This window comes from Myotis yumanensis, unplaced genomic scaffold, assembly GCF_028538775.1.
Source record: "Myotis yumanensis isolate MYYU_CA2020_CCGP unplaced genomic scaffold, mMyoYum1.0.hap1 SCAF_2, whole genome shotgun sequence".
NCBI lineage: Eukaryota > Metazoa > Chordata > Mammalia > Chiroptera > Vespertilionidae > Myotis > Myotis yumanensis.
The window spans coordinates 177902886-178047064 of record NW_027223753.1 but is presented as its reverse complement, the minus strand read 5'-3'; the positions used below and the strand labels follow the sequence as shown (position 1 = coordinate 178047064).

The window sequence follows — 144179 nt, the reverse complement described above, 5'->3', positions numbered from 1 at the left end:
TTATTGCTTAAAGCATTACAAATGGTATTACATATGTGTCCTTTTTTTTCCCCACCCTTGACAATACCCCAGCTTCCCCTACCCCCCAGTGTCTTATGTCCATTGGGTATGCTCATATGCATGCATACAAGTCCTTCAGTTGATCTCTTACCCCCCTCCCTCCTGCCCCCCAACCCTCCCTGGCCTTCCTGCTGCAGTTTGACAATCTGTGTGAGGCAGCTCTGCCTCTGTATCTATTATTGTTCAAAAGTTTATAATGGTCTCTATTATCTATGAATGAGTGAGATCATGTGGTATTTTTCCTTCATTGACTGGCTTATTTCACTTAGCATAATGCTCTCCAGCTCCATCCATGCCATTGCAAATTGTAAGAGTTCCTTCTTTTTTACAGCAGCATAGTATTCCATCGTGTAGATGTACCACAGTTTTCTAATCCATTCATCTACTGATGGGCACTTAGGCTGTTTCCAGATCTTAGCTATGGTGAATTGTGCTGCTATGAACATATAGGTGCATATATCCTTTCTGATTGGTGTTTCTGGTTTCTTGGGATATATTCCTAGAAGTGGGGTCACAGGGTCAAATGGGAGTTCCATTTCCAGTTTTTTGAGGAAACTCCATACTGTCTTCCACAGTGGCTGCACCAGTCTGCATTCCCACCAGCAGTGCACAAGTGTTCCTTTTTCTCCACATCCTCTCCAGCACTTGTCGTTTGTTGATTTGTTGATGATAGCCATTCTGACAGGTGTGAGATGGTACCTCATTGTTGTTTTGATTTGCATCTCTCGGATGATTAGTGACTTTGAGCATGTTTTCATATGTCTCTTGGCTTTCTGAATGTCCTCTTTTGAAAGGTGTCTATTTAGATCCTTTGCTCATTTTTTGGTTGGATTGTTTATCTTCTTTTTGTTAAGTTGTATGAGTTCCCTATAAATTTTGGAGATAAGGCCCTTATCAGATATGACGTTGGCAAATATGTTTTCCCACGAGGTGGGTTTTCTTGTTGTTTTGTTGATGGTTTCTTTTGCTGTGCAGAAGCTTTTTATTTTGATGTAGTCCCATTTGTTCATTTTCTCTTTAGTTTCAACTGCCCTAGGAGCTGTATCAGTGAAGAAATTGCTTCGGCATATGTCTGAGATTTTGTTGCCTTTGGATTCTTCTAGAATTTTTATGGTTTCCTGTCGTACATTTAAGTCCTTTATCCATTTTGAGTTTATTTTTGTGTATGGTGTAAGTTGGTGGTCTAGTTTCATTTTCTTGCATATATCTGTCCAATTTTCCCAACACCATTTATTGAAGAGACTATCTTGGCTCCATTGTATGTTCTTGCCTCCTTTGTCAAATATTAATTGAGCATATTGGTTCGGGCCGATTTCTGGGGTCTCTATTCTATTCCATTGATCTATATGCCTGTTCTTGTGCCAGTACCAGGCAGTTTTGAGAACAGTGGCTTTGTAATACAGTTTGATATCTGGTATTGAGATCCCACCTACTTTGTTCTTTCTCAGGATTGCTGCAGCTATTCGGGGTCTTTTTTTATTCCAGATGAATTTTTGGAGAGTTCGTTCTAGATCTGTGAAGTATGCCGTTGATATTTTGGGAGATATATTTTGATGAATTCTTTAATGTTTCAAGAAATGCCAGAGGTTTAGGTTTTTAAAATAACCCTAAATATGTTTAAAATCAATTCCTATTGGTAAAAAGAATGACTGGCCATTTTATTTATTAGAGTAAAATATGAAACTATGTTTAACTCTGCTTTTCTCTATAAATCTACAATTGTGGATCACTGCTAACCAAGCCCTTTCTTCTTATGAATGAGAAAAGCAAATCCTAGGGAGGTGAATGTTTTCCAGAAGTTCATGCAGCAGAACCAGAGTTAACTGTGGTACTCAATTCTAGTCTACCACACTGCCATCCCCTTCTAACTTTTTCTTTTTAACTTAATTAAAGTATAATTTAAATACAATAAACTATTTATTTAAAGTGTATAATTTGATCAGTTTTATCATATGTATATACCCATAAAACCATCACCACAATCAAATAACATTGTCTACCACCCCGAAAAGTTTCCTCAAGCCACTTTGTATCCCATCCCACCCTCCACCCCTCCCCAGATAACCAATGATTTGTTTTTAGTCACTACAAACTAATTTGCATTGTCTAGAATTTTGCAAAAATGAAACCACATAGTTTATGATATCCTTTTGGGCCATGGATTCTCTTACTCCGCGTAATTTTGAAATTAATCTATGCTACAGCATGTATCAATGTTCATTCTCTTTTTACTGCTCAGTAAGTATTGCATTGTATGAATATACCATGTATCATCTTCATTTACCCCTTGATGAACATTTAGGTTATTTCCAGTTTGGACCTATTAGAAATAATGCTGCTATAAACATTCATATACAAGATTTTGTGTGAGCATATGTTCTTGTTTCTTTTGGGTAAATATCTATGAGCAGAATGGCTGGGTTATACAGTAAGTACTAGTATATGGTTAGCTTGAAAATATCTGTAGTTTTCCAAAGTAGTTGGACAATTTCACATTCCTACAAGCATGAGGGTTCTAGTTGCTCCATAAACTTGCCAATGTTTGGCATGGTAGCTTTTTAGTATTTTTTTGTTTGTTTAATTTTAACCACTTTAAGGATATGTCATCCCCACTGTTGTTATATTCTTTTAATTCCTTGGATTTTCTTGACACAATTTGTGCTATTCTGCAAATTGGGAAAGAAAAGAGTGACATGTAATAATGTGATATGTGACTAAAGGACAAGGGTGTATTTTTCATAAGTTAGTTTTACCACAATGGCAAATGCCTTAATTTCTGTGTTTATCAACAATTAAAATTTAGCTTATGATATATACTACTCAAACATTCTTAGTTGTTTTTTAAAGTATATTTTTTAAATTTACTTTTCTTTAACCTCTTTAACTTCTCTTTTCCAGTACAGAAAAGTCAAGTGGTTGAATAAACAACCACCCAAAGGACAAAAATAGATCATACAAAACAAAATTATTCAAGAAATAAAATAAGAGCTACTTATTGCATATCAAATTGGCAAAACTTTTTAAAAGGACAATATCTAGGGATGGTGAGGGGTGAGTGTGATAAAACTTGCACTCTCATATATTGCTCACAGAACTGACTTTTTAGAAAGCAATTTGGCCATTTATAGTAAGAGTCTTAATAGTTCTCATATTAAATGATACAGTAATATCACTTCTAGAGATTTTAAAACTCTATATAAATAATCAGAGATATGGACAAGTGATTATCTTCAAGAAGTTCAGCATTATACATAATGCCAGGAAACTGGAATTAACCTAATTGTCCAAAAGCTAAATCAATAATGGTTCATACATGTGACATTATGCTGGCAATAAAAACCATAGATTTGAAGAATATTTAACCACATTAATAAGTGCTACTCACATAATGTTTAGAGGATGAGAGAAAAAGATTACCACAATTACCATAAAGAAAAACAATGTACATTAAAATTAAAAAAAAGGAAAGATACCAAAAATTTAACTGTGGTACCTGTTTTTGAAGAGTTTACATGAGTTCACAGATATACTGAGTTGGTTGGTACATTACTTATATCTATTTAGCAATTTGTAAGTAATATATGATATACAAGTAATATATTGAAGCACAGAGGCTGAACCAACTAATTAACTCTATATAGGGACTATCCTTTGAACTGAATCTGGAAGAATGAGTAGTTTTCCAGAGGGCATTCTTGGGGGAAGAAATAATATATGCGAAGCCACAGAGATGTTTGTGTCCCTGGTTCAAGAGCCAAATGTCAATTAGTTTTGTTGAATACACTAATGAATAAGTTATATAAAAACATGTTAGTTTTCTCTAACTGTTCTTTGTTTCATTATTTCATTCACCAGAAGTCTACTACTAAAACATAATGATATACTACAAATTTCAAAATTAACTAGTTTTAGATCAGTTACATTTTAGGATATTGCTTCCTAAAATCATTCCTTAACTGCATCAGTGACTAATCAGTATTTTATTAAATTGTTAATGTAAGATAAGCTAATTCTGGAAGACCAGAGAACCTATCACCACCCCTTAAGAGTATTAACTTTTTTTGTTGCCTTCTATCTTAAGAAACCACTGATATTTTAACCAAGAGCCCTTTATCTACTCACCAACTATGAATCAAAAGAATGACTGTAATTGATTTTGAACACCTTTTATTTAAAAAGAAAACTACTACACAAGGATCTTTGATACAATTTAGGCTTCTTTTAAAAAGATTTGTTTGCTCTTGTTTCTCCTTAAAATAATAAAGTGATATGTTGGCAACATTAATGGCAAAATTAGTATTAAAAAATCTTTACAATTACTTAATTCCTGAGTCATTACTTAACTTTTAAATATCCATAAAGACTTAAATCCATCATCCTTTGTCAGCAATTAGGAGATGGAAGATTTGGATGGATACTTGGTATTGTTTTTCTAATCTAATGATATTTGACAGAAAAAAAGAAAGCCTACAGAAAGGAAAAGCAGAGGGATACAATCTCAACCGAAAAAGAATTTAAATCATAGATGGGAATTTAACTTCAAAGAGATATTTATTTATTATTAAAATAATAGCCACTGAAAACTTCCTTTTTTAGCCACTTTGTTTAGTAGATACTCTACACTGCCTCTATATTGAGATAAGCAAAATGTTCTAGATAAGGTATTGGTTGCCCCACAAGGTGTGGAATCTAACAGAAGATCCCCACATAAAGCTGGATCCCCAAAGAGCTATCCTCTAAACCCCTATGAGGGTGACTAGGAATAGAGGCATTTTTGTTAGTGTTTGGGGTAGTTCTGGCACCAAAGAGTACCTTTAATTGTGAAAGGTACTTTTAATTGTGAACTGCTCAACTTCTGTGCAAAAGAGCAAAAGTGGTCTTAATACTTTAATGAAACATCCATGCTAAGGGGTGACTAAACAGCATCACTCTCTGCTGTAAGGAATGAAGATTTCACAGTAGAGATGAATGCTGAGAAAACTGAGTGATCACAGGCACACGGATAGTTACCCATGCAGACGCAAAAGATTCTCCTCTATTCAAATTAGTATCATACCAATAATGCAATCTGTAATTTAGTTGATGGGGATAAAAAAACCTGCCATATTAAATCATTGTGGTTCATTTAAATTATATTGGTTTTGTATTTGATTTGTAGTGTTTTATGTTTTGTTGTTACATAAGTCTTGGAGATCTAAAGTGTTTATACCTAGTTTTATGTTTGTACAGAGGTTAATGATTTTTTAATAACCTGCTTTCCCTTATAAAGATATATCTACAATAATAGAAGTGTAATATACAAATCAACCAAACGGCTGAACAGCAGAATGACCGTCTGGACGACCACGCTATGACACCCACTGGCGCCAGGCCAGCCAAGGCGGGTGAGATGCGATTGGTCGGGGACCCTGCCATCACCCCATGATTGCCCCGCAGAGGGAGGCCCAGGCCACCGGCCAGCGGGGCTATCAATCGGGGGCTCCACAATAGCCCCAAAGAGGGAGGCCCAGGCCACCGACCAGCAGGCTGCAGTGGGTGGGTGGGGCCTCCTTCTGCAGGGCAAAATTGATTGCCCCAAAAAGGGAGGCCCAGGCTACCCGGTGGTGGCACTACGGCGGGTAGCCTGGGCCTCCCTCTGCGGGGGTGATCCATCGGGGAGCCCTGGCTGGTTGGGCAGGGCCTATTTCTTTGTGGCGATCGATCACAGGGCTCCCAGACTGTGAGAGGGCGCAGGCCAAGCTGAGGAACTGCCTGCCCCGCCAGTGCACAAATTTCATGCACCAGGCCTCTAGTAATATATATAGGTATATATACATATTTATATATATACATACACACACTTTGAAGAAAAATTACACACTTTGATAGGATACAGAATGATGCTTTAATAAGAACTGGCTTGTCATCTGACTTACTGTGGAGATCCACCTACAGAGAGGTTCTGTCACTCTAGCCACAGTATGGCAATAGCTATTTCCCACCGCAGTATGGCAGCCATCATTACATGTTACGAAAGTAGCACGTGGCCTTATACATGAATCTCTATGAACCTGGTTGAAATGGTTCTACCCTGGGTAAAGGATCCACCTTGGATGAATTAGGTTGAACTATGTGAAAGTGCCAGTCTTGTAGTTTAAAATAGTCAAATACCAGGATTTTCTTACTCTGCCACCTAATGCATGCTCAAGAGCCTTTTCTTTCCTTCAAGGAGAGCCTGACATAAACCAGTATAGAGACCTCTTAACAGGCAACTAACCTTCCTTGATGCTATCCTGATTTTGACCAATAACATTCAGTCAAATTAAAATTCAAAAGTAAAGGGTTTTTAATATAAAAACAATAATGAAAAATGCAACTATTGAACACATGTTAGTTCAATATAAAAAAAGAAACCTAGAAGGAATATAAAATTAGGCAATAAAAGTGAAACACTGTCTTGGAGAACTACTTGGCCATTGATGAGGGAAACCCTTTTCTCAAAAAGCCAGAAATTAATTAATTGTTGTTGTTGTTTTTTGTATAAAGCAGTAGGAAAGATTCAGAAGCCACAGAAATAGACATCAATCAGTAAGGTTATTTTCAATAGAGTCCTTTTTATTTCCTATGCCATAGAACATTAAGAAGTCATCAAATATTACCCACTGGTTGCTCAGCCCTTTCCTGTGAAGGTCCTTTCCTTTTATTGTTTCAAATTTCCCAATAGTGAAGAACCCCACCTACATCTAATTGTAGGAGAGTGGGACAAAGAAGGGTAGAGTGTTAAACCCAGTTACTTCCTTTTTTGTAATGCAAGTACCTAATTTAAGCTTTGATTGCAGAGGCATCGGATTCAAAGGAGGCTTCCACTTCAAAGACAGCTATCTCAAATAAATATTCTGCCAGCCACTGGATTAAAGAGCGAGGCCCTTCCCTACTGTGGCTCCTTTGTTTCAGAGATGGGTCTTCTCTACCCTTCATATCTACTAGTCAGTCAGTCAGTCTCTCTCTCTCTCTCTCTCTCTCTCTCTCTCCCCCAATCCACTGATGACCTCACTATGTGGCCTCAGATGTGCTGTGCAATTTCCAGGACTTGTAAGTAATAAAACTTTATTTTTCAAAGTTTCCTGATGCTTACTGCTGAAGGATGTCTTGCAATCACAATAAGAACCACCAGGGCCAGTCCGGTCACAACAATGGTTATTGAGAGGCTGAGGCTGGCTCACAAAACAAAAGGTTTGTACATAATTATTGATTCCTTGGAGTTGAGGCGATCTGCCTCCCTGTTTCATACCAAACATGACTATTAGTGACAATATCCAAGTGCAACTTTCTGATCTCATTTGAGGTACTTGATCTCATTTGAGGTATTTGATATTTGCATTCCACTTTCCTCTAACAGAAATATTTCTAAATAGCAAGCATGCAAAATCTTCATGACATAGAGTAGGTATGAAGACATCTAAAGAAAACTTCACATTCTTTTTACCACCCATTTTTAATGTTTATCATTTATCTTTTATAAACAGCCCAAATCTTATATATGGTGGTGTCCACTTTGTTCTCAAATAAAGGAAAAATTATCCCTTGACAAATAGCCAATAAAACTTGGCCTCAGACACATGATATTCCATAATTTCCCTGGCATAACACCAAAGAACTGAGTCTACAAAAGAGAATGCATACACATTCACAGAAGAAAAAAAAGTGATATGTTGGATCTATGAAAAAGAGCTGAGTAAAATTATAATAAACTAGAGGCCCGATGCATGAAATTTGTGCAGGGGGGGCAGGGAGGTCCCTCAGCCTGGCCTGCGCTCTCTCTCAAACCAGGACCCCTTGCTCCTAACTGCCCACCTGCTCACTCCTTATCTCTTGGCTCCTCCTTAGAGCTGCCATGGAGGCAGGAGAGGCTCCCGCCACCGCCGCTGTGCTCACCAGCCGTGAGCCTGGCTTCTGGCTGAGCAGCCCTCCAGCTGTGGGAGCACACTGACTACCAGGGGGTAGCTCCTTCATTGAGCGTCTGCCCCCCAGTGGTCAGTGCACATCGTAGCAACCAGTCATTCTGGTCGTTCTGCTGTAATGGTCGCTGGGCTTTAATAAAATTATAATAAATGATAAAATATTCCTAAAGTTATTCATTTGTTCATTCATCCAATATGTTTACAAGAATCTATAATATGCAAGGTATTATATTAATACAAATAATTAACATTTATTGAGTACTTACTATGTGCCAGTGTTACTGGACAGGGACCAGGCCCAGAGCGGGTCTGCCTCAGGCTGGCCTGTAGTGTGTGGGTTCTTGACTTCATGTAGGAAAGATCTCACAACCCGAGTCCAGGTGATATTGAGAGTATATTTATTAAAGCTGAGGACAGTGAAATAAAGAAAGGACTTCAGGTAGAAAAAGCATCAGGAGAGAGCCTAGGTGGTACCCTGCTTTGGCTCCCTAGAAACATTATAGGAAAGAAGTGAGCCAAGGCAGGGCTGCTGTTAGCTCACTGTAAAGTCAGAGAAAAGAGCACCTTGGAGACAGGCTGAGGGGGTAAGCCCAGGGTTGAGCTGCCGCTGCCCACTGCTTCCCTCATTGCAAGTCTCCTGGGACAGTCAGAATTTAGGAGGAAGTACAAAGTTCGTGCTGGGAAGGGGAATGGCATTATCTAGAGCGAAACCACATGACACCCTTTGCCTTGAGGGTTTTATCTTTCTTCTATAGGAGTGATTCTTAGAGGAGGGTTTCAGCAGAATATTCATCAGCTTTCCAGGTGTGTTTTTAACATGCTGATGCATCAAAATGAGAGTATAGGGAGTTTAGGGCTATTCTCTGGTCTGCTTTATTGCTTTACTTTTATCTTGGGTCTGTCTGGCTCTAATCAGGTTTTGTTATTTGTTCTCCTGACTTCATCCGTGCTTGGGTTTGGCCGGCACAAATGGCATTAATACAGTCTCTGTTCTCTATCTCTCCAACCAGGGTGATTGAAGCTATGTATTCTCTGGTTAGGGAGGAGAGGTATAAACCATTTGTTCTCAAGTGCACTTGGTTAGGGAAGATAAAGTCTTGCAATTCACTAGCTGGTTGTAAGTTGTTCAAATTATTTGGCCTTGTATAATTATCTTGTCTCAGTTTTCCCATTCCCCTTGCCCAGGAATTTTCCCAGCTCCTTATGATCCTGCCTCACCAGGTACAATACCAGGTATTTTGTAGACATGAAAGAAGCCATAGGCATGAGTTTATGAGGGCTGAGCAGGGATGTTGAGGACAGACATTGTGGCTATCACTCATTCAGAGAGTGGCTAGAAGTCAGATCCAACACAACAGCACAAAACACCACATCAAAAAACGGTTATGAGTTAGGTAGTATTATTGTCCCAAATTTATCGAAGAAAAATAAGAGGCTAAAGAAATTAAATAACTTGCTCAAGTTCATAAGTGGCAGTGCTGGGATTTGAACTTATATCTTACTTTGTTTTCTATTACACCACAAGAATCACTTTAAAACATTTGGAGATTTGAGGGATATAAAAAAAAATTTAGAGTGCCTAACCATGCTCAAATCAATACTCTGTTAAAGTAAATATGAATCATTTTTAAGTTAGTCACCTAAATTCCATTTGGGGTCAAAAGTATAAATATTGAAGTACTTTTTCTGTTGACAGAAACATTTCCCAATCTTATCTAGAGCACTTGCCAACAGCCAGCATCATGATGAATTTTACAGAGTTAACTGAAAAATTATCACTGCCTTGGCCAGCGTGGAAATTTCCTGCTGGGTCCTTTATGGCAGTAGAGCTACCCTCAAATCTAAAAGGCCAAGTCTGCAGAATACCCCAGGCTGGGTTCTTTCCTATGTGTTTGCCAAAAAACAGCCAGGAGTTGCAGCCACTCAGTTCTTTTTCTATTTTGACTTCCATAGTAGTGGACTAGGCCATGATCATTTCATAAAAAAACACTTGCCTATTAATTATTTACATAATAAAATTTTACTGAGTTCCTATTAATGCAATCCATATGACAGGGACTTTTGTTCATTTATTTTAAAATAGTCTCATATAACCAAAAAATAATAATAGTTTGCATATCTACCTTGAGCAAATATGGCATATTTAGGTCCACTTCTATGGCTCAGTCTGCATATGTTCTCTAAGGAAGACATGTGAATAGAATCTGTAACTACTTCCTAGTCTTCTAAAAACCCCAAACCTTATCAGGAGGAATATGTGCCTTTTTCACCATTTTTATCCCTAGGCCCATGCATATGCTTGAATGTCACTGATGTTAAAATAGGTTGTGGAATAAATGAGCTCTGTATCCTTTCAAATCTTTTGGCAGCATCCTTTTAAAAAAAGTAGTCTGTGGGTCAGAGGCTCTGGCTCTAGTCCTGACAATATGCCAAACCACAATGACTTTTTAAAGAAGCCAAAGTAACTGACAGCTTCCATGAGTCAGTGAGACCGAACAAATGGCTGGGATGTTAAAAGATGGTATCAGATGTTCCTTAGTATAGCACTAGTGGCTTTCACAATGAGCCATTTGTGTAGACCAGGTCCTCCACCAGAGAGCTGATGATGAACAAGCAGTCTTTTAAAGGTGACGCTGGGAAGTACTTGTGAGTGGTCTAAACCCCAGGTACTAGGAGAAAGAAGAAAACCTCTGAGACCCTGTTGTCAGAATGGGCTTAGGAGTTTTAGCAGGAATGGCATAGTCTAAGAACTAGATGGCCCCACCTAGTAGGTAGACTGGGAGACAAAACTGAACCTGGACAGTGAAAGAAAATACAATCATCAAGATGCACCAGATATCTGGGAAGCCAGATAGGTGGGCTAGATGGAGGCTTCCAGAAGAAGTAATCAATTAGACCCCCCTTACAGGAGTAATGAAGCATGCTTATAAGGTAGTAGTGGAAGTCTGCAGGCAAGTAAAGTCTGTAAGCTGAGTTTGGGAGAACAGCACCAGACTTACAGGCAGTAACTACAAATGGCACATAAGGTCAAGGCAGAACACAGCAAGGCTTATCTAATGTTGAGTCTGACGGTATGAAATTTCCCAGGAAGAGCTCTTAAAATCACCCTGCTGCTCACTCCCTTACCAGTCCTCAGATTCTGCGAAATTGATAACTGCTTTTTGCTCAGAGAAAATCAATTTATTTGGTTCTATTTTTAACTCTTCCCTCAACTACTAAGCTAGCTATAGCCAATATTTTTCAAATGGTTATATGGATGACTTCTTTGAATTCAAGACTCAATGAACACAATAAAAAATGATTATAAGATTATTTAGATCTTACATTAGTGGTCCAGTGATCAGCACAGATTTCTAGGTCATATGGTCCCCTTCTTTCATTGAACTTGCAGAGTACTAAGGTGCAGGAAGGTTGAATTGTTTCATTGACATAGCATAACTAGTTAGAGGTAACATTCAGACTAGAATGCATGTCATGAGCATGTCTAATTAGGTGTTTTTTCCCAATCACACAATGCTGGTCCTATTATAATGGGAACACATTTAGCTTTCCTAACTATCAACTTCCTATCTTACCCAAGACTTCATGAAATTACATTCTTATCAGATTGCAATTCCCAAACAGCTAACTTACTAAATCTCTCTTGTTAAAGAGAATATCTTATTTATTAGACTTCTTAGTCTTGTCTTTCATTTCAAAAACCAAAGCAAAACAAAGAGTGCAATGTCCAATGAGTTTATATATCTCTATGGCTCAAAAATTGTCAAATAAAATATACACATGGTAGTCACAGTGAATAGTCAATGACAAAGTTACAAAAAACATTAAGTGGTTTTATTGATAAGGATATTAAATTTGATAGGATAGGAGAAACTAAGCAATTCACATTAAAATAAAGGTAGAAATGCAGTGAAAATTACCCAGGTAGGCATCCCAGTTCAGCTACTACATAATTCTATGATCTCAATGAACTCATTTAAACTCTGTAGCCCAGAGTAAAGGAGGATGAAGAGGAAGATGAAAGGAAGAGGAAGAGGAGGAGGAGGAAGCGGAGAAGGAGAAGGAGGAGGGGGAGGAGGAGGTTGGAAGTAAATAGCTTAAAAGATTCCTAGATTTAAATGAAGCCTCCAGAGCTCCATGTAAATGGACTCCAATTCTTGTAATAACAGGGTCTAGGATGTAAGCATGGCTTGTGGACATAAAAGTCTGTGTGATAATAACAGCTAACTATAACTATATTCCAGGCATGTTTCTAAGATAGATAGATAGATAGATAGATAGATAGATAGATAGATAGATGTATCAACTCATGGAAAATTTTTTACAGAAGCACCATTATTTTCAACCTCATTTTCCAGACGATGAGGAAGCCCAGAGATTAAGTAACTTGCCAATGTCACACATATAGTAAGCAGCAGAGCCAGGATTTGAACCTAGTCTAGCTCCAGAGCCATTAACTTAAAATACTGCTATACTGCCCCTCTGATGATGGGTGACCTGGCAGGTTTGGGTGGCTGATGATGAGAGAGATTACAAGATTTTGGATAGTCTTTTAAGATAAAATGGACAATAACTTCTAATTATAGCACTCTTCCTAGGATTGGTTTCTTAGACAGTTTATAGCAGTGAGGCACCAATATTCAACCAATTGCTCAGGTTAAAAACTAAAGAATAAGTCTTGTTTTTGCCTTTCTCTCACTTTGAAACCCATTAGCAAGTCCTCTTAGGTCTACCATCAAAGCAAATCCAAAATCCAACCACTTCTCACCACTCTACTGCTACCACTTGATGCATCCTCATCTTTACCTGAATTATTGCAAGTATCTCCTAATTCCCTGCTTTTACACTTACCCTTCTACAGTCTCATCTCCACACAGCATACTGAGTGGTCATTTTTAAAACACAGAAAAGATCAAAAATCCTCCTATGGTGGCCCATTATCTATCTACACTAATAAAAGAGAAACATGGTAATTAGCCTACGACCGCTACCCTTCCCATTGGCTAATCAGCATATCCTTATGCAAATTAACTGTCAGCCAAGATGGCGGCCGGCAGCCATGCACTGAAGCGAGCAGGGAGGCTTGCTTGCTTCAGTGACTGCGGACTCCAGCGTTCCCCGCCTCACTTGCCGGCCTCTCAGCTGTAACACTAAGCAACTATGTACTATGTTGCAAATAAGAAGCTAAACAAAACCCCAGAAACCAGCCGGACTGAAAGCCAGCCAGACCGCAACATTGTATTGATGTTTTCAGCAGCGAGGCCTCAGAGCTAAAGCTGGCCCAGAATAAAAAAAGAAAAAAAAGAAAAGAAAACAAGGAGCGGTTGGGAGCTTCTGTCACTCGCCAGCCGGAAAACAGCCCTCAGCCCCTCACCCAGACTGGCCAGGCACCCTGATCCAGGACACCCTTCAGGGCAAACCAGCCAGCCCCCACCCATGCACCAGGCCACTATTCTATATAGTAAAAGGGTAATATGCCTCCCGGCACCAGGATCAGCGGAGCAGCGAGGCTCCCAGCACCGGGATCAGCATGACAGGGGGCAGTGCCCAAACCCCCTGATCGCCCAGTGGCTCTGTGTGTGACAGGGGAAGGCGCTCCAACCCCCTGATCAGCCCTGCTCTGTTCGTGACAGGGGAAGGCGCCCCAACCCCCTGATCAGCCCTGCCCTGTGCCTGATAGGGGGGAGCTCCCCAATCCCCTGATTGCCCTGCGGCTCTGTGTGTGACAGGGTGCGGCGCCCCAACCCCCGCCCCCCCACGGGCCCTGCTCTGTGTGTGACAGGGTAGAGCCATAACCTCTCCATCAGCCCTGCCCCGAGTGTGACAGTGGTGGTGCCCCAACCTCCTGATCGGCCCTGCTCTGTGGGTGATAGAAGGTGGCGCCCCAACCCCCCTCCACAGGCCTTGCTCTGTGTGTGACAGGGTAGAGCCATAACCTCCCCATTGGCCCTGCCCTGAGTATGACAGGGTGCAGCGCCCCAACCCCCTGATCCGCCCTGCTCTGTGTGTGACAGGGGGCGGTGCCCCAACTCCCCTATTGGCCCTACTCTGTGAGTGACAGGGTACGGAGCCCCAACCCCCCTGATGGGCCCTGCTCTGTGAGTGACAGGGGGCAGTGCCCCAACCCCCTGATCGGCCCTGCTCTGTGCGTGACAGGGGGTGGGGCCGCAACCTCCCCATCGACCCTGCCTTGAGTGTGACAGGGGGCGGTGCCCCAACCCACCAATTGGCCCTACCCTGAGGGTGACTGAGGGTGGCATCCCATCCTCCCGATCTGCCCTGCTCTATGCATGACGGGGCGGCGCCCCAACTCCCCAATCAACCCTGCTCTGAGCCCGACCAGGGACTGCACTTAGGGATTGGGCCTGCCCTCTGCCACCTGGGAGCAGGCCTAAGCCAGCAGGTCGTTATCTCCCGAGGGGTCCCAGACTGCGAGAGGGCACAGGCCGGGCTGGAGGACCCCCTCCCCACCCCCCCACCCCGAGTGCACAAATTTTTGTGCACCAGGCTTCTAGTATATATATAAAACCCTAATATGCAAATAGACCAAATGGCAGAACAACTGAACAATTGGTCGCTATGACATGCACTGACCAGGGGGATGCACACGGAACATGGCAAGTGTCAGCAGTAGGCAGCAGAACACAGAACATCGCAGGCATCGGCCATGGCAGGATGGTGGAACAGGTGAGCGGGGGCGCCAGACCATGGCGGGGGGGCCAGTTGCTGTCATCAAGGTGAGCCTCTGGTGGTTACTAAAAATTCTTTGCTCCCGCACACTGCAGTCCCACCGGGTGCTCGCACCTCTTCTGGCACCAGCCCCACTTGTGCCGGTCCCAATCGCTCGGTGCTATCAGCAGGTACAAGTGGTGGTTGCTGGCCCTGATCACCCCTGAGGGCTTCTCCACCTCCCCCTGCTCCTGAAGGGTGATCGGGGCAGCAGCCACCACTCACACCCACTGACAGCGCTAGCCCCGCTCGTACCCACTGCTGACGCCAGCCCCAATCACTCCGCATAGCGTAGTCAGCAGGTGCAACCAGGGCCAGTGCCATCAGCACGTGGGAGCGGTGGTGGTGGGAGCAGGGCTGCGGGCAGATAGGGGACCAGGGGCCGGGGCAGGAGGTGCTGGGCAGGGGTGCAGAGGATGGGTAGAGAGCCGCCCCATGCCCACCACAGCCTTGCGGCCCACAGTTCCTTTAAAGGTGCACAAATTCATGCACTGGGCCCCTAGTGTTTAAAATAAAATCTAAACTCCTTACTAGGCCTAACTCTACATGATCTGGCCTCAACTACCTCACCCATCTCAATTTCGCCCACCCTCCCTAACTTACTCCACTAACTTTCTGGCTGTTCCTCAAATATGCAAACTCATTCTCACATCAGGCCCTGATCACTGACATTTCCCTTTTCCTGGCAAGCTCATCCCAAAGACATTTATATGCTTGGCACTTTCATATCACTGAAGTTCTTAACTAAATGTCTTTCCCACAAAGAACAATTCCTGGCCACCCTATCTGAAACAACTTTATCCTTTGTTCCCTATCCCCTTCCCCTGCTTTTCATTTCTCTGCACAACATGTGCCATTACCCAAAAGCACAGTCATAATTTACTTGATGAAAACCTAGGACAGAGTCCTAGGGTGTCTTGTTAACTGCTTTTTCTTTAGTGTCTAAACCAGCCATGGGCAAACTACGGCCCACGGGCCGGATCTGGCCCGTTTGAAATGAAGAAAACTAAAAAAAAAAGACCGTACCCTTTTATGTAATGATGTTTACTTTGAATTCATATTAGTTCACACAAACACTCCATCCATGCTTTTGTTCCGGCCCTCCGGTCCAGTTTAAGAACCCATTGTGGCCCTCGAGTCAAAAAGTTTGCCCACACCTGGTCTAAACAGTGTCAGCTATAATAGTAAGTGCTCAATAAATATTAAACCAAATGAATTAATTCCTCCAAGTCCATCATTTTATGATGTTATGATACTCACAGGATCAGTGGAGTAGGTGATATGCTGACTTTGTCAGATTCTGAATAAACTGGTAACATCACCACCCATCTATCTTAGGACAGACTGCCTGGATTGGCTGTCCATATAGCACCTTTCTTTCCAAATGCATGTAGATGCTCCCACATCCTCCTTTTTCAGAGATGGTCAGAGAAGGCTTTCACTGCTTTCTCTTCCCTTTGAGATGAACATATTCCCTCAGGGACTTGTTATCCATTTTCTTTTGATGGAACATATTTTGCTATCTGAATAGAACTTCCTGAAGTCTTATACTTCTGTGATGTTCTGTATTTTTTCCTACCAAAATATAACTGCTATGTATTTGCTGGATGAGAGTTAACTCATTAGCATTAAACACTAAGATAATTACTGCATTAAAAATCTCATGCCATGTGGAGATGTAGAAATAAATGCTGTCCCCTTCTTCCTTTGTTCTTCACAGTCTCTGGAAACTTTCTAGACTGCCCTGAGAATTCTTTTTTTTTTTTTTAAGTAACAAAGGCTCAGCTGTCTTTTATTCTCTAGGTATTATATATTCATGATTACAAATGATAAGCTGCTGGCTAAGACTGATGTTTGTCCACTCAGATGGAAACTTTGGGAGAATTAATGATGTAGTTTATTTCTAAAACCTGCACACACAGTGTATGGAAAGAAAAAGCCTCTGCTTCCTGGAACCTTACTTCCTCATCAAGGAAGATCAAGTAGGTCAAACATACCCAACACATGAAAGTTGAAGATAAAGCCCTTGTTGCTAGTGATAGTTCAGGAAAATACCCTAGAAGATTCCATTCACATGTTCTAAAAGCATTAATTCTTCACTTCAACATCTGTGGAAGTAACCACTATTAATGACTTTAAAGTTCATAAAATGGATACAAACCATTTTCTTTTCATTACATATCCCACTGCAACATCTATGATTTGACTTCCATACATACAGGCAACAAAAAAGCTAAAAATGTCTGAACTGGTTAATTTCTCAGCTCAACCACAGGAGTTGAAACAAGTTAGCTCTCAATTTCCAAACTAGTTTTAAAAGCAACAGTCCTTTTTATGTGCTAACTGGGACTGTGCATTTAATTCTCTAGAAACAGATTTGAAGTTGTGCCCTCTGCTAACCGGTTGCTAAGATTAGTTCTACACATTTTAAACTGTTTAAAGGATAGATGAAAGTTCCTGTGACTCTGACATTAAAATAAACAACCCCAAAATAAAATATAATCACAATGAACAAAGGACTTAAGATGAGATCCTAAGTTGGTAATTCATTCAGAGGACAAGTTAGCTTCCTTGCTGATGGCTTCAAATTTTTTAAATAATAAACTATAAGTAAATTGAAACTAGCTCTTCAGACTGATATAAGTCTCTCCCAGAAGATAAAACAGAGATAGCAGTGTTGATATCCTAACCAGGAATAACATTAAAAATATTTTACAACCGATATACATCCGGGACTCTACAACAACAACACCCAGGGAACAGCTGCGAACCCAGGAACACCAGATCTCTAGCAGCGTAAATACACGGACTCGGAGGAGCTTTCCACCTTCTAAGGAAAGGAGAGCGAGAGCTACAAAACCAGACACCCAGAGAAGAGAGATCATGGGGAGACAAAGAAACAGCCTGCATATGAAAGAAAAGCAGGCATCACCAGAAAAGGAAGTAAATGAAATGGAGGCAAGCAACCTGTCAGAGAAAGAATGCAGAGAAATGGTCATAAGGTGGATGAAAAGAATGGAAGACAAATTCAACAATATGTGTAAGAACCAAGAGGAAATGAAGAAGAACCAAGAAGAAATTAAAAATGACATCGCTGCTATAAAGAACTCAATAGAAAGCATCAACAGTACACTAGAAGAAGCAGAGGGCTGCATCAGTGAGCTAGAAGACAAGGTAGGAAAAAATACCCAAGCAGAGCAGCTTCTAGAAAAAAAAATTAAAAAGCAGGAGGAGAGCCTAAGAGAACTTTGGGACAACACAAAACGAAACAACATCCTCATTATAAGGGTGCCAGAAGGAGAGGAAACTGAGCAAGGAATAGAAAACCTGTTTGAAGAAATAATGACAGAAAACTTCCCTGATATAGAGGAGAAAAAACTCACACAAGTCCAAGAAGCTCACAGAGTCCCAAACAAAATGAACCCCAAAAGACCAATGCCAAGGCATATTGTAATTAAATTGGCAAACACCAACGACAAAGTAAAAGCGGCCAGAGAGAGACAGAAAGTTACCTACAAAAGATTGCCCATCAGACTGATTTCTCAACAGAAACACATCAGGCCAGAAGGGAATGGAATGAAATATACAAAGTCGTGCAAAGAAAGGGTCTGAATCCAAGAATACTGTACCCAGCAAGGCTATCAATCAAAATTGAGGGTGAAATCAGGAGCTTCACAGACAAAAAAGGACTAAGGGAGTTTATTATCACCAAACCAGCAATGCAAGAAATGCTAAAGGGTCTGCTGTAAAAAGAAGAAATAGGAAGCGAAGAAGGAACGCAGGCATAAAAAATACAAATGGCGACAAACAAGTACCTATCAATAATAACATTAAATGTAAATGGATTAAATGCCCCAATCAAAAGATATAGGGTAGCTAAGTGGATAAGAAAACATGATCCACATTTCTGTTGTCTATAGGAAACTCACCTCAGAAGCTTTCCACCTTTTAAGGAAAGGAGAGCGAGAGCTACAAAACCAGACACCCAGAGAAGAGAGATCATGGGGAGACAAAGAAACAGCCTGCATATGAAAGAAAAGCAGGCATCACCAGAAAAGGAAGTAAATGAAATGGAGGCAAGCAACCTGTCAGAGAAAGAATTCAGAGAAATGGTCATAAAGGATAGACAGACTGATGGTGAAGGGATGGGAAAAGGTTTTCCAGGCAAACGGAAATGAAAAAAAAAAAAGCTGGGGTAGCAATACTTATATCTGACAAATTAGATCTCAAAGTGAAGGACATAACAAGAGATAAGGAAGGCCACTTCATAATAATGAAGGGAGCAATCCAACAAGAAGAAATGACTCTGGTAAACATATATGTACCCAATACAGGAGCACCCAAATACATAAAAAAAACTTCTGGAGGCTATCAAGGGAGATATTGACAGCAATAGTCATAGTAGGGGACTTTAATACTCCACTATCACCACTGGACAAATCCTCTAAACAAAAACTCAGCAACGAAACATCAATCCTAAATGACTCACTAGATCAGATGGAATTAATTGACATCTTCAGAACATTTCATCCCAAAGCCACAGAATATACATTCTTCACAAGTGCACATGGGACATTTTCAAAGATAGACCATATATTGGGTCACAGGCAAAGTCTCTTCAAATTCAAGAGGATAGAAATCATATCAAGCATCTTCTCAGATCACAATGGCATAAAACTAGCAATCAACTACAATAAAAACAATTTTAAAAAATCAAACACCTGGAGGCTAAATAGCATGCTATTAAACAATGACTGGGTTACCAAGGAGATCAAAGAAGAAATAAAAAGCATCATAGTAACAAACAACAATGAAAATACAACAATCCAAAATCTATGGGACACAGTGAAAGCAGTCTTGAGAGGGAAGTTCATAGCTCTACAAGCCTACCACAAAAAACAAGAAACAATGGTAATAAATTACCTAACCCTACAATCCAAAGAGTTAGAAAGACAGCAACAAAAAAAGCCTAGCTTAAGCAGAAGGAAGGAAATAATAAAGATCAGAGCAGAGATAAACCACATAGAGACCAAAAAAACAATACAAAAAGTCAACAAAACCAAGAGCTGGTTCTTTGAAAGGATAAACAAGATTGATCAACCTCTAGCCAGGCTGACCAAGGAGCAAAGAGAGAGGACCCAAATAAACAAAATCAGAAATGAAAGAGGTGAAATAACAACCGATCCCACAGAAATACAAACAATTATGAAAAAATACTATGAACAACTCTATTCCAACAAAAAGGACAACCCAGACAAAATGGACATATTCTTAGAAAAATACAAGCTCCCAAAACTCAACCAAGAAGAATCAAAACCTGAATAGGCCTATAACTACTGAAGAAATTGAAACAGTGATCAAAACTCTTCCAGCAAACAAAAGCCCTGGTCCGGACGGCTTTACAGGGGAATTTTACCAAGCATTCAAAGAAGAACTAAAACCTATCCTACTCAGACTTTTCCAAAAAATTCAAGAGGAAGGCACACTTTCAAGCTCTTTCTATGAAGCCAGCATTACCCTAATTCCAAAACCAGATAAAGACACCACAAAAAAAGAGAACTACAGGCCAATATCCTTGATGAACATAGATGCTAAAATCCTCAACAAAATTCTAGCAAATTGGATTCAGCAATACATTAGAAATATCATACACCATGACCAAGTGGGATTTATTCCAGGAATGCAAGGATGGTACAATATCCACAAATCAATAAATGTGATACATCACATAAACAAACTAAGAAACAAAAATCACATACTCATATCAATTGATGCAGAAAAAGCATTTGACAAAATCCAAAACCCTTTCTTGATAAAAACTCTCAGCAAAGTGGGAATAGAGGGATCATACCTCAACATAATAAAAGCCCTATATGACAAACCTACAGCCAACATTATACTCAATGGGCAAAAACTAAAACCATTTCCCCTAAGAACAGGAATAAGACAAGGATGCCCACTTTCACCACTCCTGTTTGACATAGTACTAGAAGTACTAGCCATAGTGATCAGACAAGAAGAAGAAATAAAAGGCAACCAAATTGGAAAAGAAGAAGTAAAACTATCCTTATTTGCAGATAACATGATACTATACATAGAAAACCCCAAAGACTCCATCAAAAAACTACTAGACCTAATAAATGAATTTGGCAATGTAACAGGATACAAAATAAAAGGCTCAGAAATCTATGGCCTTTTTATACACCAATAATGAACTCACAGAAAGAGAAACTAAAAAAACAATCCCATTTACCACTGCACCAAAAAAAACTAAGATACCTAGGAATAAACTTAACCAAGGACATAAAAGACCTGTACTCAGAAAACTACAGAACATTGAAAAAAGAGATAGAGGAAGAAGTAAACAAATGGAATAACAGCCCATGTTCATGGATTGGTAGAATCAACATCATCAAAATGTCCATACTACCTAAAGCAATCTATAGATTCAATGCAATACCTATTAAAATACTAATGGCATATTTCAAAGATCTAGAGCAGTGGTTCTCAACCTTGGCTGCACATTAGAATCACCTGGGAATCTTTTTAAAATCCTGATTTCTGGGCCTCATCCTCCGGAAATTCTGTTTCTTTGTTATGGGGTGGGGCCACAACATTAGTAAAAAAGAAACAGAATTTCCAGAGGATGAGGCACAGAAATCAGGATTTTAAAAAGATTCCCAAGTGATTCTAATGTGCAGCCAAGGTTGAGAACCACTGATCTAGAACAAACTCTCCAAAAATTCATTTTTGAGAAAGAAGAACAAAGTTGGAGGGATCACGATACCAGACATCAAACTATATTACCAAGCAATGGTTCTCAAAACTGCCTGGTACTGGCACAAGAACAGACATATAGACCAATGGAACAGAACAGAAGATCCAGCAATTGACCCAAGCCATTATACTCAATTAATATTTGACAAAGGAGGCAAGAGCATACAATAGAGTCAAAACAGTCTCTTTAATAAATGGTGCTGGGAAATTTGGTCAGATACATGCAAAAAAAAATGAAACTAGATCACCAACTTACACCATACACAAAAACTCAAAACGGCTGAGGGACTTGAATGTAAGATAGGAAGCCATAAAAACCCTACAAAACTCCATAGGCAGGAAAATTGCAGACATATGTCGTAGCAATATCGTTACAGACACAGATCCTAGGGCAAGAGAGACTAAGGAGAAAATAAACAAATGGGACTACATCAAAATAAAAAGCTTCTGCATAGCAAAAGAAACCATCAACAAAACAATAAAAAATACCACTGCAGGGGAAACATATTTTCCAATGTTATCTATGATAAGGGTTTAATCACCAACATTTACAAGGAACTCATACAACTTAACAAAAGGAAGATAAACAACCCAATCAAAAAATGTGCAAAGGACCTAAATAGACACTTTTCAAAAGAGGACATTCAGAAAGCCAAGAGACACATGAAAACATGCTCAAAGTCACTAATCATCTGAGAGATGCAAATCAAAACAACAATGAGGTACCATCTCACACGTGTCAGACTGGCTATCATCAACAAGTGCTGGAGAGGATGAGGAGAAAAAGGAACCTTCCTTCACTGATGGTGGGAATGCACACTGGTGCAGCCACTGTGGAAAACTCAAAAATTTAAAAATGGAACTGCCATTTGACCCAGTGATCCCACTTCTAGGAATATATCCCAAGAAAGCAGAAACACCAAACAGAAAGGATATTTGCACCCCTATGTTCATAGCAGCACAATTCACCATAGCTAAGATCTGGAAACAGCCTAAGTGCCCATCAGCAGATGAGTGGATTAGAAAACTGTGGTACATCTACACAATGAATACTACGCTGCTATAAAAAAAGAAGGAATTCTTACCATTTGCAGCAGCATGGATGGAACTGGAGAGCATTATGCTAAGTGAAATAAGCCAGGCAGTAAAAGAAAAATACCACATGATCTCACTCATTTATGGATAATAAAGAACATTATAACCTAATGAACAAAAAGATAGAGAAGGCAGAGAAGCATCAAACAAACTGTCAAATTACAGTGGGAAGGCTGGGGGAGTATTGTGGGGGGTAAGAGATCAATCAAGGACTTGTATACATGCATATAAGCATAACCAATGGACACAAGACACTGGGTGGAAGGCGGGGGTAGGGGAGGCCGGGGAAAGGTCAATGGGGGGAAAAAGGAGATATATGTATTACTATTTGTAATACTTTAAACAAGGAAGTAAAAAATATATATATTTTACAACCAAGATGGTATCAGCATTGACCTCAGAGAAAAGGCTCCAGCCTGCCAGGGTGAGGAAATGGGGTCTTGAAGGACCCCGTTTTGTGGTAGGCATCAACCATTTAGTTGCTGATATGGGACAGGTCTAGTGAGTTCTGGGTAAGGTCTAGGGCTGGGTGGGGGGACACTCAAAGAACTTGGAATAGAAGCTCTCATCACCAACAAGTAAAAAAAAAGTATTTCAGGATTTCTGTATTTTTAACCCCTGGAAGAATTATACAGTGCATGACAATTGAACATACCCTTCACAGTTCCATGAGCTTTGAGTAACTGAGGAAGAGAGAAATGAAGGGAAAGGAGGAATAATCCACCTACCAATACCTCTAAAATATTTTTTATCTTGCTATTTATCTTCCCTTTGTGAGATCCTACTCATCCTTCAGAACATAATTCAAACATCACTTATGAAGTCAAAGTCCTCATTCCCAACACAAATTCCCTACCCTCCTTGTTTTCATTCTCCCCTCACTATAATTATATTGTGTGTATGGATATTTGTTCAATGTCTCTCACATTCTATTCTAAACCTCAAAGGAGCTTAGACCTTGTCTCAGACCTTGTCTTTTACTCACCATTTTCTTTCTAGCAACTAGAAAAATACTTGAGGCACATTCAATATTTTTTGAATAAACAAATGGAGAGGTTAGTTTGATTTTTAAATGTTACATACTACATGGTACATACATACTTGGGATTCCTCATAGCTGAGCATGAGCATTTCTTGTCTTGCACTATCACTGAGCTAAATAAACAAAAGATTTCAAATGGTTTTTAGAACTGGACTCATCAGGGGCTAATAGGAACCTGAACTCTTTCTTCCCCTTCCAGGCTCAACTAGGTGGGTTGAACTCTCATTGTCCCCTGCCGCTGAAAACACAAATGGAAAAATACATAAAGCTAAGGTAATTAATTCTGCTCACTTGCTTTTTAGACTTTTAGTTACTTATTAACAGTAGAAGAAAAAGAAAATCTAAAAATACCATGAATAATTAGTTTACCATTTCCAATTATATAATACACTGCTAATATATTTCTGTAAAAAATAAGAAAACAGTAATGGCATTTTGTAGTAGGTACATTATTGAAAAATAAAAATAAAATAGTTTTTTTAAATTTTTACGTATTATATAAGACAAAATGAAAGATCAATTAGCCAGTCTACTCACAGTAGGGGAGAAAGTCATGCAAGTTAAAAAAAAAAAATGACAGAAAATACCTAACATTTATTAAGTCTTACCAAGAGATATTAGCTGTGCTAAGTGTTGTTATTTGATTTTCCCAAAACCCTATGAGGTAAGCCCTACTTCCACTGTCTTCATTTTGTAGATGAGGAAACTAAGGCTTAGGGGAATAAAAGAAAATACTAAAATCCCAGAGCTAGTGAGTGGTAGAACAGAGATTTGAAGCCAGGCCTGTCAAACACCAAAGGCTGAACTCTTGATCCCCACACATTCTGCTTCTCCGTGGTTAATCCATTTCACATATGCCCCTTTCCTTTAGGGTAATGAGCTGGCAGTTATTTTGTACTTCTGTATAGGACTGGATTAAGTATGCATAAGCACCAAGCAATGCATTTTAAGAGGGGGGATAACTTAACAAGAAAAACTGCTGCAGACATGTTCTGCTATCTATTCGATGAGCAGATGGTGTACTTCTGAAAAATATCAGGATATACGAAAGAAAACATTTAAGCAATTGATGTTTACGTGGGTGCAGATTTTTGGCTACAGCAGGTGCCTGTTGCTTCCTGACATCTGCCATATTCCACTCTAAGTATATATATAAAAAAAAGATACAGCTGGCAAAATTGCCGAGATTGTGGCTTTGCATATCAGTAAGCAGTAATTACCAGTCCTATAAGACATCATTTAACCAAGGGCTCAAGGTGAACTTATCTCTCAGGTACTGTGGCACAACAGAAAGAAGACAGACCTGGGATCAAATAAGCCTGAGTTCATAATCCTGGGCCTGCCATTTACATGCTGTGGAATCCTGAACCATGTTGTTGACCTCACAGAGCTTAACTATTTTTATTCGGTAAAATGATATGGTATTGTCTAACATACAAGTTGCTGTATGATTCAAATAGGAATAAAGTACCTGATAAACAGTAGCACTTAATAAATAAATGCTAGAGTGTTTTTAGATGAAATTAACATCTAAATTGGTCAACTTTGAGTAAACAGATTACCTATGTTGGTGAGCCTCATCCCATCCGTTGAAGGCCTGAATAGATCAAAAAGGCCAGCCTCCCCCAGCAAGAAGGATTTTCTAGCAGGCTGCCTTCAGACTGCACCTGTATCTCTGGCTCTCCTAAGTTTCCAGCCTGCTGGCCCACACTACAAATTTTGGACTCACCAGCCTCCATAATCCCATAAACCAATTCATTATAATCTCTCTCCCTTTCTCTCTTTGTTGTATGTGTATGCATGTAAGTGTGTGTATGCATATAATTATTATATACATACTAGTGCCCCAGTGCACAGATTCATGCACATTGAAAGGAAATTAACTAGAAGGTGGCTGGTAGGGCAGGACTGGGCAAGATGGGCCGGACACGCCCTGGAGCCAACCTCCTGTTGTCCCTCCCAGGCTGGCCACATCTGGGACAGTGCCATGACTCGAAGGGCATCTTGCGGAGTGAGCGGGGTCCCTCTGGCAGGTGGGGTCCCTCGGCCTGGCCTGCAGGAATTGGGCCAAAACCACTCTCGGATATCACCCAAGGGGACCCAGATTGTGAGAGGGCAGTTCTCAGGTGATACACCCCGGAATTGGGCTCCCTCCCTCTCTCGGGTGTGTCACCCGAGAACTGCCACTGCCAAATCACTGCAACTTGGCAGCTCCTGCATTGAGCGCCTGCCCCCTGGTGGTCATTGAGCATTATAGCTACTGGTTGGACAGTCGGATGGTCGCTTAGCCTTTTATATATATAGATACACACACATCTATATACACATTTACATATATACACATCAATATATATGTATCTCCATGTGTGTATGCATACACACAAACACACACACACACACACACACATATACTATTGCTCTATTTCTCTGTAGAATCCTAAGTGTTCCTTAATTGTCTGATGAAATGGAACAAAATAATTTTAGATCTAGTGAGTTGGAGGGTAGGATTGGGCCTTTAGGTGGAACAGGCTTGGCACTGAAGAAGAAATAGAGAGAGTTGGGCCTGAAATATGATTGTTCCTTTTGTAGTATAATATTTCCAAATCTCAATTTGTGATGTAAAGATTGCCCAAAGGAGAAAGGGGATTCTCTGAAACAATGGCCCATTGAGTGGTAAGGGATACTCCAAGGCATAGCTCTGTATGTGGGAAAGACTGGAGGCCCCCTTAAAGGTCAACTCTCAGAGAAAGTCTAGGAGCTCAGAGAGATCCCCATTGCTCATGCTTATAAAGCCAATGATCGTAAGTCTAAGGGCATTTACCAGAAGGCTGTAGGTCCCAAGGTCTGCTAGATGAATAAAGCCTGAGAGTATACTTCCTAATGTCTTGAGTAAAGTCCATTTTCCTCTTATCCCCTGACTTTCCAGGGAAAAACTCTAAGGGAATTCAGATCACTGAGATAATGCCTCTGCCAAAATATTTAATTAGTTCAGAACTGTATTTTTTTCCTCTAACTAACTGGTTGTATATCCATGGAGTAAATGAATGTCCATTCATGGATCAGGACATCAAATTTTTAAAAATCACCCTTAGTTGTTTTGGAACTAAATTGATTAGTATTGTATACAACAGTTCATTGTTAGGCAGTTGTAAACAAGAATATTATTAGTCAAGGAGGTTTTTCAGAGAAACAGAACCAAGAGTATGTGTGGTGTACACAAGCGCGCACACACACACACACACACACAGATATTAATTTATTATAAAGAATTGGCTCAGGTAATTATGGAGGCTAAAGTCCCATGATTTACCATCTATAAGCTGGAGAAATAGATAAGAGAGTTGGTTCAGTCCAAATCCAAAGGCCTAAGAACCAGGGGAGCCTATGATGAAAGCCTCAGGCCAAAGACAGGGGAAGACCCATGTCCCAGCTCAAGTAGTCAGAAGAAAAGGGAAATCCTTCCTCTGCTGTTTGTTCTATTCAAGCTCTCGATGGATTGGATAATACCCATTCACATTGGGAGTACGATCTAATTTACTCAGTATACTGATTCCAATGCTAACCTCATCCAGAAACATCCTCAGACACATCCAGCAATGTTTAGCCAAATGCTTGGGCACCTCATGATCCAGTCAAGTGGACATAAAATTAATCATTACAAAGAGTTTTGGTCACTATTCCGGGGATCTTATTTCTAAGATCTTTTAAGAAAAGTTGTAACATTGAGAATCAGTGATGCTGTAAAAGAGAGTAATTTAAATTGTTAAGGGTCAGGAGTCAGCATAGTTTTTCTGTAAAAGTACAGACAGTAATATTTTAGGCTTTGCAGATCATAAGGTCTCTGTCACAGCTATTCAACTTTGCCTTTGTAGCGCAAAAGCATCCGCAGACAATACATAAAAGAAAAAGCATGGCTGCATCCCAATTAACCTTTATTCATGAACACTGAAATTTGAATTTTACATAATTTACACCTCACAAAAAATGTTTTTCTCTTTTTATTTATTTTTCAACCATTTAAAAATGCAAAAACTATCCTTAGCTCACTGGCCATACAAAAACAGGTTTCAACTTACTCATTCTTGGTCTAGGCAGATAATTCTTAAACTGTGGTCTTTGATACCTTGGGGAGTTGCAAGGTTCCCTCCTGACAGTATCCAGTTAAAATTGTGAGTTTCTTCTTTAGTTGTATGGGATGAATAAATGACATGAAATGTCATCAGCTTACTGTTATGTACACATGAGGCTACTTACTAGTAACCTACTAAATGATTTATTAAGCATTTCTTAAATGTAGTTATAAAAACAAAAACTCATTTCAATTGATGCAGAAAAGTCATGTGACAAAATCCAACACCATTTCCTGATAAAACTCTCAGCAAAGTGGGAATTGAAAGATCATACCTCAACATAATAAAAGCCTTATATAACAAACCTACAGCCAACATCATACTCAATGGGCAAAAACTAAAACCATTTCCCCTAAGAAAATGAACAAGACAGGGATGCCAACTTTCACCACTCCTGTTCGACATAGTACTGGAAGCGCTAGCTATAGTAGTCAGACAAGAAGAAGAAATAAAAGGCACCCAAATTGAAAAAGAAGAAGTAAAATTGTCATTATTCGCAGATGACATGATATTGTACATAGAAAACCCTAAAGACTCTATCAAAAAATACTAGAATTAATAAATGAATTCGGCAATGTAGTAGGATACAAAATTAACACCCAGAAACCTATGGCTTTTTATACACCAATAATGAACGCACAAAAAGAGAAATTTTAAAAAACAATCCCATTTACCATTGCAACAAAAAAATTAAGATACCTAGGAATAAGTTTAACCAAGGAGGTAAAGGACCTATATTCAGAAAATTATAGGATGCTGAAAAAAGAGATAGAGGAAGACATAAACAAATGGAAGAATAACCCATGTGCATGGATTGGTAGAATAAACATCATTAAAATGTCCATACTATCCAAAGCAATCTACAGATTCAATGCAATCCCCATTAAAATACCAACGGCATACTTCAAAGACCTAGAACGGGGGTGGGCAACCCCTGCCACCCGTGCCAAACATGGCACACCAGTAACTTTTGCTGGCACGCGAAACCCTCTCTTATAATCTTCCATTTACAATTTTTTCCTTAATATCGACTTTTTTATTTTTCAGATAAATTCAGTGTAGGTGCATCTTAGATAAATAAATAATTTTACATAACAAGTTATCTTAAAGACCATAGACATGGATTGACAAGAGAGGGGAAGAGCAATTCTATGCCTCTGCCTTAACTCTCCCTGCCTTCCTAGATCCGACCAGTGTTTTGGTTTCATCCACATACGCTTGTGAATCTTTGTTCTCAGTGATGAATTTTGTTAAGTCTCGTAATAGGAGTAGCCTGACAGATGAAAGTAGTAGCTCGTGCATATCTCTGAAGGTCACGAAATATAAACCTGATGTAAAATCTCTGTCATCAGTGATGCAGCAGCAAAAGTCCCCTGATAATATCAAACAGAATCATAAAGTTTTCTGTCGGACTATCAGTGTACATGTATACATTAAAAAATGAATTTATTTTTCATCATCATATACTGTGTTTTTGTCGCTCAAATGAATTTTATTATTTCTTCAAGGTTCTTCACATACGTTCACCTTAAGAGATATCAAGTAGGCGTAACATGTTCTCAAAAAATTAGGGTTGGCACGCAGAGGAATTTTGAGTCAGAGATTTTGCTGGTTTTGGCACGCACCCATAAAAAGGTTGCCCACCCCTGACCTAGAACAAGCTCTCCAAAAATTCATCTGGAATAAAAAAAAGACCCCGAATAGTTGCAGCAATCTTGAGAAAGAAGAACAAAGTTGGAGGGATCAAAATACCAGATACCAAGCTATACTACAAAGCCACGGTTCTCAAAACTGCCTGGTACTGGCACAAGAACAGACACATAAACCAATGGAACAGAACAGAGAACCCAGAAATCGGCCCAAGCTATTATGCTCAATTAATATTTGAAAAAGGAGGCAAGAGCATACAATGGAGTCAAGACAGTCTCTTCAATAAATGGTGCTGGGAAAATTGGTCAGATACATGCAAGAAAAATGAAACTAGACCACCAATTTACATCACATACAAAAATAAACTCAAAATGGATCAAGGGCTTAAATGTAAGAGGGAAAAACCATAAAAATCTTAGAAGAAGCCATAGGCAGCAAAATGGCAAACTTTTGTCTTAGCAATATCTTTACCAATACAGCTCCTAGGGCGATGTAAACTAAGGAGAAAATAAACAAATGGGACTTCATCAAAATAAAAAGCTTCTGCACAGTGAAAGAAACCATCAACAAAACAAAAAGAAAGCCCACTGCATGGGAGAACATATTTGCCAATGCTATCTCCGATAAGGGTTTAATCTCCAAGATGTATAGGGAACTCATACAACTTGACAAAAAGGAAGATAAACAATCCAATCAAAAAGTGGGCAAAAGACCTAAATAGACACTTTTTGAAAGAAGACATTCAGAAGGCCAAGAGACACATTAAAACATGCTCAAAGTCACTAATAATCCGAGAGATGCAAATCAAAACAACAAAGGTACCATCTCACACCTGTCAGAATGGCTATCATCAACAGATCAACAAATGACAAGTGCTGGGGAGGATGCGGAGAAAAAGGAATCCTCTTGCACTGCTGGTGGGAATGCAGACTGGTGCAGCCACTGTGGAAAATAATATGGAGTTTCCTCAAAAAATTAAAAATGGAACTTCCATTTGACCCAGTAATCCCACTTCTAGGAATATATCCCCAAAAAACACTAACACCAATCAGAAAGGATATATGCACCCTGTGTTCATAGCAGCACAATTAACAATAGCTAAAATTTGGAAACAGCCTAAGTGTCCATCAGCAGATGAGTGGATTAGAAAACTGTGGTGCAGCTACACAATGGAATACTATGCTACTGTGGCATTCTTACCATTTGCAACAGCATAGATGGAACTGGAGAGCATTATGCTAAGTGAAATAAGCCAGTCAGAGAAAGATAAATATCACATGATCTCACTCATTTGTGGAATATAATGAACAACATAAACTGATGAATAAACATAAAAATAGAACCAGAGTCATAGAAGCATCGAACAGACTGTCCAATCTATGAGAGAAAGCTGGGGGGGTAGAGGGGGAGAGGGGGCGTGTGAAAGGGTAAAAGATCAACCAAAGTACTTGTGTGCATGCATATGAGCATAACCAATAGACACAGATGGGGGGGTGGGGTTGGCCAGGGAGTGGTCAATGGGGGAAAAAGGAGACTTATGTAATACTTTAAACAATAAAGAATTTAAGGCAAAGGATCTAAATCAAAAGAGGACATTCAGAAAGCCAAGAGACATATGAAAACATGCTCAAAGTCACTAATCATCCGAGAGATGCAAATCAAAACAACAATGAGGTACCATCTCACACCTGTCAGAATGGCTATCATCAACAAATCAACAAACGACAAGTGCTGGAGAGGATGTGGAGAAAAAGGAACACTTGTGCACTGCTGGTGGGAATGCAGACTGGTGCAGCCACTATGGAAGACAGTATGGAGTTTCCTCAAAAAGCTGGAAATGGAACTCCCATTTGACCCTGTGACCCCACTTCTAGGAATATATCCCAAGAAACCAGAAACACCAATCAGAAAGGATATGTGCACCCATATGTTCATAGCAGCACAATTCACCATAGCTAAGATCTAGAAACAGCCTAAGTGGCCATCAGTAGATGAATGGATTAGAAAACTGTGGTACATCTACACAATGGAATACTATGCTGCTGTAAAAAAGAAGGAACTCTTACCATTTGCAACAGCATGGATGGAACTGGAGAGCATTATGCTAAGTGAAATAAGCCAGTCAATGAGGGAAAAATACTACATGATCTCACTCATTCATGGATAATAGAGACCATTACAAACTTTTGAACAATAATAGATACAGAGGCAGAGCTGCCTCAAACTGATTGTCAAACTGCAGTGGGAAGGCCAGGGAGGGTTGGGGGCAGGAGGGAGGGGAGTAAGAGATCAACAGAAGGACTTGTATGCATCCATATAAGCATAACTAATGGACATAAGACACTGGGGGGTAAGGGAGGGCAGGGGATTGTCAAGGGCGGGGGGAAAAAAAGGACACTTATGTAATACCCTTTGTAATACTTTTAGCAAAAAATAAATAATATGAAAAAAAAAGAATTTAAATTTAAAAATAACTGACTCAATACTAGAATTTTCCACTCTTAGCTTTTTTATCTTTTACAAAAATTATATGTTGCATTCCCAAATTACTTCACAGACATTATACACTATCATAACAATAACACTGTGTACTTTTATTCCATACCATTTTCCATAATTGTAATTAATGTGGTTAAAGTCTGTCACCCCACTAGATTATAAACTCTGTAAAACCAGTGGTCATGTCTGGTCTTGCACTACTATGTGCCCAGTCCATGGTGTCTCTGGAACACTGTAGGTGTTCAGCATATATTTGTGGGCTAAATGAATTAATTTCTTCTATTTGTTGATTGCTTCAATTCTTGTTTTTTTAATCATAAAGAATGTTTTCTTTAGCATCAACATTATCAATCCAGTGATTGATGACTGTTTCATTACCCTACTGTTTATAAAGATGTTATGTTTATACCAGCAATATTTGGGGTCTATAATTTTGCACTACAGGTCTTTAAGACAAGCATGAAATGTGGTTCTAATATGAGTCACTTACACTTCTATTGTTAAAACAGTTATATGAAATTCAATCCTGGAGTGAGGGGTGGAGGGTAGAGGGGGGGAGATTAATAGGGACGCTTTATTATTATCTCCAAGTTCTTATTCCACTAGAAAATGATCAAAAGTTTGAGAGCCCTTGTATTTGTAAAAGATGTGCTTTTGGGATGATAGGGGTATATTTCTTTTAGTTGACACCCTCTGGTTCAAAGGTGATAGACATATAATTTCTAGAAATTCTTGCTTCTTCTCAACCATGATTATGTCAAACATAATTATGTCAATCAGAGCTTGGCTTAACTCTACTTGGAGTGACACAGCTTGTACTAGCTGTTTCTAAAACAAGATGAGAATGAAGGGGTCCTCCCAACTCAGGATAATGCTTCCAAGTCATTAGACCTCTGTGTGCTTTGTTTTTACAAAAGTAATGGCAGGGTCCTCCATGTCTTAAAATTCAGGCCTAATGTGAGCCATGAGAAAGACTTCCTTGGAAACTGTCAGGACCACTCATCTATATTCAACAGCTTCAAATAGTTTTGTTCTAATTAACCTCAGTATTTCCACCACTTAAGAAAGATCCACTTCTAGACGCTCTTATTTTAAACTATTTCACTTAAGGCAGCATTAAGGGAATTTGGGTAAAAACAAAACTTAAACAAAACAAGAAAAAGAAATGTTAATTACTTTAGGGAAATGTGTAAATTCCCTATTCATTGAATGCTCAACGGTTATTTGTTCTTATGGCTTTTTAGTGAGTATTTATTGGGCTCATTCACAAGCTGCTTGCTGATTCAAAGATAAGAAGAAACCTGCAAAACTACCAGTAAGTTCACCAGATACAAAAAGTCATGAAGTTTCTTTTGTTATTAACTCCTTTGGCAACCTTTACATAAAGCTCTCAAGGAACCTAAAGAACCAGTTCTGCCAAACTCCAACCGGATATTCTGATATGTAGTGAGAATTTAACCTGTAAATTTTACAGATTGACCCAATTTGCGAAGTTGTAAAAGATGGTAAATTGTTTCTGACACTATCACAAGTCCTTGAAAAGAGATAAACTCCTCAAACTGTGATGTCTAATTATATTTTAAAAACTTATAAAAGGAAAGGAAGCTTTTTTAATGTTATAAGTGTGGAAGTATTCATAAAGGGGAGAGCTGCTTGGATTAAAACTGTCAGCTTTTTTTTTCTTTTTTTGGGGGGGGGGACATTCTAATACTAAGGGGTGGGGAAGTGGGGGGAAATCTGACCAAGTTTTGCCTTCCATCTTTGGACTAATGTATACAAGTTAAGGTCTCACTCAGAGAGTCCCTCCTTCTCCACTCATCCAGATCCAACCTCTTCTTCAAATTTCAATTAAACACTTTCCCTTCCAACTTCTGCCTGAGAAGCTTCCAAATGCACCAGCCATAGAGATTCCCTTTTTCTCTAAAGCTGCTGCTCATTATATCTCGTATTTCTTGATTGTTGCTTTTATTGAACTGTCCTCTTCTCCATAATCAGAGTGTAAACTCCAGGAGGGTTAGGAAAGTGCTTTATTTCCTTTTCAACCAGGAGGGGTGTTATGATGAGCCAGTCATAAGGTGCTGTCTGGGGGAGTCAGGAAATCTACCCAGAGGAGATACCCCAAAACAAGGTTCTCTCAGTCGTAGGCCTCCACTTAACCAAAGGGTCCAGCAAAGTCTCTAGTTCTCTCTGTCTTCCTTCTTTCTATACTTACCTCTTTCTGAAAGCACATCCACCTTATACTCAATGCTTTCGGTTCTGCATCACTGATAAGACTTCCTTCATTTCTTTCTTGTGAGGTCAGAAAAAGCTGAGCTAGAAATAAGACTGCTAAAGGTTTAATGGGTACCTCTATATTATGCATGCTGTGGTGCTACTGCATATGGATTGGTTCCAGGTCACTGGTTGGCAACCCTGTACGCCAGTTCCAGAGTGGTGTTTCAATTGCAGACTTTACTGTCTATTGAGCAAGTACGTTATTTGTGTCAGAACAGAACATAAATAAGTAATAATGCAGCAGACCTTCCACCAAGGGATTTTTGTGTTCTGCAAGCAGGTACCATGGTAGCATTATGCCCACTTTATGAGTAGCTGGCTCAGAATGGAAAAACTGTATAAATTTAAAAAGCATAGAAATGAACTTCCAGAGTTTTGCCTCCTAAATTAAAAAATAGGCTTTGTCATTTGAATAGATATTTGCACACCCATGTTCATAATAGCATTATTTACAAAAGTCAAAAGTTGGATACAACCCAAGTGTCCATCAACAGATGAATGGATAAACAAAATGTGACATATACATACAATGGCATATTATTCAGCCTTACAAAAGAAAGAAAATTCTGACACATGCTACAAGATGGATGAACTTTGAAGATATTACACTAAGTGACATAAGCCAGTCACAAAAGAACAAATACTGTATGAGTCCATTTATATGAGGCACCTATAGTAGTCAAATTCACAGAGGCAGAAAGTAGAATAATTGTTGTCAGGGACTGGAGGAAGAGAGGAATGAGTTAGTGTTTAATGAGTACAAAGTTTCAGTTGGGAAAACACATTTTCTTAAATTCACTAAGCAGCGTTGTTCACAGCATAATGGTAGTGATGACTACACAACAATGTAAATGTACCTAGTACCACAGAATTGTACACTTAAAAATGGTTAAAATAGTGAATTTTATGTTATGTATATTTTGCTATAATAAAAAGGGGAAGCTTTCATGACCAATCTTAATAATATTTCTTATTTCCTCAAAAGTAACAAACGGATAATAGACTAAAAATAGAATCCTACCCATCTCTTCACTTGGCTAACTACAGCCTAGCTGTTCCACTGAGTTATACAAATAAGATTGACCCCCTGATTATTTTCTACTTAGTTGTTAAAAAAATAAGTTGTCTAGACTCTAGAGCAGCCGTGGGCAAACTACGGCCCTCGGGCCAGATCCGGCCCGTTTGAATTGAATAAAACTAAAAAAAAAAAAAAGACCGTACCCTTTTATGTAATGATGTTTACTTTGAATTTATATTACTTCACACAAACACTCCATTCATGCTTTTGTTCCTGCCCTCTGGTCCAGTTTAAGAACCCATTGTGGCACTCGAGTCAAAAAGTTTGCCCACCCCTGCTCTAGAGGAAGCACATATTTTAATAATGTTTTAAAACTTTTCTTTAAATCACAACTTTCACATACCTACCCCTAAATATTTCCCATACATATTGATATCTGAAATTCCATGCACAGTGGCATACAACTTGTATTCCAAAATAGAAAATAGAAGGTAATATGCACAGATAACTTGGGAAAGGAAACACATTTTCTTAAATTCACTAAGCAGTGTCATTCACAGCATAATCTTACAACATCCTGCATATCAACAACTAGTGAACCTCTTAAAATTCTTATCCTAGACCTACTAAATCAGCATCTTTGGAACTGGTGACTTGTAACCTGCATTTTAAATTAGCTCCTCTAAGTTACATCTATACACACTAAAGTTTGAGAATCAGTAAAATAAGACAGAAGTAAATGATACCAGTATCAGAAATATCTCTCCTAAAAAAAGAAGGAAAATGTGATCAGAGAAGAATCAGATCAGAGGACAAAAACATGAGACTGGGTACACCAAAATCAAAATTATAACATGTCTTTACCCTGTCTCCCCACTGTACTCACTAATCCTTTAACTAAGATAGACATTGGGATCATGTCACAGATTTTAATAACAGAATGACAAAGAAGCAAAAGCTTTTGTAACGCCCTGGACGCAAGCCGCTGTCACAAAGAACCAAGAGACGCTTCTCATGCAAAAAGCAAAGGGTTTATTGTTTCCAGCATGCTGGGGCCCGCAGCATACTCTGAGCACAGAGCAGCGGCCACGAGCCCCGACCAAGAGTTTAAGCACACATTATATACTCTTTAGCAAACGGGGGAAGTAACCTGAGGTCATTCTACTGGAGATCTGGCGCCGTGTCAACATACCTATCTGCTTTCGGCGGGGAGGGAATGTAGTTTGGAATTTTTCACTAATGATCTGGCTTTCTAAGTGAGTTAATGCCTGTCTGGTTTCTTATCAGGCGTTTGTCCTTCAGTTCCCTCCCGGGCTGCAGCCATCTCCCGTAACCTCCCTGGCTGCAGCTGTCTCCCATAAAAGTTGTTTGTTCCATCTGCCCCTTCTGACCTTCCTGATTACCCTGGTGCCGTTTGTTCCATCTGCCTTTTCTGACCCTCCTGATTATATTGGCGCCTCTCACTTTCAGGAGGAAATGCATTGAGGGGAACATCTGGGTTTATTAAGTATTTTGTAGAATTTGAAGAAAAAACCTAGTGTGTCATGTATCAATGGCAGGAATGGGAACAGGGCACAGTCTCTTGGTATTTTCATCTTTGACCAGCCTGCCCAAACTCAACTATAACTTTGTATTATATAGAGTTTACATTTTATTTGAATTGCATGAATAACTTCTATATAGGGCCACCCAAAGATCTGTATGCTTTCCTTCCTTGCAGTTTCCTGTCTTGCATCTTTGAAAATTGTGGAGTATCTTCCTATGGCCCAAAAATATCACATAGAAGGTGTTGAAGCCATTAAAAGGAAGCATAAAGTGGTTTTGTCTCTCTAAGAACTACTTTTCCATCTCCCCCAAAAAGGGCAGAGGGCTTAAAATCCAAAAAAAAAGGGGCAGAGGACTTAAAATCCAAAGCAGCAAAATATTAAATAGTTTAAAATATTGTCAGTTATGCAAAAGCCTTAGTGTTGAGAGCAAAATGATGTGTTTCACTTTAGAAATGGAATTTTCAAACTAGTGACAGGATGTCCAAATAGAAACCTCTGACAGATCACTGCAGATACAAATGTGCAGGTAACAAGACGGGGAAGGCCTGGAGATGATGATTTGATTATTGTCAGTTATGCAATGGTTATGTCATTATAATGAATGAAATATCTGAAAGAGTGAAAAAAGCATGTGGCAGGAGTTTTAAGAGTATAAGAAAGAAGAGAAGCCAGTGAAAGGGACAGGGGACCAGTAATCATCGAAATTGGATAAGAACTATAGTGGCTCAGAGTTTCAAAGACCAAGGAGGAAGATAACCAAGAAAGAGGGATGGGTTTCAGATGCATGAAGCATAAAATGTTCAGGAAGTTATGAACCAGTTTGGATTGACCAAGTAACATTAAAAAAAATGGTAACAACTTCCACCTTTCTTTTAATTTCCAAATTTTATGCCAAAAGGCCATGACATTTATTTATATGTATGTACTGATATCTATGTATGTATGTATATAAAACTTCCCATTATGCAATAATTTGATTTGTGCTATTAAACATGTATATTGGCATTATAGAGCTATAAGCACTAAGCACAACATAAGCATTCTCTTCAGGTTGCTAATTCCTAAAAAAAGGGAAGCCATTTCTGTTTTAGTTGTTAGTTTCATTTTCTTCCCAAACTATTAGCATAGGAGGATGAACAATTAACAATTTGATGTTAATGAGAAAATTACACTGTAGGGTCCTTTTTACTGAAAAGAAAGTATTCTTTCCCAACATGAATGGTTTTGAAACCCAAAATAACACACTATCACAGGAATTTCAAGCTGGAAAGGTCCAGATTATTTTAGGAACTGAGAACCAACAAAGTTCAGGTGACCTAAAACTAGATAGCATTTTAAAATAAAATCTTGAAGAAAGGCAAGTCTATGTCCCAGACAAATTATAGTATGATGAGGTAATAATGAATCTTACCATGTTAGTGGCCAGGGACTATTAAGGCTGAATCTAAATATGTATTCCCCTTAAATCATCCTGTGTAGAGTAGACATAAGATTCAGTTCTCTCAGCTCACACTGATAGGGTAAATCAAGTTTTTTATTGCAGCTGTGTTTCTGCTGATAAGGCAAAATGAAGAATACAAGTACTTAATCATCACATCTTCTCTAAAATGATACAGAAAAAACACTTATTTTTAGCTGTTTACTGTGCTTTTTTTTACCTTTCCTCTCAATTATGTACATACATATTAGTTTTTAAATTGCTTACCTACACAAAGTACATTAGCTTCTCATAGATTCGTAGTCTGACTTCATGTTTATTCCTCTACATAAATGAGCACATCTCTGAAACTATCCAGTAACAAATTTAAAGCTATATGCTTAGAAGAACAACTGGGGAACAGAAAGTCATTTTCTTTTAGCTTGTTTAACAAAAGACAAACAGATGTACCAAAATGAAAACTCTGTACTATTTATGATTGTTTTCCCTTTGTCCTCTTTCTCCTCCCTGGTTGTTGTTGAGCTAGGGAACTTAAATAATGACATTATAACATCTGGATAGAAGAGTTGTCCACTTTCAATTTAAAATGATCCCATTTTTGGTATCCTTAAAAATCATGTTTCCCCACTGTGTTGATTATTTACTGCGATGCAGCAGAATCCTCTTCTGATCCTCCCCCATCTCACTTAGTGGTCTTCTTACCCAACTGAGAGACTGATAAACTCCTGTAAGTCTGCTGACTCTTTCTGACCTATATTCGGGACCCTTTAGTTCTTATGGACTCAGAGAAATAAATGTTCACTGATTTCTTTATACACTTGTTGGACCACAAAGGTCCCAGGGATGTCAGCAGGCACTCTCCATGCCATACCTGCCCTCCATATTCTCTGCTCTTTTGCTCCCCAGTAGCTATGGTGTGGTGAACCTCAGGAAATCTACTAAAGTCCCAGAGAGAAAGAGTGATTCACAACGAGTAAACCCACTAGAAGAAGAGGAGGAGAAGGTATTTACCATCACTCTCCCCAGAATTCATTCCAAGGGAGAAATCTATATAATCTATATAGGAAATGTCAAAGCATCTAACCAGTTTGGCTCAGTGGATAGAGCATTGGCCCATGGACTGAAGGATACCAGATTCTATTCCAATCAAGTGGTCAAGGGCACATACCTTGGTTGTAGGCTTGATCACCAACCAGTTGATGTGTCTCTCTCACATCAATGTTTCTCTCTCTCTCTCTCTCCTTCCTCTGCCCCCTTCCACTCTGTCTAAAAATCAATGGAAAAATATCCTCCAGTGAGGAGAGAGAAAGAAAGAAAGAAATGAAGGAAGGAAGGAAGGAAGGAAGGAAGGAAGGAAGGAAGGAAGGAAATTCTGAAGCTCTCTTTACTTACCTATATCTCCATTCCCATTCTAAATTTTTATACTTATTTATAACTAGTGTCTCGGTGCACGGATTCATGCACATTGAATGGAAATTAATTAGAAGAAATATTTTAATATCACTATTCACCCTTTCTCTATAATAGAAGTGTCAACCAAATTCATGATCGACAATGACACACACGTGCGATTGGTGCCAGCGAGAGCTTTATATGTATCACACATGCGTGAGTCAACTTAGCCTTTCATATATATAGAATAAACTTGCTTAATTAAACCTGATTTCTGATATAGCTAAACTTTTTCCAGTTCAGTGAAACACCCCAACTTCTCTTTCAGTTAATTGTCAGCAACACAGCAGTAAATATCAACATGAAGCAGATTATTATTGTAGATCACGCAGGGAGAACAAAGGGTTAAATATTTAACTGAAGCAGTGTTTGACTATATTCTGCACAGTGAGAAAACCTGAAGTCATTTTCAAGTTCCACCATTTCTTATATTCAGTCAGGTCAAGTTTCTAAACTTTCTAAATCTCCGTTTTCCAGCTAATGAAAAGAAAATAGGATTCTACCAAGTGTCCTATCTACCTACTTTAAGACTTCTGTGAGGATCAAATGAGATGAGGCATGTGAAAATGCTTTACAAATATTTGGTTAAATTGTAAAATGTTTGCACCCGGCTATAAAGCAAGTCGGGTTCCTGGGCTGAAGAAACTCCAAGGAGGCTAGTCACTAGGGAGGGGAAGCAGGGCATTGCTACGTGAAGTCATTACCCGGCGCCCACAGCCACCATTTCCAAGCTGGGCTAGGCTGTGTGCGCATTTTGTGCCATGGGGTCTTGGCAGCATTGGCTGCAATGTGGTGAGGTGTCGCTCTGGGGTGGTGGCAGGGCCTGTGTCCCACTTGGGCGAAGCTGAGTGTTGGTTAGTCGGTGCCAGCTATACAGTGCCATTTATTTTTAAACTAGAGGCCCAGTGCACAAAATGCATGAACAGGTAGGGTCCTTAGTAGCTGCCGGCTGGGGCCTCCCTTCCCCAGCTGCCAGCTGCCAGCTGCCAGCCAGGGCCTCCCTTCACCAGCTGCTGGCTGCCAGCTGGGGCCTTCCTTCATCCTGCGCCACTCCCTGGTGGTCAGTGCACATCATAGTGAGAAATCGAACTCCCGTTCGGTTGAACTCCCAAGGGGACACTGCATATTAGGCTTTTATATATAGAGATGGCCAGTGCGCATCATAGCAGCTCCTGCATTGAGCGTCTGCCCCCTGGTGGTCAGTGCGCATCATAGCCACCAGTCAGATGGACAGACACTTAGCCTTTTATATATATAGACTAGAGGCCCGGTGCACAAAAATTTGTGCACTCTGGGGGGAAGGGGGGATCCCTCAGCCCGGCCTGTGCCCTCTCGCAGTCTGGGGCCCCTAGGGAGATAATGACTTGCTGGCTTAGGCCTGCTCCCAGGTGGCAGAGGGCAGGCCCAATCCCTAGGTGCAGCCCCTGGTCGGGCTCAGAGCAGGGCCGATTGGGGAGTTGGGGCGCCGCCCCCTGTCATGCACAGAGCAGGGTGGATTGGGAGGTTGCGATGCCACCCTCAGTCACGCTCAGGGTAGGGCTGATTGGGGGGTTGGGGCACCACCCCCTATCACACTCAAGGCAGGGTCCATGGGGAGGTTGCGGCGCCACCCCCTGTCATGCACAGAGCAGGGCCAATCAGGGGGTTGGGGCGCTGCCCCCTGTCACGCACAGAGCAGGGCCCATCAGGGGGGTTGGGGCTCCGTACCCTGCAGGGCCAATCAGGGGGTTGGGGCGCTGCCCCCTGTCACGCACAGAGCAGGGCCCATCAGGGGGGTTGGGGCTCCGTACCCTGTCACGCACAGAGCAGGGCCAATCAGGGGGTTGGGGAGCTCCCCCCTGTCATGCACAGAGCAGGGCCGATCAGGGGGTTGAAGAGCTCCCCCCTGTCACGCACAGAGCAGGGCTGATAGGGGAGTTAGGGCACCGCCCCCTGTCACACACAGAGCAGGGCCGATCAGGGGGTTGGGGCGCCGCCCTCTATCACCCACAGAGCAGGGCCAATCAGGGGGGTGGGGCGCCGCCACTGTCACACTCAGGGCAGGGCCGATGGGGAGGTTATGGCTCTACCCCATCACACACAGAGCAGGGCCCGTGTGTGTGTGTGGGGGGGGGGGGGGGGTTGGGGTGCCGCCCTCTATCACCCAAAGAGCAGGGCCGATCAGGGGTTTGGGGCACCACCACTGTCACACTCAGGGCAGGGCCGATGGGGAGGTTATGGCTCTATCTGTCACACACAGAGCAGGGCCTGTGGGCGGGGGGTTGGGGCACCGCACCCTGTCACACACAGAGCCGCAGGGCGATCAGGGGGTTTGGGTGCTGTCCCCCGTCACGCTGATCTGGTGCCAGGAGGCCTCGCGGCTCCGCTGATCCCAGTGCTGGGAGGCATATTACCCTTTCACTATATAGGATAGAGGCCTGGGGGCTGGCTGGTTTGCCCTGAAGGGTGTCCTGGATCAGGGTGGGGGTCCCCACTGGGGTGCCTGGCCAGCCTGGATGAGGTGATGATGGCTGTTTGCAGCTGGTCACACACCCTTCAGGGTGGGGGTCCCCACTGGGGTGCCTGGCCAGTCTGGGTGAGGAGCTGAGGGGTGCTTTCAGGGTGGCAGTTGACTGAAGCTCCCAACCGTTCCTTTTTTTTCTCTTTTTTTTATTTTATTCTGGGCCAGCTTTAGCTCTGGCTCTAGCTCTGAGGCTTCCACTGCTAGAAAAGCAGGTATCTGGTTTGTTTCGGTTCTATAATCGAAACAATGTATAACTCCAGCTCTGAGATCCCAGCTGGCTGAAAGCTGGTTTCTGGGGTTTTGTTTAGCTTCTGAATTTGTTACAAAGTTTCTTAGAGTTGCAGCTCAGAGGCCTGCAAGTCAGGCGGGGAACGTTGGAGTCTGCAGTCACTGGAGCAAGCAAGCCTCATGTTCGCTTCCAGCTGCCTGGCTGCCGGCCGCCATCTTGGCTGACAGTTAATTTGCATAAGGATATGCTGATTAGCCAATGGGAAGGGTAGTGGTTGTACGCTAATTACCATGTTTCTCTTTTATTAGTGTAGATAGCTGCTTTAAAAGTCCTTATCTGTTAGTCCCATCATCTCTGTCATTTCTAGGTCTGTTTCTATTAAAGAATTTTTCACCTGACTATGGGTCACATTGCATGTCTAGTAATTTTTTATGGATATTGGACAGTGAATTTTATTGTTGAGTGGTTTTTCTATGTTTCATTAAAAGGAGTTGAGATTTGTTCTGGCAGGCAATTAATTTTCTTGGAGATTAACCTGATCATTCTGAAGTTTCTTTTTCAACTTTATTAAGATGAGTCTTCAATGCACTTTACTCTAGGACTAGTTTTAGCCCTCCTCCTTAGGACTAAAACTATAAGTATAACCTTTTGGGGAGTCCCTATTGAATTCCCTCAGTGTAACAGGCCTTTATAATCCTAGCTGGTCAGAATCCAAACATCTCCCAACACTGTAAAACTCTGATGGTTGTTCAGCATACAACTTCCCTGTAGTTGGTCTCTGTCTGGTCTTGCAGAGTCTCACCCTACACATGTATAGTTTACTATTTAGTCAAATACTCAAAGGGAAAGCTATGCAAATTTATGGCTTTCTTTTCCTGATTAGCTCCCTCCTCTTTGGTTCCCTACCCCATATATTCCAGTTGCTTACCCCTCCCTAAACTCTCATATCTATCTTCTTGCTCAGCAAGGTGGCCATACTCTGTCTGGGTTCCACCTCTGTGCACCATTGTACAGTAAGTGCCTCCAGCCAAAGCACTAGGCAATTGTAGGGCATATCTACCTTAATTCCCTTCTCTCAGACACTGCAGCCCTGCATTACCTGTTACACAATGTCTGAAAATACTTGTTTCATATATTTTGTCCAGGAGGGAGGGGAGTGTTTATTATGGAAGGGTCAGTCTAGCACAAGTTAATCAGTCATTGCTGAAAGTAAAAGTCAAGGCTTTTGATTTTCTCAATATCTACTATTGCTGGCAAGCCCTAAGATAATGAGTATCCTTCTATGATTATGCCCAAGTGAAAAGATCTCCATTTAATTATTTTGACCAGAAAAAAATGATAAATCATACTGTCATACCTTATCCTCAATTTTCAGAGATACTTAAACTATATTGTAGAGTCAAATTGTATCACTACTATAGTAACTATAATCTAGATATGCAATGTAGAGAGACAGGGCTAGAAGACTGATTCACAAAATATGACAAAAGAGAATTTACTGGGAGACAGGAAAGTGAGATCTAAACATTATTTCTTGGAGAATAAAGGAAAAGCAACTTCCTGGAGAACAAAGAACGGATTAACTACTCTTTTCTAATAAAATTAAAGAGTATCAGACTTTAATAATATAGAAGCCTACAGTCAAAGACAAGATAGGGAGCTGGGGTTTACACACGGAATGGCCTTGGTAAAAGAAAACATAATGCACTACAAAGAGGGCAAACAGGCTACAGTGAGGAAGATCTAAAAGAATTTCCATGGTTTCCTCCAAGACTTTAGTTGGGATGTGGTAAGGCTATTTCTTAGAACAAAGTGTGTCACGTGGGTCTTGCATGGAACTTAGGAGAAGCTAAAATGAAGAATTATGATAGAGTTTCAGGAAAATTTAAAGGGTGTACAAGCATGCTAGAAAGTCTCACATGAGTTCTGAGACAAAGCAAGGCATCAACATTTGAAAAAAAGTATATATATATATATATATATATATATATATATATATATATATATATATCACAGAATTTGACCAGAAAATTTCAGCAGCAATATGCTGTCAATCCACTTAGTATTTCTTGTATAAACCATATTTGTGCTTAATCTTCTTAATAGAATCTATCATAAGAACACTTAAAATTCACCTCTCTCCATGAATACTGGGAAAAGGGGTTGTGTTAATTCCGTAACACAAATTTCCAAGTAAATGATATAAACATGTAATTGACTGAGTTCTACGCCACTAATTAATTTCTTGCTACAGAGATTCTTTGGTCAGGATATAAGTTGTCTTTAATTTGGCCAGAAATAAGAGCCAATGGCAAAGGCTGGAAAATTTTTAATTATACAGAGATAATCAATGTGATAGTATTTGTTATTGTGAAATTATATTATACTATTGTGAATTTTATTCTTCTCTAAATCTTTAAATTTTAACAAGGGTACCAGTTCTTTTGTCTGTGGAACTGATAAAAGCTAAAAAAAATAATCCATTTTTCTTTCATATCTAAGTCTATAGGTATAGAATTAAGAAAAATTCATCAGGATAAAAACCAAACATCAACAATAACCATTCATGCTATCTTTTTTTTCAATTAGGATGTTTCTACGACTTGTTCATCACTGAACTCCAAGCACTTATAGGTGCTTGGCACAAATAGACACTCAATAAACAGGTGGATGAATGAATTACAGTTCTCATAGTCATGCTAGTCACCATAATGCCAATAAAAATGAACACAATAAATTCTGGATCACCAGCTAATAAAAGGTCTAATGGTCACAGAAAAAAATCTTTCCTAACATGATTATGTTTGGTTTTGTTTGTTATTATTGGGGAAGTAGTTGAAATGTGGCCACAGATATGGACATGAAGTGGTTAACAGCAAAGCCCTAGGCTGCTAGGGTTTTGGAGTGATGTTTATAGCTCTAAAAAGGAAGTCATCCGGAGTCAATGACTCTTGCAAAATGGGAGATAATTTTTACTCAGTGTTCAACATGGAATTTATTTTACAGAAATCACCATGGTAGATAAGAAATCTCTTTAAGCTCTAGATCTTGGACAGAGCAAAGTAAAAGCATCACAAGCTTAGAAAACCCATTGATAACAAATTAAAGCAATTCCAAACCAAAAGACAATGAAATGTCTACAATTCACATTACAACTCGAAGTAAGAAGTAATGATTTGTCAGAAAGACACTGGGTATGATACAAGTGTGGAACCCAGTAGACTGAACGATGCAAAATTTCTAAACATTCCCGGTCTCTTCAGCTGTTCTTCATATAATATGGTTTCCAGTTGCTTTGCCATCATGGTTTGTACTGCTCCAAATAAGCTTTCAGTGTCTTAAAATGTGGCATCAAAGTACACCACAATTGTGATGGTTAATTTTATGTGTCAACTTGGCTGGGCCATGGTGCCCAGATATGTAGTCAAACATTACTCTGGATATTTCTGGGAGGGTGTTTTGGGGTAAGAGTCAGATTTAAATTGGTGGATTTTGAGTAAAGCAGAATGCCCACCACAATGTGATTGGGCCTCGTTCAATCAGTTGAAGGCCTGAATAAAAACAACAGACCAACCTCTCTGGAGCAATGGGAATTCTGCCAGCAGATGGCCTTCAGATGTGAACTGCAAAATCAGCCTTTCCTGGGTTTCCAGCCTGCCAGCTCACCCTGCAGATTTTGGACTTGCCAGCTTCCATAATCACATGAGCCAATTTCTTAATATAAATCTCCTTACACACACACACACACACACACACACACACACACACACATCCTACTGGTTTTTTCCCCTGCATAATCCTGATTAATATACCAAATATACATATATATTCCAAATTGCACAGAATTCCACAGAAACTGTCCCAGATAAAATGAGATCAACAACAATTAACAAAAGATAAAAGGCAAAAAAACAAATGTAAGCCAGGAGAGACGAAAAATAAAGGGAAAAAGAGAGAAAATTACATTTGCTTTTTTAGCTGTCACATAATTTAACTCATATTTTAGCTCAAAGGAAAAAAATACCTTTACAGTTTAAAAAAGAAAATCATCCCATCTGCTTCTGGAATTACATTACCATGCTCCCTGCAACCATCCAGAAAGCACTTTTAATCCAAGTTGAACCAACAACATGGACTACTTTTTTGGAATACCATCATTTGTCTGTTGCTGTAATTTCCAAATGACATGTTTTACTTGCCATAACTACCTCCCAAGCCAAGACATGGTCCCACTGCCCAAAACTGGAATTTATTTACAAGTTCCCTTACATGCAGCCTGGTTAATTAAGCCTTGCTTGCCATATACCAGTATGTGACATATATGTGACATATACGTGTCATCCTCACTCTAAGTGTGATATCTACATGTTAATATTTGTACATTGTCATTTATCCACCCAAACATATTTATTTAATATCCAATATGTTCCAGATACTGAACTAGTTATTGAGTGCAGAGTCATGAGCAAGACAGACATGGCCTTTACTTCTGGATCTTGTATTTTAGTGGGGAAGACAGATAATCAATAAGAAAATAAATTGATACCTGTTATGATGGAAATAAATGGAGTGCTGTGGAATAGAAGAGGTCACCTTTAGGCTGACACCTGAAGATAAAAAGAAAATAAAAGAGAGGGAAGAATATATCAGAAAACAGCAAATAAATATTCTGAACTGGGGAAAACTTGAAGTATTTTAAAAATATCAGAAAAATCTATAGACTGTATAGTTGAATCCCGATAACTGATGGATAGTGTTGAAAATGAGGTAGGATATTTGGAGACCAGATCATAATGGGGTTTACAGTGAATTTATTAGGAAGGATCAAAGCATAATGCAAAAGAATAGCATCTATGAAAATGGATACAAGCCGAAGTGTGTGTGCGTGCGTGTACGTGTGTGCCTGGGGAGTTTTGAGAAATTCACAATTCCAGAATGAATACGTATAGACATAGCAAAAAATGATTAGAATATGGTTATAACAAGCTGAAACATAATCAATGATATCAAAGCCTGTCTGAAGAAGTAATCTGTTAACAAGTCTGAGATATTCCTTAAAGGTACCTCTCCAGCTATTTATTAGTATGTGCATAGAAAGGCTGGGGGGGGAAGGGAGGGTGCTCCATATCATCTTGTCACTGATTCAACAAGAATAGTTCAGCCCTAACCGGTTTGGCTCAGTGGATAGAGCGTCGGCCTGTGGACTGAAGGGTCCCAGGTTCGATTCCGGTCAAGGGCATGTACCTTGGTTGCGGGCACATCCCCAGTAGGTGGTGTGCAGGAGGCAGCTGATCGATGTTTCTCTCTCATCGATGTTTCTAACTCTCTATCCCTCTCCCTTCCTCTCTGTAAAAAATCAATAAAATATATTTTTTAAAAAAAGAATAGTTCATTATCTGTTTAATATACTGGACTTCCATTTTAAGAAAGTTTTAAAAAATCTTTGAAAACTGCTTCAAAAACAGTAGTTATCTGTATATTTATAAATGTATATAATATATAATATATATGGAGAATATATATAAAATCCTGTAATACTCTTTGTAATACTTTAAGCAATAAAACAAAATTTAAAAAAAAAATCCTGTGTTGACCTCCCATTTCACTAAGAGTGAAAGCCCAGTTCCTCCAATAGCCTACAAACCCTGCACTTCCATGCTGTTTCTGCCACAGTCTTCCTTGCGATTCCTCAGTACCTTTCTGCCTTAGGACCTTGGTACTGACTGTTCCCTCTGCCTGGAACTCTTTTCTCCCAAATTGGCTGAATGATTAATTCCTTTACCTCCTTAACGTTTTGCTCAAATGTCATCTTCTCAATGAGACCTGCCCTGAGCATTCTATTTTAAAACCTTCTGTACTTCCAATGCCCCTTCCCCTGATTTACTACTTTTTCTATAGGACTTATCATCTTCTAATATAATATATCACTTACTTACTATGATTATTGCTCATGTCTGTCTCCAGACATGGCCAGTATGTAAGGTCCCTGAGGCAGGAATCTTGGTGTATTTTTTTACTATTTTATTCCTACCATCTGAAACAGTGCCTAACCCTCAACAAATATTTGCTGAATAAATTCATTAATTGAAACAATTGTATTTGGAAATTTGACCACTCTATGTCTGCCAATAAGCAAATGTGATACCTAAAGTGAGTAGGATCAAAGTTAAATATTTACACAGATATGCTGGATTTTCCAATGGAGGAGAGCAATAAACTAAACCAATAATATATTTCTAGTTTTGAAATTCTCCTTTGGTTCTGTCATCAATAAAATAAAAGGGAGTTACTGTTTAATAATTAAAAAGTATCAATCACTCTTTCTCAAAGAAATGTCCACATTGCATTAAAATATGGATATCAAACCAACCTAGAATGCAGCGACAAGAAATACCATTTATTTAGCATCAATTAAACTGTCAATTTTTCTCGGTTATAATCCTGACACGTTCCCTGACAATAGTATTCTCAGGCATTACCACAGAATGGGACTCTAAGAAGCTTGTAAGTTTGAATCTTTATAAGCAGTCATGACAAAGTACCTGAAATAAGCACACTGACCTACTGCATGTGAGAATTACCACGTATCTTTAAACTGTATTTTCAACAATCAGAATGAATTTGTTCTAAAATATCCTCATATTATTTCCAAATCCTTTATGTAAACAAAGAAAAACATGGGGAAAATGGCTGGCTGAGAATGGCACTGCAGGTGGCCGCTGCGTGTAGTCCAGCATTGCACATCTCTGGAAGCGTCATGTATGTTGTTCATGGTACATGGATTATGATGTAAATGCACCAACAACTGACCCATTCTCTGCCCTGGTATTGTACAGTGATCTTTTCTCTTGGAAAAATTAATTCAAAATTACTGAGCTAATCAATCCTAGACAGTAAAATATGAACTAATTTACATTAAAATAATATCCTCAAGACATTTACAAGTAACTAAAAAATGGAGGTGTAAGAGACACAACTATCTTAAAATGATTCTATATGGTAAGTTACAAATCCTTGTTTAGTTGGCAGTAGGTTTTCTGGTAAACCTTAGAAAATTTTATACCTACATGATCTTATGGCACCCTCAAGTGGATAAATATTAAATTAACAATGTTTTTCTCTTGAGGTCTGTGATACGAAAAATAAAAAGATAAGGTGGTGGAATCCCTTCAAACAAAGACTACTGGATAAAGATATACCAACCCTTATCAGAAGAGCTCATAGTTTAAGTTATTTCTTTAAAAATGAATTATGGATTTTTGGCTGATCTAGCCGTATTTTCCATTTAGTATTCTTCATTCTTCCTTGCGTAAACTCTGGGTGACCCTGAATAAGAACTTTAAACAGAATACAGATAACTACTTTAAATGGTTAGCAAATGTGTAATCTAAACATCTTGCCCTATATACTTAGGAATGAAATCAGGTGTACCCGTTTTAAGAAAATGTTCAAGAATATCTTTAGATGTTAACATAATAATAGATATCTTTATTGACGAGAATTGTTGTTCCATTTATTTATGCATTCAATGGTTGATTCTTGTATGTGCTCTGACCAGGTAAGTTATTACAACCTTGGCATATTGGGACGACGTTCTAACCCAATGAGCTATCTAACAAATTTATATTGAAATAAAACTTACTCTCAAAATTATAGTCTTTCTATATCAGGGGTGGGGAATATCCGGCCTGTGGCCGGTATAAGGCCCTCGAAATCATTTGGTCTGGCTCTGACAAGGCATTAGGGGTGAGTTAATTAAATGTTTGACCAAATATAACAGGCTAATTTTTAAGTTGATAATTCTGTATGGCCCGGGAATGATGTTACAAATATCCAAATGGCCCTTGGCAGAAAAAAGGTTCTCCACGCCTATTCTATACAATAAATTTACTCTCCAGCAACTCTGCTTGTGAAGAGTCTGTTAAGATCAAGTTGGAATCCTAACTCTGCCACTTACCAGCTACATGACACTGAGCAATCTACTGAGATTCTCTGGGCCTGTGTCCTCAATGTCTTAAATGAGAGTATATGAGATACAGTGGTTAGGTTCTTGAGTCAATAGGTCACAATTACCTTTGAAAATCAGTTGAATTACAAAAAAAAGAAAAAAAACAACTTATTTACTTTAGTGTACACACTATAAGTCAGTGGTTCTCAACCTTGGCTGCACATTTGAATCACCCGGGAATCTTTTTAAAATCCTGATTTCTGGGCCTCATCCTCCGGAAATTCTGTTTGTTACTAATGTTGTGGCCTCACCCCATAACAAAGAAACAGAATTTCCGGAGGATGAGGCCCAGAAATCAGGATTTTAAAAAGATTCCCAGGTGATTCTAATGTGCAGCCAAGGTTGGGAACCACTGCCATAAGTAAATCTTCTGGTCCCTACATTTTGAGAAATCACTTAGATAAAATGCAAAACAAAGCATGTGCGCATGTGTAGGCATTAAAGTCATTCTGGTTTTAAGTTAACGCTAAAATAGCTAACAGTGAATGGGCTGTGGATGGAGGACACAATCTCAGTGCTTAATAAATCTGCTTTTCTTTCTTCTGCCCTGTAGCCTATCGGAGAGCTCCCAGCGCAGTCGCGTTAGTGTGGTTACGCCTGAGGCGTCGGTAGTAATTGATCCAGCGAGTATTGGAGGGGAAGAACCTTTGTAACTCCTTTGGAGTTCTCACCTGTTTGGGGCACTTGCACTTAGACGCGTCTCCACTAAATTAACGGACGAATTATTATTTAGTCGAGATTAGAGCTCGGGCCATTGCGGTGTGAGAATAACAGCACGGAATTTTTAAAAAGTACACTTGTCACACACAGCACTACCTCAGAGCCGCAGCCAGCCCTTCGCTCCGGAAATGCTCGGCCCAATCTTTCCGGCTCCCGTAGTCGCGCTCAATTCCGCGAGACCGACGCTTAGGCGCCGGCACTCGGGCGACTACGAAGTACTTCCGGGTGGCAACTCCGAGGGCCTGTGACGCGTGCTTCCGGCGGCTTCCGGGCCGCTGGCTCGGCCTCTGGGACCACGGGGCTCGAGTAGTGGGCGCGGGGGTCGTAGAGCCCTGCACGCTCCCGCCATGGACCGCGACCTTCTGCGGCAGTCGCTGAATTACCACGGGCCGTCCTTGCTGTCCTGGCTCCGTAGCGAACAGCAGGACAACCCGCACTTCCGGAGCCTCCTGGGGTCGGCGGCCGAGCCCGCCCGGGGCCCGCCGCCCCAGCCGCCGGGGCCAGGCAGGTAAGGCAATCGCGGCGACGCTGGGATCTCAGGCGGGGAGGGGACCCAGCCCGGGGCTCCGCGGCCGCAGCAGCCCGGCCGCTGAGGCCAGAAGGAGCGGAGCCGTGGAGACTGCGCTGGGTGGCGGAGGGTCCGATGGCGGATGGCCCGCGCGCCTGGTGTCCTCGAGGGTCCCGCGGAAGGCGGGCTGAACTTGTATTTCCCTGGAAATTGCCCAGCAGAGGCGCGGGTTCTTGAGCTTTCGGATCTGGGGCTGCGGGCATCGCTCTTGACGCTTCCCCGCCCTCCAGCAACCGACTGGCCGGCGAGGGTTCAAACTTCTTGGAGGATGTGTGGGCTGGGATTGAGGATGGGCCTGCTTGGGCGATGCAAGCCTGGAGCAGAGGCTTGGACGTACTAAAAGGTTTTGCAAATAAGTTAAGTCTCCATAAATTCTGTTGTCGTTTTTTTAAGGAAAGAGAAGAGAGTCGACAACGTTGAAATCCAAAAATTCATTTCCAAAAAGGCGGATCTGCTTTTTGCACTTTCGTGGAAATCAGATGCACCTGCAACTTCTGAAGTTCATGAAGACGGTGAAGGTGAGCCGAGTCTTAAAAATCTTTTGATGGCGGTTATTTTTTTAACAGTGCTTCATTCAGATAAAACAGAACACAAAAACTAGGGTTCGTGATTTTGTAAATTACTTTTTTCAGATTCTTATGCAGTCATGCCACCTTTAGAGCAGTTCATGGGCATACCTAGTATGGATCGGAGAGAGCTGTTTTTCCGAGATATTGAGCGTGGAGATATCGTGATTGGAAGAATTAGTTCCATTCGGGAATTTGGGTTTTTCATGGTGTTGATTTGTTTGGGCAGTGGCATCATGAGAGATATATCTCACTTGGAAATCACAGTAAGTTACTCACTTTTCAGTTAACTTGATTGCTTCTGTTTTTGAGTCGCTTCGGTGAAAGAATTATTGTTTTGCATATGTGGAATTTTTTTTTTTAATATCATTGATCGGCTGCCTCCTGCACGCCCCCTACAGGGGATGGAGCCCACAACACAGGTATGTGCCCTTGACCCGCATGGAACCCGGAGCCTTTCAGTACACAGGCGGATTCTCTATCCGCTGAGCCAAACCGGCTAGGGCTGCATATGTGGAATTTAATGAACAAGCTGATCTACCAAACAAAATATAGACAGACTCAGAGAGAGCAAGCAGACAGTTCTGATGGAGGGCCAGAGGACTGGATTGATTGAGGAGGACGAGAGAGAACGAGCGAGAGAACTCAGTGTGGTGATTGGGGGTGGGGGTGGGGGGAATGGGGCATAGAGGGGATGAATGGTGATGGGAAAAAGAAGAGAAAGAACCTGAAAGCAATAATAAGAATTAGGTCTTTGCATCCAGTTGTGCTTAAGTGTACCCTGCTGACAGTTTTGAGAATTAAATATTTTAATTGGAGAAAAAGTACTATTTTCTTTTTTAAAAATTCTTAGCAGTGAAAGAGTTACTCCTCCATTTCTGGTTTTGGGATTTTTTTGGTCTCCTTGGTTGGCAGGGGTGGGGTCCTTTTTCAAATGTTACAACAGATGTCGATGGGTATGGTGAGATTGATTGGTATTTGGGCTTATTTTGTTCTAGCTGAACATGTTCTTAGTATTTGGCATTATGTACTTGCATATGGATAATTTAGAAAAAAATTCCTGGCCTTTTTATGTCTTTGCAGTAATTGATTGTGATGTATATATTATGAGATACTTTGCCTGAGATAACTAGTCCTGAATTTGAAATAATATGTCACTTTAAAAGGTTTGATATTTGCTGTCTATCAAGGCAGATGAAAATGAAGAAAAGCAGGAGATATCACAGACTGAATGGCAGACATACACTTTGGAGAATTCACATTTCATTTTCATTGGAATTCTCACACTGGACAAATTTTTGTTTTATTTTTAACAAGTGCAAAATATCTTTTTGCTTTATCATCCACACTCATATTTGGTTCCTAAAACTAATTGCAAATTTTATGAGATTTTAGATTTTGAACTGACTCAAAAAACTTGTTTAATAGTGTTTGGACACAGAAATGACTTAAAATTTAAATCCTTACTTAAATTTAGACTTTAGGATGCTAGTTGATTTTTTTTAAGGTTATATCAACTATTAGCCATTTATACTGAACAAGTAGGATAAAAGAAGACCTTTTTCACCAATGAATAGGAAGTCTGTTGTTTTAAAATACTTCTCATTGCAGGCTCTTTGTCCATTAAGAGATGTGCCTTCTCACAGTAACCATGGGGATCCTTTATCGTATTACCAAACTGGTGATATCATTCGAGGTGATCAATTTCATCATACTAATAGAAAAGTAACATTTGTCAGATTTTATAAATTAATTTTGAAAATGTAGTTTAATAAGAATAGTGTTTGAAAGAATTTTTGTTTGTTTGCATTTTCTTGCTAATCAGCTTAGTTTTCTTATTTTTTAAGCTGGAATCAAGGATATTGACAGATATCATGAAAAGCTTGCAGTATCTCTGTATAGCTCATCTCTTCCAACGCACCTATCTGGTATTAAATTAGGTGTAATTAGTTCTGAAGAGCTTCCTTTGTATTACAGGTAATTTTTCTACATTAAACAGTTTCTTGACTTAAAAAATAGCAAATTTTGTCCAACTTCTAACAACAAAGTAAAATTTCAATTTCTCTTATTTCAAAGTATGCTCATTATATTTTTATACCCTTAAATTTCTTCAAACTTGATAAAAGGAACCCAGTCATGATATTGCCACACTTTCATGTACAAATTATAGTATGAGTATTTAAACCCCATGCGATAATTTTATCTCTTTAACAGAAGTGGACATGCTAATTATTTTTTATTTTCATTTTTTGTTTTTCTTAAGGAGGAGTGTTGAACTAAATAGCAATTCTTTGGAATCCTATGACAATATTATGCAAAGTTCCTTGGGATTTGCTAACCCAGGAGTAGTTGAATTCCTCCTAGGAAAATTAGGAATAGATGAATCTAATCCACCATCTTTAATGAGAGGCCTACAAAGGTATAGTAAATCAGTTTTATTTATTAAGTGGTAAGGTATTGAATGGTGTGGAGCTCCAAAGTGGCATAATTGAGGGACATATTGAACTATACTAAGCCTAGTGGCAGCAGTATGACAAAGGTTCAGTGAACTAGGTGATCCTGCCTCCTTCTGAAACTAAGTCTCTTATCAGTAATTAGAATTGTACCAGGTGACCAAATAGAGAAAGATTTAGAACATTTATAAGAATTTTATGTATACCCTAAAGAAAAATAATGTCTAAGAATAATGGTCATTCCTGAGAGTTCAGGAAATTTATTTTGTCAATGGAATACAAGTTTCTTGCTTGGGATTCACTTTTTCAGTGTTGAGTTTTTGTTATCTGTCAGGCAGTGAACTATAATTACAAAAAAGTATTTATACGGTTTGAATTTTTTTTCTTAATAGCAAAAATTTCTCTGAAGACGATTTTGCTTCTGCATTAAGAAAGAAACAGTCTGCATCTTGGGCTTTAAAATGGTATGAAGATTTTGTCTTTCAACAATTGAATTACCTGGCGTAAAAGGTTAGGGTAAGGCAAAGAGTTCTTATGTCATCATTAGAAACCAAGTTTGTTTATAAATGAATTAAAGTGAGTTTTTGACATTAGCTTTCTTATAGGTATAAATGGTATTATGTTGTAAACTTAACAGACTTAAGTTTTAGCCAACATCATAATTTTTTTTTTTTCAAAAGGAATTAGTATATTGATATCTAGATTTCCTAAAATTTGTTACGAGACTATCCAATGGCAGAATGCTTTTAGGTATTTGGAGAGTATGGAAGGCTAAATATTAGCCAAATTTGATTTGCTTTAAAATTTTACCCGTGCTAACATTTTGTTTTGATATTCTGTGAAATGCTTGTGATACTTTATAACTATCTTTTTAGTGTGAAGATTGGAGTTGATTATTTTAAAGTTGGGCGCCACGTGGATGCTATGAATGAATACAATAAGGCTCTGGAAATAGACAAACAAAATGTGGAAGCTTTGGTAGCTCGTGGAGCATTGTAAGTGGATTGTGGGTTTTAAGGAATATTTACAAGGTGAATGTGCACAAGATTGATACATAGCCCACAAGATAAATTTCTTACTTTGTTTCATATCTCCAGATATGCAACAAAAGGAAGTCTGAACAAAGCAATTGAAGATTTTGAACTTGCATTGGAAAACTGTCCAACTCACAGGAATGCAAGAAAATACCTGTGCCAGACACTTGTAGAAAGAGGAGGGCAGTAAGTGTCAGACTTTGTTCTGTAGCATAGGTCCACTATTCAACCAACTACTAAAAGATCTTGAACTTAATATAAGGAAATAGCATCTTTAACTCAATTCAGACCATTCTTAGTTTCGATTTTAAGTATAGTCCTCTAAATTTTCTAGTCATTTTTTTTCGTATTACTGGGGTTCTAATTGGATATATTTTAATGATTTGAGTTTCTTTTCCTAAATGCCTATTCTCATTACATAGAAATGTAAATTAGATGTAAAGGTACAAGAAATTAGGTAAATATTCTTTTCCTGGACATACACTAGAAATTTTAATAGAATTTAATTTCTAATTCATTTCATCATTTTAGTAGAAAAATACCAGAAATATGAATTGAGAGCTCCTGTTGTTAATTATGAATAAGGTTTCACTGTTATATTCAGTTTTTTGCTCTACTCTGTCTAATAAAATCCACAAACTCCAGATTAAATGGAAGAACAAATTATTTAAAAAAAAACTATATATTATGTTACTCTTCTGAATTGCATTGTAAATATTTAATGACTAATAGACTGGTCTAATTTATAAAATATTTTGAAGGAATATATTTTAAGTATAAGTAATTTGCTAACAACTCTAGTAATTTTAAAAGTTTATAATAGCATTTTTTGCGATTTTTAAAATAGAATTATCTGTTTTCTCTTTCATGAATTTGCCTGATCATTCCAGTTTGTATGATCATACCAGAATTCCAAATTGAGATTTTTGCAGTATTTGTTAACTCATGTGAACTTCTGCTTAGATCCAAGTGATTGGAGCAGCTTTTTACTTTATGACTAGGTAGATAGCTAGTACCTACTTAGGTGTGGTTATCTTATTACCCATATGTTGGTGTCTTTTTACTAAGTGAATGGCAATACCACCTATCCAGTTACCATGAGCCATAATGTTGATCATTTTTGACTGGTGCCTTCCCACATTCCATCTGTCACAAAAGTTATCCCATTGAAGCCATTGGGATTTTCTTAATTTGTTTCACAGTAATTACTTTTTCCTACTTTGAAAACTGAAAATATTTTGCAAAGTCCTTTCACTGCTTTATAACCAAATTTTCTAATTCTGATTTTTCATAGCATAGACTTTTGAACGTCATCTGATAATGATCCTATCTACAGGCTACTTGTGATATGTTACATGTATGTGTTGGTATTTCCAACTTAACAGTAAATATTCTGGGAAAATATTTCTGTGGAAAGGAAAATTCTTCATAAACTGCTAGCAAAAGCCAATGTAATTCTGTGGTAAAGGTCAAGATCCTACTATATTTACAGAGGGCATCAGTTGATCATGCATTATACTAAAATGCCATTGCTGGGCCCGCAGCATGGATTTAGTTACCAGTAATAGATTCCTATTTGTTTGTTTTACTTAGGGGTTTATTTTGTTTTTCAAACAAATATAACTCAGTATGTTACTTTCAGGTGTACAGAGTAATGGTTTAAAATATAGGGTGGGGCAAAGGTAGGTTGACAGTTGTGAGTACACAAAAGTTATTTGTGCATTATTATTTGTTAATTATTTTTATATGAATGACTGTAAACCTACTTTTGCCCCGCCTTGTATGTATATATTGCAAAGTAATTACCACAATAAGTCTGGTTAACACCCATCACCACACATAATTACAAATATTTTGTTTAATTGTGGTGAGAACTATTAAGATTTATCTTAACAGCTTTTAAATATACAATACAGTTTTATAAACTATAGTCATCATGTTGTACATTTTCAAGACTTAACCTCATAACCGAAAATTTATACCTTTTGACCACTTTCACCCATTTCACTCACCCCCCAACCCCACCCCTAGCAACCACCAGTCTGGTCCCTATATCTGTGAGTTTGGTTTCGTTTTGTTCTGTTCTATATGGTTTTACATGGTCTCTTTACCAAAAAAATAGTAAAAAACTATGGTTTAGATATTATTCAATTTGGAAAGTAAGTTGCTAAACACATTTTTTTCCTAATAAGTTCTCTCTTATAAGCCCTAGACCTGTATGCATACTTGAGGACTTTTTATTTTTACAAAAAAGCTAAATCTTCTTCTCAAATTTAGGTTAGAAGAAGAAGAAAAATTTTTAAATGCTGAAAGTTACTATAAGAAAGCTTTGGATTTGGATGAGACTTTTAAAGATGCAGAGGATGCTTTGCAGAAACTTCATAAATATATGCAGGTGATTCTTTATTTCCTCTTAGAAATTTAGTGATATTTGAAACTAATGCCAAAACTTAGCTTTCTTCTGTGGAAAATTATTCTAGATTACTTACGGCATTATGAAAAGTCTCTTTCTAAATACAGCTTTTCCTAATTGGGTTTGACATTGCTTCATAATGCCTCTTTTTTTATTTGTTAGTACTCAAAAGTAAAAATAGCTCTATAAGAAAATTCTAATTGCCTAAATTTGGTGTGTGGTTTTGAGTACTGTCCTTGTAGTGAGCTTTCCTGGTGGTTACAAAATTCAGTGATGTTACGGTAATTGAGCTAATTCTAAATATCTTTTTGAGAGATATTTTAAACTGTCTTTTCCTGTAATACTGATGATGATGTTTTCTCATGCATTTTTTTCTGAATTGGACCGTTGCTGCTGTGTCTGTGACATCTGGTGCTGCTCATCCCCATCCTCAAACTGGAAAATGATTTCTTATGTAATCATGCGTCCAACTGGGCTGTGCTATTTTTTAAATGGTTTGTATTTGAACATGGTGGTTCCTCCCTCAATTCACCTAAATGGAATGTATTTGAATTTTATTTCTACAATCTGTGTCCTGTTTAAATTTTGAAATAACTTTTATTTACTTTTTCCCTGTCTTGCACTTTGGGTTAATGGTACCAATGCAATGGCTTCCCCTTTTTTCATGGAATACCAACTGCAATATGGTCCTCAATACTGTTCTGGCTATTCCAATGATTGATGCCAAACACCTGTATGATTAATTTTTATGTGTGAAAAAAAAAAATTTGTTTACTGCTGGATATGTGGTGATTTGGGTATACCACATTTGATTTCTGGTGGGGGGGTGGTTTTTTGAAAACTGGGTTTTAAACGTTCTTCTATTTTTAACGTGTGATTTTTTCCGATATCTGGGTTCTAAAAGAAATCTTTGGAATTAAGAGAAAAGCAAGCTGAAAAGGAAGAAAAGCAGAAAACAAAGAAAATAGAAACAAGTGCAGAAAAGTTGCGTAAGCTCTTAAAAGAGGAGAAAAGGTAAACTGTAACATTCAGTATTTTTTTACTTAAAGCAACTACTGAGTTGAACCACAGTGCCTTGTAGAGGTAAAGTAAGTAAAAATATAAAAGTACTTCAAATCATAATCAGTTATTCTTAGCAATTAAGAGTACCAGAAATTTTTCTGAGAGATTAAGGAAAGTGGAATTGTAAGGCTAGAAATCTGAGGGTAAAAAATAATTACTGTAACCTTAAATTTAAAATATATAATGTTATTTTAATTATCTGTATTTTAGGGAGAAATGTTTTAGAAATAAAGCAGTGGTCTCAACTGGGGGCAGTTTCGTCCAAGGGACATTTCTGGTTGTCATACTGGTGGAGTGCTATTGGCATCTAGTGGGCAGAGGTCATGGGTGCTGCTAGACACTCTATAGTGGTGTTGTAGGACCCTTCCACCCCCACACTGCCAGCCTACACTTCCAACAAAATGTCAGTAGTGTTGAGGTAGAGAGATTATCTATGCTCTAGAGGTAGTCAGAAATAAAATTTTAATTCCTTTATGTGTTCAGCAGGTCTTGTTTTAAGGTAATGTTGGAAATGTCACTGTGTGTAACAGAAATGGATTTGCTTAGAGTGACAACTGTCTACACAAGTATTTTTTTTTTCCAAAGTACTGCTTGCTGGTACAAGTGGATCTGACAGTAACTAAGATTACTATAATTGCTTATCTAAGCCACAGCTTTTATGACATCTTTAAGGGGAACAAAATAGAACTAAAAGCTTTATGGATAATTAAGAAACATTTTTGTACTTAACATCTGATGAATTAAATACTTTTTTAGGCTAAAGAAAAAAAGAAGAAAGTCAACTTCTTCCTCTTCAAGTGTTTCTTCTGGTGATGAATCAGTTTCTTCTTCTTCATCCTCCTCCTCTTCTGGTCACAAAAAGCATAAGAAACATAGGAGGAATCGTTCAGAGTCTTCTCGAAATTCCAAAAGGCATTTAGCTAAGGCATCCTCAAATCAGATAGATCAGAATAGGAAAGATGAGTACTTCCCAGTTCCAGCCAATACTTCAGCATCTTTTCTTAACCAAAGACAAGAAGTGGAAAAACTACTGGAAAAGCAAGATAGGGTACCATATCAGAAGAAGCAGGTAAAAGAGAAAGATAGATGCCCTGTCTCTTCATCTTCAGTTGAAATTCCGGATGATTTTGGAGGTAGGTCTGAAGAGTCAAGAGATTTTTACAATAGCTATAAAACTCAGGCAGGTAGTAGCAAAACAGAAAAGTCATATAGATATGAAAGACATTTCTCCAATAGAAGGGATTCCTCAGATTCCTTCTCTAGGAATCCAGAAGACAAGTTAAAAAATTATGGTTATAGAAAATTTGAAAAAGACTCAGATGGAAGAAAAGAGCACTATAGAAAGTGGGAGCCAGGTTCCATGAGGTATTCCACTTCCCCAGCAAGCTCTGACTACTCTTCTAAGTCAGTTGAAAAATATAAAAAATGTAATTATTCTGGATCACGTGATTTCAATAGACATGAGCAAAGATATCAATTAAGTAAAAGTCATCGAGAATATGAAAGAGAGGATAATTATGAGGAGAGTATTAAACCAGAGGCTCCAGAAGAAGAGCTAAGTAGCACAGAGCATTCAGAAAGTGGAGCTAAAAAAAATTTACCTCAAAATTTACTCAATATATTTAATCAGATAGCTGCATTTGAGAAAGAAAAAATAAATAAGCAAAAAAAGTAATAGGCCAAGGGAATCAGCACTGTTTTTTACTAAAGGCTGTCAATAAAAGTTTTAGTTCTTAATCGTAACAGTCCAGTGCAGAAATCTCTACTCCTAAAGTTATTTTATTTGTAGAGATTGCAGAAACCAAATGCTTTTTTTTAAGAGCTTTACATTCATTATCTCATTTAATCTTCATAACGATTTTTTTTTCAGCAAATGCTTTCAACCTATTCTTAAACTATATCTTTTAGTTGTAGGTCCCCTTTCACAGCTTGATTTGTAGACTTCATATGTATGTTTATGTACAGTATTCCTTACTCTGTTTGAAACTTCAGTTAAAGATAATTCTCAAAGTATTGTTTCTTCATTGTATTATGGGGTATGAGAATTCCTTGGGTCTCCCTTATCCTGCTGTTTGAGAGAAAATTAAATTTGTGCACTGAACACCTGGGTTTTTTCATCAAAAATTATTTCTTTTTCTGTTATATTAAAAGCCCTCAACTTTTGAAAGAGATATGTTCTTTAACTACTATTTTATATTTATCGTTTGTTTAAATATTAAATTTTTACGTAACTGTTGTTTTAAAATGATAGGCAGATCATCTGTCTTGTCTAATTGGCCTCTAAAGCCTGATTCAAGTAAAAGAGACTTATGTACCAGCTTAACAAGTACCTTAGGAATAAAGCCATGAACCTTAAATAGGGACCCATTTTACTTATTTATTTCTATCTGTCTGTCTATCTACCTACCTTATTGCTTAGCAGTATAGCCCTAAGAAATTTTTTAACTTAAAGTATTATCAAGACTTTAGAGGCTACGTTCCAGGCAAGAATAGATCAGTGACTAGAGAAGTATAGTATAAATCTGGTTTTCTCTAGAAAGAAATTAGGAAACTCTTAGTATTGCAGATGTTTTGGATCATGGCAAATTTTTAAATAGTCTAGACCTGGCCTGCAGTTCTGTTTTTCTTCCTTGATACCTTTTCTCCCCTGATGCTTTCCCAGATGCCTCTTTCCTCAGGGTCTAAATAAAACTAGGCCAACAGAGCCTGGTTTTACTCAGAATAAATCCCTGAAATTAGAGCTGAAGAAGGGACTTGGATTGTAAGGATCCTCCCCTTATTATTGGAAAAAGTATAGTTTATTATTAGGGAGATAGAGATAGGACTCATAGTGTTGCGCTTATAATGGCCTTTAGAGTCTTTCCAATTTAAGCTCTGTGCGTGATGGGGGAGCTCCTCAACCCCCTGATCGGCCCTGCTCTGTTTGTGACAGGGTATGGAGCCCCAACCCCCCTGATGGGCCCTGCTCTGTGCATGAGAGGGGGCAGCGCCCCAACCCCCTGATCGGCCCTGCTCTGTGCGTGACGGGGTGGCGCCGCAACTTCCCTATCAACCGTGTCTTGAGTGTGACGGGGTGGTGCCCCAACCCCCCAATCGGCCGTACCCTGAGCGTGACTAGGGGTGGCATCGCAACCTCCTGATCCACCCTGCTCTGTGCATGATGGGGCGACACCCCAACTCCCCAATCGACCCTGCTCTGAGCCCGACCAGGGGCTGCACCTAGGGATTAGGCCTGCCCTCTGCCACCCGGGAGCTGGCCTAAGCCAGCAGGTCATTATCTCCTGAGGGGTCGCAGACTGCGAGAAGGCACAGGCTGGACTGAAGGGAACCCCCACCCCCCCTGCCGAGTGCACAAATTTTTGTGCACCGGGCCTCTAGTCTACACTAATAAAAGAGAAACATGCAAATTGTGTCACTCCACTACCCTTCCCATTGGCTAATCAGGGCGATATGCAAATTAACTGCCAGCCAAGATGGCAGCCAGCAGCCAGGCAGCTTGAAGCGAACAGGAGGCTTGCTTGCTTCAGTGACAGAGGACTCCAACGTTCCCCGCCTGCTGCTTCCGGCCTCTGAGCTTGCAGTTTGAAACATTGTTACAAATATAGAAGCTAAACAAAACCCCAGAAACCTGCTTTCAGCCAGCCCAGCCTCAAAGCTGGAGTTGAAACAGTGTTTTGATTATAGAACCCAAACAAACCAGATACCTGCTTTCAGCAGCAGAGGCCTAAGAGCTGGAGTCAAGCCTCAGAGCTAAAAGCTGGCCCAGAATAAAAAAAAAAAAAAAAAACGAGCAGTTGGGAGCTTCAGTCACCCGCCAGCCTGAAAACAGCCATTAGCCCCTCACCCAGACTGGCCAGGCACCCCAGTGGGGACCCCCACCCTGAAGGGGGTGTGACCAGATGCAAAGAGCCATCCCCTCACCAGGGCTGGCCAGGCACCCCAGTGGGGACCCCCACCCTGATCCAGGACACCCTTCAGGGCAAACCAGCCGGCCCCCACCCATGCACCAGGCCTCTATCCTATATAGTAAAAGGGTAATATGCCTCCCAGCACCGGGATCGGCGGAGCTGCGAGCCCTCCCGGCACCGGGATCAGCGTGACTGGGGGCAGCGCCCAAACCCCCTGATCGCCCTGCGGCTCTGTGTGTGACAGGGTGCAGCTTCCCAACCCCCTGATCGGCCCTGCTCTGCGTGTGACAGGGTGCGGTGCCCCAACTCCCCTATCAGCCCTACTCTGTGAGTGACAGGGGGGAGCTCCCCAACCCCCTGATCGGCCCTGCTCTGCGTGACGGGGGAGCTTCCCAACCCCCTGATCAACCCTGCTCTGTGTGTGACAGGGTACGGAGCCCCAACCCCCCTGATGGGCCCTGCTCTGTGAGTGACGGGGCAGCGCCCCAACCCCCTGATGGGCCCTGCTCTGTGAGTGACGGGGCAGCGCCCCAACCCCCTGATTGGCCCTGCTCTGTGCGTGACGGGGTGGTGCCGCAACCTCTCCATCGACCCTGCCTTGAGTGTGACGGGGCGGTGCCCCAACCCCCCAATCGGCCCTACCCTGAGCGTGACTGAGGGTGGCATTGCAACCTCCCAATCCGCTCTGCTCTGTGCATGACATGGGCTGGCACCCCAACTCCCCAATCGGCCCTGCTCTGAGCCTGACCAGGGGCTGCACCTAGGGATTGGGCCTGCCCTCTGCCACCCGGGAGCAGGCCTAAGCCAGCAGGTGGTTATCTCCCGAGGGGTCCCAGACTGCAAGAGGGCACAGGCCGGGCTGAGGGATCCCCCTCCCCACCGAGTGCACAAATTTTTTTTTTATATAAAACTAGAGGCCCGGTGCACAAAAATTTGTGCACTGGCGGGAGGGGGGGGTCCCTCAGCCCGACCTGTGCCCTCTCACAGTCTGGGACCCCTTGGGAGATAACCACCTGCTGGCTTAGGCCTGCTCCCCGGGTGGCAGAGGGCAGGCCCAATCCCAGGGTTGGGGTGGGCGGCGGATGGTGCTGCCCCGACCCACCGCTCCGGCTTGCGCACACGGCAGGCCCGATCCTGGGGTTGTGGCGGGTGGTGGATGGTGCTGCCCCAACCCGCCACCCCGGGTCATGCACATGGCAGGCTCGATCCCAGGGTTGGGGCACTGCTCCAGTTTGTGCACACGGCAGGCCCAATCCTGGGGTTGGGGCGGGCGGCGGATGGCACTGCCCCGCCCTGCCTGCAGTATGCAAATTTAACGGCCATCTTTGTTGGGTTAATTTGCATACTCTTCTGATTGGCTGATGGGCGTAGTGAAGGTATGGTCAATTAGCATCTTTGTCTTTTATTCATGTAGATTGTCTTGAGCATCACCATCAATAAGTACTGTAATTTTATAAAGCATTTTTGTGGCTTAAGCTAACTTTTAGGTACCAAAAAAAAAAAAAATCAGGGTTAGTACCTTGTACAATAGCCTGCCTGGATTTAGAAAGTCCATCTTCTCCAGAGCTTCTTTCCTTGGACATAGTACACTTAAGCAGAGTACACACTCCATTTTCCAAGGATGTGTTTAGGAAACCCATCATAGTAAAAAATATTGTGGATACACTTGTCAAGAATCCCTAATGATATCTTCAGTTTTTTGCCATAACCTCATGTCTATAGTTTATACGTACACTGGCTGTATCTTGGTTTCCATAATAAATGATAGTTGACTTTCTTACAATAGGTGGATGTTAAGATAATTCCAGATGAGGAGATAATGGGGTTAATCCCCTGTCTCATCATTTAGCATTACTACACTGAAGTTGGAACTGTTACTTTCACAGTTAAATGTAGACTTCTATTCTGGCCAGAGAGCCTAACCATTCCACAAATACTGTGCTAGGATCTGGGTGGTAACTCAATGGATAGAAGTCACTGTGCAGTTCCTATGTCAGGCCATGTGCATTTTGTATATATTCCGTTATTTTGGTAAATGTTTTACGTAGGTAACTATTACTGTCCCTATATTACAAATGAAAGAAGCATAGACCTTTTCCAAGGTCACAGAGCTAGTAAGATACAATCCCTGCCTTCATAGAACAGTGTGTAATATTTCAAGTTCCAAATAACTTACAAAGTAATATAAGGCAGAGAATAAGAACAAAGTGACTATAAGATTAATCAGTTTTAGGTCTTATTAAATAAAATCTCACACTTTAGAACAATGTTTCAGCCAAACATTTAATATCACTACTGCCTTTCAATGACAGTTCTAAACAATGACAATTGTAAATATTTACTTTATATTGTTTATTAATTCAAGAAAATTTTGAAAGTACACTCTTGTTCTTTATGCTTGGTTGTCTATCTTGAGAGCAAAATTATTAATGTGTTTGACTTCTTTCAAGATCAAAGTAGACTGATTCTTAAATTTAAATTCTTAAAAATTTGAGCTGCATTCTTATTGATATGCATTGTTTCTCTTTCCTAGCAATTGCTTTCTTGGTGGAGGGGTGAGGGTAATGCTATATTTTGGTTAACATTTTTAAAATTATTTCAAAGAATAAACTAACATTTCTCCCCAAAAGTCTGGGAAGTATATTCCTTTGAATAAAGAAAACTTAATTTCAGGATCTTTTAGGATAAGTGAAAATTTTAGTAGTGTTAGAAGTCTTCATCTTTAAACATATCTTCCTAAAAGATTCTAAGTGAACATAGTTGCATGGCTAGTGTGAAATAATAAAGTCAACTATTTTCTGTTATAACAGACATAAAAATAACAGTGGAAAACACAGTTTTCCCTACACTTGTGTAATATGTAACCTTGTTAAAATCAGGTATAATATGTGAAGAAGATAATAGGAAAAGGATAAGAAAGTTAAACATTTCTTTGGCTTGACTTTTTTTAAACTACCATTTTTCACATTTTCACTGATAAAACTTGTCTGGTCATTTCATTTTCCACACTATTTCAATAGGACTCTATATCATTATACAGCACCCAAAAGTATAAAGTGAAATTTACTATTTTAAAAGTGAAATTTGGGTTATTTTGTTTATAGTTTGTTCTGAGAGATTAAAATGTTTACTTGCTGCTCTTTTTGTTTTTATCATTACTGGAACTACTACTGCTAGAACTAGTTGACCTAAAAGTGCTGCCAGATGGTGAAGAAGAGGATGGGAAGGTTAGCTCTAATATGTTCAGCGAAGTCTGAGAAGCAGAACTCCTAGACGACCTAGAAGGAAATACAAAGTTATTATAAATTTATTCTCTTTTTTTTTTTTTATGTTTTTTTTTATTTATTTATTTATTTTATTTTTCTTTTTTCTCTTTTCTAAAGTTATTATAAATTTAATTCAAAATTTATACTTTAATAAAGACCCCCTCATTAATAGTGAAAGATATCATAATCACACAACTAAAGAGAGCAAAAAGTTTTAATAGTATTAATAATAAATTTTAAAGCATGACCTTTAATATCAAGAAATTAGTTTTTTTAAGGAAAAGGTAATGAACATAATAGCTTCAAACCAGTAAAAAAAAATAGTTTAACAAATATAAATTATAAAGAAAAATGTTTTCAACTATAATTAACTTAAAGATTTGCAGAATTCATTAAACAAAAGGTAACAAAAAGGCATGGGCATATGGGTGCTGGCAAAGTGAGTAAATGATAGGTTATATAAGAGAAGAAAGTGAGTGTCCTGGTGGGATCATTTGAAAATCATTACTAGCTACATAATTCTGAAATGCTAAGTTTAAAAATACAGCCCTGACGGATGTTGCTTAGTGGTTAGAGCACCGGCCTGTACACTGGAGGGTCTCAGATTTGATTCCTGGTCAAGGGCACATACTTAGGTTACAGTTTCGATCCCTGGCCCTGGTTGGGGCATGTGCAGGAGGCAACCGATCAGTGTGTCTCTCTCACCTCCCTCCCTTCCACTCTAAAAAATCTGTAAAAAATATCCTCTGGTGAGAATTTGCAAAATATATGTTTGTATATAATTGTAAATTACATGCACGTGGCTGGGTAACTCAGTTGGTTAAACTGTCTCATACACCAAAAGGTGGCATGCTTGATTCCTGGTCAGGGCACATACCTAGGTTGCAAGAGGCATCTAGTCATTTCTCTTCTTCTCAAATCAATAAAGATACCCTCAGGTGAGAAATGATATAATATATATATATATTATGTAAATATATTTATATTATATATAATATATATATAATGTTTTTTGACAGTATAGGGATGTTCAAGTGGCTGCCCACCAGGTTTATGTAAAAACAGTTCTTTTTATTTAAACCCCACTTTTTAGGACATTCCTTTGTCTTTGTGAAATCCCTACATGGACTAATGAAAACTAAGTGGCTGCTGAAGGTAGGAGATTGGAAATTTAAAAGTTAGGATCATTGTTCATTTTTATTTTGTCAGCAAAGCATAAGAGTGTTGATTGAACATCCCTGATGATAGAATTCTAGATAACACTAAACTGGAAGTAAAGAGTAATTTCCTGTTTAGCAAATTAAATCAACACAAATCAAATCCTGAGTATTTAAAATATTACAGTGTGGTTTTAATAATATACTTCATATCTCTACATCTAAGTTGCCTCTAAAATTTCACCCTGCTCTACCCTACTGAAATAGCAGGTAGTCACAAAGCACTCTGCAGTAATGCAAAGCGGTTGGAAAGCAAGTTGCTCTGCAGGCTGTGCCTGCATCTGTGACACTGACCTCGGCAGGTGGGTGAGGAGGAGGGCACTGGCAGATCCAACCTCTGTGGCAATGTGGGAGTGGCTGGGTGCACGGAGGACGCGGTGGTTTAACCTTCCACTTACCTTAGTGACAGTAGTGAAGCCTGTGAAGGAGATCTCTGGGGCCCGTGTTTGGTACTAGCTGTAGGGAGTTCCAGACCTTTCTGAAAGTACATTCAATAGCAGTCATTAGTACCACTGCGTTTTAGAAGAATATTTGTGATTAGATTTCACTCTGATGAATGCCATAAATTATTTTCATGAAGTGTTTAAGAAACACTTCTAACTAGAAGGTACAGTGACTACCTGTTGAAAGTATGTTTGAAGGATAATGTGGATCTCGGCATTTGCTGTGACATCAGCTAGCATTCCATCAATGACCTGGTGAAACTGTTTCAGTTCGCGAAGTTTGATATCTCCTTCTTCTAGTGTTTCCTCTTTTGTTTCTTTCAAAAGACGGATCTCTTTGATGAGTTTTGCACACTGTTGGTCAACAGTAGTCAATTATTACTTAAACTTGTTTTCCAGAACTTAATGTTTTTTCATGGATGAAAGGATTTGGGTTTACCATTTGGAACTTCAAAAAAATGTAAATATGACAGGTCAGATTTTTTTTTAAATATCAATACCTGTTTGGTTACTCTCTCTAATTTTGGCTTCTGCTCCTCAATTTCTTTACTTAGTTGAAGTGAATAAGCCTGCTTCTCTGATAATTTTTCTTTTCCATTATGTGTTAAATGATCTATAATTTCTAAAGTATTTCCCATGGTCTGCAGAAAAAAAATTATTAAAATTTTTATTAATTAGAATCAAAAGTAACATAACTTGCTATTTGTCAAATATTCATTTAATCTTGATTCATTTACTTTTGTATATAACATATTCTGCTGGCAAATAACATATATAATGACTTTATAACTAAATTTTGTATGTAATTCTACTGGAAAGTATTTTTATGGTACTTGGAAAAATAAATAATTTAATAACTATTGAAAACATGCATGCAGTTTTCAGAGATTCACAATTCATCTATTCCTTCAGCTTTATTAGCAAAAAAAAAAATCTGAATTGTATGTAGAGCCTGCTTACCAAGCACATTGTTTTCTCTTTCAGTAATGTGCTTTAGCACCTTCTGTGTACTAGATTATTTTTATCTTTTGAATTTTTGTTTTATGAAACAATCTTTAAGGAATTAAATGAAAATAAGAGTACATTAAATAAAAGAGGAATAGATCATAATTAACTAGCAAGGAATGATTCAATAACTAACAAGTGATGATTCAGAGTCCATCCTGTGTTTAACACAGGGGTTTTAGCTATTTTAATGCTTTTAATCACTTTTTTCCTCATTTTAATGAGACATCTCATCTATTTCTCTAAAAAAAATTATGGGGTAAGAAAATAGACATAATATTAGGTTATTTCTACTAAGGGCTTATTACTAAAGCCTGTAGAATTACCTGGATGTCTTCCTGTAGCTCTCTTATTTGTCTTTGTTTGTATCTGTATTTTTCATCAGCAGCTCTTTTCTGTTCTTCTAGTTGGATTTTTTGTCCATACTCATCACCTAAAATTTAGGCAATTTGTAGTTTAAATTTTTAAGATGTTCTGTAGAAATCAATCTTAAAATCTTACGTATATTAAATTTCTAACATTTCTTCTTATGAAAGGTTAAATTCCTATGTCTACTTGTTGAAAAACAATATGGGCATATGTAGCAGCCACTCTTATTTAGTCAACACAGGGAAGCTAATGTGCTATTTTCTGTGGATTTGAAATTAATCCCCTAGAGAAGTGATATGTTGTATCATTAGAACTACTAGTAATAATGGAAATAACACTTTAGCACTTTTTTTAAAAGGGGGTGGTTTTTCTGACTCAATCAAACAAGTTCACTTTTGTTTGCCATTGCTCAGTGTTCCTTTTTTAAAAACAAATAACTACAGTTTTCATTGCATATATTCATTAAAATGTTAACTCCTACATACTAGATGGTGTCACTTTTTTAAAAGATTGTTTGAAATTGTTGTTACAACTATTCAGCACTTGTAAGGTGTTTTCTAGAGCATAGATTTCTTTTTCAGCTTTGTTGATCTTAGCATCCAAACTGTCACCTTCCTTTTGAAGTTCTTCTTTTTCTTGAGCAGCCTGTAAAAACAGAATAGAAAGACTAAATAATAGTATTTCTCAGGGGGGAGAAGGACTGTTTTTAGGGCAGATCATAGTTAACTCACAACAATACCAAGTTGCCTTGAGGTCCATATAAAGCACCATTTATTTCTTTCATTTGATTTACAGAAGAGCAAATCCTCAAGGCCTACAAAATATAGCACATAGGATACAAAACAGTAATGGAAACACAGTAACTAACCAAAGCTTACATTAAACTCGCCAACAAAAATTACCAAAATGTCAAGCAGGTATAAACTTCACTGGGAAGGGAAAGAGTTAACTAGAAGGAGGTTTCAAAGTAGATATTAAATAGAATATATTTCTGGCCTGAAAGAAACTTAGGAACACTTTCTCTTATATCATAGGAGTAAAAAAGAGGTGAGACAGGGCACACCCAGAAAAGTAAATGCTTGTCATTTCCAAGCCAGTTGTAGTTATATGTGTTAATAGAAATAGTATTTCAACATTTTTGAGCAGTTAGTAATGTTAAAGTTAGAGAAAGTACTCATTTTAGTAGCACAAACTTAATTTGAAACTATAGAGGTTAGAATGGCACCTACGCCAAGAATGACATGCAAATTTGTGAAGTGTTCTGTATTTCCAAAAGGAAAAATATCGCATTGCATGATTCCACTTACATGAAGTACCTAGAGTAGTCAAATTCATGGAGACTTAGAGTAGAATGGTGAATGCCAGGGTTTGTTGTAGGGGGAAATGGGGAATTACTGTTATATGAGTACAGTTTCAGTTTTAGAAGGTGAAAACAGTCTGGAGATTGGTAATGGTGTTAGTTGCACAACAATGTGAATATAATACCACGGTACACTTAAAATTGTTAAATAGCAAGTTTTATGTATTTTGCCACATTTTAATTTTTTTAATTAGAGAAAGATAATTGTGATAAATGTGGGTAGAGAAAATTAAGTTTACTAATTGCTGAAAACCAGAAATTCCTCAGTGAGTGGACATATTCAGTGACTTTTTCCGTCGTACCTCTGTCACGGCCAGGCTCTCTAGAGCTGCACCCTAATAATTCCAAAAGAACTGCTCCAGGTAAGGGTTACCAGAGCATGTATATATATTTAAAAGAACTCAAACCCATTCTTAGTAAAAAATGGTTAATTTACTCAGTCCCTAGGTGTGTGTATTTAAACCAGAAGATGGTCATTGGAAAAAAATGTTTGGTAATGTTTCAATTTTTAATGTTTTCTCTGATATTTGTTTTATTCTACCAAAAATTATGTATAACTACATATTAGTACATAATAAAATAGTTCATAATAAAAAATAATAGCAAGTAGTACATAGTCACAAAGCTTAGCAAAAAAATAAAGTTTTTAGATAAATTATATCTAATTCCTTTAAGTCAAGTCTAGAATTGGCAATGATTCATTCAAAATACAGTGTAGTGTGAGAGCTAGAACAAATCAAAACAGCTAGAATTTAGTTGCAAATGTCCTACTAGTGAGCTGAATAACATTAAATAATTCCCTTCTCTTGAGTTCAGTTTATTTGTCAAATGAAGGGGTTGAATTTGTTCATTTATACAGATTTCTAATTTAATTCCACATATAACTTAAACGTCTAAAACTCTGATCCCATTTGCCTCTAAATCAAGCTTTTATCCTGGATTGGAAAAACTGATATTTGGAAGAAATTTTTATGCATTTATGTGAACATTTTTAACATTTTCCCAATTTTACTGGACAGTTTCATTAAATTGTCAGAATTGAACTGCCTTACAAAAAGACTAAGAGGAACTTAAATATGAGATTTGAAAGATGATAGTCCTTCATTGGTTACTAATCATACTTTTCACTCTAGCTCTTAAAAGTCAGATACTATAACGTGCCAGGGAGGGTAAAAGGAAGAGCAAAACCATGTGTGCCCCATAGGCAAGAACCTATTGCAGGACCAAAAATAAGGGCAATGGATTGAATTGTTTCCCCTAAAACAGATTTGAAGTCCTAACCTCCAGTACTTAAAAATGTGACCTTATTTGGGAAAAAATAGGGTCTTTGCAAATGTAGTCAAGTAACCATGAGGTCATGAAGGTGGTCCCTAATTCATACGATTGGTGTCCTAATAAAAATGGGGTATTTGGACACAGATACAGACATTCTTAGGGAAGACTGACGAGAGGGCACCATGTGAAAATGAAGACAGAGATCATGGTGATGCTTCCAGAAGCCAAGGAACACCAACGATTGCCAGCAGACGTGTAAACATTCTCCCTTTAGAAGGCACCAACCATATTGCTATCTTTATTTCAGACTTCTAGCCTCAGAACTGGAGACCATAAAACTGCCTTTGTCGTACTTGTTATGGCAACTCTAGCAAACTTAATACAAGGGCTCAGCAAACTGCATATCCTGGGTGAGACAGTACATATTTTAGGCTTTATGGACCATGACATCTCTGTTAAAACTACTTGTACTTAATACACTGCTATTGTAGTATGAATACAGCCATAGACAAGACTATAATTGAATGAAGTGATGTATTATGTGTACCGCACAAATGTTGGGCAGCATTTGGCTCAAAGCCATGCATACCCCTGCAATACACCACGCAGGACACCCAACAGTGGTAAGCATTGTGACCAAATTCCTCTTCCATCAATGCTGTAAACATATGTATATGTGCCCATCAGGAAAGATAAACCTGAAGGATATAAGGAAGGAAGAGAATCTTGATATGACTAAATTAACATTCCTATATCTACCACATTCCAAAACAAAAGTGACAGTTCTAATTGGCAAGTTTAAGTTTTTTACAGTGGTAAACTGCTAACGTATTTTCAAAGAGTTAAAAAATTCTCAAATATAAAATGAACATGTCAAAGATTTTATTCAACTCATTAATGAAATAACCCGTAAGATGTTAGACAAGTTCAAAGGGAGAAGTGGAACAGTTTTAATATACACAAATGCTGAAATAAATTTGCCTATATATGAAACTATACCCTTTAGGGCAACAAAATGTAATGCTTGGGTTATCTTCCCTATAGAGTTTAATCAGTTGTATTTCTACTAGCCAAGATTCATTTGCATTGTGGACAACTCTCAGTTTTCTACAAGTTAAGATCTGTCCCTACAGAGTTATAAAGTAGCTTAGTCAATAGAAATCTGTTGAAGGTGTACCTTCCTACAGAATCAAATAACCCTGGAGGGCCCGCTAGAAAATGCCAAGTCTGGTGTCGCCACGCGGTGGCATCACTGCACACCTACAGACTGCTTTTCCCATTTTCAGGCAATTGATAATTTTTCTCAACATAAGACACATTGAGTATAGTTATAAAGAAATGTTTCATTTTTACACATCCGGTACATGTGAAGTGTTATGCATAAAACATGTAAGGATGCTACACAAAGAAAAATGGGAATAAGATAGCAGACAACTCTCAACCATCAGAAAGAACAGCAGATTCACCTGTTCATTTGTCCCCCACCTAATATGAAGGGACAGCCCCTCTTACTCTCTGGATCTCTGCCACACCAGGACTGCAATGGTAAATTTGGGTATAAGATTTCAGAAGTGGTGTGACTCCAGGCGATGGTAAGGTCTAGAGGAGTGATGGTAGATTTTAGGGTAAAAAAATTATGAATTTTGAATAAATGAGGGGAAACAATAGGATGCAAAGATGCCACACACAAAAAAAGTGTCAAACAGTATTCTAGAACTCTTTGACTCATGGACTGGAGGAGTATAAAACTAATAGAGCTTCAGTATTTCAATTAGCAACTAATGCTTTATGGCCCTAATTAAGTGCAATGGATCCTAGACTGCTATGAAATTTGAAATTTCATGGGGAAAAAATGCCATTTTGGTTGTTAACAAAGAAAGGATACTTCTTTCTATCACAACAATAAATTGATCACGATTACCTTTATTACATAATAGGCCTGTGTTTTCTCCTCTTCTCCTTCAGGAGGCAGCATAACAACTGTAAGAATTTCATATCTATTCTTCAGCTTATCAATTTTACTTAGCCGCTCATGAAACTCAGCACTAATATGGAAAGAAAAGAAAAATTAAACACTGGAAAACAAATACTATTTTTAAAAGAACTATATTGTTCTCATGGAAGACAGCTATATTTGGATTACTACTGTACTCAGATTAAATGTTTTCACTTTTATAATTCAGTGTGAAGTGTCTCAGATTTTACCCTATTTGAAAGATAACAAGTGCCACAGTTTCATGGATGCTAGCAGAGTGGAGGGGGTAAATGGGGAGTTAATGCTTAATGGATATAGTTTCAGTTTTACAAGATGAAAAAGTTCTGAAGATCTGTTGCACAACAATGTGAATATACTTAACATTACTGAATTACTGAGCTGTGTGTTGAAATATGGTTAAGATGCTAAGTTTTATGTGTTTTTTACCAAAAAAAAAAATTTTAAATAGTCTAGGATAGTTAGTGTCCCTCCTGACAAAGCTTGCAGAAATATGAGAAATCCATGGTTTAGATTCCTAAATCTGCTGATTAAATTTTTCCTTTTATTCCAGTAAATTTACATTTTATGAACTATTTTTAACTTATAACAATACTAATAACAATCATATATGCATGGAGGGTGACACATTTGCCTACTACAACCACATGAAAGTGGCCACCCAACCATGCTGAAAGGAAATCTGCAGTTTTCCTACTCCTAAAGAAAATTGATGGTAAAACATTAATATCAGAAGTTACAATTTTGCTTACTTTTAGGTATTACTCTTGTTTCATCAGAAAATATTTATTCATCCTTTATCCTATCTAATAATAGAGAAACATGGTAATTAACCGTACCTCTGCTATTCTTCCCATTGGCTAATCAGGGCGATATGCAAATTAACTGCCAGCCAAGATGGCGGCCGGCAGCCCAGCAGCTTGAAGTGAACAGGAGGCTTGCTTGCTTCAGTTATGGAGGAAGCCAACGTTCCCCACGTGCCGCTGCCAGCCTCTGAGCTTGCAGTTTAAGAAACATTGTTACAAATATAGAAGCTAAACAAAACCCCAGAAACCTGCTTTCAGCCAGCGGGGCCTCAGAGCTGGAGTTGAAACAGTGTTTTGATTATAGAACCCAAACAAACCAGATACCTGCTTTCAGCAGCCGAGGTCTCAGAGCTGGAGCCGAGCCTCAGAGAGAAAGCCGGCTCTCAGTTTCAGTGACAGCCATAGAAGGTAAGTAAATACAAGAATAAAAAAAAAAGAAAAAGAGAGGTTTGGAGCCTCAGTCGCCCGCCAGCCTGAAAACAGCCCTCAGCCCCTCACCCAGGCTGGCCAGGCACCCCAGTGGGACCCCCACCCTGAAGGGGGTGTGACCAGCTGCAAACAGCCATCAGCCCCTCATCCAGGCTGGCCAGGCACCCAAGTGGGACCCCAACCCTGGTCCAAGACACCCTTCAGGGCAAACCAGCCGGCCCCCACCCATGCACCAGGCCTCTATCCTATATAGTAAAAGGGTAATATGCCTCCCAGCACCAGAATCAGCGGAGCCTCGAGGCCTCCCGAACCCGGGATCAGCAGAGCCACGAGGCCTCACGCCCTGGGATCAGCGGAGCCGCAAGGCCTCCCAGCACCGGGATTAGCATAGCAGTGAGGCCTCACTGCCCCTGTGTCAAGCAGAGCTGCGAGGCCTTCCAGCACCGGGATCAGTGGAGCCACGAGGCCTCCCAGCACTGGGATCAGCGGAGCTGCAAGGCCTCCTGGCCCCTGGAGCAGCGTGACAGGGGGCAGAGCCCAAACCACCTGATCACCCTGTGGCTCTGTGTGTGACAGGGTGCGGGGCCACAACCTCCCTATCCGCCCTGCTCTGTTCATGACAGGGGAAGGCGCCCAAACCCCCTGATTGGCCCTGCTCTGTGCCTGATAGGGGGGAGCTCCCCAACCCCCTGATCAGCCCTGCTCTGTATGTGACAGGGTGCGGCGCCCCAACCCCCTCACCCCCCATGGGCCCTGCTCTGTGTGTAACAGGGTGGAGCTGCAACCTCCCATCGGCCCTGCCCTGAGTGTGATGGGGGGAGTGCCCCAACCCCCTGATCGGCCCTGCTCTGTGGGTGACAGGGGGCAGCGCCCCAACCCCCTGATGGGCCCTGCTCTGTGTGTGACAGGGTACAGAGCCCCAACCCCCCTGATCGGCCCTGCTCTGTGCATAACAGGGGGTGGTGCGGCAACCTCCCCATCGACCCTGCCTTGAGTGTGACAGGGGGCGGCGCCCCAACCCCCCAATCGGCCCTGCTCTGAACCTGACCAGGGGCTGCACCTAGGGATTGGGCCTACCCTCTGCCACCCGGGAGTGGGCCTAAGGCAGCACGTCGTTATCTCCTGAGGGGTCCCAGACTTTGAGAGGGCACAAGTGAGGCTGAGGGACACCCCCCACCCCCGCCAGTGCACAAATTTTTATACACACACACACACACACACACACACACATATATTAGTGGCCTGGTGCATGGATTCGTGCACATTGAAAGGAAATTAATTAGAATTCCTGGGGTGGCACCGTGGCTCAAAGGGTGTCTGCAGAGTGAGCAGGAAAAGAAAAAGAGAAGAAAACTCACACTCTAGTCTTCTGGCTTGGCCTGGTGCTGGCTCTGGTGCAGGGACTAATGCAGGCAGTCCCTGGTGGTGGCTGAGTGGGGCAGGACTGGGCTAGACGGCCAGACATGCCCTGGAGCCAACCTCCCATGGTCCCTCCCTGGCTGGCTGCACCTGGGGTAACGCCACTAGAAGGGAGTCTTGGAGTGAGCAGGCCCCTCGGCCTGGCCTGAGGGGATTGGGCCGAACCGGCTCTTTGACATCCCCCGAGGGATCCCGGAGTGCAAGAGAGCACTCTGCAAAGTTGCTGTAATACAGGGTGTGGAACACAAATGCAAGTGTGCAGTAAACCAGATTTGTGTCCAGGAACAACATAACCCACGACCAAAGGTGGAATTGGGCTCACTCCTCTCTGGTTCAGAGTGCATCACCCGAGAACCGCAGCTGCCAAGTCATTGCAGCTCAGCAGCTCCTGCATTAAGCATCTGCCCCTGGTGGTCAGTACTCATCATAGGTACTGGCCGGTCAGATGATTGGATGGTCACTTAGCCTTTTATATATATAGATGTGTGTGTGTGTGTGTGTGTGTCTGTGTGTGTGTGTTAGTTGCAGGTGTACATATGTAACCAGTGAAGAAAAAGAATGAATTAGAGATATGAAGAAAGAGAGGCAGGAAACAAGGAAGAGACAGAAAAGGGATAGGGAGAGAGAGAATGAAAATATCTAAAGTGGAATAGAAATAATAGAAAATTTAACATGAGAGAAAATTTAAGAAATCTGGAAGTGAAGACATATCTAAGAAGACCAACATCCACTAAAAATGAGCAACAAATGGGTAGAATAGAGTATGATGTGAGAAAAAATAAAGAAGTAATAGAAAGGTATTTTCCTGATTTGAAGAAAGACTTTAATGCAATAACTGAAAGAGTTCACAAAGGGTCAAACAAGAAAAAATGAAAAAACACCCAGACACATACAGGAAAATTCTAAAACCCCAAGGTAAAAAGATTGTCCTAAGCTTCCAGAAAGAAAACAAAAACAAAGTTTCCTACAAAATAAAATAACCTGAAATCAGACCTCTCATAAATAGCACTATATGTAGAACAATGTGAAACAATGCTCTCAAAGTTCAACTAATTAAAATATGGGGTAAAATAAATACGTTTTAATTATGAAAAAGACTCAAAAATTTCAGAAAACATCAATGAAAAAAAATTCAGAACATACTCCAGAGAAATGAAATGGAAAATCCAAGAAAATAGGAAGACAAAGGATACATGAAAAAATATTGAACCCAAAAACAAATAAAACACAGCTAAAATGAAATTACTGCTGTCAATTGGCCGAAGGGTTCAAAGAACTTATAAGAAAGTAGTTCTTTTAAAAGTAGAGACATAATATTAAAAACAATAAATAACAACTGGATATAATAATCAGTGATTTCAATAATACATGAAAGATGGAGACAAGAAATGCAGCATTAAAACATGCTAAGAGTTTTAAGCTCTTTGGGGAAGGGAAAAATAATAAAACCAAATTCATCTTCAGTATTCATAGAAAGACAGGAAGATTAAAGTTTCTTCTGAATTTAAGAATAACCAACAAAATAATTAAAATTAGAATATATACAGGAAGATTAAAGTTTCTTCTGAATTTAAGAATAACCAACAAAATAATTAAAATTAGAATATATATCCTCCAAACAATGGAAGAGGAGAAAAAAGAAAAACAAAATTCCGTAAAATCAATGAAAAAAACAAACCAGCAGGACAGAAAGAAATACCTACCATATGATCCAGATATTCCACTCTAGGTATTTACCCAAGAGAAAAGAAAGCATATGTTCATACCAAGAAAACATATGTTCATAGCAGTTTTATCTGGAGTAGCCAAAAACTGGAAACAATTCAAATGTTTAACAATGGGAAAATGTATAACAAATTGGAGTAGATGCATAGAGTGGAATATTATTACTAGGTAATAAAGAGCCGGGGAGTCTGCCTGCCTCCTATTTTTGTACAGTTCATGAGCAAAGAATAGCTTTTATATTTTTAAATGCAAAATGGTTTTAAAAAATCAAAAGAAAAATTATATTCTATGAAAATTCTATAAAATTCAAATTCCAGTATCCATAAAGTTTTATTGGAACACAGCCATCCATGCTCATTTATTAACATGTTGTCTATGGCTGCTTTTACTCTACAATGTCAGAATTAAGTTGTTGCAACAGAGCCCATATAGCCTGCAAAACCTATAATATTTAGTATCTAGCCCTTAGGTAATAAAGATGCAGCTAAAATAATACCTAAGGGAATTGTTTTAGCTTTCAAATTTGAAAATTAATTAGCTAAGCATCTATCTGAAAAAAGTTAGAAAAATGAAGTCAAAGTAAGCCCATAAAAATAGAAGGGAGAATAATAAATGTGAGTAGCAATTAATAAAATAAAAAATGAATTCACAATGGTAAAAATCAGCAAGATTTGATTATTTTCAAAGAGCAATAAATGCCATTACTTGCAAGATATGTTACAAATAATTCAAATCAGGAATGAAATACTAGAAACACTGCAGCTATGAAACAAATAATAAAATATTGTGAACAACTTTATGGCAGTATCTTTGAAAATTAGAGGAAATAGAAAACTTTTCCTAGGGAAATATGTAATTTACCAAAATTGACTCAAGAAGACGTACAAAATCTGCACTGTCCTATGAACGACAAATAAATTAAACCAGCAGTTGAAAATTCTCCTCACAAAGCTCTAGTTCTCTGATGGCTTTCTCAGTGAGGCCTTTGAAAATTCCTACTAGTACTCTTTTACAAACTTATCCAGAGTACAGAAAAATAAGAAACACACAAAAATAGTTTTATAGAAGAGGACATAACTTTAGTAGCCTGATAATGTGACAAGGGCCAAAGAAAAAGAAGAATGAGCATAGGTGAAAAATTGTATAAAAATACTACCCCAAAAAACTAGATGTATACAAAATACAATATGTGATAGACAGGCTGAGTTTATTCCAGAAATGTAAGGTTGTTTAACTTCGAAAAATCAATCAATATATTTAATTATATTAACAGACTGAAGGAGCTACATATAAACAAATGCCAAAAAACCATATAATAAAATTCAACATCCACTCCAAATTAAAAAAATTAAAACAATCTCTTAGCAAAGAAAGAAAATATATGGGAAAGCCCTTAATATTATAAAGAGTATCTCAAAAAACACTACAGTAAACTTCATACTTAATGATAAAAAAATGAAAACTTTCCCTTTGAGATCAGGCACAAGACGAGGGTACCAACAATCACCACCACTGTTCAGCAATGAACTGGAAGTTAGATAGAAAGGGCAATAAAGCAAGAAAAAGAAAATTAATAAAGATTGAAAAGGAGGCAAAAAAACTTATTTACAAATGATGTAAGTGCAATAAATAGAAATTACAACCTAGATCAATTATTAAAATTAATGAGAGTTTAAGCAAGGTTGCTGGATACTTACTATACAGAAATTAACTGTATTTTTATATATCAGCAACAAATCAGAAATGAAATGTTTTAAAGAAGATAACACTGATGGTAACATTTAAAAAATAACATGTAACCAGGAATAAATCTTATAAAAGATATGCAAAATCTTTAGGGAAAATTTGCTTCGATAAACAGTTATTAGCTATCCATAAGGGTAAACATGTTAAGAAACCCTTACCACAAACCCAATAAAAAAATCAATTAATGATGTTAATGCAAAAAGGAGAATCTAAAGCAGCAGTTCTCAACCTGTGGGTCGCGACCCCTTTGGCGGTCAAACAACCCTTTCACAGGGGTCACCTATGACCATCCTGCATATCAGATATTTACATGACAATTCATAACAGTAGCAACATTACAGTTATGAAGTAGCAACGAAAATAATTTTATGGTTGGGTCACAACATGAGGAACTGTATTTAAAGGGCCAGAAGGTTGAGAACCACTGATCTAAAGAATGCGGATTTAGCGCTAGCTTGTTTGGCTCAGTGGATAGAGTGTCAGCCTGTGGACCAAAGGGTCTCATGTCCGATTCCGGTCAAGGGCAGGTACTTTAGTTGCAGGCTCCTCCCTAGCCTGAGCCCCGATTGCCTTGTGCAGGAGGCAACCAATCGATGTGTTTCTCTCACATCGATGTTTCTCTCTCTTTCTTTCCCTCTCTCTTCCACTCTCCTTAAAAATCAATGGAAAATTATCCTCAGGTGAGGATTAACAACAACAACAAAAAATGGGGTGGGGGGGATGAGGAGTTAGCCAAAGGAAAGAAAGATGAAAAAGCATAGATTTATGGCTAACATATGTCCCATATCCTATCTAATAATAGACAAACATGGTAATTAACTATACCTCCGCTACACTTCCCATTGGCTAATCAGGGTGTTATGCAACTTAACTGCCAACCAAGATGGTGGCTGGCAGCCAAGCAGCTGAAGGGAACATGAGGCTTGGTTGCCCCAGCGATGGAGGAAGCCAAGGTTCCCTGCCTGCACAGCCCAGCTCTGAGCTGCACTCTAAGCAACAATGTTGCAATTATAGAAGCTAAACAAAACCCAGAAACCTGCTTTCAGCCAGCCGTAGCTGGAGTCGCAACGAAGTTTCAATTACAGAAGGTAAATAAATCCCAGAATAAAAAAAAAAAGGAGAGTCTGGGAGCTTCAGTTGCAGGCTTGGCCCGCCTAAAAACATCCATCAGCCCCTCACCCAGGCTGGCCAGGCACCCCACTGGGGACCCCCACCCTGAAGGGGGTGCGGGCATCCTGAAAACAGCCATCAGCCCCTCACCCAGGCTGGCCAGGCACCCCAGTAGGAACCCCCACCCTGATCCGGGACACCATTCAGGGCAAACCAGCCGGCCCCCACCCATGTACCAGGCCTCTGTCCTATATAGTAAAGGGTAATATGCAAACTGACCCTAACAGCAGAAAGACTGGGAATGACTGGTCACTATGACACACACTGACCACCAGGGGGTAGACCAGCCATGGGCAAACTACGGCCCGCGGGCCGGATCCGGCCCATTTGAAATGAATAAAACTAAAAAAAAAAAAGACTGTACCCTTTTATGTAATGATGTTTACTTTGAATTTATATTAGTTCACACAAACACTCCATCCATGCTTTTGTTCCAGCCCTCCGGTCCAGTTTAAGAACCCATTGTGGCTCTCGAGTCAAAAAATTTGCCCACCCCTGGGGTAGACGCTCAATGCAGGACCTGCCCTCTGGTGGTCAGTGAGCTCCCACATGGAGGAGCTCTGCTCAGCCACAAGCCAGGCTGATGGCTGCCAGTAGAGTGGTGGTGGTGGGAGCCTCTCCTGCCTCCTCAACAGCTCTAAGGATGTCCGACTGCAGCTTAGGTCTGCTCCCCGCTGGCAAGTGGACATCTCCCGATGGCTGCCGGGCTGCCAGAGGGATATCTGATTCCCAGCTTAGGCCCAATCCCCTGGGGAGCAGGCCTTAGCCAGCAGATGGTCATCCCCTGAGGGGTCCCAGACTGTGAGAGGGCATAGGCCGGGCTGAGGGACACCCCCCCCCCCCCCCCCCGAGTGCACAAATTTTTGTGCACCGGGCCTCTAGTATTATATTAAAAGGCTTTTCAAATGAATATGAAAAAGATGGACACCCAGGGTGGCAGAGGGAGCAGTATTATGTTTTCCAACAATATGAAAACGGAATTATGTTTTCAAAATTAGCAGGATGTGAAAATTCTAATTGTTACCTTATGGTTTGCCTTTCTTGATCAACATATCTTATTTGTGATGCAAGCATAGTTTTGTGAACCTTAATTTCTTCAGTTCGTTCTTCCATAGTTGTTTGTAATTGCTGTTTTCTTTTTTCCAGAGAAAGAACTTCTTCTGCTTTACTGTGAAGCAATTCACGAGTACGTTTAGCTTCAAGTTTTAAAAGATTGTCTTCAATCATCAAGTCCTATCATAGTCAAATATTGAAAAATTATTTTTATACCCAAACCAAAATATTTTTCTTTATTACTGCTACAAAAGTCAAACTTGAAAACATAACTTTTTTCTGATTTGACCATCGACCAAGATGTTAACTAAGGTTAAATTTAGATTGCTCTGAGTCATGACTCTAGTTTTTCCTTTGCTTTTTTTTTTTTCCTCTTCCTTTTTATTTCTGTCCTTTTCACTTAAAAAAAAAATTATAGCCATTCGAAGTCTTTTACTATAATTCAATCCTAAATTCAAGTTTTATTAAAGAAAAAAAGGAAAAAATTATTCCTAAAATTGAAACTGAAAATATATAAAGCTCTATGGGTGAGCATTTTTATTTTCTAAACTGAATCTCATAAAATGATATGTAATTAAATTTTTATTTTAAAATGATTCCATCATGAGTAGAGTCCTGATAAAAAGTATACAGATAATTTTCAGAATAGAAAGCCCAGAAACAAACACTCAAGAATATAAGACTTTTACTATTTCAAAAATATAGTTTTTTAGTTGGAGAAAAGATTATATCCCTACATTTCATATGTACCAAAAATAAATTCCAGGGCAGCAGCAAGAGATAAAAACAATGCCGCTATTAGAAATAGCAAGCATTTGTTTGATGTTTATATGACAAAGAAGTTTCTAAACATAACATTTATACAAGGAAAAGCACTTAAATGTTTGATGTTTAAAAAACTTTCATGTCAAAAAACTAAATAAAGCTCTAACCGGTTTGGCTCAGTGGATAGAGCATCGGCCTGACGACTGAAGGGTCCCAGGTTCCATTCCAGTCAAGGGCATGTACCTTGCTTGCGGGCACATCCCCAGTAGGGGGTGTGCAGGAGGCAGCTGATTGATGTTATTCACTCATCGATGTTTCTAACTCTCTATTCCTCTCCCTTCCTCTCTGTAGAAAATCAATAAAATATATTTTAAAAAAACTAAATAAAAATTTAAAGACAAATGGAAAAAATATTGGCACTATTTAAGGCAAAATTAATATTTTTACATATGAAGTTCTTTTGCAAAGCAATTAAAAAATATAAACCTCCTAATGGAAATATGGGCCAAGAACATAAACCAGAAAGCAAAAAATAAAAATTGTGGAACATCCTATATAATAAAACCCTAATATGCAAATCGACTGAATGACAGAACAACTGGCAGAACGACCGATCACAATGATGCACACTGACCACCGGGGGCAGATGCTCAATGCAGGAGCTACCCCCCCACCCCCCCGGTGGTCAGTGCACTCCCACAAGGGGAGTGCTGCTCAGCCAGAGGCTGGGCTCATGGCTGGCAAGCATAGTGGTGGTGGCAGGAGCCTCTCCCGCCTCCGCGGCAGTGCTAAGGAGCAGCAAGCTGAGCGGTAAGGAGTGAGGGGTCCTAGACTGTGAGAGGGTGCAGGCTGGGCTGAGGAACCCCCTGCCCAGTGCACAAATTCCATGCACTGGGCCTCTAGTAGTATAATTAAAAGAAACTGTTTTAAACATTTTTGTTTAAACACTAGGGGTCCTGTGCACGAATTCATGCACCTTGAAAGGAACTGTGGGCCGCGAGGCTATAGTGGGCACAGAGGCAGGTCTCAGCCCATCCTCTGCACCCCCACCCAGCCCCTCCTGCCGGGGCCCCTGGTCCCCTGTCTGCTGGCAGCCCTGCTCCTCCCACCACTGCTCCCATGGGCTGATGGTGCCGGCCCCACTTGCGGAGTGATCGGGGCCAGCACCAGCAGTGGGTACGAGTGGGGCCAGTGCTGTCAGCAGAAGCGAGTGGAGGCTGCTGCCCTGATCACCCTCAGGAGCAGGAAGAGGTGGAGAAGCCCTCAGGGGCAATTGGGGCCAGCAGTCACTTCTCGTACCTGATGGTGCCGAGCGATCGGGACTGGCACCAGGTGCTGGCAGCAGGTGCAAGCGTGCCTGCAGCAGGTATGAGCACTGGGCCAGACCGTGGCATGTGGGAGCAAAGAATTTTCAGTAACCACCTGAAGCTGGCCCTGATGACAGCAACTGGTGCCCCACCTTGGTCTGGCGCCCTTGCTCACCTGCTCCACCATCTGCCGCAGTCAATGCCCGCCATGTTCCGCATGCACCCCCTGGTGGTCAGCACATGTCATAGTAACCAGTCATTTGGTTGTTCTGCCATTTGGTCTATTTGCATATTAGCCTTTTATTATATAGGATATTTTATTTTTAAACATAAAGTGTTTCAAAATGTCACAAAGTTTAAAAATGCAGACTAAAAACGATGAGATATCATGTTTGACCATCAAATTGACAATAATTTTATCAACTGTAAGATCCAGCTTTGATGGTGGTAAATAAAATAGGATGCTTACACATTGCTACTGGGAATATTAATTGAACCCTCTAGAAGACAATTGAACTTAAACATAGTTTTAAGACACTGAAAATATTCATTCTTTTTCAACCTTAATTATACAGGTGGAGATTTATCCTAAGGAACTAACTGAACAACTGTACAATGATATATGTGCATAGAACATGATAATACTATTTAAAATAGCCAAATACTAGAAACAATTATAAATCCAAAAAATAAGAGGTTGCCCAAGTAAATTATAGTAACTTTGTGCAATGGACTGTGGGAAGACTTCAAAAAATTTTTTTCCTGGTCACTACAAGATCATATTTTTAAAAATTATCTTTATTGCTGGAAGTATTACAGATGTCCCTTCAGTTTTTTGTCATTTTTCCCCCATTGACCTGCTCCACCCCACACCTGCCCTTCCCAAGCCTTCACCACACTATTGACTGTCTGGAGGCTATGTGTATCCTACATAATAAAAGGCTAATATGCAAATTGTCCCCTCAACTGGGAGTTCAACTGGGAGTTTTACCAGGGGGCAGGGCCAGCCCGCCACCCACCTGTGGCCCCTCCTCCCAGCTGGCCCCGACCCAGACCCCCCCCCCCCCACTCTGATTGGGTGCAGGGCCAGCTGACCGGACCCCACCTGTGCACGACTTTGTGTACTGGGACTCTAGACTAATACGCACATTGTACCCATGGGAGTTTGACCAGGAGATCCATCGCTTGCTATTATACACTGACCACCAGGGGGAGGCACGGAATGAAGGAAGGCCCCAGATGGCAGTCAGAAGGCCCCGATCGGCCCTGATTGCCAGCCATGCTTGAATTTCATGCATTGGGCCTCTAGTATGTATATAAAATCTTTGGTTAATCTCTCCCCCCATCCCCATCTCCTTTACCCCCATCTTCCCTCTGAAATTTGTCAGTCTGTTCCATGTTTCTGTGTCTCTAGATTATTTAATGTTTTGGAAGCATGTATATTAACAAATTTTAAATACAATATATATAGCAAATTTTCTTTGAGACTGGAAAGAAATAATGTATTTTAACACTTTAGTGACTTACTGTCTTTTTCAAATGTTGCTGTTTTTTAAATTTTTCTATATTGAGCCTGAAAACATGTAGATTTTATTATATACTCATATTATTTTACTTTACCTGCTTCAAAGCTCGAGCTTTACTAAGTTCTTTCTCTGATCTTTCATTGAAAAGGTTTAGTTCATTTATTTTGGTCATGAGGGACTTTTTTTCATCAAAATTTTTACTGTTTGACATCTTGATAAAGTAAAGATCATTCTGTAAGAAGGAAAAAAGTACACAAATATGTTTTTAAATAGCAATATTAAATACATACTATTAAACATCTTACATTAAATTATGTGCTCCATTAAATATTAAAATAAATCAGATTTTAAAGTCTTATTATGTATGCTGTAACATCTCTAATATAATATTTATGGATATTAACATAATTTTTTTTCATTTTTATCATCTACAGTGGGGCCTTGACTTACGAGTGTCCAGACTAACGAGTTTTTCGAGATACGAGCCGTCTCTCGGCCGATTTTTTGCTTTGAGTTGCGAGCTAAAATTTGGGTTACGAGCCAGCTTCAGATACCCCACCGCTAGTTGGCGCAGCAAACGTCACAGTGAACGCCACAACATCAGCCCAGCATCACGTATCTCACTCGTTCACTTTTGATTTGATATACGAGTAATTTGAGTTACGAGCTCCGTCACGGAACGAATTAAACTCATAAGTCAAGGCCCCACTGCATTGATGTTTTGGGTTTAGTTTACTTATGTATGGTTACTGTTCAATGTGATTCTAAAGGGAAAGACATGGGAAGAGGGAGCCCAAGCTTTGGTTCACCTTCTAGAGTTCATCATTTGATTCAACCCAAGTCCCAGAAGGTAAAGACATTAACAGTGTGAAAAAGCATAGGGTCTTGGTTAACAGTGCAAGCTCTGGAATCAGAAGACAACAATACCTACTTCCTTAGGTTGCTGTGAGGATTAAAGAAGTTATTGGCCAACAATAAAGATTAAAAAATAAATAACTTTAAAGAACGAAGTTACTGGCAAAGAGTATGCACAACAGCGTTTGATATACAAAAAGCTCATGTAGTATTACATATATAATCACATATTGCTAGAGAGAAAAAATGTTATATAAGATCTAACTCCATAGGATGCATTGTAGGTCATACATACACAGATTGTAGTTTTCTAGCTTTAGACCAGTTTGTATCCCTCCTCCCACCCTGAACCCAGAACAAGGTTTGTGCTTTTAGTCCCCTCTGGGTATGTAAAGCAAAAACTTTTTAGTTCCAAGATCTATCTCTTTCCTCTCTGTCTTTTTCTTTCTCACTTCGTCTATACCTCTCCCCTCCCTTCCTCTGCCTTTCTCATTGCCTGTATGTCTCTGAAGTAGTAAGACCTAGGACTGTAGCAATACAGTAAGAAGAAGAATTTTTTTAAAGAAAATGTGATTTCATAAAATTAACTTTTAGAACCAAAAAACAAATTAAGTTTAAGGTGAATTTCAACCAAAAGAAAGTAGTTTCTGTGATGCACAATAAGAGATGGAGTGGCATGGGAGCAGGAACGCAGAATGACTTTACAACACCATGCTACTAATGAGAGCAACCTTCATTAGAATAGTAACAATATCTTTCAAAATTCACTTGCATTTCTATTAATTTATTTTTCTCTCTGTTAAAACCAGAGTTAGAATAGGTATAAGTACTAGCCAATTGCTGAAGAGGGAACACTAAACCCATCCCCACACAGCAAAGCAGGCACAGTTCAGGCCAGGATCAAGAAAGATGATACACAGTTCACCTTCTTATATTTCTAATAGAAGCCCAATGCACAAAATTCGTGCAAGGGGCTCAGCCCTCGAAGCCTTCATCCGGAAGGTCATCCAGAAGGTCATTCAGCCATGAGGTCTAATTAGCATATTATGTTTTTACTAGTGACCTGTTGCACAAAGATTTACGCAATAGGCCTTCCTTCCCCTGGCTGCCAGCACCGGCTTTCCTCCGGCACCCGGGACCCAGGCCTTTGGTCCAGTCGCAGCAGCGAGGGTTGGCTTCTCCCCCAGCGACCCAGGCCCCCAGCCCCTCCTTGAGTGGAGTCTGGGGTCGGTGGGAAGCTTGGCTTTCTCCGTCGCTGGGAGCAACCCAAGCCTCCTGCTCGCTTCAGTTCCGTGATCGCCGCCATCATCAGTCATCTTCAGTCTTCTTCAGTCTTCGCTCCGTGCCTGCGTATGCAAATTAACTGCCATCTTTGTTGGGTTAATTTGCATAGTCACTCTGATTGGCTGGTGGGTGTAGCAGAGTGGCAGAGTGATGGAGCGATGGTTAATTTGCATGTTTCTTTTATTACATAGGATTATTATAGACGAGAGGCCCAGTGCATGAAAATCATGCATGGGAGGGGGGGTCCTCTCAGCCTGGCCTGCACCCTCTTACAATCTGGGACATCCCCCTCACAATCCAGGACTGCTGACTCCTAACAGCTGTTCTGCCTGCCTGCCTCATCACCCCTAACCACTCTGCCTGCCTGCCTCATCACCCCAACCACTCGTCTGCCTGCCTCATCACCCCTAACCACTCTCCTGCCTGCCTCATCGCCCCTAACCACTCTGCCTGCCTGCCTCATCACCCCTACCCACTCTCCTGCCTGCCTCATCACCCCTAACCACTCGCCTGCCTGCCTCATCACCCCTAACCACCTCTGCCTCGGCCCCCGCTGGTATGGCTTCATCTAGAAGGACATCCAGAAGGTCATTTGGTTGTTCGGTCTAATTAGCATATTATGCTTTTATTACTATAGATTATTGTAGATAGTACTAAAGGCCTGTTGCACGAAGATATTATTCAACAGGCCTTCCCTTCCCCTGGCTGCCGGCACCAGTTTTCCTCCGGCACCCGGGACCCAGGCCTTTGCTCCTCCAGCTGGAGCCTTCAGTCTTCGCTCTGCTGCTTCGTGCCTACATATGCAAATTAACCACCATCTTTGTTGGGTTAATTTGCATACTCTCCTGATTGGCTGGTGAGTGTAGCAGAGGGACAGTCAATTTACATGTTTGTCTATTATTAGGTAAGATGAGTATTCCTATACTCTGTATCATTAAAACAATACCATTTACTGAGTACTTGCTAAAAAGCACTGTATGAAGATATAAACTGCTTGTAATTCTCCATAATGCTGTAAAATTAATATTAAATTATTTTCCATTTAAGAATTGAACAAACTAGGACACAGAGAAGTTAAAACAGCAGTGATATAACCTTGACATTCAAAACTAATTCTTTCTAATTCCAAAACATGTGCTCTTTTCTACCAAACCAAGGAAACATTTTAAAAAGACATTTTATCATGCTACAAACTACTCCAAACCAACATTTTATCATCATAAAATAATTTTTTTTAATGTAAAAAAGTTAATAGCTCCCTTTCTCCTTTGTTAGCCCTAAAGGAATCCAGGGCAATTCCTCTTATAGCCACTAGAGGACACTCATCAGTAGGCCTTCCCAGCTGTTTAAAAAACTGAAACCCTTCGGTGTTGTTACCCATTCAGGTCCATGCTCTCATTCTTTCACTCTCACTCTCCAGTTAAACTTTAACATAGGTTTTATATTACATAGGCTTCCCTAACATAGGTTTTATATTACTATAAACATATTAATATACCTAAAGATTAAGATTATTCTCATCTTATTAACAAAATTGAGTTATTTGAAAAATGTAACTAAGTAAATATTTGAATAACGACAATAGATGAGCCATAAAACGGCAGTTTCTTTTAGAGGTTATTTCATACATAACAGACAATCAAGTTATTATGGCAAATGCATAATAGAAAAACTGGAATTTATCAATGCTTTAGATCATGTACTATTTAAGAGTATTTTGAAGTCACATGAACCAGTGCTCAAATCCTAGCTCCTCATGTACTAGCTGTGTAGCTGTGGACAAGTACCTTAATCTGTAAAACAAGTAATGATATCTTCCTCATAAGTTCCCCTATTTATAAAAATAAAATGAAATAAAATACTAAATGCATGTGTTGTATTTAGCATGTAGTAAGTGCATAATCAATGGTAATGTTGCATTTTTATAGAAATATGGATATCAGTTCATACGTTTATTATATATGTGTGTAGCTTGGCAATCTCCTATCCAAAGTTAAGCCTTAGGAACATGTTCTCTTAAAACAGAATGACTAATGACTAGCATATTTGAAGCATAAAAAGTGTTTTTGGATAAGTTACATGAAGCTTCTTGATCTGTGTTTCCAAAGTGCCAAATGTAGAATTTCTCTCTTCCAACGTCTCTTTAAGTTCAACAATTTTTACTTGAAGACTTTGTTTTTCTTCTGAATTAATTTCTCCCCTTAACCGTGACATTCGACGTTGCACTTGTTGAATGTGAAAATCCTGTTACAGTTTATTAAAATAAATTAGTAAGGAGAAACAAATGGTGAAAAATATTTCTACAACTATAAAGACACGGTAAAGACCTTTTTATCAGCTGGCCTAGGTGTCACTTTAAGCCTTCAGTAATTTACAGGATAAAATCCTTCTTACCCTAAAGAGAGAAACACCAACCTATTCTTCAACAATCAGGGTACATGATAGTGACATATAAGTAATCTGAAAATATAACAAAGTCATGTAGGGAGCTATTTATCGTATTACCATGATGCAACCTCAGTAAACACACTGGATATACATGGACATACATTTTTGAGGATACATTTTCAAAAGGGGATGCAAAAAAATAACAATAATATAGTCATGAGTTGTTAGCCATAAAAAAAACCAAAGCTTCTAATGAATTATTTTTTTAAATTAAGCTTTAGCATCTGTAATTTTGAGAAACTAAAAATATATTAGATAGGGGGATTAAGATGTACAGAGGGAGGACATTAAGAGATTAATGAGACAGAACAAATGAATAGGAAAAATAAGGAAAAACTGAAAAAAATACTTTTAACCTATTTGTCTATGGGAGGGGATGAGAAAGCCTATGTCCCTATGTCCACACAACTAAAACATCAACAGATAGTTTTTCTAGGCTTCAGATGTCCGACTCCTTGTTTTGTTTTACTCTACGTTCAACTGCCCCAGGTTCATGGTTCTCCCTCACAAGAGTTGTCTGTCCTCTTACCTGTTTATTTCAGATAGAGGGAAAAAAAATAGCATTTAAGGCTTCCTCACCCTACTACTGACCTAGCATGAAATCCCATCTTCAATAGCTATCCCTTCTATCCCTCAAAGAGTGCTTAGAAATTTTTGTTTTCCCGGAGCACTGTAGTATCTTGACCATCACAACTATCACAAGTCAATATGGAAGATATTCATAAGAGTAACATCTACCTGACTGTACATAATTTCTTGCTGCTTCAAGGTTTCAAAATCCAGTTTATGTAGCTGATGGTTGAGGTGCTTTAGAGAGGAACGGGTTCCTTCAATTTCTGATATAAGAGATTTTTCTTTCATTGTCTCAGTCTGTAATTCACGACCTATCTTAAATAGCACACCTTTCAATATGGTCAATTGAATTTCCACTTCCTGGTGACAAGAATAATAGGGATTAGTGAAATTTTAATACCTTAAATATTTTATTTTATAAACAGTATAATATAGGGGGCTCATAAATGAACCCCCAACATTTTAGCTCTTGAGATATAAAGGCCTCCCACAATTTCAACAAATCCCCAACATTTCTTATAGTCTACTCTATGCTAGTAGACTAGAATAGTAGTTTTCTATTCTTGTATCATGTACCTTGATCTGTTAATCCACCCTAGCCTTAGAACTAGGGATTCTACTGGTTTCCTTAGAAAACAGAATATAAATTCACATTTACTGAAGTCTTGAGGGTGTTATAGGGAAGAAATTACATTGTTCAATTTCCTACCTTCTTTGGGGCACAAATTAAGAAATATAATCTGATATAATCATATAAAATGCATTATTTTTCATATAACAGACACTTTTCATTGGGTTTAATACCTTCTCAAAGATTGCCTAACAGAGTTTTCAAGTTAGTGCTTGGTGGTGAATAACACAGCACATCTCCAAAACACATAGGGTTGGGATTTTTCCAAACAGACACAAAATCCAATGGCTATAAAAATCAAGATTCTGAACACAACCCTGCTAGAGCACAATTAGTACACATGCTACAATCTTATTTTTTTCAAATTCAGCTAATTTCTTTTAAAATGTCACTAGTTTTTCATTCTGTTGCCCAAAAGTCTATTTCAAGTGAATTTTACCATTTCTACAGGTTTCTGATAAGTTTTAATACTGTCCTATCTCAGGTGCTACAGAAAATCATGCTCTTGGAAGAAAAAAATAAGTTAAAAAAATAATATTGGACTCAGACACCACCCAAGTCAACACTGCTGCATGACTTCATTACTCAGGAATTTTAAAAACACAACACACTGAGGAAGCAGATTCTATCCAAATATGAGTAAAACCATCCTTGATATAAACCTCAGCAAATGAGGGATTTTTGCCACCATCTTCAACTACCCTTCTGCTCCACACACACACACACACACACACACACACACACACACACACACACACACACGTTAAAAGCCTGGTTGGTGTGGCTTAGAGGTTGATCATCAACCCATGAACCAAGAGGTTTTTGGTTCGATTCCCTGTCAGGGCACATGCCTGGGTTTGGGGCTCAATCCCCTTTAGGGGGTGTGCAGGAGACAGCCAATGGATGATGCTTCTCTCTTATCAATGTTTTTATCTCTCTATCCCTCTCCTCTCTCTCTAAAAAGTAATAAAGGGGAATTATTTTTAATTAAAAAAAAGTTAAAAGCAAGAAGTAGTGCCTACAGTGTCAGGTCATACAGTCACTTTGAAATTTTCAAAGAGGAAATTTAACCTCTTCTAGTTCCTCAAACATTGGATTTAATGCTACCAACATGCCAAAGAGATTAAGGTAGAAGGGACATGTCGATAAGGTTAGCAAAATAATAGCATTTAAGAGCCCATTTACTGATAAATGATGCCAGACTCTACGAAGTTAAAAAGATAGCAGTAGCCGAAACCGGTTTTGCTCAGTGGATAGAGCGTCGGCCTGCGGACTGAAAGGTCCCAGGTTTGATTCCGGTCAAGGGCATGTACCTGGGTTGCGGGCACATCCCCGGTAGGAGATGTGCAGGAGGCGGCTGATCGATGTTTCTCTCTCATTGATGTTTCTAACTCTCTATCTCTCTCCCTTCCTCTCTGTAAAAAATCAATAAAATATATTTAAAAAAATAAATAAATAAAAATAAAAAGATAGCAGTAGCACATGGTGAAGAAATACAGCTAATAAATGTAGACCATTGGGGGGGAATTTGCACAAAAAATGATAATCATATAGAAACCAATTGTAAAACAAGGGCACTTTTCAAGATACATTTGCAATATGAGAACACTAGAGGCCTGATGCATGAAATTTGTGCAAGAGTAGGCCTTCCTTCCTTGGGCTGCCAGCACCAGCTTCCATCTGGCACCCAGAACCCAGGCTTCCCTCTGGCTGCCCACGGGCACCTGAGACCCAGGCTTCCCCTGCAGCCCTGGCTTTGTCCACAAGGTCATCCAGAAGGCAATTAGACTGGATGTCCTTCCGGACGACCTTGCAGACAAAGCCGGGGCTATGAGGGAAGTCCGGGTCCTGGGTGCCAGAGGAAATCTGGTGCCGGCAGCCAGGGGAAGGAAGGCCTACTCTTGCAGGAATTTTGTGCATTGGGCCTCTAGTATATATATATATATAGATGACAAGCAGGGACATGGACACACTAGGCATTGGGAAGGCATGGAATCTAAGGTACAGGAGCTATCTTTAAAAGAAGATATCAAGCCCTAGCCGGTTTTGCTCAATGGTTATAGCATCAGCCTGGGACTGAAGGGTCTAGGGTTCCATTCCAGTCAAGGGCACATACTACAGTTGCCATCTCAATCCTTGACCCTGGTCGGGAAGTGTGTGGGAGGCAAGCAATCGATGTGTCCCACATTGGTGTTTCTCTCTCTCTGTTTCTCCCCCTCCTTTCTACTCTCTAAAAATCAGTGGGGGAGAAGGGGATGAATATCTCCAGGTGAGGATTAACAAAAGAAAGAGAAGAAAAAGACATCCAAATTAAATGCTGAAAGTGAAGCAAATGGAGGATCAGGAGCTTAAGAAGAGAGCAGTCACCAAGAGCCGCAGAAGCAATAAAAAGAGGACCAACAATGCTGATTACAAATGTCATCACCAGAAAGCAGAGCCTCTTAAAAGACTTCCTACTCCTCTGATCTCAGGAATCACTGTTCACTATTTAATTAACTAATTAATTCACTATTGCTGAATGTGCTGTGATCTTCTTTTAAATGGGAACTAAACTTTACCTTCACACTTTTTTCCTCCTCCTTTAGTATATCTTCCAAATTGGTAGCTTTCTCTTCTGCTGACATAGTTTTCTCAGTTATCTGCTCTAATTTTTCTTTTGCATTCTCATTAGATTTTTTAATTCTGTGTAACCTAGAAAGAGTTTATAATAAAAAAACCAGAAAACATGTCTAGAGGTATTGAATGCAAACAAACAAGGAATAGTTTGAACTACAATTTTTTCATATAACCTCAAGTTATATGAAAAAATTTTACCATAAACCATTTTATTACCAATACATAGTTAATATGCCATAAAAATATTACTCCTGAGCCTTTGTGATGAAACACCTGTGACATTTTTTAAATTAATAATTTAGTAGCTATAATTTTATAGCTATTTAACAAAAAAATATGTTTCTAGAAGTAAATTAAGAACTATAAATATATTTAAACATCTTTTTTCTTACCTTGCTGTTTCTCCATCAATATCCTTCTTTATTTTGGAAGTATTTTTCCTCAGAGCTTCTACTTCACTGGAACTTCTATTCACAGTGGCTTTTAAAGTATCCAGCTATTTATTAATTAACAGACAGAAAGTATATATTTACTCTGTATTTTATAAATTAATTTCATTTCCAAAAATTCCTTTTGAAGCACTTCAATTTCTAACCTTCATCATTCCCATAAACACAATAACCATATTGCTGTAATACATATTAACAGGTTTTCTTTTTGATCTAATATTACAGTTTAAACTGCTTGTATAATACTGGCAAATTATAAAGACCCACATATATGTGTTTAAAATACATTAGAGCAAAACCTCACAACATTGGATTTGACAATGATTTCTTGGATGTGACACCAAGGGCACAGAGAACAATTAAAAATTAGATAAGTTGGACTTCATTAAAATTAAAAACTTTTGTGCATCAAAAGACAATATCTACACAGTAAAAAGGCAATCAACAGAATGAAAGAAAATTTGCAAATCAATATGTGGTAAGGGATTAATATCCAGGATGTATGGAGATCTCCTAAAACTCAACAACAACAAAAGATTAAAAACTGGGCCAAGGGCCTAGATATACATTTCTCCAAAGAAGACATACAAATAACCAAAAAGCACATGAGAATATGCTCTACATCATTAACCATTAGGAAAATGCAAATCAAAACTACAATAAAATTCCACCTCACGCCCATTAGGAGGGCTACTATAAAAGATAATAAAAACTAGTATTGGTGAAAGTGTGGAGAAATTAACCCTGTTGGTACAGCCCCTGTGGAAAACAGTACGACAGTTTCTCAAAAAATTAAAAACAAAATTACCATACGATCCAGCAATTGTGAGGTAAATGTATACCCATGTTCATAGCAGCATTATTCATAATAGCTAAAAAATGGAAGCAACCCAAGTGTCCATGGACAGACGAATGGATAAGCAAAATGTGGTATACACATACAATGGAATAGTATCCAGCCTTAAAAAGGAAGGAAATTTTGACATATGCTACAACATGGATGAATCTTGAGGACATTATACTAAATGAAATAAGCCAGTCACAAAATACTGGATGATTCCACTTATGTGAGGTACTTAAAGTAGTCAAAATCATAGAGACAAAATAGAATGGTAGTTACCAGGGAATGGTAGAAGGGAGGGATGTGGAGCTATTGTTTAGTGGGTACAGTTTTATTTTTACAAGAAAAAAAGAGGTATGGAGATAGATGGTGATGATGGCAGTACAACATTAGGAACATATTTAATACCAGTAAGAACACTTAAAATGGTTAAGATGGGGGAGAACCAAGATGGTGGCATAGGTAAATGCCAGTACTCACTGCCTCCCACAACCACATCAAAATTACAACTAAAATACAGAACAACCATCATTCAGAACCACCTGAAATCTGGCTGAATGGAAGTCCTGCAACTAGAGAAGTAAAGAAAGCACATCGAGATTGACAGGAGGGACAGAGGCACAGAACAGGCTGGTCCAACACCCATGTGTGCCATATTTTTAATTGGGAAGGATATCTCCAAGGCCTCCATGAGAAGCAAGGGTTTCCAGCCCCACACTAGATCCCCCACCCAGGATTCCAGAGTTGGGAAGAGAAGTCCCCATAACTTCAGGCTGTAAAAACTAGCAAGAATTGTAGTTAAGAGACACGGGTCTCTTAAAGGGCCCACACATGAATCTACTTAGTCCCGCTTCCTCTGAGTTCCAACTCTGAGTGGTGGCTTTGGGAGGATCCAGTGGCATACAGGGAGGAACTGGACTGTTTGGCATTGAGATAGGAACTCAGGGTGGCTTTCTCCCAGTTAATGGTGTTCACAGGGGTCATTGTTCCTGTGCTGGGACTTCCCCCATTGCAGAGCTGACTGGCAGCTATATCTGAGTTTCCATCAGCCTGGCCCACACTGTTCATTCTATCCTGGTGATTCCCTGAAACCCTGCCTCATTCAATTTGCAGCCCCACTCAAGCTGTTTGCGCCTGCTTTTCCATATGAATGGCCAGACGTTGCTAAAATCTCTTTAAAAAGCAGCAGCAGGTGTCAGTGTGTCCCAAACCTATCAATAAAAGGCCCAAGATCCAGAATTAACACCAGCCTGTCTTGCTTCACACCTGGGCTTTGCCTGGGCACTTCCTAGCCCAATATAAGTAACAGCCATTTGCAGATCTCCTGAAAAGCCCCAGAGCCAGTGTACCTGGTGGACAGCTTCAGACCATAGCAGATTACAAGTGATACATTCAAGGGGCAGACTCAGTGAGCACCAAAGCCCCAATGCAGCAAATCCTGCTCCATAGGGGTGTCTCCTGCACTACAGCTCTTCCATTGTAGATGGCAGCTGATCCTCATAGTCAGTTGGCCTGGAGGTCAATCCCTCCCAGTGATGCCAACAGCAATCAAAGCTCAACTACAACAGGAATGTGCATACAGACCACACAGGGACACACCTAGAGTGCCCAGCTCAGGTGACTGGGGAGACTGAACCACTGGGCCCTATAGGACACGTAATACACAAGGCCACTCTACCAACTCAAGGAGACATAGCAGCTCTACCCAAAAATAGAAACAACACAGAGAAGCAGCCAAAATTCAGAGACAAGGAAACATGTTACAAATGAAAGCAATGGAAGAAAGTAAACTACTGGATACAGAAACGATGATTATAAGGTTGCTCAAAGGCCTTAATGAGAGCTTCAAGGGACTTAGTGAGACTTTCAAGGATCTTAGTGAGAATGTCAAAGACATTAAAAAAGACCAGTCAGAAATTAAGCATACACTAACTGAAATAAAGATAATTTACAGGGATTCAACACTAGAGTAGAGGATTCTGAGAATCAATTCAATGATTTGGAATACGAGGAAGCAAAAAAACACCCAATCAGAAGAGCAAAAATAAAAGAATCCAAAAATATAAAGATTGTGTAAGGAGCCTCTGGTACAACTTCAAGCATACCAACATTTACATAATAGGGGTGCCAGAAAGAGAAGAGAGAAAAAGCAAGATATTGAAAACCTATTTGAAGAAATTACAAAAAAACTTTCCCTACCTGGTGAAAGAAATAGACCCAAACAAGAGCAACCCAAAGAGGCTCACACCAAGACACATCATAATTAAAATGTCAAGGGTTAAAGACAAAGAGAGAATCTTAAAAGCAGCAAGAAAAAAGCAGTTAGCTAACTATAAGGGAGCACCTTATTTCTTAACAGAAACTTTGTAGGCCAGAAGGGTGTGGCAAGAAATATTCAAAGTAATGAAAGACATGCAACCAAGATGACTCTACCCAGAAAAGCTATTATTTAGAATTGAAGGTCAGATAAAGAGCTTCACAGACAAGAAAAAGCTAAAGGAGTTCATCACCACCAAACTGCTATTACCTGAAATGTTGAAGGGTATTCTTTAAGAAGAGGAAGAAAAAGAAGAAAAAAAAGATAAAAAAATAAGAATAAAATGGCAATAAATATATATCTATCAACAATTGAACCTAAAAACAAAATAAACAAACAAGAAATCTAATGAACAAAATAAATTGAGGAATAAAATAGAATCAGAGGCATGGAAACATGGAACATACTGACAAATCTCAGAGGAAAGGGATGAGGTGGGTGTGGGGAGAAATTAACCAAGGATCTTATATGCATATATGCATTACCTATGGACACAGAAAATAGGGTGGCGAAGGCCTAGGGTGGGGTGGGAACCAGGTGGAGGGAGGCAATGGGGGAAGGATGGGGGACACCTGTAATACTCTCCACAATGGTTAAGATGGTAAATTGTATGTTATATGTATCTTATCACAATAAAAAATTGGAGAAAAGAAATGAATGAACGATATGTGCTACAACATGGATGAACCTTGAAAATATTATGTAAGTAAAAGAATCCAGCCCAGCTAACATGGCTCAGTGGTTGAACGTTGACCTATGAACCAGAAAGTCATGGTTCAATTCCTGGTCAGAGCACATGCCCAGGTTGCAGCCTCTATCCCCAGTGTGGGGTATGCAGGAGGCAGCCAATCAATGATTCTCTCTCATCATTGATGATTCTATCTCTCTCTCCTTTTCCCTTCCTCTATGAAATCAATACAAATATATTTTTTAAAAAAGAATCCCAGACACAAAAGGCTCCATACTATATGATTTCATTTATATGAAATATCCAAAAGAATCAAATCCATAGTGAAACAAAGTAGATTAGTAGCTGCCAGGAGCTGGTTGGAAGGGGAAAAGAAAGTGATTGCTAATGGGTGTGGGGGTGCCTTTTAAAGTGACAAAAATATTGTAAAATTAGATTGTGGTGGTGTGTGCACAATTCTGTGAATACACTAAAAATTATGGTTTGTGGATTATATCTCAATAAATAAATTATGAAGAAATCCCTGCATTATTTTTTATTATTGTTATTTTTTTCTTTATTGATTAAGATATTACATATGTGTCCTAATCCCCCCTTCCCCCCGCCCCCCGCCCCACTCATGCCCTCACCCCCCTGGTGTCTGTGTCCATTGGTTAAGCTTATATGCATGCATACAAGTCCTTTGGTTGATCTCTCCCCCTTACCCTCACCCTCCCCTACCTTCCCTCTGAGGTTTGACGGACTGATCAATGCTTCTCTGTCTCTGGATCTGTTTTTGTTCATCAGTTTATGTTGTTCATTATATTCCACAAATGAGTGAGATCATGTGATATTTATCTTTTCTGACTGGCTTATTTCGCCTGCATTCTTTTCTGTAATTGGTTTAAATTTTAAAATATTTAAAAACAAGTTATTAGCAGTGGCATTTAACTTAGGCAAGAAATTCATTTATTTTACTTTTTTAGGATCTTCTGTAATTATTCTCTTTAGGCAAAAGAAAAACTTTCATTCTCATCAGAAATAAAAAGCATAATACCTTATAAAATAAAATGCTCTACAATATTCCAAATTCCCATCTAAACAATGTTCACTTCACATACTATGGTCTTAAGATATAAATTTCATAAAGAACTCTTTATTGCTAACTAGGGGAATTGCTACCTCTCCCTATGGAATAACCTAGTTAGCATGAACGCTGCAAAAGAAGAACAAAACAGAAGTTTTCTCCTCTCTTAATCTGTTTCATGGTATTTGACCACTACATCATTCCACTACCAGACTGAAATGTATTCCTTAACAAGGTGAGAAACTGAACTTAAATAGGTAACCCCACCATCTATGTAGCAATGGAAAGATACTTCAAGTTATCACTAAGGTTAATATTCACCTTCACATTTTCCTATTTGCTGGTTATCATATAATTATGATTTCCAAGCGAGACCCTTTGGGAGCCTTTTGCCTGAGGTCACTAACAACACATGTGTGACAGGTAGTTGGGCACTTCACAACTCCAGGGAGAGCCCTTCACATCACCTGTGATGCCAATGGCACCCCCTGATGCCTTCACCAACCAGGGGTCAGCTCAGAGTATCCCGAAAGTCCCACAGCATGAAAGGACGAAAAAAATAAAATAAAATAAGGCAGTACCTTAATCAAAGGAAAGGCTTTGTGCTTACTTTTATAGCAATTTCCCATAAACACGCAAACCAGTCTTTTTAGTTGCCATACCTCATCCTTCAACTGATTTTTATGAACTTCATGCTGCTGGTATTCTTTTCTACATTTTGAAACTTTACGATCAGCAACAGAAATTTTTTTCTCATACTCTGTGTTATTTCCAATCTCACTTTCCAAAAACTTGATCTTTTCCTTAACCAAATTTTCTTTTTCTCTTGTTTCCTGTTTTATCTTTGCTAATGTCTAGGATTAAAAAAAAAAAGTAAATATATGTTTAATAGGATGATCAAAATGAAAACTAAAAGAAATTTAGTTTTTATTTTTCTATTATTATATTTAGTATTTATTTTATCAAAACTTAAGAGAATGTTTTTTAAGAGAGACTATATTTATATGAACTAAAACAAAATATTAATATGCTACACACCAAAAATAGTAAACTTATATTTTTAAAGGTCTCTATATTTTCTTTCATCTATTTGGTACTTTGCTAAAGAGATGAGGAAAATATCAACCTTTTATGAATGAAAAGTGACATTTAAAAAATATAACAGTGTTATATATTTTTAACATAGAAAGTTTAATTTCAATGAAATTTTCCAAATATTTCATAGGACCAGTTTGCTTTTCATCTTTTGAGAATAGCATTTTAGTTATTGGCTTCAATAGGAATTCCTTCACTCAGGCTTCTTGATGGTCTTTACTATACAAAATTGACAGAATATGGGAAGCAGTAGCTGAGATGTGGACAGAGCGTTATGAGAACAAAGAGAATAAGGTCTACCCAAGAGGAGTCATTAAAAGGCATATCTAACAGGCTTAATTTAAGTCGGCCTAAAAAGACAAATGGAGATACATAAAACTCAGTGTAGTAAAAGCGCATGGTCGGAGTGGGGGGCGGGGGGGGGGGGAGGGCAGAGATAGAATAGGGATATATTAAGTAGGGGTGGGTACAGATGAAAGGGATGAGGCTGGAAAAGTAGAGGTTGAGGCTAAACTGTGGAGAAACCCTATTTTTCAATTGTTATGTCAAAGAGGGTCAACTTTTAAGCATTATGGAACAAAAATGATTGTAGAGCTGGGGAATAAAAAGATCATATATGTTTTTTACAAGTGACTATTACTGCAATATGTTGGATGAATTGGAGGGTGAAGAAAAATTTACCCTGAAATACATTTCTTGCAAATTTTCTAAAATGGGGTCCCACCAAACAACTAATCCCAGGAGATGGGTGTGGGGGAGGCATGTGGTCTGAAATTAGTAAGTTTTAGAAATGCTACATGTAATATTATACATATTAGCATATTAAGTGGATATATATCTGAGATGCACTGCATTTAAAAAAACATTTTTAATTTGCTTAATCTAGTATTCCTCTATGTTCTCTATGATAAGTAACATTCTATAATTGTAGCAGTCTATATATCTACTGTGTTCATTCAACCAAAAGACAGGTCAAAACTTCTTAGGTTTATATATGGCAAATGATCATTCTGGAATTTCCTGCTTTATACTGATTTTTCTACTACTTAATCAGGTGCTTTAATTCTACTTCAGTGTCCACATTATTTAACAGTGCTATCTATTCACAGGTAAGTTTTCATATAGGTAATGCTTATAAGTAATATCTCAACATGTTTATACTGAAATAAAAGCATAATGGAAAAATATTTATAAATAATGAAAAGTTTCTTTTAAGAAGACAATTCCAGGATCCTATGGTCTGACTCCTGCCAAGAAGACTCTGAGAAGGCAGAAATTGTTTTGGAGGGAAAAAAACACAAAAGGGTCCAATGTCATATTTAACTTTCTAGTGGTGTGAACCGGCTCTCACTGGCTCACCACAACTGACTTGCACATCTCTTCTCGACGCTGTGTCCAGTGAAGTCCTGTTGGTATGGAAACAGTTTCACCACAGAAATCAGAAATGCCACAGATCGGGAGCCAGTTGTTAAACACTTAGAAGCATACCTCTACCTGGGAGCCATTTCTTAGCAACCTCCCCAGCCTCCTACAATACAGACAGCCAGGAGATATCAGCCTGTAAGGAACCACTGTGAGTATGACAAGTTGTATATTCTGCCAAGTCAGCAGGCTCTCCCTTCAACTGTGGGGTTGTATGACAATTGATTGTGGATCTGCAGTCTTAGACTGGGCACATTTTATTTATACAGAGGAAGTAGTTTAGAACTTGATGTTTGAAAGCAATGCGAAGTCAATAAAGAGAAACCAACATCAGCATTAACAATGAAAAGGAACTCAGTTAAGACTGGCTCTCCCTTGCCCCTCCTAGGGAGGCCTAGGCCATTTTGTATTCAATCAGTGTGGCATTCCTCCCTTCGGAGCTTCTACCACTTCCATCCCATCATTGGTGCCTCGGCTTCAAAAGTGAAACTTTATTGGAGTCCTGGTTTCTTTCCTGACTCTCCCTTCCTGTCTCTGGGATCCCCATGAGGCTCATTTCCCTGCACCTGTGTGTACAGATAGCACACACGTTAAATCCAAGGCACCACAAACAACTGTGTGTATGTAGGGCATTGATTTTACTGCAATAACATTATCTAACTTTCTCTTGTTCCACATTTCAGAGATGGCAGGATCTAGTCTCTGTCATTATACTACCACTAGTGACCTGGTGCACGGATTTGTGCATATTGAAAGGAAATTAATTAGAAGGTGGTGGTGGGATGGGACTGGGCAAGACAGGCTGGACCCGCCCTGGAGCCAACCTCCAGGTGGTTTCTCCCTGGCATCTGTGGAATGAGTGGGGTCCCTCCAGAAGGTGGGGACCCTTGTCCTGGCCTGTGGGGATCAGACTGAAACCAGCTCTCCGACATCCCCCGAGGAGTCCTGGAGTTGCTGTCGTACAGGGTGTGGAACGCAAATGCAAGTGTGTAGTAAACCAGACTCGGGGCTAACAGTGCCCCAGCAACAACATAACCCACGGCAGAAGGTGGAATGGCACGGCCCCACAAGGAATTGGCTCCCTCCTCTCTGGTTTCGGGGTGCATCACCAAAGAACTGCGGCTGCCAAGTCACTGCAGCTCGGCAGCTCCTGCTTTGAGTGTCTGCCCCCGGTGGTAAGTGCGCATCATAGTGACTGGTTGGATGGGTGGAGGGACACTTAGCATATTAGCCTTTTATATATATAGATAAGTAATCTACATAAAATCACATTTCTAAATGAATGGAGTCAGCTTTGAAAAACATTTACCAAAATTAATGAATCTCCTACAAAAGTGACTTTCAAATAACATTGTGGTTTACAGTTGAAATTAATGAGTTAAACACAAAAGAGAATAAATACATTGCAAGGACCAAACAACTACTTTACCAAGGCACAGTTATCAATGTCTCGATCTCTCTTCTTCATCTGTTCTATTGTGCTTTCCCACTGTTTAATGAGTTCTTGTCTCTCATTATGAATCCTACGAAAATCTTGCGCTGCTTTATCCAATTCTAACTGTCAAATAGAGAGCAATAACATTTCTTGAATGTAAGTGCTTTTGCAAACATCACTTAAACAATTAAGAAATAAAAAAATCTTCACTGAACCAACCTGTGCACTTAGAGTCTCTGTAGTTTCATTGTCAAGTACCTTTCTTTTCTGATTACCTTCCAAAGTCAGCCTTTCTAATTGCAGGGTCAGTGCCTATGTAGTTACATGCAAAAATAGGTATGATTATCATTGGATTAACTTAAAACTATTAGCGTATCTCATATTAAGTTTTATTATATTACTAGAGGCCCAGTGCATGGATTCATGCACAGGTGGCGTCCCTCGGCCTGGCCTGCGGGGATTGGGCCGAAACTGGCTCTCCGACATCCCCCGAGGAGTCCCAGGTTGCGAGAGGGTGGTTCTTGGGTGACGCACCCTGCAATTGGGCTCCCTCCTCTCTGGTTCTGGGTGCATCACCCGAGATCCGATGCTGCCAAGTCACTGCAGCTTGGCAGCTCCTGCGTTGCGCATCTGCCCACTGGTGGTCAGTGCACATCATAGCTACCGGTCAGACAGTTGGACGATTGCTTGGGCTTTTATATACATATATATATATATATTTGATACCCAAAACAAATACTATATATATACACACACACACACACACACACACACACACATATACATATATACATATTTACATATATATACACATATAAATGTATATATTCTTAACTTTTAACCTCTAGGGCTGCAATGAAAATTGTTTTTTAAAAGACTTTTAATACATTTTAAAGTATGTTAGAAAAAAGATGAACAATTTTCCATTTAAAATAATGCATCTGGTATTAAGTCTATTAGAAAATAGCATGCTTCATTATACTAAAGCATTACCATATTTCATTACAACTAGATTTTAAATAATAATTATAATAATATATTAAATAATCAAAGCACTAAAGTCTTAAATCAGCTAAAACTATATGTAATGACAAAATTTTGTAGGTATTTGAATATACTCATTTTTCTAGAGAAAGGATACTTGGCTTTATTAGATTCTGGAAGGAAACTGACCCCAAAAATGTTTAAGAAGTACTGCTCTAAAATTCTAAAAGTCCAATTTAGATAAAAAGGTTGACACACTACAGAATCAGAGAAAACCTGACATTACAATTTCTAATTTCTCACCCTAATTTTATTATCATCTTGTTGTGCATACTTCTGGAGAGTGAGGGCATCACTATCTTTGTGAGCTGATTCTTCTAACCAGGCCTCCAATGCCTGCTGGTCCCAGTTCATTTGACGTTTCAAATCATCCAATTTTTGAGTAAATTTAAATATCTGATTCTAATATCCAAAGAGAGAGGACAGGATGAGATTAAAAAAACATTATTTACAATATAAACTAAAATAAAATATAGCATTACATACTATACAGAACATATAATAGCACTTATGAACAAATTATGCCTAGCATTGTATAACAGGCAATCAACATGGTGGTTTGCATATAGTAAGGTTCAATGAGTCTCTGGTAAATGAACATTGGGAAAATAAATGTAACATTCTATCATTGTTTCATTCAAATCACAGCTCCATGTGCCTTCCATTGTCCAAGAAAACAATGTAAGAAAATGTTAGGAAACTAATGAACGCCTTTCCCACACAGAAAAAAGCCAGTGTTTGTTTGGTGAGGGAAGCAGGAACAATGGCACAAAATTTTAAGTAACATTTCAACACATACTTCCTTATCACTTTTCTTTTCCCGTATTAAAGTGATGTCATTTTCCAGCCTTTGGATTTCATTTTTCACTCGACTCAGCTCTCTTTCTGCAATGGTCTTAAAATGCTCTTCACTTTCAATCTCATGTTCCCTGGCTTTGCAAAGAGCCTACAGAAAAACATACAAGATGGACTTTTTACATTTTAGTATTAAAAATATTTATAATAATCCATTAGACAAAAACATAACAAAGTTCCCACAAAATGCCTATATTAAGTATCATTAATTCCACTTCTCTTAAATCTATACCACATTAGACTTTGTGATACAGTGTAGACAGTGTTGTTTACTATTTATAAGAAAATTAATTCATAGAATGTGTTAGGAGGAAAATACCGTTGTCAGTGATTTTCAGATACTAGGTCGGGCTAGGGAATTTGCAGAAAACCAAACTTTATATGGTTATACTTTAAAAGATCTAACTAATAATTTAACCTTAGCTTACTGTAAAAATTAATTAATTAATTAAAAATTTAATAAAAATATACATCAAACTGACTAAAAATACTTGGGAAATGGGATAGTTATATGAATTGATCACATAAATTAGCAGAGATAATTTTTAAATAATTATGTAAACATTGGTTATGAATATTTCCTAGACTATATTAATAAACGAGCATGCCTTTGTTATGCTTCACTTAATAAAATAGTACTTGTTGACTACTGATTTTACATTGCTTTAAAGTTATCACCATTGGTATTATTTTTACATTGTTAAAGCTGTTACTGTTGTAGGAAGTTTACTACTTTCGTCTCTTATCTTAGTTAAGGTTTGACTATAATAAAATATACCCACAAAGAGTCTCTCTCAGATCCCCAACTCAGTGGTTTAATAACTTGAGGAAAAGATGTTGTTCCTACCATTTATTAATTACTCAATCATATCAGGATTCAAAAATATGAAGTATTGTTTTTAGAAGTTCATTAACTTTTTTTTTTAATATATATTTTTATTGATTTTTTTACAGAGAGGAAGGGAGAGAGATAGCAAGTTAGAAACATCGAGTCAGCTGCCTCCTGCACGCCCCCTACTGGGGATGTGCCAGCAACCAAGGTACATGCCCTTGCCCAGAATCGAACCTGGGACCCTTCAGTCTATAGGCCGATGTTCTACTCACTGAGCAAAACCGGTTAGGGCTCATTAACATTTTAACTTTCTTCTCATAAGACTGTTAAAGCATGAAATAGGAAGATGGCGGCGGATTAAGTGGAAGCTACACTGACACCCTCCCAGTACCAAACTGGAATTACAACTAAAATATAGAAAAACCATCCTGAATAATCAACTGAAGACAAGCTGGAGAGAACCGTGATAACAATGACTTGAAAGTGGAGACAGCATAGAGACTGGTAGAAAGTGCGGTGTCAGAAGGCTGCCAGACTCCCCCCACCCCCCGACAACAGCTGAAGTCCCAGAGGGTATCTCAGCTGTGGGGTGTTCCTATTGAGAACTCTGGGGTCTAAATCCCACGTTGGGTTCCTCAGCCCAGAGCACCAGAACTGAAAAAGCTGCCCACATAACATCCGGCTGTGAAAAGCAGAGGGGTTTCTGTCTACCAGGGTGAGAAGGCTGGAAATGCAGGCACCCTCTTAAAGGGCCGATGGACAAAATTTTGTGTGTAGTCACTGGTCTTGGGCTCCAGCAGAGGGAGGGCAGAAGGGACTGGAGCTGTGTGAGCAGACTCCAGGGCAGGGGGCTCTGGGGATAGAGCTCAGAGATCAGTCGCCTGGATTCCTGGGCTGAGTCGTTCCCCCAGACTGTAGAGGACATCTTTCTCAAGTTTGCAAAAAGCATGAAATAGTTATACTTATCTATAGTAATTACAAATTGGCATTTAAAACACAACTTTGTTCATTTTTAAGAATTACATTATTTCAAAGAAATGCAGATGTACTTTTAAAAGCAGAGTTTGACATGGAAGTTAGTCAACACTCCAGTGCTGATTTGCTGAGCTAATTTTCTGGGCTTCATCAGGGAATGAAGTTCTACACATGAGTAGACTGTCCATAAAACAGATGCTTTGATTAATCACCCTAAGTTTCAATTTGTATTATTTTATTACGTTTTCTAAAATGCAGTATACTGTCCCCAGTTATCCTAAATATAATTTAACGATTATCTCAGGATGTCATTATAAATTTCAGTTCTTAAACTTGGCTAAAAGACTATGCCTAAGGGCTACTGAAGTGTTAGAACTATTTGCTTCCACTCAAAATGGTCCCAGTGGGTAGTGCTAAATAATTAAAAGTAGACAGAAACTCTCTTATGTGTTATATTAAGTCTATTTCTGCTTAAAGTCATTATTTCTCATTGCATCACTGTACCTTTCTCATGCAATTTGCTGCCTAACATTATATTAGACTGTTTGAATGATGATTTATTCTTTCAAATGAATTAATTATTCCTTGAACTTGGTGGCAGTAGTGAGTTCCTCAAAGACTTTTCTCTGCCTACTTTCAAATTCAAGGCTATGTTCACTATAGATTAGTTATGCTAAATTTTCCTATTATGTCTATAAAATAACATCACAGATACAAATGCAATGGGAAATGTTCCATAACTACACATGATATAATCAACATGAATTTCAACATTATATATACCTGTGTATATAAGAACTCTTGTCTAACATTTTTTAAATGAGAAGCTATAGAATTAATTCGTTCTTCATAGACATGTAGTTGATTTTGCAAGTATGACTTCTCATCCCGCAGCTTTGACAACTGTAAATAATAAACACGATGATTAGTCAAAGTCTACTAAGTTCTTACCATATTTAAGGATGTAAAATCAAGATTATTTACTTTTCTTTTTTAAAATATTAATTTGAACTTCAAAAATCTACTGCCCTTTCAATTATAAAATAGTGCTGTGTTTTAAAGATTATTGTGGGAAAATTAGCACCACATTAAAACAAAATAGAAATCTCTCTCAGATTTGCAACATTAGCAAGGTCCACAGCTACAATGCTATATTTTAAGTAAAAAAAAAAAATGAGATCCTATTCCATAATTAAATGACAAGGTCCCAAATCAAACAAGAGCGTAGAAACAATGCCTAACGACAGCAAAAAATAGATCATTAGCCATAAATTTGAAAAGGAGGCGTATACCAAGCATAATAGCTCCTATATTTTGTGTCTTTGAATTAGAACCTGAGCAGACCCAAAACAATGTAAGTCCAAAACAAATAAAAACTTTTAGGAAATTGAAGATAGATTCTCAGGACCATTAGAATATGTCATCCCTGCAAGCAATATAGAAGCTCAACAAAACAAAAATATGCTTCTTTATAGTCTTGAGCTGTGGTTCCAAAAGTGGAGGCTACAACCCAGGAGGGGCACAACACAATTCACCAACGTGCAGAAGAAAATACTTGAATTTTGAACTAAGGAAGAAAGAAAAATATATGAATTTACTAATTTGTTATGTCCTAAGTAATACTAAGTATGTATTTTTGGCTTTTTATTTCATTAACTAGAGGCCCAGTGCACAGATTTGTGCACATTGAAAGGAAATTAATTAGAAGGTGGCTGGTGGGGCAGGACTGGGAGAGACGGGCCAGTCACGCCCTGGAGCCAACCTCCTGCGGACCCTCCTTGGTTGGCCACACCTGGGGCGGGGCAGGGCCGGGCTCGAAGGGCATCTACGGAGTGAGCAGGGTTCCTCTGGCAGGTGGGGTCCCTCAGCCTGGCCTGTGTGGATTGGGCCGAAACCGGCAGTCTGACATCCCCCAAGGGGTCCCAGAGTGCGAGAGGGCACTCTGCAAAGTGGCTGTCGTTTGGCAGCTCCTGAGTTGAGCATCTGCCCCCTGGTGGTCAGTGGGCACCATAGCTACTGGCCAGAGTTTCTGCCCACTGGTTGTCATTGCACGTCATAGCTACTGGTCAGACTATTGGACGGTCGCTTAGCCTTTTATATATATAGATTTCAATTTTTAATTCCCTCTTTTGTTTACTTTCTTGTTAATTTCTTTTTACTTTATTAAAAGTTCTTAGTTTTGTTGGGTTTTTTTGTCTTACTGATTTTTATGGGCTGAATGTTTGTGTCACCCCCACATTCATATGTTGAAGCCCCTAATCCTCAATGTGATGGTATCTGGAGGAGGGCCTTTGGGAGGTAAGTAGGTTTAAATGAGGACCTGATGGTGGGACACTCATGATGAGATTAGTGTCCTTATAATAGAGAAACCAGAGGGTCTCTCTGCTGTGTGAGAACACAGGAAGAAGGCAGCCATCTAAAGCCAGAAGAGTGCTCTCACCAGAACCCACCATGCGGACACCCTGATCTCGACTTCTAACCTTCAGAACTGAAAAATAAATGTCTGATTGTGTTTGTTTTTTTAATCATTCAGTCTATGGTATTATAGCAACTTAGGCTGCCTAAGACACTGATTAGAAGGCATTTAGGCTATACATTTTCTCTAAACAAGAGTTTTGCTGCTTCCCATGGATGTAGGTACCAAGCAGTCTCCTTTAAAGTTTTCTAATTGGTGACTTTTCCCTTTCAACTTTTATTTGATGTAAGAGCCATCCAGCAATATATTGCTGAGAAACTTGCCTAAGTATTTAAAATGAATTTCTTAGTCAGCTCAGACTACCAAAATAAAATACCATAGACTCGTGGCTTAAACTAAAGAAATTTCTTTCTCACAGTTCTGGAAACTGGGAAGTCCAAAGTCAAGGTGAAATCTCTTTTCCTAATTTGTAGCTGGCCACATTCTCCTGTGTCCTCACACTCAGGGGAGAGGGGGGGAGAGAGAGAGAGAGAGAGAGAGAGAGAGAGAGGGCTCTCTAGTCTCTCTCTTTATATAAGGACACTAATCCCCTCATGGGCCCCACCCTCATGACCTCATTTAAACCCAATTACCTCCTGAAAGCCCCACCTGCTGCAAATACTATCACATTGAGGTTTAGGGCTTCAACATATGAATGGTTGTGGGGAAGGGGGGACACAAACATTCATTCTCTGACAATAGAAAATCATTTTTTAAATTAACACAAATTCTATTGGCTTATAATCAGAGAATGTGACCTATAAAATTTCTATCACTAATTTTTAAATTGTGGTAAACTGTACATAACAAAAATTTTATCATTTTAACCATTTTTCAAAGTACATTAAGTAGTGACAAATTTTTTTAATCTAGAATTTTCTACTCAGCCAAATCACCATCAAATATGAAAGCAAATAAAAACATTTTCGACTTAGAATGTTTACCTCCCATACACCCTTCTTAAGGAGAAATACAAGAAAGTATTTCATAAAAGAGAGAGAGAGAGAAATCCAAGAAAAAAGAAGATAGAGTGACAAAGCAGTAAGGGGGGAAAGGGAATTAACAAGTTAACAATTGGGAAATAGGTCAGCAGAAAAATTGTCCATATTGAAAAGCATAGGACTCCGAAAGAAGGAGTGGGAGAAGAGAGAAATTATCTTGAAGATCTGATATAAACTTAAAGCAGGCAATGCAAGGAATCAAACTGGCAACTGAGGATGCAAGGAATTAAAAGCACAATACAGCCATGGCTAGTGGGGCTCAGTCTGTTGTAGTGTCCTCTCCTGCACCAAAAGGTTGTCGTTTCAATTACCTAGGTTGCAGGTTCGATTGCCAGTCAGAGGGAACATGGTGTTTCTCTCTCACATTGATATTTCTCTCTCTCTCTTTCTCTCTCTCTATCTCTCTCTCTCTCCATCTCTCTCTCTCTCCGCCCCTCCCTCCCTCCCCCCCCTCCCTCCTTTCCCCTATTTCTAAAATCAATAAGCATGTCCTTGGGTGAGGATTTAAAAAGTAATTAATTAATAAATAATTTTAAAAATCCTATATAATAAAAGCCTAACATGCTAAGTGACTGACCATTTGTTCAACCATTTTACCAGTTGCTATGATGCGCACTGACCACCAGGGGGCAGATGCTCCGACTGGTAGGTTAGCTTGCTGCTGGGGTCCAGACGATCAGGACTGGGGAAGATGGGCCGGACACACCTTGGAGCTCTCCTGGGGTCCCTCCCCAGCCTGATCGTGCACCAGTGGGGTCCCTTGGCCTGCTTGTGCCCTCTCACAATCCAGGACCCCTCTGGGGAATGTCTAGCAGGGGTCCTCAAACTACGGCCCGCGGGCCACATGTGGCCCGCCGAACACATTTATCTGGCCCCCCGGGTGTTTTTGCCACCGTTGTGTGCATAGGAATTTGTTCGTAGTTTTTTTTTAAACTATAGTCCAGCCCTCCAACGGTCTGAAGGACAGTGAACTGGCCCCCTGTTTAAAAAGTTTGAGGACCCCTGGTCTAGAGAGCCGGTTTCGGCCTGATCCCCACAGGCCAGGCCAAGGGAACCCACTGGTGCACAAATCTGTGCACTGGGCCTCTAGTATGTATATAATATCCCGTGAGACAAATATTATGTCACTAATACCAAAAACTAACATTTGAATGGAACTTTAACCTCCATTAATGTCTTTAGAGCTGTGCAACTGATGGGGAAAATAAGACATTTGGGGGGGCTAGCAATCTGAATCTGTGCCAGTAACCTAATGTATACTCTTGATAGCCTATAATTAAGTCACTGCCCCTTTCTCCACAATCTGGTCTTGCAAGACCAGTTTACCTAAGTACAACTCCCATTTTACAGAGGCCATAAACCATGAACAACCTCCGGAGGGGGTTAACAGTGCTGGCACCAGGCCAGGCCTTTAGGTGTGGTCTCACAGCCCCCATCCCAACACATGGGGCTTTTTGCAAAGCCCCGCGAAAGGTCCGGAAGTCCCATCCCATATTTGGGGGACAAAGAAGCCAAAGGGTATAAAGGGAAAGCTTCCTCCGTATTGGTTTGCTCAGGATTTGGAAACAGGCTCCCCTGAGTCACTGTACCGGTACACGTGAAACATCTGAAAATAAATGGGTCTTTCCTGTGTCTCCAAGTACTCCTGTGTGCTCTTCGGTCACCTGGTAAATTCTGTAACATAACAGCCCTATGTGGTAATTATTTTACTTGTCTTCGGTTTACAGGAGAAGAAACTGGCTCAGGGCTGGTAAGTACGATCTACACCTAGGGCTGGATACTTCTTCATATTGTGCCTGCATACCTAGTGCTAGATCTCTCACATTCGCTAATGTTGCCCTTCATTGAAAACAAAAACAAAAACTGCAGCCATCTAAATGTAGGCGTGAGTAAATATGTCAGAAGATTTTGAATAACAACAAAAAAAGTGAAGGAGTTTCATTTTCATTTTTTCAGAGGAGGGAAAACCTCTTCCATTCTCTAAGTAGTGTAAACATCAGTTCTTGGATCCTCTTCCACACAACACACAGGACTTTACACTGGCTGCTGAAGGTTTTTTTGTTTCCTGAGCGAGGTGCAACTTTATTTTGAACAACTACTATGCATTGGTTGCAAGGTGATGTAAAATACTTACAACTTACAGTATCTTACATCGTTCTGTGACAACTAAAGTCTCAATTTGAAAAGCTGCACATTTTGCATTCTTACTAGAACGTCCCTCTTAACTTTTATTTGAGTCACTCTTAACTTTAACCATCATCGGCAGAACTCACAGAGAAATGTCAACCAGGGCGAGTTTCGTTGTCCGCACTAACGGTTGCTATGTAAACCATAGAAGTCCCTTTGCAAAAGGCGCTTAATTCCGAGGAAGGAGAAAGTGGGCGCGGGAACCAGCCTTTCCTCTCCTGCCAAAGAGTCTGGAAATGAGCGCTTGGCCGGGAGGGGAGGAAGGAGTGAAGAATCGGACTTTGTAGTTCTGCACATCAATTATTGTTTCAATATATTTTTTACTGCTTAGCACAGTGGTTCTCAACCTTCCTAATGCCGCGACCCTTTAATACAGTTCCTCATGTTGTGGTGACCCCCAACCATAAAATTATTTTCGTTGCTACTTCATAACTGTAATTTTGCTACTGTTATGAATCGTAATGTAAATATCTGATATGCGGGATGTATTTTCATTGTTACAAATTGAACATAATTAAAGCATAGTGATTAACCACAAAAACAATATGTAATTATATATGTGTTTTCCGATGGTCTTAGGCGACCCCCAAAGGGGTCGCGACCCACAGGTTGAGAACCGCTGGGCCTTAGCAAGTACCAAAAAGGGCGGAAGGTGTGGGAGAAAGGAGAGATAAAGTGGAGGAGCGTTAGACCAAGAAGAGATGGGATTCAGGAAGGAGAGGAGAGAAACAAAAGGATTGGGATATTCCTGCCTACCAGAAAACTCATCACCCCCCCCCCCCAAAAGATACCCCCTCCTTCCGCAGCCTTCTTCACCTGCTTCTCACCTGATCTTCCAGTATCTTGTTCTCCTGGTTCGCCACAGGGATGGCGAAGCCATCGTCCCAGTGCAGCCCTGACAGAAAGTCGCTACTCATGATGGCAAAGGGAACCTTATGGAGAAAAAGCCCAGGACCAGCACCCGAGGTTCCCACGAAGCTTCGGTGTAATTGCCTCCGGAGCGCTAGCAACCATCTCGCGCCCTTAGTTACCAAACAGGAAGCGCTCGGCCAGGAGGCGGAACTTCCGGTTGCGCAACTCTTTCTTTCTTAAACGCCCAGGGAAACGAGGCATCTTACTCCTTCCAGGGTTCGCTGGGGTTGCCAGGCGCCGGCATAACTTCCCCCCAAGTGCGGCCCGGACGGCGCCCCCGGACGGCCCCCCGGCGCTCCCGGAGACTCAATCGGTGGCGCCTGCAGTGGCCGGAGGAACCCGGGTACGAGGGGCGCTGAGCTACGCGTCTGCCTGAGCGCCCGCGGAAGAGGAGAGTGAATGAAAATAAAAACCCGGGCTACCTTTGCGTGCGGTGGTGGTGACTTTCATCCGTAGGTGGAATCTCGTAGGCTGATGTGGCCTTGTATTTTGAAGCAGAATTCTGCCCCTAAAACCACTGCGGGATGTGGCGATCCTCGTCTGGTTTAGTGGAAGGGTCTTCCTCCCCTTCGCACCTGCCCCACGGAAGCGTCCTAACTGAGCACCAAAGTGGATGCACAGAGTTTGGTGGTCCCTCCCGCGCCTCTCTACACCTTTGTTTTTCTTTACATCTTCATTGGCCAACATTTACAAATCTTTCATTTCCCACAAAAATCTGTATTTCTTCCTACCCTCGAAAAAGGCTAGGGAACTCTGAGCCCACAGGATGGGCTCGAAGAGGCGCCCCCTTTAAATTGCAAGCACAATTTGAATGACCTGTTTGGCACTGGTAGGCATTTGAGTAACATCTCCGAACTAGAAAAGACAAAACAATCAACTAATCGAATTCTTTCATTTTCCAAATAATAAACTAAGGCTCCCTGAGGGGGAGCCATTAAAGTGGGCAGGGCCTAAATTAGGATACAGAACTCCTTATTCAAACAAAGCCCTCTGCAATGAAGGGTGTTCTTGACTGGAATACTCTCTACTACCGCATCGTAAGCATCAGTTAAATTTCTTATTCAATAAACAATCTAGGGTTGTTGTTGTTTTTGCCCTTTTGAATTTTACTTTACCTGTACTTTGTTAAACATTTTATAAAAAGTTTATGTGAGAATACAGAGCAGGGTATAATGAACTCCCATATACTCATCTTGATTTCACATTCATATTTTGCCATATTAGCTTCATCTTTATCTTTTGCTGAAGCGTTTAAAGTAAATCACAAATAACATGACATTTCACTCTAAAAACTTGAGCATGCATCACTAATGTTTTCTAACATAATATTATCACATCTAACAGAATTAACTATCGACATCAAAATTCTTAATATCATCTAATAACCATTTCATATTTATATTTCCTCAATTGTCCTGAGAATGTCTTTTTACTGTTCATTACTGTACTTTTGAAATCCTCTTGTAGTAGCTTTATCTCTGTACTTACATGGTTTTCCATATATTTAATCTTACAGACTTAGAAATGTCTTCAAAGACTAGAATTAGCAAGGTATTTTATTCCCCACTTCTACTATACTTAAATTCCCAAGGTGATAGGGAGAAAGAAACAGCTTGTAGAGAGAATTTGACCTGTATAGAATAATGGAATTTTAGAGCTTTAGTAGCCTTATAGAAGATCATCATTTATGATAGTTTAGTCATTCCTACTAATGAAAATGTTAGTATCCAGTATATATTAAGATGACATATAGTTATTTATATTTGAGATTTTTTATGGCAATGCTGTTGTTTAAAATTATTATTGTCTTAAATATTCTCGTAATTTCTCATCTCAGTTCCTACTGTGAATACAGAGGCAGCTGCTTGGCCTGTGCCAATCTGTTGATCCACCCCTCTCAGTGTCAGCTGTAGCTGCCAAATGTATGACAGCAGCTGTCTTTGCTGGGTACTCCCCTGGCCCCAAGGACATAAGAAGTTTGGCAACCAAATCCCTGCAAAGAGCGCCACTTCCCATATCTCAAGGATTCTATTTCCTGAGTTTCAGGATGACAATTATACAACGTTGAATTTTAGACAAAATTTCCATACATTCTCCAAATTCTACATTTCTTCCTAAAAAACAATATTCCTGCTTCTCCCCCTTTATCACCACAGCATCCTATATCATCCAGTTCCCACTTATAATTCTACAACTTCTAGATTATAATTCTATTTGAATTCATTAATATCTAGATTTGGAAACAAAACTCAAAGTTTTTTAACCTTGTCATTGACCATGAAATATTCAATTTAATCCCAAAATGCTCAGATGTTAGCCTTCTACTATCTCATTCTCAAGTAGATAATTTTACACAAATCAGGTTGTTCAGGCTAAAACATAAAGAGGTATTTTGTTCTGCAAAAATAATGTAATTTTTTAAAATAAAAAAATACATATATGTATAAAGAAAAAGGAAAAAGTAGCCTTCACCTCCATGCTAATCTCATTCCCAAGAGGTTGCCCTGTTTTGTGTTTATCCTACCAGAATTTTTTAAAATGAAGTTATAACTACATACATATATTAATTTTTCCTATAGAAATAGAATCATACTATATTCTTTTGCAAATTCATTTTTTCACTTAAGAATACCAGTGGTCATATTTAGATCTTTGGTCTTTGAATGGCAGTTTAAAATCCAATATTATTAAATTTAACTTTTTAAACAATGCTGCAAAGAACATCTTTGTAATACTGTCTTTCATCATTTCTAGGGTATACTTATCTTCACATTTTAATATCTCTGAAACTCGGATTCTTCTTTCAATCAGTGGTGTCTTAAATTTGGTGAATAAGATATAGTCTTGAACCCATAATCTTGAATATGGGTTTCTGCTGAACATATTCTTAGAAGTAAAATTAATAGAAAATAGGTCTAAGCAATTTTACATTGATACATACCACTAAATAATAATCTTCCAAAACATCGTTACATACTAACGGACTATGACAGTCTCTTTGCATATTCTGGAGATTGTGAAATATTATATATTTTACAACCAACGAGAAAAATATGGTATCTCCTTGTTTATTGACAGTTTTATAATTATGAGTGAGACTTTGCTTTACATTTATTCTGATAAGAATTCCTTTATCTTATCCTGTGTCCATTTTCTCCCATTAGGTTGTCTCTTCTTACTGAATGATTACAGTGCTTTATATTTTATAGATAGTATTCCTTTTCGGTCTGAATATTTTTCTCCCAATCTGTTTTTTGTTTGTTTTTTGTTTGTTTGTTTGTTTGTTTGTTTTCTTCTTAACTTACTTTTTAATACATTTTGCCATACACCCTGTGAAACTGCTCTTGTTGTTATCAGCGTGCTTCATATTTCAATGGATACATTCATTACCAGCTCACCCAATCTATGAATTATATTCAGTTCAGCTATTTCTTTCTTATTAAAACACTTTCTTCTTTTGGCTTTTATGACTTTCTCTGTCAGTTTCCCATTAACCTTCTCAATCTCCTTTGCTGCTTTATCTTGTCCTAATTGGCCTCTTGATATTACTATTTCTCAAGACCTAAAGCTGGTTCCTCTACTCTTCTCTTCTTACATTTGCTACCTAGGTTATCATATCCATTTACATGGCTTTAAATACCATGGCTGGTATTTTTTAAATGACTCCCATTAATATTTCTCTAGCCCAGAGGTCTCTTCTGCACACCAATCTTATATCCAACTGTCTACCTGACAATTTCATTGAGATATCTTCTAGATATCTCAAATCTGATACATAGGTCCAAGATAGAATTCTTGATTTTCTCCTGCACATATTCCAAACATTTTTCTCCATCTTCTTTACCAAGTAGAATCACTATCCAGTAGTACAAAATCAAATCCTGGCTATCATTACTGATTCCTTCCTCTTCTTCACCTCCCACCTTCAACACATCACTATTACATTTCACTTCTACTCATCCACCCAATCTATGCTGCATTGTATTTTGTTGTCATATCTCCAAATTTTTCCCTGGTCTGTGACAAAGTCTTTTCTTTTTTTTTAAAAAAAAAATATATCTTTATTGATTTCAGAGAGGAAAGGAGAGAGATAGAAACATCAGTGATGAGAGAGGATCATTGTTTGGTCGCCTTCTGCATGCTCCCTACTGGGATCGAGCCTGCAACCTGGGCATGTGTCCTTGACCAGAATTGAACCCAGGGCCTTCAGTCTGCAGGCCAACACCCTATCCACTGAGCCAAACCAGCTAGGGCTTTTCTTTTCTTTTTTTTAAAAAAATTATTCGGACAGTATTGAGAAGCACTGCTCAGGTATTATGTAGACTGTCACTTGATTTTGTCTATCTGATAATTTTCTCATGATTAGGCTGGAGTTAAGCGTTTGGGGAAGAAAACTGTAGAAGAGGTAAAGTGCACTTCTCACCACGTCATAGTGGGGGCACGTGATGTTATCATGACATTGTTAGTGATTTTAACCTTGATCATTTTGTTAAGGGAGCATTTGCCAGGTCTCTCCATTGTAAAGTTGCTATTTTCTCTCTCATGATCTAAATAATTCACTAAGTTCAACCTGACCTCGAGGAGGGAGATTACACTCTACCTCCTAAGGGGAGAGTATATTTATATATTATTCGAAAAATTTCAGTAAGTAAAAGTATCTCTTTTTCCAGTTATTTATCCAACTATTTATTTTATCACTATGACCTCATATATTTTTACTCTTTGGATTATAATCTAAACTACACTATCCATTTTGTTGCTCCATTTGTTCCAGCTTTATTCATTGTTCCCTATGTCTTTCTGAACTGCCTGAATCCTTTTGTTTTTTGAGCACCTCCTTACTTTCTGGCACTGCAAAATGCTCCAAGCTCATCTTGTATTACCTCCTACTCAGCCTGAGAATTAGCCAGTTCTTCAAGGAGTTCTGGTTCCTTTTACTTGAAAATGATATTTAGAAATGAAGACCTGGGCTTTGGGTATGTTGGTTGTTACTGGGTTATTATTGCTTCTGGGCCCTCTTGGCAGACAGAACTACATAATATATGTATGCATATTAACCCCAAAATTCACACACATCTATGATTGTCTTTGTATCTACCTATCTTTGTGAGCTAAACATTAATACATACTGATATCTCTGACTCCAATCCAGTACCACAGACTTTGTTCTAGTTTTCCTTTCTTACTTATTTGAAACTTCCCTCTGACATAGAGAAACCTTGCTCCCACCATCCATCATTCATTGACTTACATGTTCAAGCCCAATATACATTTAAAATCATTTCAGAATTATTAATATGTATGCTCAGAGCAAGTCTTTTCAAAGAACATCCTATATAATGAAAGGGTAATATGCAAATAGACTGAACGGCAGAACAACCAAACAACCAATCAAAGCGTGACATGCTAATGATATGCTAAGGCTGCTCAACTGCTCGCTAAGATGTGCACTGATCACCAGGGGGCAGATGCTCTGACTGGTAGGTTAGCTTGCTGCTGGAGTCTGGCTGATAGGGACTGAGCAAGATGGGCCAGACATGCCTTGGAGCCATCTTTCCCCTCATTCACTGCTTCAGCCACTCTGGCTTGTAAAGTTGTCTTGTCAGAGCCTAAGAAAGCCAAGGAGTCTTTCAGGCTTGGAGTCTTCATATATGCTGATCCTTATGCTTGGAACATTTTCCTTCCATATAGCCAGTTCCAGACTATTCTTCAGACCTCCATACTTTTAAGTTTATATACAACATCTTTAGAGAGGCCTTTCTTGCCCATTCAGTCCAATATAGCATTTTCCTGTTATTCTTTCTTATAGCAAATTTTTCACATTAAGTAATAACATTCAAAGAACTCACCACAATTAGTACTTACATTCTTATTTGATTGTTCACTTATTTGTTTTCTATCTTTGCCACTAACCTATAATAGGCATGACAGTAGCAACCATATGAATTTTGTTCACCGTATTCAGAAACTAGAACAATACCTGTATATGATAGTGTTCAATAAAAATCTGCTGAGAGCTCTAGTTGGTTTGGCTCAGTGGACAGAGAGTTGGCCTGTGGACTGAAGGGTCCCAGGTTCAATTCTGGTCAAGGGCACATACCCGGGTTGCAGACTCGATCCCAGTAGGAGTGTGCAGGAGGCAGCCAGATCAATGATTCTCTCTCATCATTGATTTCTCTCTCTCTCTCTCTCTCTCTCTCTCTCTCTCTCTCTCTCTTCCTCTCTGAAATCAATAAAAAATACTTTTAAAACATCTGCTGAAAGAATAAATATTTAAATGAAAAGAAGAGTTTTAAATGTTTATGTAGTTAACTCTGTCCAGTCTTTTCCTTGATAACTTTTGTCTTGTACCACACTAAAGACAACCTTTTCCAGAAGCCTATAAAAATGATCTTCAGTATTTTTTCTGGTACTTTTATAATTATATATTCTACATTAATATTTTAATGCACATAAAGCTTACATCTGTGTGTGGAAGTAGATTCATAGATATTTTTCAAAACAAACAGTAATTCCCAGCACCATTTATTAAATAGTATATCTTGCTATCTTGATTAGAAATGTATACTAAATTCTCATATATACAAACATACATTTCTGTATATCTGGTATTGCAATAATTTATTTATATATCTCTACAAAAGTGCCACACTCTTCTTAGTATAGAAGGGCAAAACACACCATCTATCACCACCATCACAACTACTCTTGTCTGTTTGCAAACACTTCCTTGGAATCCAAGTTGTCAGGTTCAAAAACAAAAACAAAATGAGAACTTTAAGGATTTTCATGAAAATTTTCTTGAATATACAAAATAATTTAAGAAGAACTGGAATTCTTATTGTATTGTCTTCCTATCCAGAAATATGATAAATGTCTCCATTCTCAGATTTTATGATATGTAATTCATTCTTAATACAGTTGTAAACAACTAGATTCAGAGCTTTTATATAACTTCAGAATTAAAAGAAACTTCCAAGACTTCCCCTTGCTATACCAAGCACTTTGGCAACATGCAATGCTTTTACACTTCTGCTAAGGTACTCACTCCCTCCTAAGAAAATGCATCTACACTAATAAAAGAGAAAGATGCAAATTGACTGTACCTTCATGACACCCACCACCCAATCAGGAGTGAGTATGCAAATTAACCCAACAAAGATGGCAGGTTAATTTGCATACTCAGGAGCAAAGCAGCAGAGGGTGGGGCAGGGTGGGACGTTTGTGTCATGGCCATGGCGACAACACAGGCGTTCCGCACCGCCCCAGCCGCTCCAGGCCTCTGGGCAGCGTGGGAAGGTGGAAAGGTGGCTCCCAGCCAGAGCGAAGGTGGTGCCGGCAGCCGAGGGAAGGAAGGCCCATTCTTGCATGAATCTTCATGCATAAGGCCTTTAGTTTTATTATGAAATAGATAATTACTTGGATAATTATATGAGTCTCATTGGAAGGCTGTCAAAGGGGTCTCATAACTATCCTGTTCCAAAATGTCCCTATCTACACAAAACATGTTTTTAGTGGTAAATATATTGACCAGTACATACAACATTTTGCAACCTTGTACATTTCACAAGGCTGTCTCAGATATTTGGCTGCTCTGTTGGGCCCTGTTAGTGGAAGAAATGGCTGTGAGTCTTTACAAGGGAAGATTTACCTTACAACCAAATATTGTGTAATACTCCTGAAATCACTGTTTCTTTTCTTCAGTGCTTTTATCATTGTTGCTGAAACATAACAATCCCTTAACTAATACTTGCTGGATTAATGAATGGATAATCCAAAGGATTTATTTCTCCTAATAACAGAGGGGCATGACTATATTTAAATAAAACATTTTCTACTGCAGAGAAACAGTAGAGAAAAAACCTCCCTAATTATAGACTCTCTGATATACTTTTCTGGGAAATATACATTCACAAAATTTATTTGCCCGTGGCAACCACAGCCTTGTAAAACATACTGAGTTTGGTACAATGGAGTGTGTGTGTGTGTGTGTGTGTGTGTGTGTGTGTGTGAAATCAGTTGCCGTAGATGGATACCTTTAACTAAAATATAACAATTTTCTGTGACTATTTCCCAGATGTAAAGACAAAGGGGAAAAGAAGGCCCTTTTTATCAAAGAATTTTTATCTATCAGTGGAACAATCTTTAAAAAAAAAAATGCCTAAACCAATACTATAAGATGCTTTGATACTCACAGTTTCATACTTTTGCAAATGGAAATACATAGTTTACAGATTGTATTAATTTACTCTAATCCAGTAGGTGGTGCTACATGTCTGTATATGTAAAATACCACAAATGACTTTTTTTTTCATCTTTAAAATCTTTTTTTTTCTTGTTTTAGCCAGAACTCTCATCAAGTTCCACTATTATAATAAAGCTCATTATTCCTGACATCTGAGCCAAACCTCTACATGCAGCATTAAAGACAAACTTAAGGAGAAACCTCCCCAGAAAAAAATTGTGGAGCAAATACTACCCTAACAATCTACTAACAGTTTTCTCCCCTCACCTCATTCTCACTCTAAAATGACAAAATCTTTGGTGTCAAATAGAACTAGGTGTCAGTCCATTAAAAACATCCAGATGCAAAAATCATATTACCTCTTATTCTCCTAAACACTGCTAGTGACTGTTATTGGGAAGCAATCATAACAATAATAATAGTTAACAATAGAAGTTTAAATTTAGGTTTGTAATGGGTAGATCAACCTGTAAATCAACTATTTAAGAAGATAACAAAAGCAAAGTTGATTAGTGGATCATTGATTAAGATAGCCATAACAATTAATGTTTCTTCATGAAACTTCAAAGACTAAAAACTTTAGAAAAGTATGGACTCTAGATATCAGCACAAATAATCCGTATCACCCAGCAAACTACAAACAGTTAATTTATGTCACTTACTTATTATAAACACAACTAAGCTTGACATATAATCTGAATCAGAAGTCATCAAATTTTTGCCTCCTCTTTATATGTTATTAAAAATGCTTTCAAAGTGCCATTGAATTATAAGTCAAAGATAAGGGGACATCAACTACTAACATAAAAATTAGAACATTTTTATTACTGTACTAGTTTATTATATTAAATTTTGATTTAGTTAACTCTGATTCAATTTCATAAAGTCCTTTCATATTCTTTGAAAGTTCATTTATTCTTTTTAATTTATCAAAAGAAAAAAATGAGAGTTGTAGGCACTAATTTTAGGTGAGTTCTATACATAATATAATAAAATCTGCTGACCAAAGGCTTAATAAAATGGTTTTATATTCTCTCTGTCTTTCCCCCTCTCTTCACTCTCTAAATATCAATGGAAAAATATCCTCTGTGAGGATTAAAATAATAATAATAAATAAAATGATTTTATTCTCTGAATTATATCACTTTAAGGACTAGATTCTAATACAAATACAGGAAGTCAGAAAAAAACTTTCAGATAACTATTTTGTCATTGATGCTTTTCTTTATCTATTTTTTCATTAACTCTTTCACCAGTCCTTGAACAAACTCAAAAAGGCAGAATTGAATTGGCTATTCTTAAGTAGGTTACACAACATGAAGAAGTCCTGGTCTTAATCCAAGAATGACATCTTAATGAAAAAAATACAATTCAAATGATCAGTGATAACACAGGCAGGATATGAAAATATCAAACCATTTACTTACTTGTTGCAAGCAAAGTCAGGGTGGGGTGTCACTAAATCTCCTTTATGTAACTAGCTTACCTGGAGGCAGTAACACTGATCCAGTGACTGGAAGGGCCACCAGGAATACAACTTCTTAAAGGAAATGACTTTTTATTTTTGTCTTTTTTGAGGTATGACAATTGCCATATGTAGAATTCTTCATTTATAAAAGAAACATTGCATTTGACCTAAGCCCTTAAGTTACAAACTTTAAAGAGTAATTACCTTTACCCTCAAAGAGTTTACAGTCAAGTGGAGAAACTGACCACAGAAGCTAGCCCCTAACTGGTAACTTCCTGCAAAACTGATCTCTCTGATATCATCTACTCATCTCAAACAAAATGATTTTTATAAACCTCAAATCTCAATACATCATCTCCCACCCATAGGAACCTCTCTCTGGCTCTCGGAAGCGTCCCTACCATCTCTACACTAATAAAAGAGAAATATGGTAATTGGCGTACGACCGATACCCTTCCGATTGGCTAATCAGCGTATCCTTATGCAAATTAACTGTCAGCCAAGATGGCGGCCGGCAGCCAGGCAGCTGGAAGTGAACGCGAGGCTTGCTTGCTCCAGTGACTGCAGACTCCAACGTTCCCGCCTGACTTGCCTCTGAGCTGGCAGTTTGAAACATTCTAACAAATATAGCCGGCTGGGATCTCAGAGCTGAAGTTATACATTGTTTCGATTATAGAACGGCAAACAAACCAGCAGCGGAAGCCTCAGAGCTAGAGCCAGAGCTAAAGCTGGCCCAGAAGAAAAAAAAAAAAAAAAGAAAAAAAGGAGCGGTTGGGAGCTTCAGTCAGCCTGAAAGCAGCCCTCAGCCCCTCACCCAGACTGGCCAGGCACCCCAGTGGGGACCCCCACCCTGAAGGGTGTGTGACCAGCTGCAAACAGCCATCATCCCCTCATCCAGGCTGGGCAGGCACCCCAGTGGGGACCCACACCCTGATCCAGGACACCCTTCAGGACAAACCAGCCAGCCCCCAGGCCTCTATCCTATATAGTAAAAGGGTAATATGCCTCCCAGCACTGGGATCAGCGGAGCTGCGAGGCCTCCTGGCACCGGATCAGTGTGACAGGGGGCAGCGCCCAAACCTCCTGATCGCCCTGCGGCTCTGTGTGTGACAGGGGGTGGCGCCCCAACCCCCTGATCGCCCTGCGGCTCTGTGTGTGACAGGGTGCGATGTCCCAACACCCTGATCGGCCCTGCTCTGTGTGTGACGGGGTAGAGCAATAACCTCTCCATCGGCCCTGCCCTGAGTATGACAGTGGCAGCGCTCCAACCCCCTGATCGGCCCTGCTTTGTGGATGACAGGGGGCGGTGCCCTAACTCCGCTATCGGCCCTACTCTGTGCGTGACAGGGGGGAGCTCCCCAACCCCCTGATGGGCCCTGCTCTGTGCGTGACGGGGGGTGGGGGGGCAGTGCCCCAACCCCCTGATTGGCCCTGCTCTGTGAGTGACAGGGGGCAGTACCCCAACCCCCTGATTGGCCCTGCTCTGTGCATAATAGGGGGTGGCGCCGCAACCTCCCCATTGACCCTGCCTTGAGTGTGATAGGGGGTGGTGCCCCAACCCCCCAATCAGCCCTACCCTGAGCGTGACTGAGGGTGGCATCGCAACCTCCCAATCTTCCCTGCTCTGTGCATGACGGGGGCGATGGCCCAACTCCCCAATCAGCCCTGCTCTGAGCCCAACCAGGGGCTGCACCTAGGGATTGGGCCTGCCCTCTGCCACCCAGGAGCAGGCCTAAGCCAGCAGGTCGTTATCTACTGAGGGGTCCCAGGCTGCGAGAGGGCACAAGCCGGGCTGAGGGACCCCCCCTTCCCCCCCGAGTGCACAAATTTTTGTGCACCGGGCCTCTAGTGGCTTATAAAGCCCTCAGGCATTACAACTGCTTCCTCCCGAGTCTCCTCGCTCACTATCCTTCACCTTGAACTGGGAATTCTAGTCTAAATGAATTTCTTTTCTTCAAGTTCTCTCTCACTTCAAGCCTTAGGACATCTGTTCCCTCTGTGTGGGCACTTTTGCCATATTTGCCCAACCTTCTCTGACCTATATGTGCTACTACTGGCATCATATTTTCGTTATCATGACACTTAACACGTTTTATTTCTTTGAGTTTCCTATTACACTGTAATCAACGTAAGTCGTAGCGTGTCTAGCTTATTTAACACTTTCTCCTCAGAACTGAGCACACAGTGAACATACATTCATGCAGGCATGCATTAATTCATTCATTTATAGTCATTGAGCACCTAATGTGTGACATGCTCTCTGTAGTAAGTGATAGGGACATGTATCAGTGAACAAAACAGACTAAGATGCTGCCTTCCAGAACTTTTGTTAAATTAATTAAAGTGGACTAGTGCACACAGTATGGCAAAGCTATCAGAACTCATCAGGGAAAGCCTGTCTGTTTCCAGGTGGGAGGAGATAAGGGCCAGAGGAGTCACCACATTAGAATAGAGTCTTACCTGAAACTTCAAAGATGAAGATACAAATGCTCCTGGTAAAAAGTTGAGGTGAGAATGCATTTCAGGTAGAGGAAATAATAATAAAAAGTCAATAAGGCGGAAAATCTTGAGCCTTGAAGGTAGAAGGAATTGGGGGATTACAAGCAGTTCAACACTGCCGAGTGGGGAATGGGGTGACTTTGTAGCGTAGTGATTGCCTGGGAGAGTAACACCAGATAAGGCAGGGAAGGTTGAAAGGTACCAAGTCACAAAAAGATTTCTGGTAGACACTAGGAATACATTGAAAAATGTTAAATAGGAAAGATGAGTAATAAAGAGATTAGTAATGAGCATCTGAAATAGGGAAAGAGAAATGAGGCAGAAGGTAGGACTTCGTGACTGTTTAAAAGTGGGACCAACGAAGAGGATGCTCTTCTCCTTCTGTGGGAAATGTCAGGGACCAGTGAGAGCTTGGAATGAGAAAAGCTAGCTCCAAAATCTGCCAACAATATTGTGCCACAAATAGCAAAGCTTTCAAAACCTCCTTAAGGTTATCTTGTCAAAGTGTAAGTGTGTTTTTGCCGAACTTTTCAAACCTCATCTATGTTCCCATGTACTTGACAATTCCACTCTTTAAGTCACCAGAGTACGCAGTAACACCTACGAGTACCTGAATGTTCGTGTCTGTCATCAGAGTGTTCTTATTCTCCAAGGTCCTTGGTAAACACAGGAAGCTAGAGAAAGAAAACAGGCAGGAAGTGTATATTCTGTCTTACATTGTCCTCCCAGTTTGAAATATTGATCATGGCTTTCTTTGCTTTTAATATTGCTCTTCAAAATAATACAGATTCTTTCATTTCCTTTTTTGTTGTTGTTCTTTTCTGAACTTTTCTCATATTCTTCATGAATTATTTTTACAATCAGAAGAATAATATATTTCAACAACAATAATATCCAAAAAAAATCCTTGGGGGGGCTAGTGGGGAGTAATGGAAACAGCAAACAAAAACCTACCCAGCATATAACTATATATGGAAAAAATGTGGGGGAGTGATACAAGAAAATGTGTGTTTGTCATGAAAATGTACACACCATCCATGCAAGTGTAAAATAAAACAAGGCTAGTAGGGGGCTGCAGCTGGAACCTCCCATGCTGCTCTATGGAAAAGCACCACTCCACTGGGCTAAGAAACTTGGCTTTTATTTATTTTTTATAGTTATTTCTTTAAGAGACACTGCAGAGAGGCAGCCTGCTTTTATTCAGCGAGCTACAGCGCCCCACATAATATACGGGTAACTTTACTCAAAGCACTTTTATCAGCTGTCAATCTGTTTCCGAGCCTGCATTTGGCTATATTTCAGGTACCAAAGGAGGAAGCAGGGATTATTCCATGGTTTTTACCCTGGCAGGACTAATTGTTACCTATTACTTCAGTGAATTGTGTGTGGAAGTAATTGTTCTTCTGCCATGTTCTGTAGTGTTAATTCACATAACTCCTGTGTAAAGTTAGATTTATATACTCAGTTTAGTCAAAAGTAGATGATGTCTGTGTACATACGCCTAGATAGTTTTAAGTTGTTTGAAAAACTGGCAGATGTCATCCCATGTTGAGACATCCATGAAGGTATATTGAGTCTTTCCTTTTGGAATCTGTTCACTATTTTCCTGTGGACTAAGAATTTTATGCTTTCCATGATTTTTCTTCCCTAAACATTGAATGCTGTTTTGTTGTTGTTGTTGTTGTTCCCATGTCATTATCTTACTTTAAATTCGTTTGTGAATGAGTTTCTTAAGTTTCAGTGAGGATTTCTGAAAATGCAAACTATTCTATCCTCTTATCTTCTGTTAACTCTGTCACTGAGGTTCACGTAAGGGTGGTCCATAATGGAGAGAGAGAGAGAGAGAGAGAGAGAGAGAGAGAGAGAGAGAGTTTTCTTTTATGAACAAGAAAATTGGCGGTTTTCCTATTAGCATATGAGGAACCTAAGATTGCCCCTTGTTGTCAAGGCAACAGCGAGTCCTTGGGTAGCTGCAATAGAAAAAAAAAGCCAGAGCAATCTTTATAAGATCAGGTCTTTTTTTTTTTAATCATCAAATCATAGAAAGGAAACTTGAGAATCTACACAGCCTATTCTCCTGCCTTCAAAATAAGACCCACTAAAATAACTTGAAACCAATACAAAAAGTCCTATTTTAGATAATTCTGAAGAGATGACAGCTTTTCTTAATAATCATTTGTAATGTTTTATAGTTCATACCAATAATAAATTTTTTCAATCCTTCTAACTTAAATCTTTCATGCTGCAGTTTGAAATCCACTTCCTATAGTTCCGTTCTCAGTAGAAATAATTGCACACTTTGCTCTCTAAGACAGTCTTGCATATACTTGACAAAAATAACAAAATTGTCTGACTTAAATTTCTCAAAGTGAATAATGATAGGTCATTTTATCTTTCCAGCCATTGATATTGTAGGTCTCCTCTGATGGCGTCCTACATTCTGCAAGACCATCTCTAACTAGAGAACTCAGTCCTAGCTTGTTGCTTAGATAGAAAACTGACCAATGATACCTAAAAAGAGGACACCACTGAGTTCCCATGTCATCTACTCAAGTCTTCTAAGTTAATTTAATCTGTAGAAGTACATTCATCGTAAGTTTTTTTGCACAAACTGGCTGATAAAATTTTTGCTGCCTGGTTTGAACATAGTCACTCATTCCCCATCTGGTACTTGGGCAAATGATGTGTCTCTTCAAATAGACAACTATCACTTTTCCTTGTAGAATTGTATATTCTTGGTTCTTTCATTGAAGATGAAGTTCCCTTCCTCCCTCACACTGGCAAGTTTAATGAGCATACTTTCTGTTCCACTGTTTGTGACATTAATTAATAAATGATGAGTACTAGCCACAGGAAGATATCCTGGAAATATCTTTTTTAAATATCCATATTGATCCACCAAGCACAAAAATTGATCACCTAGAACCAGATATTTCCTATTTCTCACTGGATTTCCTGTGTCATTTTAGCCTATTACCTTAGTGTTTTAGCCATGGATGCCATACTTTCTGGTCCTAAATTTTTTTATCTGTAAAATGAAGGAGCTGCAAACATAGACTAATAGTTAGCATTAATTGACCGATTTCTCTGTGCTAGACACTGTGCTAAGCATTTAATTTACACATTTTATTTTCACTTAGTAAAAATCCTATGAAGTAAATATATATTGCCATTTCTATCTTACAGGATAGGAAAGTGAAGCTATCCATGGCCAAGTTACTTTCCCAGGATAACATGGCTACTGGTCATGGAGCCAGATAAGGTTACCTGACCTCCCACACTCTTAACCACTCCACCATGGGGGCAGGAAAATGATACTCCACTTTCATGCTGCTGTAAGGAGTATTAACTGGTAGAATCTTTCTGGAAGCTAATCTGCTAATGTATATCAGAATCCTTAAAAAGGTACAAATCCTTTGCTCCAGTATGAATTTTTTTTCATATAACAAACATCGATGTAGGCACTTAAAACTAAGCAATTTTCCAAAGTTTCACAATTCATAGATGTGAAGCTTGGTTGTGGCTGCACAGTCATGTACTGACAGGAAAACACAGTAATGAAATAAAGTACGGTATATCTAATTTTTATTTTACAAATAGAAATTTAAATATGAGCACACAAAACACAGGCTAGACAAATATAAGAACAACAAAAACAATGGTCTCTGAGTGATGAGATTATGGATGAGTGCTTTCTTTCTTGAATGAGTCCCTACTTTCCTTTTTTTAAAAAATGAGTGTATATTTCTTTTCTAAATAGCAATTTATAATTTAAAAGAAACCTAAATATATGTGGACCCTCATATGCCCTAATCCTCATCAGACACCCATGCAGTATTGTTTGATTACTGCCAGTTTCCATGGGAAAGATTAAATTCTGTGTCTTGTGGACAAGAAAAATAATAGTGCGATAACTTTATCCCGTAGCACTCTATGGCTATATCCAACAGAGACTTCTTCCATGTTTCCATGCCAGTGTAGGAAGTAATGAATGAGTGGACACATATGTACACACACACACACACACACACACACACTTAAACCTTTTTCAAGAAAATAAATTAAAAAGGTGCTATTTACATCCTTTAACAGTTTTTTTCTGAATTCAAAAGAAACAATTCTTGCTGTCTTTGCCAATAGAACTGTTACACCAAAATTGGAAATGGCTTTTCAACTAGGTTTGGTCATGTGAGTCAAAGCAGAGCTTGTGTTATTATATGTCTCCCTGCCTCTCCCCACTCCCCACATTAGTTGAGCCTCACTGCTCTTCACCATAATCCTCCTGGGCCCACTCTGCATGTTGGTTGAGCCTCACTGCACCAACAAGTAATGCACTTCTGACACAATGGGGGACGGCAGGGGCAGTGTGGGGGAAAATCAGATAATGCAGACACAAGCTTGACAGACTTGATGCCTTTCGAGTGCCCCATTATGAACTGGCCAAGTGAAACACCAAGGCATTATCCTGTCTTATCTGGTGGTTGAAAGGGGTGCAGTCTCCTTCATGGTAAGGTTTTTGGCTTATTGCCAAAAGAGTTTGACTTTAGCTGCTTCATATATTCTCAGAATGTTGTTTTCTCATCTTTGTTAGTTGTTGTGATTGGAATGTGCTCCAAGATGAGAGTAGAAAATCTGTCAGGACCAAGTGATGTATCTGCCAAATGGGTTATATGAAGAGCAGGTCAATTCTGAAGCCAATTTTCAAATGTCTGCACCTGGAGAGTGAGTTTAGGGACTCCTCATTAACCTTAGGCAGAACCTAGGTTTCATAGGGTTTCCCACACTCATGCACCTGCACAGGGCTGGCTTTAGTCTTCTTCCAGGAAAACTTGTCATTCTTGGATCATTACCTTCCTAACATAAAGAGGAGAATGTAAACTCTCTCTCTCTCTCTCTCTCTCTCTCTCTCTCCAGATTCACTGTCTACATAAAATGGGTCCAGGGTTGTTTTTTCGACAAGTTTCACAGGTGACTCTAATGTCGAATCTGTAGTTTGAGAATGACTCCCCACAGATGTCCTAGAATCTCATCTAGAAACAAACTCAAGAGCTGAGCCACTCCGATAGAGCAAAAACACTCAAAAGTTTAAAGTTGCCCTTATTGCTAACAGTAATTAGCAATAAAATGTATAGCACAACTTTTAAAAAGATACCCAAAATAGGTACCTAGTTTTTATTAAATGATATAAGTAAATGCCTTCATTTGCCAGAATCAAAAGTATGTCCCTTTACATCATAATTGAGTCTACAAAGATTAGCACACAGACCATCTTCCAGTTGTTGTTTGTGTGACCCTAAAGAGAATTATTTAAGGTATGTGAGGTTAAGTTTCATCATAGGTAAAATGTATTCTGTTTATATAATAAAAACTTTTCTAAGGATTAAAGACAGATAAAGAGCCTGGCCCAACATCCAATTGGTATAGAGGAGGCATCCAATTCAGGTCAGCTCTCTTCCCTTCCCTTTACAAACTAGACTTTACTTTTCACTGGATAAGAGACCTTCATTTACCTACTTGTTCATGATGCTGAATAGCCACTCTGTTTAATAGCTCAGGAAAGTAATGCACACCATCCTAGGAATTCAAAGGTGTTTATAGGTAATGGTTAATTAAGCCATATAAAAGTCTGATGTTGAAAAAAGCAAAGAATCTCATCTTTATTTTACAGGTACTTAAATTTTTTGAGGTTGTGTGCTTCCAGGAAAACAACCAGTCTGTGACCAAGATGTAATTAAGACCCACGATTTCTAATTCCACGGCTTTGACTCCAACCTCTGAAAATGCTTCAATTCAATGAAACTAATGGCACTTTGGTCTCTGGAATTAGATCCTGTTATCAATGACTTCCACATGGAAAGATCATTCCAAAATGTGTAATTAACCAAGAAAATGCAAATAAACCAATTTGTACCTGCTATTTAGAGGTAAGACATAGAAATGACTTCAGTTCGTTATTTGAAAATGTAACCTTTTTCTCCCACGAATGTAACTCATGTTCGCCTGTTGTTTACATATTTTTTCAAAGATTACCTTTTCAGTGAATTATTTTAGATTATTTGCTATTCTATTACTAGTGCAAAGCTTGGAATGAAGAGATAAATACATGTCATCAGGCACAATGGATAGAAAATCCTTCTTTCAATGACCTTTGACAATTCAATTTAATAAAAATTTTAAACTCTACTGTGTACCAGGCCCTGTGCTGAATGTGGGATAGGAGTCAAGCTCACGATCTAGCATAAAAAGAAACACAGTAAAACTCGGCCAATGTTACTGAGTGAATGAACGTAGTGGAGTAGGTAAATACTTATCTAAAAAGCAGACAGTGATTATATAATAAAACAAGTCTAGAATAGAAAGGCTTCCTGGAGGAAGAAATAATTAAGGTAGACCTGGAAGACAATTTCTTTCAAGTGACAGAGACTCAATTCAAAGTAGTTTAAGGTAAAATAGAGATTATGGGTTGACACTATTAGAACAAGGACTGGAACACCCTGACTCTCTCAGTCTTCCACCTCTTATCTGGGTTGAATTTCTGCATGCTGGCCTCATTGTCTCCTGCTGCATGAGGACTGTCACCTTGTATTAGGGAACATGATCACTGGCAGCTTTGGGCTACACGTCATTCCAAATTAATGACTCAGAAGGAAAGAGTACCTCTTGCTTACCTTCAATCTAGGAAGGACAACAATTGGCCTAGTTTGGGTTACTTGCTCATTCTTAGAACAATCACTGTGGCCACAAACATGATGGTTTGTCTGGCCTGGGTCATGTAGCCAGAACTGGGGAACTACTGTGATTGGCAAAACTTTTAGAAGCACGTTATTGCAATGGGGAAAAAGCCGATTTCTTCTAGGAAGAGAAGTTCTAGATGTACCAAAAGAATGAACTCTATTGCAGTCTAGAAAGACAGATTGGCCACCTGGAAACTAACATGGAGAAAAGTATCACTTCAACCAGGAGGGTTTGAGCAAAGACAAGAAGAGAGAAAAGTCAATGTGTGTTTGGAGAATGAATGGTATTGGTGGTACACAGTGGAAAATAATGGAAGATTGGGTGGGTTCAGATGGCGTGCATATTTAAAACCCTATAAAGAAGCTTGTGCTATATTCTCTAGTCAAGGTACAGGTTTTTAAGGTTTTGAGAGTTACATAATACACTTAACATTTAAAAAAAATAATTATCTTCTATCATGGAAGATATACAGGACAGAAATGCTGGCGACATGAAGATTGGGTAGGAAGGTATGGTGAACATTATTGTTTTTGTCTGAAAGCATTCATTTCCTGGTGAGAACTTCCTCTTCCCTCTGTGGGGTCTTGGTGGGACTGTCAATCACAGTGTCCCACAGAACCGCAAGGTTGTGTCAGTGTTAATGCTGCATTTCACTGATACACCATTGGCTCATGGGTAAACACATGGCTCAAGCAGAGCCAATCCAAGTTATTTCCTCAGGTTTAATCCACGAATCCTTTCAGACAACAGACTCTAAGAATGTAAGCTGAGAGTTCACAGCAGCCATCCTGCCATTACATTGAATCTGTGTGAAACAGAGCCAACACATGAGAAAAGTAGAGGTGAAAGGAAAAAAGCTGTGACTGTTGTGTCAGCCCTGCAATGACAGTGTCAATATCATTCTTCTTTGCTTTGTCTCTTAATTGCATTTATTTTACTCTATACAAAAGGACCTGATATTTATTGAGCACCTATTATATACCAGGCATGATGGTGGGTACTTTGTGCACATTACCATTTTAAATCTTTATAATAACCCCCAAAAGTAGATATCATTATTCCCCATAGAGGGAAAAAAAATCATCACTCAAATAATTCAAATAACTTCCAAAAGTTTAATTAGCTATTAAGAGTTAGAAATGATATTCTAAAGGTTTGTCCAATTCTTTTTAAATATTTTTATTGATTTTAGAGAGAGAATAAAGGAGTGAGAAACATCGATAGGCTGCCTCCTGTACACCCCCTATTGGGAATTGAGCCCAACTCAGGCATGTGAACCAAAGACCTCTTGGTGCCTGGGACAAAGCTCAATCAATTGAGCCACACTGGCCAGGGAAGTTTATTGAATTCTAAAAGCCTGCATTCTTTTCACTTGACCATATCTATGCTGCAATGTACCATTCAAAAGCAATAATCTCAGTGTGGAATGATAGTCTGAACTAAGGCAATAGCAGTGAGGATAGAAGGAAAAGACAGACTCAAGAGATATTTTGCAAAGGGAAACAATAGTACCCAATTTTTTTCAAAAAAGTTTAAATGTCAAGCAACATTAAGATGATTCTGAAATCAGGTTAACCTAAGGATATGTAGAAGGAACACTTGGCTGGAAGAGAACAAATCATGCTTTATTCAAAGTGCTTGTTGACCTGAAACTAATATAATATTTTATGTCAACTGTATTGAAAAATAAAATGAAAAAGGGCTTGTTGAATATTCAAGTGGACCTAGCTAGTGAGTTAAGAACAGGGGTCCTCAAACTTTTTAAACAGGGGGCCAATTCACTGTCCCTCAGACCGTTGGAGGGCCAGACTATAGTTTAAAAAAAAACTATGAACAAATTCCTACGCACACTGCACATATCTTATTTTGAAGTAAAAAAACAAAACAGGAACAAATACAATATTTGTATTTGCATGTGGCCCACGGGCCATAGTTTGAGGACCCCTGGTTAAGAATATGGTTCTGGTGACCCATAGGAAGGTCACAATCAATATATAGGCTTGAGACTACTATATCAATACCAGTGTTTACAGCCAGCCTCTGGAGTGAATGAAATTGTTCACAGACAGCCCATAAAGTGAGAAATAAAAAATGGCAGAAAATTAAACTTCTGGATTTGAAAACATTATTATTTAAAGTGTAGGCCTTTGTTCATGCTCCCTCCCTCGGGAGTGCTCATCTGTAATGGCATGACAACCATGAGATCTCTTCAAGGTTTTGTTGGATCTTCCATTCCTCAACTTCTAATAAAACCAAATCTTTCAACCTTCAGGCCCCTTGAACTTTTTACAATAATATTCTTATTATAGTTCTTATAATACTTGTCCTTCTATAGCATTGGCGATAAGAGTACAGACATGGGTTGAATTTTTGCTCCATGATCCACTATTTGTGTAGCCTTTGGTAGGTCATCTAACTGCTTTTGAGTCATGATTTTCTCCTACTTAACGAAATGAAGGAAGATATCTCCCTCACAAGGTTGTTTTAAGAATAAAGGAGGTATTTGTAAAGCTCTGGTACAGTGACTAGCGCACAGAAAACACTAGACTAATAGTAGATCACATTTTTAGATCTATTTCTGCTTTCTAGACTTCTTACTCATTTTGTATTTATGTTCTCTGACAAAGTATCTGCCACTCAGGAAATGTATGAGGAATTCACACATGAGTAGGTAAGAAATCAGAGAAGTAAGAGGATAATCAGGAGAGAACAGGGACTTGGAAAGAAGGGAGAATAGCATTTCAGGAAATGTGGAGTGGTGAACAGTGTCAAATGCTCTAGAGCAGCGGTTCTCAACCTGTGGGTCACGACCCCTTTGGCGGTCGAACGACCCTTTCACAGGGGTCGCCTAAGACCATCCTGCATATCAGATATTTACATGACGATTCATAACAGTAGCAACACTACAGTTATGAAATAGCAATGAAAATAATTTTATGGTTGGGTCACAACATGAGGAACTGTATTTAAAGGGCCAAAAAGTTGAGAACCACTAGAGAGATCTGGTAGAACAAGATTTGCAACTATGGCATAATTGAGCAGAAAAGACTCTGCTTATTTTTGTAATAGCAATTCTAGTGAAATGTTGAGTGCTCAAAGAAGATTACAGGGATTGCTGTATAAGTGAGATGGGAATATGAAGGCAGAAAGTCTAGATAACTTTCATAAGAAGTTGACTGATAATGAGAGAGAAAAAGAGTCTGAGTAAACTTGGAAGTAAAGCAAGGAGAAGGACAATTTACAACAGGAAACAATGTGTATAACCAAACAGTTCTGTCAGGAAAAACATCTGAGACTTGGAAATAGACAAAACAATTGCTAATGTCTTCGTGAGATCCTCCCAATGTATCTGATTTTTTAGGATGTGTACTTCTAATTGACTTTCTATTGACCAAGCTATTTTACAGTTCTGTGGACATGGAACTTGTAAAAAAAAATTGATAGTCATGCAAATTATTCTTGGCAATAGAAATACAATGAAGTTTTGTCTAGTAGGTATATAATTAGTTTTTGCCTGGTAGAAAAGATAACCCCAAGCATACCATTTTATTATCCTAAAGAATATTAACCAGTTTTCCATCTACTACTAAGTTTATTTCAGCATTCTTGACTACTTGTACATATCTCTGCTTTTCAAATTTTCCTTTGATATAGTCATAATTATTTCAGTAACAGTTCATTGATTAATGAGCTGAATATAATTTTTGCCTTGTATTCATTTTAGACTTGTATGAGAGTCAATTTTTATAAGAGTATGAGATTCATACTTTTAACACTTTGAGGAGAGAAGAGATAGCTGTCTGCTCAAGACTCTGGAAAGGAATTTAGTTAAGCAGTGGGCTTGGCTGCAGCATTGCTTCTCTGAGAGGAAGGGAGGTAGACAAAGGACTCGCTTCTTAATGGAAGTCCATAAGTGTACCATTTGCTTATGTATTGTCTTGTTCTCCACTGACTACATAAGAAAATGATGAGCTCATTTCATACTAGATCTTTCCCTGTCCCCACCTATGTTGGGCCATGATAAATGCTCTATGTTCAGTTGGTGTGATCAGACACTAAGCACTTGTTTATTATGGCAAGTATATCTACTGCCCCTTTTCAAATGAATAATAAAGCAAATGGCCACATTTCCCCTTAACTCTAACATGTTATGTATTCCTGATTTAAAGGCAGTTCATTAAATGTTTCTGCTTTCTGAGAACACAGATTTCTGGGGACACAGGGAACACTCAAAATATTAATATAAAGTATGAAGTCAATTTGGCATTATTTATTAAGAGACTTCAAGATGTGAGTAACTTTTGATTTTAGCAATTCCACTTCTAAGAATTTATCCTAAGGAAACAATCAAAAGTTAATATTGTATTTTAAAATGATTGTTGCTGTAGTATTTATTATGGTGAAAAAACAAAAATAACCTTGATGTACTTCAATAGGGAGATAGTTCAATTAATTACAGTACAGTGAATTACTATTCTTTCAGTATAATCATGTTTTAAAGATTATACGATAACATAGGGCAATGTGTACAATCTAACATTAAATTAAAAATCAGGGCATAATTGCACTTACAATATGAAGACAATTTTTTAAAAAATCCTCACCTAAAGATGTTTTCTTTGATTTTAGAGGGAGAAGAATAGAGAGGGAGAGAGAAACATCAAACATGGGTTGCTGCCTGGGCCAGTGTTGCTCAATGGTTACGAGCTTCACACATCCCCCCCCCCCCCATAAGGGTCCCGGGTTTGATTCCCTGTCAAGGCTCTTACGTGGGTTGCAGGTTCAATCCCCAGCCAGGGTCGGTGTGCGTGTGGGAGGCAACCAATCGATGTGTGATGTGTCTCACATTGATGTTTCTCTCCCCCCCCCACCCTGCCTCCTCCAGTGAGGATTCACAACAACAACAACAAATAAAATCATTGGTTGACTCCTGTATGCATCCTGACCAGGGATTGCTCCAGTGCTGCAATTCCCAAGAGTATTCTACACAACCAGACAGCCTTGCTATGAGGCTAAGAGGGTCTGGGCCAAGTAACTTTGGGAAACGCTGCTTATTAATTTCTGCCCTTAGAAAGATACAACACAGACAGCACATCCTAAAGGCTGAAAAAAATTGTTAGGTTAATTTTTTTGGAGCCTGAATCATCAAACCTGTTTGAGTTGTAGCCCAAGTAAAACATTTTAGAAAATGTGATATGTGGATAGAGGATTGGATTCAAGGTTAGGAGACTGGACTCCTGTCTGTACCACTCTTTCCCTATAAGTCACTTCAGTGCCAGAGCCTTAGGTTCCTGATTTGTAAAATGAGGAAGTGAACTAGATAGTTAAAGATCCTGTTCAGACCTACAGTTCTATTTTAATCACGCCGAATCATTTGTCGGTCTACTTTGCCTGAGAGATACTTTCAAAATGTCAAAGATTATTTAATGTCATCACAGAGAACTGAATTGTATTACACTTACATTCTGCTTTTTAATTTTTCATCATCATCGAAGCCTCTTGATGGACATTCAGATAACTAAAACCTATTTGATCCTCAATCATGAAAATAAAAAATAGTTAATTTGCTCCTCTGTGCAATGATCCTCTTAAATACATAGTGCCATTTTCTTCTTTTCCCTCCTGATAAGTAACTGAAATAAAACTAATGGATACACAAGTACAAAGATATCATAAGGTTGGGACCTCTGATTCTGACAAACAAAGAGCCGAATCTGCGTCTGCAGCTCACTGTAGACACATCTGGCTTACTTTAGCTCACAATGGAGTAATAGGAATTGTGCTAAAAAGCACTATTTGTGCAAATGCAAATAATATTCCATCTGCTCAGGATTTTTTTTCTCTTATATAGCTTTTGTTCCAGTGTGGTAAAAGCCTACTTTTCTACCCTGAAGTGCTCCTGCTGATGAAGAGTGAAGTACATGACAATGAACTAAAATCCATTATCAAACAAATACGGCGAGCTTTTCAGCAAGTCATCACAGGGAATGTTGCCTTTTTCTCTGGCATTAAGTTGAAAGCGATTTGTGCTCATGCAAATAAGTAGTAGAGTTTTAAAAATCATATACACATATATATGACACATATATACATGACACATGCATACATATATGATGCACTGTAGTTTGCTTTGTAAATCTTCCATTTTTATGTGTCTCCTGGTGGGGAAGGCAGCAGAGAAGCATTTGGCAGCCTGCGTTAGATTTCCTTATGGTTTGAGTAGTGATAAGCTCTCAACAGAAAAATTTGAGCTCTGCCTTGTTCTGTCTTGAATAACTTACTTGGGAATTGGGAGAACTGCTTTCCCAACTCCTAAGAAGAGGGCTAGTTGGAAGAAAACTAAACACCTGTGCTGCTGAAACCATAGTAAGTTTCAAGAGATCCAGCTTCAGGATTTGCTGGTGATGACAATCAAAGGTAAATGGTCCAAGTTCAACCTTAAAGGTTTCTGAGTGCTCATACATTCCTTTTAGTGCCCTGGGCCTTAATCTGAGGGCTTTGTAAATGTTATATTCTTCCTAAAATTAATACGTCATTTCTCTGTTTCCAGGAAGACTATAGATGTGACTGACAATTTTACTACTACTAGATGTTGACAAACCAACTCCAGAAAACGGTCGGATTTGAGAAAATGTATTCATCTTTCTTTCCAGTCCACTTCGCCCTTAGCCTTCCCTTTGTTTTGCCTCCTCATCTCCTTCTCCTAAGATCTATGATTTCTATTTTGACAAAACAGAGAAAAAAGCAAAAGAACTTGATCCTTTCTTCCTAAGATCAGAGAAATGGGGCAGAAGATTATAAGCTTGTATGAGCGTGAAAGCACTTTTATTTTACACGAGTTGAATGCTTATTTTATAGCATTTCTAGCTGTTTTATTTATGCTTGGTGATTTTATGCAATATTTGTTGGGTTTTCAATAACTCAACTAATATTTTTTGCAAATTTGAAGAATATTCTTTTCTAGAACAGAGTATTTTGGGAGGCTTGTCTTTATATAATTTTTACACTTTATAGTCTCACATTATGCAATTCTCTTTTATGTTTAAGCTTTATAATGCTATTCTGAAATAACATTTATTTGTGAGCTTAAAATATAATGAAACACATAAGGTGATGTAAAGGTACAATAAAATAATAGATACAAAAGCACTTGAATTATTAGGGAGAAAGTGCTATCGATATCTGAGGTGTTAATTCTATTAATGCATATAATTTGTAGTTCTGAGGGAAAATATGATTGCCAGAAAATAAACAGTACTTCCTTTCTGCAGTATGTTGTAAATATCAATGGTTGATTGTTTTCTTATGGCTTACTCTCTAGGATATATACTATACTTTCAGGGATCACTTCTAAAGTTGGTTACTAAGCTACTTTTTATAGCCCATTGAAACCTGAAACTAAGCACTTGGAAACATAATTGTGTTATATCAACAGTTTTGCAGTTAAACTACCTGAAAATAGCAACATTATTCCCCAAAGAGTTGAATTTTAACAGCTAAAAATGTGATCTAAAGTGAATTAATATTTTAGGATGAAAAGCTGCTAAACTTCAGCAGTTATCTTAGTATAGTGTCTATAATTATATTTACAATCTTGTGGTGTACTAGTATATTAGAGCTACTGAGAATTGTACAGAGATAAAGATAATATATGCCCTAATAAGGCCACTTTTATCAAAGGTGATTTCCTTTTATGTTAAGGCAAGATAACTTTTCAGTCCCACTGACTTCAAAGGAAAGCGCATTATTCCAAATATGTTTTAAACTTTTAGCATAAAATCCTTACACATTACACCATTAACATACGGTCGGTCTGGAAAACGTCTCATTCCTCTCACAATAATGTCTTCGTTTAATTAGATCCTGAAAAGTAAAGGATTTAGATTCAAATCCCGGCCAACATTAATTATAGAATTCTTAATATTGTAGCATGCCTTTACTAAGTTCCTAGGATATGTCCTGTGCTTCATAAGAAAGGAAATTAGCTTCTGGGGACAAAGGACTGGTATTGTAAAATATTGTATGTATCCATATGTGGTACCTCATCCTAAAGTCCTCTCCCAAGATTCAAAGAAACAACAGAACTTTGAAGTCCTGAAAGTTTGAACTTTGAAGAACTGGTACATTGTTTCAATTTTCTTTTTCCACATGGGTAGGGGGCCAAAGACCTGCTGTTTCTACCAGCCATGAATCTTGACCATTTTATCAGCCTATTTGGTAGGGAGATGAATCCCTTTATCACTCTACTATGGTCCCTCCCTAATCTTAGTTAAGTGGGGAGCTGATCCGCGTAGAGCAGCTACACCCTGCCAGGAGGGAAGTACTCCCAAGCCATTTCCTGGACAGCAGCAGAGGACCTAGCAGTGACAGAGAATGAAATGCACAGGCAGGGGCCGGGTCCTCTCCAGGCCCCATTCTGAGATCCTTGGCAACTTCTTTTCGCTCAGCTAGAGAAGACTCGCTTCCTTATCAACCAATCAACAGGCTTTTATGAAGCACTCATTTTTCTATCAGGAGATCTATGAACTGTACCCTCAGTCAGCATGCTGAAGGGCAAAATGCACTGACTAGATTCAGCATTTACATCCCAGTTCTGTCCATTACAAGCTGACTATGTGACCTTGCTTGGTCCCTGAGTCGCAATCTTAATGAGGCTCAGTTTTCTCATCTGTAAACAATGCCCCACTTAACTCTTGGCATTGTTCTGAGAACTAAAAAAATGAGGTTACAGAATGTTTTGGAAATTATAAAGTACAAAGAGTGCAGAAAGTAGTAGTAGTATTGCACTTCATTCTGTGTGATTGATAAATTTTTGTAACTTCTCAAAGTAGAAGTCTTAAATAATTTCAACATTGTAAAAATATATCCTATATAATAAAAGGTTAATATGCAAATTGTCCCCTCCACCAGGAATTTGACCAGGGGGCAGGGCTGGCTGGCCAACTGCCTCCAGCCCCTCCCCCCAGCCGGCCCAGCCCTATCAGCCCCATCGGGGTGGGTGGGCCGACCCCACTCCTGCACGAATTCGTGCACCAGGCCTCTAGTATAGTATAAAATGCACTTCAAATATCAAGTAAACATTGCCATCTCTAAATTGTGTTATGGTCAAATAATTTGAAAGTTATTGTGGGACAAACAATAAATACATTTTATTTTATTTTATAGTTCATTCATTTACTTCTTACTTTATTTCAGCCAAAAACTTAGGCAATGACTCTGAGTTTCCAGAATTCAAAAAGAAACAATTCATTGTGAATTAATACTTTGCTATTTGGTATTAAAGGAATTATAAAAATTCAGTAGGGTGCAGGATTCTTCCATGGCATTTCTTAGAATGTTTTTCCAAATTTCATATTCTGAGAAAAAATCAATAAAAAAAATATTTTTTTAAAAAAGTACCTCTTAAAAAAAGGGGGGGGGCAGCAGTGCCTAGCGGTGTGGTTCAGTGGTTGAGCATCATCATGATTTCATTCCTGGTCAGGACACATGCCTGGGTTGCAGGCTTGATCTCCAGCGAAGGGTGTGCAGGAGGCAACTGATAGATGATTCTCTCTCATCACTGATGGTTCTCTCTCTCTCTCTTCCGCTCCCTTCTTCTCTGAAATCAATAAAAAAAAAAAAAAAATTTTAAAAAGGACAGCAGTGTGGAGCTATATTTAAGGATGTGGCAAATGGTCTTATATACTTCAGAGGAGCCTTCTGTGATAACCTGCATAAGATTCTTGGAAATGTTTGCTTAGTGAGTATATAAATGATTGAAACTCATACTAGAAAAATTAAGGTATAAGGAAAATGTTGATTGTTGAGGGTTTTGTCCTTAGGAAGCAGTGCAGTTTGGCAGTATAGCACCACTCACTTGCCAAGAGTTCAGCATACCCAGATGCAACTATGTTTTTACCTTTTTGAAAACCAGCTGAATTTTTCTACAAATAAATATTATTGACTATTAATATGGACAGTATTTAAGATAATATTTCATATGACTTTGTAACACCAAGATAAATTTCTACTTCTACCCCTTAGCAAGCAAAAATGATCTCATTGGTTTAACGTTGCTTGTCCTCAATTTCCAGGTCAGCACCAACTACTCTTGTTTTGTGCTATGACTGTAATTACAAGGTTTGTGATCAATGCTGTGGCCAGAATAACAAGAGCCACTCCATTCCTAACAGTTTATTAACTAGAAAAGACTGTTGCTGAGGATTTGTTTTTCTTTTCTTTTCTTTTCTTGGCATGTTATTTCATGATTGATTGTTTTTTTGGAGGAAAAAATCGTATATAGGCTTTGTTTATATATTATTATTTTTTTAGTAGCTCACAGTGGTATCTAACCATTTAATTCCAATGTAGGCACTCATAAGCCAAGAAGTGAAAAGACAACCCACTGACATATGAGAAGAAATAATGAGTTTATATTAACCTATATCTTAAAAAGGAGTAAAATAAACCCTATTAGTATTTAATATACAGTTGACACTGACACTGAGAATTGGTCATTCTAGATCAGTCTGGCTGAGGGAAGTATGTGATTTTAGCAATGCAGAGTGGTAACAGGAAAACCCTAATCCATCAAGAAGCTTTCATCATATCATGGCCTATTGCAGCCTGTGTCTGAGGCTAAATATACATAGGCTAATATACTTAGTAAAATAAATATTCTTTAAAGAATAGAATCTTTACAATATCAGAAGTTAGGTTAGGAGTAAGCATGAAAAGCCTGCTCTACACAAAATGTTTGCTGGCAGTTTCTTCAAAAAGTATTTAAGAGTGCTTGGACTTAAAGGATAATTGTGACATTTTTTAAAAGACAACTTCTCAAGGTTTGTTGATCTATTCTGAGATGATAAATGTTTAGTAATGGGGTGCTATCCTGCAGATATTTTTCTAAAATAAATAAATTTAATAATAATGTTGTTATTAATGGAGAAAAGGGGTTCTCTGTAACATAAATAAGTAAACAAAATAATTATTTTAAATTAGTTATTTTATCTTTTCCTAGGTCTTCCTTAATTTTGTGAATTTTTGTAATGTCTATAATAAAATGCAATATTACATATTATATATAATGTATGTTTTATCTATATATCATATTTATATGTACAGTAATACATCTAATAAATACATCTAATATTAGCAAGAAGTGTTTGAGCTACATGTTCAAACACTTCTTGCTAATAGAGATGTATAAGCAACTAACTCATGCATAATGGCAACAACGGTTTTGTACCTAATGACATCTTAATGATGACAGCCACATTTTGC

At 39.0% G+C, this 144179-nt stretch overlaps 2 protein-coding genes across 4 annotated transcripts; one reads left to right on the top strand and one right to left on the bottom strand.

The window, feature by feature from the left end:
* The first annotated feature begins 51391 nt into the window (after positions 1-51391).
* Positions 51392-61308, top strand: TTC14 (tetratricopeptide repeat domain 14). 2 transcript variants are annotated; one of them, XM_070406749.1, is made up of 12 exons: positions 51392-51619; positions 52073-52197; positions 52312-52511; positions 53857-53941; positions 54093-54222; positions 54509-54664; positions 55091-55162; positions 55574-55693; positions 55796-55918; positions 58010-58127; positions 59050-59159; positions 59964-61308. In XM_070406749.1, the coding sequence occupies exons 1-12, from the start codon at positions 51459-51461 to the stop codon at positions 60880-60882; spliced, it is 2319 nt and encodes a 772-aa protein (XP_070262850.1). In that variant the 5' UTR covers positions 51392-51458; the 3' UTR covers positions 60883-61308. The 2 variants fall into 2 exon arrangements, 1 of the variants encoding a protein (XP_070262850.1); XR_011470330.1 differs by lacking the exon at positions 59964-61308 and having other exon boundaries at positions 58010-58639; positions 59050-59123.
* Positions 61309-65359: 4051 nt separating this feature from the next.
* CCDC39 (coiled-coil domain 39 molecular ruler complex subunit) lies at positions 65360-114069 on the bottom strand. 2 transcript variants are annotated; one of them, XM_070406747.1, is made up of 20 exons: positions 113886-114069; positions 108199-108318; positions 105553-105699; positions 104997-105155; positions 103929-104021; positions 103704-103832; positions 100420-100611; positions 94789-94892; positions 94339-94471; positions 91315-91509; positions 90208-90372; positions 86084-86221; positions 82363-82571; positions 73972-74095; positions 69901-70060; positions 69373-69479; positions 68542-68682; positions 68219-68395; positions 67997-68076; positions 65360-66393 (listed from the first exon to the last, which is right to left on the bottom strand). In XM_070406747.1, exons 1-20 carry the CDS (start codon positions 113973-113975, stop codon positions 66243-66245), a joined length of 2814 nt encoding a protein of 937 aa, XP_070262848.1. In that variant the 5' UTR covers positions 113976-114069; the 3' UTR covers positions 65360-66242. The 2 variants fall into 2 exon arrangements, with proteins under 2 accessions (XP_070262848.1, XP_070262849.1); XM_070406748.1 differs by lacking the exon at positions 100420-100611.
* Positions 114070-144179: the final 30110 nt, after the last annotated feature.

Bases quoted from the DNA above. Each gene is read 5' to 3' on its own strand.
- TTC14 (XM_070406749.1), top strand. From the start codon at position 51,459: ATGGACCGCGACCTTCTGCGGCAGTCGCTGAATTACCACGGGCCGTCC. The intron at 51,620-52,072 runs GTAAGGCAATCG...CGTTTTTTTAAG, and splicing joins CAGCCGCCGGGGCCAGGCAG to GAAAGAGAAGAGAGTCGACA. The intron at 52,512-53,856 runs GTAAGTTACTCA...TTCTCATTGCAG, and splicing joins TATCTCACTTGGAAATCACA to GCTCTTTGTCCATTAAGAGA.
- CCDC39 (XM_070406747.1), bottom strand. From the start codon at position 113,975: ATGAGTAGCGACTTTCTGTCAGGGCTGCACTGGGACGATGGCTTCGCC. The intron at 82,572-86,083 runs GTAAAGTAAAAT...TGACTATGATAG, and splicing joins AAGCTCGAGCTTTGAAGCAG to GACTTGATGATTGAAGACAA. The intron at 68,683-69,372 runs GTAATTCTACAG...TTTTTTCTGCAG, and splicing joins AGCTACAGGAAGACATCCAG to ACCATGGGAAATACTTTAGA.